Consider the following 144,179-nt stretch of genomic DNA (forward strand, 5'->3'; position numbering starts at 1 on the left):
AAACCGAAGTAATGATAATCGTAACAAAAACGGACAAACATACAACAAAATGACTGTAGATTTGAACCAAGCTTTCGAATGACCTCTAGGCATTCGGTGTGGTTCTACCTAGGGTAGGCTCTTAAGGCTCATTATATGCGGTTCGGTTCTAAAGTAAGGGTACCTGAACCAGCAGATTCCTCGATCCTCACCCATTATAGGCTCATATGGACCGAGTTCAGTTCAGGGGAATACATTTCCCTATGGCCATGCGGAGATGAAAATCTCATGAAGACATAGGTACGGATGTATCCCCGAAGCAATTCACTATCCCATGCGGAGGTGAAAACCTCATGAAGGCGTAGTTTCTCACTCCCACTTAAAAGGGTGTGACCCGTGGTCATGCAATGCAATGTGCAATACTATCAAAAGGCTTAAACAAAAAAGTAAACATATTGAAGACCAAAAAAATGATAGACAAAATGCAACGAAAGGATCATACTTTTAAACTAAATTTTCAATTTTTAACAAAAGACAAAAATTAATCAACTCGTGGCTTGACTCTCGTGTTTGTTCCCCAGTGGAGTCACCAAGCTGTTGACACCATTTTTTTGATAAAAACGGGGCCGACTTGGGTTTTGAAAAATGAAATCAAATGTAGGAGTCGCCACCAATCTTTTTTTGATGAAGTGTGATCGGGTCACCTCGAAAAGTGGTTGTTTTTAATAAACGATTTAATTTTTATTAAAACAACGATTTTGGTCTACGAAATTCAGAAAAATGGGTTCGGGAGTCGGTTACACACGAGGAAGGATTAGGACCCTCGATACGCCCAAAATTGGTACCTAGTTGATTACTTAATGTCTAGGTGTCGAAAATTGAGAACTTTAAAGAAATTTAAAATACGATCCTAAAAAACACTTGAATAACATGGATTAAGATTTAAGAGGATATTTGGCTATTTGGTCAAACGAGAAATCAAAACCCAGCACATTAGGGCACATTTTCTCGAATTTCCAATTGCAAAACATTGCCTTTATTATTTTTTAGAAAAAATCCTCATCTCGAGAAAACGACATGTCATATCCAATGCGTTAGGACACAACGTATCGAATTTCCGATACGAGAATACATGCCGAAAAATTTACTTATTTAAAAAGACATTTAATTTTCTCGGGTTTAGAAAAGAGATCATGCCCAGTGAGTTAGGACACGATCTTTTCTTAATTCCCGAGATCGTTTAAAAACTTGAGTTTGAAAAGATTCGGGCATTTAGATTTATTGCGAAAATCGAAACCCAGTAAGTTAGGGTACGACTTTCTCAAATCTAAACATGAAATTTTGTTTATTCAAAAAGTCATAATTTATACATTGAACGAAGACAATTTAACGCAAAATAGTAAAAATAAAACACGATGTTAATATAATGAATTCGGTAATGTAAGTACAAATAATACGAACGATCATCAAAAATGAAATAAATAAATATAAAAGACAAGTCAATCATGTATACACAATAATAAATAAATAAACAAATAAAAACTAAAGCATCAAAATAGACATGTAAATAAATAAATAAATAAAGAAAATAAAAAAGATATATATATATGTATTCGTGAAAGAAAAAATGTATATGGATATATATATATATAGATATGTAGATAAATTATAAAATATGAAAAATATGAGTATGTATGTATATATTAAATGAATTATAAAAATATGTACATGCATAATGCATATATGTATTCATATGGAATAAAAATAAAGTTAGAAAATAATATAAAACTAATTAATATATTAATATAATAGTACCAAATAAATAAAAGGAAAATAAAACTAATAATAATTAATAATGATAATAATAGTAATAATAATAATAATAATAATAAATGATAATACATTAAAATAATTAACAAAATAATAAGATTGCTAAAACACGGACTAAATTGAAATAAAAATGAAAAAACGGGGCGAAATCGAAATAAAGAAGACAAGAGGGACCAAATTGTAACGCGCGCTGAAAGAGGGGGACCAACAGAGTAAATAAACCAAAGCTCTAAAATGCTGCGTTGTAGTGGACCAAATTGAAAAAAAATTAAATTATGGGGCCAAATTAAAAAAATGAAACAAACGAAAAGGGAGTAAATTAAGAGAACCATAAACGCGGAAGGACCAGGGTTGTAAATAACCCATTCCGCGAAAACGTGCGGACCCCCTGGAGCGGGTCGGGTCGCACGCGGGTAAAGGGCCTCAAAACGGCGCCGTTCTCCTTTTATTATTTAAACCCAAAACATTTTTTTATCCATTTTCAGCCCCTTTTTTTTTAAATCTGAAATAAAACCCTAAGCTTCCTTTTCTCTCCTTTTTCCCCACTCAGCCCCCAAGTTCAGACCACCGTCGCCGCCACCTTGGCCAGTGGCCGGAGTTGCCGCGAGAAGGGCCTCTCGGCCTTCCCTTCGCGGCATCCCTGAAGGTTAGGCCCTCTCGACCGCGGGACCAAGAGAAAAAGGAAGAGACGCCCCTCCCCGCTCGATTCCGATGACGGCGAAGGAGGGCTCCGACTCCGGCCTTCGAAACCAACAGGTATTTTCTTTTTTAGTTTCGTTTTTCGTTAAGAAAGATTGTACAGGAACAAACAAAAACAAAAATAAAATAAAATAAAAGGAAAATAAAGAAAATACAAAAACGCAAGAACAAAAAAGGAACCGGAATCAACCTTTTTTTAATTTTTGATCTATTTTTTATTCACTGGTGTTTTTTTTTTAAAAAAGAGAGAGCGTTACAATATTGGTATTCGACTCTTTATAGCTGATTTTCACCATATTTTGTTTCTATTTTTGCTCTTTTCTTGCTATCCTCTCTTTTCTCTGGATTTTGCAGGCATTTAATGGGCATGGTGGTGGGTCGGTGGCAGAGAGTTGAGGTGACAAGGCGAATGGCGGTGGTAGGTGGTGGCAGAGTACGACGCACATGGGGTTAGGGGGATTAGGGTTTTCTGATAGCTTTAGGTTATTGGGTCATTGGGTTGTTTGGGCCAGTTGTATTGGGCCATTTGGGTTAGTTTTGGGGTATGATTAATTTGGGTTTTGGGTCTCTGGTTGTTGGGCCCTGGCATAAATTGGTCTGTACACCCATCTCTTAACATACTCTTTACCTGGCTATTGTTTTCCGCATCATTTCCTTCTACTCTTCCGTACAACTTTTTTGCATCAAACTTGCTTGCATAAATACTTGAATCCGTGAGTATGTCAGAAACAGATGCCCTGCCTTCGAGCACGCTCACCACCATAGACATGGAAGGCCTTGCCGCTGCAGTAGGATTTGTGCATGAGAGAGCTACATCGACCATCACCATTGCCTCTCCTGCGTTACAATGAGAGGCTACCCTTGGATCAATTAAATCCAACAAATTCCCCTCTTGCTTCAGCCTATGAGCCTAGAAACAAAAAATTTAAGTGCCACAAACAAAAGTTATGAAAATCAACCGAAATTGCAAAATAACAACTGTAACATCATTGTCAGATTTGTTATTTAACATGCCTCTTTCAGTATATTTTGCTAAGACAACATAATTATCAACATGGATATATATAATGGAATTAGGAAAGAGAGTTCTGTTACCACATCAAGAAGATAGAAATATTCTGTCTTTACGCGGTTGTGTTTAGTGTTGCATGTGCCACTAACAATTTCAAGGGCCACAATTCCGAAACTATATACATCTGCTTTATCAGTTAAACGTCCATGCATTGCATATTCTGGAGCCATATAGCCACTGCAAAGTTAAGAAGATAAATCAAATCTAGCTTCTAAAATGCAAACAGTGACTCTGAAGTGGAACTTACTAAGTTCCGGCAATTCGGGTGCTAATGTGGGTATTGTCTTCTTCATCGAGCTTGGCCAAACCAAAGTCAGATATTTTAGGGTCTAGATTCTTATCAAGCAACACATTGGTTGCCTTAATGTCTCTATGGACAATCTTCAACCTTGATTCTTCATGGAGATAAGCTAAACCTCTCGCTATACCAATGCAGATCTTCCGTCTGGTTGGCCAGTCTAATGTCAACTGAAATTCTTCTGGACCTTTCAATAACCATAATATAAAAGAGATTAAAGCTCAGATATGCTAACATACTTGTCCTTATATATCTGTGAGTGTCGATAATACCAAAGGGAGTTAAAGTAAATCAGGTGACCGAGATGTACCAAATAATGCACGAGCAAGGCTGTTGTTTTCCAAGTACTCATATATAAGCATCAGTTGATTTCCTTCAATGCAACATCCATATAGCTTTACTAGATGAGGATGTTGTACAGCTGAAATCATGCCAATCTCCGTCACGAACTCTCGATTTCCTTGGTTTGATCTAGCCGATAACTGCTTGACAGCGATTTCTTTGCCATCTGCTAGAATGCCCTACATTTTGAAAAGCATTACACCAGGTTCAGTGATAAAAAAAAGTGACCAGTAAATGAATGTGTAGCTAGAACAGGATAGATACCTTATAAACAGGACCGAAACCGCCTTCTCCAACCTTATTAGCAGCATCAAAGTTGTTTGTTGCGTCTTTAATTTGCCTTAAGGTGAAGGAACCAGTCTGCAATTCTATACCTTTTAGATCTGTCGAAAAACCAAAGCCAAATACATAAGAAACATTTAATTATATAATATAGCTTCTAATTAACATCTCTGTTTTCCTAATCTTATTTGGTGCATAAATGGTAAAATAGGCAGGGGATAGGTATATTTTATTGTCATTACATGTCTCACGAATTTCGGACATAATTAATTTCTCTATACATACATCGTTCCAATGTACTCCTCCGTCTTAAGCATCCACTCCACCAAAGGATTCCAACCACAAGCAAGAAAGTAGCAAATGCTGCTGCAGCCACAATAGCAACCTTCGCAACTGCGCTGATACCTCCCCTACTTTCTGATTGAGGTTTATAAACTAAAATCGAAGAAAACTATATAAATGTTATCAATGAACATGAGATAACACTCTAATTGAAGAAAACTATATAAAGGGTTAGTTACGAGCTTGAGATGGCATAAGTATAGTAAACATTGAATTAGTTCATACACTCACACATAACAGTATATGTGATAAAGCCACTAAAGTAGTAGGGTGTTGAACAAGAATAGGTAGTTTCCAATAATATGAGAGATTTAGACTCTAGCTATCAACCTACCAGGATCAAAGACAGATATTGCAGAGATAAGTGGACCATAAACTCCTCTCATGGGAATAACTGTTGTCCCTTTTCCAGTCCACTGCAAACGGATCTCCAAAGTACCATCCGAAACATTTGCAGTGAAATTCTTTAGAATTGGTTTGCCAGCCCCTCCTGCTTCATCCTTAATATTGAAATCCTTCAGCTCCAGCTTTCCCTGCAAATTATCCATTCCATTTGACCAAACTTCCCATATATGCATTCACACGCAAGGAAAGCTAAGAAGATATGAACAGAAATACCTGAATGTAAACGTCAAATATCCGCCTTCCTAAGCTGCCATAATTTTTACCATCAGTGAACTGTATCTCCGTAAAATGGAGGCTCACGCTGTATGTTGCATTGTGCAGACAGAACGCATAATAAGTCAAAGAGCTTGGTGAAAGACGTGCGTTGCTGTAAATTTGACCAATACTAGAAGAAAGTTGTTTATTTTCCAAAACTAATACATCCTCCTCTGTGTGATCATCCAAAAAGATACCACTGCTGCTAAATGCCCAATGAGTAGTACTCCGATAAAATGTTGAAGTCCCAACTTTATCAGGATCAGCTTCATAGGTGATATTATTAATAGTTTCTTCTTTTCCACCACAGTTTATATAAAAAGAGTGCAAAGCTGAGGTATAATGAAACCATAATTCAATAAGTATTGCAGGAAAATTCAACCAAAGTGAAATAGCCATTAGAACTTAACATCGTTAAGCATTATATGAAATTTCCACTTACGTTCCACTGGACAGTTAAGGTTTCCCAAACATGAAACAACTCCGCTATTAAAATAATTATAGGCCCCAAAAAATTGTTAGGCATTGTATTTATAAGAGCAAAATTGTAGGTGGATCAAAGAAAATGATAGTTTTTTAGCACTTACGAATTATTGATCCTTGAAGTGCTTGCAAACAAGTTCCTATAAATGATGAGGACATATTACATAAACCATAGCTAGTGTATCGAAGATCCACTTGTGAATAAGAAAGAAAAAAAAATCTCAAAAACATAGCTTAGGTTTTTCTTACAGGCCACTTTTCTGACAGTCATCAACACCACCTGTACTTGTGAAGTTGTTATATGAAAGATCTCTGCAAACAGAATAGTTCAGAATATTAGTGTGATGATCAAGCTTCTTGAGCATATAAGTTGTTGTCACTGAACATTTGGAAGAGAATTTCACATTTTTCTATTTGTATTAAGAATCCATTGAGGGACTGCTCCAGTAAACATGTTTCCAGTTAAAAACCTGAGAAAGAGCATCATGAAGTTTCTATAATGAGATGATGTCCTATAGGAAGAGTATTAGTTAAAATGAAACCTTTTTTACAACTCAGATAATTATCTGTGTAAATATATATATATATATCTCACAATTGTTTCACATCTGGAAGAGAGATTTTAATTTCTCCGCTGAGTTTGTTGAAGCTGAGATCTCTGCAAGAAAATATTTAAGTACAATTAGAACTTAGAACAACAACAATATTTGTATAGTCATTTCAATGCACCAACATATATGCATGCATGATAAAGCATATATGCTGATATAGGTTGAAACAAATTGAAAGAGATAATTTTCTTCTTAGGAAATGAAACCTATTGGTCTATTACTCACAAGGTCTCCAACTTCGGCATATTTTCAAGAGAAGTAGGTAGCTTTCCAATGAGATTGCAGCTCCTCAATATCCTATAATACAATCAAACAACACTCCATTATTTAAGTCAGCAAATATAATGCTCTTAAATTTAATCAATCTCATCCTTATAGCAGAGCTTTACTTACAGATATTCCAATTTAGACAAATTACTAAGTCGTGGAAAAGTTGATTCAACTCCATTCAAGTCCGTAATCATTCTGTAAACAAAATATTCAACGAACAATATCCTAAGTGTTTATACCATATATATATATATATATATATGCATAGTTGAAATCTTCGAAAGGTAAGATTCATTACTTACAGAAATTCTAAGTTTCCTGAAGAACCAATGTCTGGAATTGGTCCACTCAAACCACTTGCGAGAGTACGTCTGTCATTATCAAAGTTGGATTCATTTAAATCATTGATAAAGGCACAATATTTCTAATGACAAAAAAATTTAATTGAAGTTCTCACATTTCCTTAAGGTTTGTCCAATTCTGGAAAATAAAACCGGGAATCTTTCCTGTGAAGTTATTATCACCGATCCGGCTGTTGAATAAACATAATAATCATAATTAGAATGTAAACAATTTAGGGATGGGCATGAAGTTAAGACCATGAATCAATTCTGGATGAAATATATAGAATAGGTGAATATGAAGCTTACAAAATCTTCAATGTAGTCAGCCTAGCAAATGTTTCAGGCAATTCACCAGTAAAATTGTTGGAATTAAGAAACCTGCAAATTAAGCAATAACAATTAGCAATACCAAGAGGAGAAAGATATTAAACAAACCTAAGAAATAAACTCGAGTATGAAAAGATGGAAATAAATGGAAGATTTCATAAAAAAATTCTATCACTTTATATAACAAATTTAGAAAGATGAGCCTCTCACAGTCTCTCAATTTTTGGTAGATTCCCCAGTGCAGCAGGCAAATTTCCTGAGAAGCTATTGTGCTCAAGGACTCTACACAATTTTTCAAAACAATTAATGAGAGCATTATATTGATAAAGCAAAGGTAATGTGCTCTTTAGATGCCGCTAAAGATGTTGTCTCACTCGCTGCTATGAGGAGGATCTAGGTGGTTCCCTAAGAATACATAGAAAACAATACTTTTGTTTTATCGGTACGATGCTGTAATAACGTTAATAAAAATAATCTAGTGAAAATTTGATCTTATAGAATGAAACTGGGAATACTAGGCTAAAACTCGCGATATATAAAGCAACTCACAAGCTAGTAAGACTGCTCATGTTTGCCAGCTCCTCTGGGATTAAACCTGTTAAACGATTCCCAAGAAGGGAACTGCAATATTGTATTTATTTGTCCAATAAAACAGGGAAGGAATTAATCCAAACTTTGTAAATTGAACAATGAATAGATTATTTTATTATTTTAACCATAGAAATATGAAAGGAAAAAAAAATCTTACATTTGGACGAGTTGCTGCATAGAACCCCATTGAGGAGGAATGGAGCCACTAAGATAGTTGCGAGTGAGATCACTGTAAAAAGTGTTATATATTACAGTAAATATGTCTCATCAATTAAAATGTAGAATCAATTTATAGGGTGAAAAATCGTACAAAATAAAATTACGTCAAAAAGAATTAAATAAAACTCACATATGAACCTTAATTAATTTGAGGCAAAGATGATGGCATAAAAAGAAATATAAATTATATGAAAATGAAAATTAAGGGAAGTACTTACATGTCTTGGAGGTAAGGGAGTCTGGTCAACTGTGGTGGGAGAGTACCTGATAGATTTTGTCCCTTCAGCGCTCTGATTATTTCAACATTTTAGAAAGGTATTTTATGTTTAGTCCTTATTTTTAATATCAGGTTACTCAACAATTATTATTACAGCAAGCAGGTCAAGATTATCTCAAGTCTCCTATTTAATTTATTTGGGAAATTTACTCATTTATTAAAATAACATTTTTTTTGCACCAAAAGAAACAAAATTGTCTGGATTTTTTTGGTTACTAAAAATGAAGTATCTTAAAAATCGGATGATCAATTGGATAATTTATCCTAATTATTCTTATATAAATAAATAGCATTATCTTAAATCAACTTGTAGAGTTTGTGGTGAGTAAGATAGTTATTTTTTATTCAACCATTTTGCTATATATATGTAAAAATTTTAAAGTTTAATTTATTTTTACCTAAATAAATATTTAACTAAAAAAAGTAAAAAGTTATTTTTTGTTTAAAAATGTAAAAAGTTTTACTATGGGCTATTATCTTATTCACTAACAATGATTCTTATGAACTATTAGTTAAGATACTATCACAATTTTTTTTTTAATTTTAATTTTTATTATATTCTAAATATGTCATTCTTAAAATTTTATTTATGAAATTTTGCAACAAATATTTAGACCCTTTGTATTACAATTATATTTAAGATTAGGGATTAAATTTGGTTTGTGATTTGATTTATCATAGTAAAAGTATTATGGAGGCTTCTGTACTAAGAGTTATATTGTATTTTGTCCTTTTACTAAAAAATAGATAAATTAATCCTTATACCTTAGATCAAAGAGTAAATTAATCATTTTTGTAAAAAAAAATTAGTCTGCCGATCAAAAAGTAGCTATCAGTCTTACCACGTTATTATTACAATTGTATTTAAGTTGGACCACATGTCTATGCCAACCATCGACTCCATGACTCTCAAGTAATTGGAAGTAGCATTCAGTTACAAGTATATACTGTTTTGACCCCAAAAAAATGTACAAGTATCTAGGGTAGGTAATTCATTAATCTTGAAATTGAATCTTCATGCATGCATGTTATTTATTTATGAAATTTGATAAATGATAAAGCACTTGATGAATCGAAAAAATTTTAATTTTGAGAAAGAAAGAGAGAGATGCTTACATGCGGACAACATGACAGATGATGGAACTGCAAACACAGGTAACATTATTAACATAATAAGCATTTGATTCTGCAAAATTTGCCCAACTCTCGTCTCCGCTACTGCATGGATCCACGCTAAAGTTCCAGTTTGTCTTCCCCAATGTTCTACCTATGCTTTTCAAAGCTTCCACTATACACATATTATATAAAGTATTAGGCATTTACAAATGGGAAAAGGGTCGAAATTATAATTGTATACCTTCGTCTATTGCAAGTGTAGCTCCAAAAGTTGAAGTTGCAAGACAGCAAGCACTGAATATGGAAGCAAAAACAAGTACGGGAGAAAACATCTTGGATTGTTGAAAAGATTTGAACTTAAAAAAATAAAATAGAAATAGAAAATGGACACAAAGCCCAGGGTATGGGTGAAGGCGTGAAGCAATGGCGAAAGCTAAGATCGATTGATCAAATATGTGCTGGGGATGGTGGTGAGATTGTGGATTTTGATGTGTCGTAGTGAACTGCTTGATGTTGTTGTCAGCGATGCTTTATTTTTTCTTTGATTACAAAGACTGTTTCAGACCTGTAACAATGTTTTTGGATGTTAATGAAGATGTTTAAATATGGAAGAGGGAAAAAAGAAAAGAAAATGGACACAAAGATGGGATGTTAATGAAGATGTTTAAATACGGAAGAGGGAAGTTCCATCCAATGAAAACCAGGCAAAAGAAAAAACGACAAAAAAAAAGTGATCTGGTCCCATGCACGGTCTATAATTAAAGTTTAAATTATTAAAAGTTTTCAGTAATAAACGTTTAAAATATTTTCATAATAATATAATATTTTATTCATATTCAAATTAGGGTAAACTACAAAAATAGTCACTTTTGTTTACCTCAAATTACATTTTAGTCACTTATGTTATCGTTTTGTTATGAAGCGGTCACACTACTGTTAAAATCCGTTACCTCCCTAACGGAAGTCCTACGTGGCAGTCCAAATGGGTTTTAAATGCCAACTTGGATGTCTAGTTGTTGGGATGAAAATAGGTTTTTAATTAAATAAAATTCAATTTGGACTGTCACGTAGGACATCCAAGTTGACAATTAAAACCCATTTGGACTGCCACGTAGGACCGCCGTTAGAGAGGTAACGGAGCTTAACGATAGAATGATCACTTCGTAACAAAACGATAACGTAAGTGACTAAAATGTAATATTTCAAACATAAGTGACTAAAATGTAATCTGAGACAAACAAAAGTGACTATTTTTGTAGTTTACCCTTCAAATTAAGTTGGTGCTCAATTAACTCATAATACCAACCTAGTTAAGAGCTTAATATATAGTATATAGATAATAAAAGTTTGTATCTATACTGTTATTAAGAGTTTGACTGAGTTAGTGTCAAACATTAATTAAATTTTAATCCAGTTGTAAAATTACTAAAAATACTTCATTATTTTTACAAAGTATTATTTTGAGAGTTTTTTTATTTTTATATAAATTTTAGAAAAAAAATACTTAATACATCGTAATTTTTCATTTCAATTAAAATTATATTTATTTTTTATATGATTTTTTTTTCTCACATGTGAATCATAATTGATATAAAAGTTACTACAGGATTAGAACATAATTTTTTAAAGTTTTGAATTCACATAATGTTGAAAAAAGTGGTAGGGGAGCAGCCATTATTGAAAGTCAATGATTATTTAAAGCCAAATAAAGTTGAGGGAAAGAACATCCTGAATGCATTAAAAAAATATGGTCAGTGAAGTAAATGGAATTTTTAGTGAAAGGAAACGAAGGCGAAAGCAAGCTTAAATTTGAGAAGATTTGTTTATTACCCAACTTTTAACAGATGAAATTTGACTTAAAATATTGAACTTAGAAGAATAAAATTAAGTTAAAAAATAGAAAGCCTTCATTTAAGTTGAGGCCCCAAGGCCATCCCTACTGGAATCCTAAAACGGATTAATGATAGGCATATTGCGGAGGCCAAGGTGGTGAAGAAAATTCGAGACAAATTTAAGGCATTGCGATCTGTTAACTCTTCCTGGTGATGTATAGCTTGGCCATGTGTTGACCAAAAAGGGGGAGTGATAGTGCTGAGGGGTGATGCATCTGCTGAGGGGGAGATACACACTTCTAGTACTGTTCTGCTATGGCCATGATCTACTGATGTTTTTCTTTTCTTTTGAAACATTTATTGATTTTGGGAACTCTGGTTTTAAAGGACTGTACTGTATAAATGGCTACTTATGTTGGATTTTGTTTGGTGGATGGATATTGATGATGTAACATCCCAAAAATTCCTTGATTGTAAACAATATGGAATATATTTTTAGTAAAATAATATATAATATCGATGAAAGTGAAGGTCGTTGGATACTAGAAGAAGTTGAATCAAGAAGTATGACATGACACATTAATTTAAGGTAGGGACTAAATCATAAAAAGTGAAAAGAGTTGTAGCCTTAGTGTAAATATTTAAAATTCATGAGGTCAAAATATTAATATGAAAAAGTTGAAGGACCAAAAGTGCAAGTACCCCAAATGAGGAAGAGACTAAAGGGGTGAAATAAATTGGTGAATGGGGATCAAATTGAATAAGTGAAAAAAATGAGAGGAATTAAAGTACAATATATCAAAAGTGAAAAATGGCACAAAAGTAAATGTTGAGATAATACAAGGGAAAAATAATCATTTCTAAATTAAGATAATTATCATGAATTGCCATGATGAATATTTTAAGTTGAAATATGATTAGTGAAATGTTTTATTATTATTTTATTAATAGATTTTTATATTATATTTTAATATTTTATCAATTTATTAAGTGGATATATTTTTATGGAAGCCACCAACGCCAGGAAGAAACTTTTTCTTTCTTATAATTTGTTCCTTCGTCATAAAATCTCATTATTTACTCCAAAAGAGAATTTCTATGAGCACGAAAGAGGAAAAATGAAGTAGACTTAAGGTCACGACATTGGCCACAAGATATCGTGACATGAACAATCAAAGAACCTAGTGCTAGGACACTGGCTATGATGTCGCGACATTAGTCCTGTTTTTCTCTACTTGTTCTTTTTTATCTAAAAGAGTCCTAAACGAACCCCGAATATAATCAAACTTTAGAAAAAGCCTAGAAATGATCCATAAAGCCTTAAATGACTTTAAAATGATCTAAAAGATAGAGAAAAAGTTGAACAATAAATTTGGTTATTTAATAAAATATTTGTTCTGAAATGTAGCACTCCTTACTCGGGTTTAGGTACTAGCTCAAGTAAAGGATATATTACATTTAATTTTGCCCCTTTTTTAATCTCAATATTCACTTTTGTGTCATTCCTCACTTTTGGTAAAATTGTAATTTAGTCCCTCTCATTTTTTACTTATTCAATTTGATCCCCACTCACCAATTTATTTTACCCTTTTATTCCCTTCCTCCTTTTGGATATTTACACTTTTTCTCTTTCAAATTTTTCATATTTATATTTTGACCTCATGAATTTTGAGTATTTATACTAAGGTCGCAACTTTTTTCATATTTTTACAATTTAGTGCCTACCTTAAATTAATTTGTCATGTCATACTTCTTGATTCAACTTCCTTTAGTATCCAATGGCCTTCAATTTTATCGATCTTATACATTATTTCATGACTTATTTATTTTCTTAGTTAAGTTTTTGTATTTAAGGGGAATATGCTAAGAGGGAGGTAAGGTTAATTAACATTCAAGCTTTTTGCTTTGTGTGTGTTTTGTTCAACAAATTGTTAAAAGGGGGCAATTGTTGGAAAATTTGGAATTGCTGAGATGTGCTTGAGGGAGTGCCTACATCATTCCCACTACCATAGACAACAACTTACCATATATGGGAAATTGACAATTTATCGAATGATATCTTTGGGCAAAGCTATGATCGTGGATTATATCTAATCCATCAATGAAGACCATATGACATGAAAAAATATATTTGGAGAACCGGATTAGATCAGATCATATCTATCGAATTTTTTGGATCATGGAAGTTGGATCGGATTGAAACTTTAGTATCTTACGTATCATTAGTCCATATTACCTTGATTTTATTATTATATTATTTTCAGCTATTTTAGCTGCTAGGATCATGATTGAACTTCACTATGTTAGCAACTTTCAAAATCTCTATTTAATTGAGAGATTTGTATAAATTATTAAGAGCGATGAACTTTATTTGTGAGAAGACATTTGATGTGCTTTTGCAAATTATGTTCTCAATGAGAGAATTTAATGATGACTAGGTTCACTGATTTTAATGTTTGAAGATAGTGCTTATTACTAGTTTTTAATTGGCTGCGGAGCAAACCTAGGAAAGTCAAAAACGTAAAAAAACATGGGTTGTTGAAAGACTTTTTAGGCATGAAAGCAAACTGAAGGATGTACAAAGACTTTGGATAATTTTATTTTGGAATTTTATTTGTAAAGATAATATTTTTATTTTTTATTTTATAAAAACAAAAAGGGAGAGACGAACAAGGGGTGCGCCTAGTCCCTCAACTTTTGGCTTTGAAATTAACGAACTTTCAATTTTTCTTCCATTTGCTTCTTTGTTCCTCAATTTCTTTATTTTCTTTTAGATATGCTTGTTTGGCAGTAAAATATTTTTCGGAAAATAATTTTTATAAAATGATTTACTTTTCTAGAAAATGATTTACTGAAAATATTTTCTAGTGTTTGGATGAATCTGTGTAAAATATTTTCCGTTGTTTGGCAGATTTCCTGAAAATATTTTCCGAAAAAGTTATTTTTACATATATTAATAAATTTATATACATATTAATAAATTTTTTATATTTTAAATTATTTTTACATATATTGCAATGAAATTAAATATATAATAATACTCAATTATTAAGCTACAATATTAACCGTCATAAATTGAAAACAACCAATGTCAAATAAATATTTGTAATTGTGTTAAAAATAAAAAACAAGAATTGAATAATTATAAATTAGCTTCCAAACCACAATTAAACAACAAAATTATCCACAAAATTATTTTAAAAAATCTATAAAATGAAAGTTTAATAAAAACACACATAAAGTTGTGTTTGTGAAGCTTTTAGAAATTGTCTTTTATTTTTCTTTAATTTGTTTGTTATATAAATTATTTATTAATTGTCTATTTTAAATTTCATGACAATCCTTCAACAGCTGAAAGCGATTAGTGTTTTAAATAGGTAGATAAATTAGTTAAGTAGGCCTTGCTGCAGGTATGAATAAATTCATAGCTAAAACACATAAGCACAATCAAAACTGTCCAAATAAATAAAGTAATGAGATCTGAATACAATTGTCGCGGTACATAGGATTTTATATGAAGTAATATATAACCCACCCTTCTCAAGAATAGGTTTATGTAAAGCTTTCAAAGTACAATCATATCTTGTAAATAGGTGTGATTCCCAGGAGATTGAAGCATTTTCTCATAACCACTGCGGTTGCTTCACATAATAGTAGTCTACTTGTTTCCTTATCTGACCCGATAACCTGCTCATTTCATCAATATATGCCACATGTCATCTTAAAGTTTAATTTCAACATCTTTTACCTAGAATTCACTCCGCCATTAGAACTTTCCTAGTTTCAACACTAGGTGAACGACCTTGTGAGGACAGGGTGACAAGCAATAACAAGGTTTATTTTACCAAGAAACCATATAATTAGATCATTGATCATACCTTGCACTCAGGGTTGCTGTAAAATTTAGAGAAGATTTCGGATAAATTATAGAGGTAGTCACACACAACATTCAGTAACAGATTGGTACAAGCCTCCTCAACAACCTGAAAGCAAGATAAAAATTTGTCAGACCGAGCCTGAGTCAAGAAACAATAAATAGATTGTTCTTTTTTTTCCTTACGTTCTTACCTCAGCAAACTGCAGCAAATGGAGCCCCAAATCGCGCTCATCCTTATGCTCCAATACTAATGTCCCCTTCTATTAAAAACAAAGAGATAATGGGTAAAAGTTGCAGATATTGAATCTGATACAAAAGAGTAGTTCTACTTAGCCTAATAACATCATACTAATGTCAGTACATAAAAAGGCAACTAACAGATTTACAACGCTACTGCTTCAGATTGAGGAGGAACTTACATTCTTCACATCCGGAGTAAGATAAATCCCTTTTTTACTTACTTTTAGGTTCAATTGAAGTACTCATGTTCTATATTCGTGTTCAACACATCCAGAGGTGATACAATCTTTTTACATAAAGGGACCAATAGCAGAATTTAACCTTTTTACATATTTTTTTTCTTTCAACGAATAAAATCCAATCCATAATAAAACCTCGTCCAAATTTGGATCATAATATAGTGAATACACTATGCATGCAGTATAAATATTTGAGAACCAAGAAATCACTAACTTACAAATAGCTAGCAATTGCCAAACAGCCATCAAACCAAAGGCGTAATGAAAAAAACAAGCTCCAAATCCCATCTCATTTTAAACTGAAGCCATTAGAACTCATAAAGAAAAGCTAGATATTTCAGAACCAAATAGGTAAATAAAGATTCCATAGCAATAAGTCTGTATATAATAACATCAACACAATCAGACAGTAAGTCTACTTTCAACTGCTAAAAACAGTAAGCTAGAACTTACCTTCACACAGTTGATAACATCAAGCGCTTGTGCCACCAGTTTGGTAAAGCATAGCATCGATCTCATCACCATCCTCCATTTCCAGCTGAAACAAAAGAGAAAATATGCATTAGAACACATTCCCCCTCCGCAATGTGCACATTAGCATGAGTGGTCACTCATCTAACAGAGAAAATAGAATGATACCTCATTAGGAGTTTGCTCGCCTCACAGGCGGCAGCCATCGAACAAGAAGGCAATCGAGTTGAAATCCACAGATTGTTGATCATAATATGCATTCATGAGCTTCTTCAGTTGAGTGCTTCTTTTGATCCTAAAGAAAGCTTCATTCCCATCCTAGGCTCATAATACAAAATTACAAATTTAGTCTAAAATAAAAGAGGAAGCCTTACTCCAAAAGGCCAATTATAAATCTCAAATCCACTACGACAATATGAATAACTCTCCAAATATATATATCACTTAACGGTAAACTAACAAAGTGTTGAACCAGTTCGCTTACCAACAAAAAAATTAACAGTTTCCATGAATAGATAAGTCAAAACAAAGGTGTGTCACGGTCACAACAAGAATTTATACCAAATTTGCAGTTCTCTATCATCCCAAAAGTACTAAAACTATTTCAGCCTTCAAATTTTCTACTCCCTACAACCTAAATTAACTTCCCATTATTCATATATCTTTCATTTATATCTCTCACTCCTAACCTGAACTCATTGGAATTAACAGTTCAAATTATTCCTACTAACATACGGACAAAGATACACTTAGCTTTTTCTCAATTTAAAAAAGCCAAAGATACCACAAATTTTAAACTTTGAGTAAACAAATTTACCTAGCTCTCTGATCCTCCTTTTGGTTTCTCTAGATGCAACGACAAAAACTGTCATCGATCATGGGTTGTTACTAGGTTAAGAATTTGTTTTCTGGAACCAGACCCAATCCACAATCAAATCAGTGAAAATTAAACAGAAAAAATGTTTTCTGGAATCTTCAACAATGGAAGCTTTAACAAACAATTTGGATCTTTAAAAAAATTAAACAGAAAAAATACTTGTTGATGACAGAGAGAGAATCACTGCTTCTGGGTCTTCTTTTTTTACTATGGCTGCTAATTTTTTCGAGTTTCTTCAAAATACAAGTAAGGCCAACGGTCGACGAAGATGACGGACGGAGATGGTGAGGTGAGGTGACGAACGAAGATGAAGAGGCAGAGGATGTGGAAAAAAATTTACTTAGAAGAGAAATGAGATTGCTTAGAAGAGAAATGAGTAAGGGAAAATGTCTTACAGATTAGAAATCGGTAAGACAATTTCCAAAATTTTACTTTGGATTTTACCCGTGTTTGTAAATTTTTTTCCTATGGAAATTATTTTCCACAAAACAAACACTGGAAATGAATGAAAATATTTTCTGGAAAACATTTTCCACCAAACAAACACCCCTTAATTTAAATTACAGTCCTTCTTTTGTTGCGTAGATTCTTTTTCGTAAGCAACTAAACTCTCATTTTAGCTTTACGCAGATAATGATCCGGGAGAAAATCAGTCAGACTCAAAACTATATCAAAATCCTCTATTTCGGTATTATTTATTTCTCTGGTTTAGAAGATAGATACAGTTGTCTTTCAAATTCGTAAGTAAAAAACGGTCCATTAATTTGGTGTTGTGTGGCGTACAATTAGAAGAATTGATACAATCTATAAATGTTATAATCGATCTACTGAAGAACAATTTGATGTGACCAATTGAGTGAGTGGTTCGATCCATTAAGGGAAATAACGGTCGAGTTTAAACATCCTGCGTGATTGAGACCATTGATTTGAGTCAGGCCCTTCTAGTTCTCAAGGCTACCAATGAGTTAAATCGTGAAAGTTGATTTCAGGGTTGTTCTTTTAGTAAAAGTTCATTGTTGAGCATTTTCGCAGTTAATTTACACACGGAAGAACTGGTGGTCTAAGGCATTTCCTCGATCACTATAATTGACTTATCGGTTAGAGGAGAATATTTGTTGTCAATGATCAATTTGAAACATGAGCCTAAGTTGTCCCTGAAATTAGAACGTTGTCTAATTGATTTATTCAATCTTTATTTTGTTTTGTTTATTTTAATGCAATTTTGATTTTTTTATTTTAATCAAATTTAATCCCCTTTTCTATTTTTTGTATAGATCGACGCATGTTATGGGCACGACAGTTGCTTGCCGCGCAACCTGGTTAACACGAATAACAATTTTAGATATCTCAGTCCCTATGAAATTGACCCCACTCCCTATACTACTATTTATATTTTGTTTAGGTGTATGAACTTTATTTTTGGTGGATTCGACACCCATCATGCGTAAACCAACTCTGTTGTCACTTGTTTTCTTTTTGTTTTCACAGTGTTTGGGAAAGTGCTAACCTCCATAGGTTGTAGTGACTCGGTTTCTAGTGGTGTTAGAAAATATGGTTTTAGAACCACATTCTCGCTAACCAAGTTCTCAAATATAGAATAGGAATATTTACAGGGTTAACATGAAATTATAATGAATATCAATTAAGTAATTTAGCCAAAAAATAGTTAATTAAAACTTAATGACTAAATTGTAAAAGTTCAATTGCTATTGAGTTTTAGTTTAGAAAATGCTTGAGGACTTGGATAGCAATTATCGAAAGGAACAAAATGATAAATAAACTAAATTTTAGCATGAGATAGTGAATGTTGATGATGATTACACTTAGTTTAATTAATTAATTGTAATTAAACCTTAATTAAAATAATTAAGCAAGTTTAATTGAAGCTAAATTAATAATAAGAAAAAATGTAAGTGGGATGACAACAAAGTTGTCAGCTTTCCCAAGCAACCACCGTCCACTAAAGAAGAAAAAAATAGAAGAAAATGCCACAATTAAGTACATTCGGCCATTAAAAATTCATAAGGAAAATTAAGCTAATTTCATTATCATAGAAGCTTGATTTAGTTAGCTCATGTATGAAATTGTTTAATTTTTAAGTTTTTAACATGTTGTCATTGTAGAGAAATGAGTGAATTAGGCTTGAATTTGATAGATATTAAGCTTAGATCATGAAAATGACTAAATTGTAAAGCCAATTAAGCTTGTTAGATAACTTTGGAACATTAGGGACTAAATTGAATAAATTGAAATTTTTCATGAAATTATGTTATGAATAGAAAGTATAGGGTCCCTAATGAAATAATGTGAAATTGGATTTTGATCTGATTCTAGATATCAAAAGATATGCATATCTCGAGTATAAGGACTAAATTGAATAAAATAAAAAGTATGTTTGACTTTGTATTTAAATGTAAATTGAATGAAATCTGATATTATTTTTTTATTGAACTCTTGATCGTAACTAAAGCCGACGATGAGCTGTCACGAGAGAAATAAAAAGTGAGAGTCGTTGATGAGTGACAAGAGAAATTCAATTTATATTTCTATGTTTCGAGATCATTGAACATATATAACTATATATGTTGATTGCATGTTTTCTATTGAGGTAAGATTATAACTTGTTCCATGAAGTGATTCATATTGACGGATATGGAATGATAATGAATATCGAGAATTTGGACTGAATTGTATATAATATAAAAGAGTGTGATACTATTGGTATATGACATTTGATAAAAAAAATTATGTGAATTATGCTATATGATATTGGATACATATATGAATTAATGATGAAACATGGTGAATTGAGATGAAAAGAATATGGTATGAAATTTTGATATGTTGAGAATTGAATTGAGATGTGAATATATCGTAAATGAGTATAAACGAGTTTGATAATATCAAGTATTTACGAATTGATGAAATGAATTTTGAATTTGATATTGAATATATAATGATGTGTAATTGGATATTTAACTGTTCGGGTAGAGTTGAATACAGTTGGCATGCCATAAGGTTAGATTTGTGTACGGATTTATACTTTGATTTTACCGATAAGGCATGGAGCGCATTATACTTCGAAAGTCTAATAAGGTGCGAAGCATACTTTACTTCGATTATATCGATGAGAAGTATAGTGCAATATTTACTTTGAACGTTCTGATGAAGCATTAGGTGTCGTATTGGTGTGTTGGTTGGATAATTCGTGTATCCATTCAAGTCCGAGTTAAGTTAATAGGGATTATAAAATGTTAATTAGTTAAATGATATTTGAAGTGATTTGATAGCACAAAATGGTATTACAAATGCATATATGTGATATGTGAATATCCATAGCATGTAAAAGACCATGCAAACTAGTTATACGAGCCTAGAGGACCGATATGGAAATATAGAGAATCAATAGATTTGATACGGAAACGGGATAATGACGTGTTTAAATGGTTTGAATTGAAATGAAATCAAATGCATTAATGCTAATAGAAAGGAAAGTATGATATGTTACATTGATATGTGTTTAAATGTGTTTAAATGACATGTTCTATGAAACTGTTGATTTTGAGAATATATAACTCATATATGTATATATACATGTGATATGGATAGGTGATATTAGAATGGTTGCATCTTAAACATGCTTATTCTCATTCTTATCATATTAATGTTTATGATTATAACTTGAATAATGGAAGTACCACTGAACTTTATCGCTTAGCATACAATTTGTTTATTCCGTGGTCAAGTGTAGATGGACCTCGAAGTCCTGAAAAGTAACTCAACATCCAATTCGTAGTTTCGACTCAACAAAGTTTGTATAGTCCCTTTTTATTTTAACATATGGCATGTACTTAGGTTTTGAGTCAGTTTTACATAATATGTGGTCATGTTGATATTTAAAGCTAGAAATGAGATATTTCGATACGACCAAATGGTTGATTTATATAATTGAGATTGGTATATAGTTGAATTAAATGAGATGTTGTATAACTTATGGCATATGTGTATATTTCTATCAAATGGTTAAACTTATGGAACTTGCCATTTATGTTTAAGTTGAAATGAAAAATTTTATGTGATGCATATGTATATAAGATGTTAAATTTTAGAAGTAAGCATATTTGAAAGATATTCTTGCTGAAACGGTTGAATTGAGCATAAGTTTGATTGTTTAGGTGTTGCAAAATTGGTACCAATTGAACCATTTCAAAATAGATGGTCACGTTGCAACGTCAGACCTTAGTCATTGTAATAAGGAAATTGGCAATGAGTTGCATTGCAGCGAGGAACCCCTGAAGTCGTATAAGACCTGGAAATTATTATATAATATAATTCAAATGAGTAATATAATGAATAACATGTATACAAGGTTAAATTGAATTTTATTTAATTGTAGTTACTCCAACAACGAATGTGACGTCTCGTAATTTGAACTCGACGATCGGGATCATCGAGTATGGGTGTTAGACAAACAATGACGCTTCTGCTATTATTTAGCTTGTTACTTTGCAATTGTTTCAAGTCAATAAGATAATTTTAAAAAATGAGAACTTGAAAAGCATCATTATAAGGAGAATCTCAAGAAAGCAATTTCTTCTTGAGTTTCAAGTGAATGGAATGAAAGAAAGGTTTCTTAAGCAAATATGTTATTGGATATTGAGTTGGTTTGAATAGTTGGAGCCATGGACGCATTTAGACTATATAAAATTCAAGTTGACTAAGATAATGCTTATGAGACTCCTCCTTATAATATGACAACTTTTCAAAACATTGTTACTTCAACTAGAATGGTGATATCAATGAATGAATCACTCATACGCAAAAAATTAAATTAAATTAATGGTTCTATTTATTTGAGAAAAAATTTGTTTTCATGCTAGTGGAGATAAAAGAAAATATAATACAACACTATTTAGACAATAAATAGTGGTTGCATGAAAAAGAAACTATTGTAATCCAATAGGATTTAAATTCATTACCTTCAATGAGATAGGCGACGAACTCACTCTTGAGGCTCCATTAATGGTGGTTGAAGGTCGATTTATGGTGGGCTTTAGTGGTGGTTAATTATGATCGACATGGTTCCTCTTTCAACCAATCTTTCTTATTTACTAATTTTTTTATCTTCAATTAAAAAATCGTCATATGTTTGTGTTAGGGATCAACCCGATTAAGCAACAAGTAACAAAAATAACAGAATAAATTGAGAAATTGAACACACAAATTTAATGTGGAAAAACCCCTACAAAGAGGATAAAAAACCACGGGCAAAGATAATTTTACTATAATGATAAAAGAACGAAGAGTACAAAAGATGGAGATAAAACTAAACCCCAAAAACCCGAAAACAAAGAACCCTCAAAACGTAAACATAAAATTCTCTAAATGTGTTATGAGTTCTAATCTCTAATGGGTGTATTTTCTAAGGTTGTAAAAGAGCCTATTTATAGGCTAAATTCATATGTCAAATAATAATAAAATAATCTAAACTAATCAGTGTTTGATTGAAACAAATAAACAGAGTTTAACTAGAAGATTATTTCTCAAATTTGACTGAAATATGAGTCATACTTAACAAATCTCCACCTTGACTCATATTTCTATAACGCCATATTTGCCAAAGCCTGCCACGAGCCTATCTTAAACTATGCGGGGAATTAACTAAGTCGAATCTGTGCTTAGAAATTGGAAGAATCTTAGCCTTCGACTTGTACACTGCCAAATTAAAACTAACCCGAGTCTGATTTTCATGAATACGGTGCCCTAACTTTTCAAAACCTGCATCCAAAAGAGAACCTCTCTTCAACGAAATGGTCATACATTTTTCCCTCCTATGACCAAGTTGCCTTCGCTCCAAACGAGTTGACTTCGACTCTGTAACGGCCGAGGGACGTCCCATTTCACCGATCACTGTAGAACCTTCCAGAATATAAAGACTGTCAGTTCTTTTACCTTTTAACAAACGAGATCTCTACGAGATACTTTAATGCCGCTCGACTCGATGTTGATTCTGCATCCTTTCAAGTCTAAAATACTCAATGAGATGAGATTCTTTCGTAAATCAGGTACATACCTGACATCTGAGAGTGCCCTAATCGTCCCATCGTGTATCCTAATTTTAATAGTACCAATACCAATTACCTTACTAGATGAATCGTTTCCCATGCGCACAACTCCATATTCAACCGAACTGTATGTGGAGAACCATTCTCTATTGGGACACATGTGGAAATAACATCCCGAATCTAGGATCCACTCGGACGTGAGCTTGGAGTTATCGCTCGTTGACACTAACAAGAACTCATTACCACTTTCATTGGTCAAATTAGCACCAGCTACATTTTCCTCGTTACTCTCAACAGCTCTTTTATTTCGCAGTTTATAACAATCTGCTTTGACGTGACCTAACTTTTTACAACAGCGGCACCTTTTGTTCCGTTTCTTTGATGCTATCAAAACGGAAGCTTGCCTATTTGCCTTGCTATCCAAATGAAGCTCATTGTCGAGTTTCTCTCTACTCAACAAATGACCTTTCACATCTTCGAATGAGAGTTTGTCTCTGCCATAAATCATGGTCTCCCTGAAAGACTTGTATGAAAGTGGTAAAGAGCACAATAATAGCATAGCTTGATCTTCATCATCATCAATATGAACCTCAACGTTCTTTAAATCATTTAAAAGGGTAATGAATTGACTGATGTGATCTCTAAGAAGCTTACCTTCGTTCATGCGAAACGTAAATAGACGTTTCAACACTAAACGGTTAGCCAGAGACTTAGTTGCATAAAGAATTTCTAACCTTTTCCACAAGGCAGATGAGGTCTTCTCCATCAATACCTCCTGTAATACTATATTCACGAGGCACAACTGAATTGCAGACAAAGCCTTTTCATCAAGCTCTTCCCATTCTGTTTTATTTAGATTCTCAAGTTTTTTTTTGGTAACAATCTTTTTCAAACCAGATTGAACTAGAATTGCCATCATCCGAACTTGCCACAGATTGAAATTTGTCTCACCATCGAACTTCTCAATTTCAAACCTTGCTGCTGCCGTATCTGAATGGGTTGATTTATGAAAATTGAACAAGCTCTAATACCACTTGTTAGGGATCGACCCGATTAAGCAACAAGTAACAAAAATAGCGGAATAATTGATAAATTGAACAGACAAATTTAACGTGAAAAAACCCCTCCAAAGATGATAAAAAATCACGGGCAAAAATAATTTTACTATAATGGCAAAAGAACGAAGAGTAAAAAAGATGGTGATAAAACTAAACCCCAAAAACCCAAAAACAAAGAACTCTCAAAACATAAACACAAAATTCTCTAAATTGTTATGAGTTCTAATTTCTAATGGGTGTATTTTCTAAGGTTGTAAAAGAGCCTATTTATAGGCTAAATTCATATGTCAAATAATAATAAAATAATCTAAACTAATCAGTGTTTGATTGAAATAAATAAACAGAGTTTAATTAAAAATTATTTCTCAAATTTAACTAAAATAAGAGTAATACTTAAAAGTCTGTCATTTATATATAAAGTTTGGTCGATAACATATTCGAAATTTTTTAATTTTGAGAGAGAGAGAGGTGTTTACGTACGAACAATATGGCAGGTGGTGGAAATGTAGAAGCAATTACTGGTGACATTATTATAACAACATTTGATTCTGCCCTTTTTGCCCAACTGTTGTCTCCACTACTGCACGGATCGATCCTAAAGCTTCCACTACACATAAAAAATAGTCATTTACAAAGGGGAAAAGGGTGGACTTTATTATTAAATACCTTCGTCTTTTGTAAGTGTAGCTCCTAAAGTTGCAGTTGCAAGACGGCAAACTGTGAATACGGGAGCAAAAACAAGGACGGGAGGAAGCATTTTGATTGTTAAAGAGATTTTAATTAAAAAAAGAAAATGGAAATAGAAAAAGGGCACAAACATTGGATGTTAATTAAATATGAAAGCGGGAAGTTTCCTCGCAATGAAAAGCAGGCAAAAAAAAAAGAGGTTATCTGGTTCTGGTCCCATGCACAGTGTATAGCAATGATTTTACAAGCCACCTGAAAACTTTACATACCCCATTTTATTTAAAATTTGTAAGCCCACCTTTAAATATTAAAATCATATTTATTTCAATTTTTTATTATAAAAAATCATTTTATTTGCTTTGGAATTATCCCTAGCTTTGACTTTGGTGAAATTTGATTTTTTTTCCATCAAAATAATAATATGTTTTTTATTCCATGTCATTTGTATCTTTCAGTATTTTCATCTTAAATTTCAATAGATCATATTAGATTTGATTTTGTTCAGGATGAAAATATTGAAATGACATCTTATTGAAAACGGATATAAATGACATGGTATCCCAATTTTATATAACTCTTTCTTTGTTTTAATATGATTCTATTGGCCACTCTAATGCTTTTTCAAGTATCAAAACAAACTCTTCTTCAGGCATTGAGTTTTCTCTTCTTCTTTCTTTTTTCATTTTTAACAGTTTGGGTTGGGATAAGAGTTTGGACCTACTTTAAAGGAATTGGGCTCAGAATATAGTGTTTTTCAATTTGGGCTAGGATAATTTGGCCAAATTTATGAAGACCGATTCATTCAATTTTTTACTTTGCTTTGGACTCATATATTTGCTGATTTTTAATCTAACCGACCGTCTAATCCGATTTCAATAACATTGTTGTATACTACATTAGAAGTTCTAAAGTTTTAAGCAATAAGCTTATTAATTAAAAGTTTACATAAAAAATTAAATGATGCTTTTAAAAAGTTTCCAAATTTCATCATTTTTAAGTTTTTATTGATTATATATAATAAAAGATATTTAAAAAGATAAAAATATCCTCATTTTCTTTTGATACCAAATCCTATTATCTCATTGTTTCTTGAAATGTCTCATATCAAGGTCCTATTTAACCATAAACAAAATGCTATATTGATTAAAATTTTACAAACGTATGTTCAAAGCATGCATTCCTAATTAAGGTATTCTGCCAGTTCTCTTACTTTGTTGAAGTTGAATGGGTATTTTGCATATACGAAGATATTGAACTTGCGGGATATAGATCAGAAGACAAAGTCCATTGCCCATCTCCTAAGATACTCTTTGTCTGACTGTTGTTTTCCGCATCATTTCCTTCTGCTCTCCCATACAACCTTTTGGCATCGAACTTGCTTGCGTAAATACTTGATTCCGTGAGTATGTCCGCAACCAACGCCTTGCCTTCGAGCATGCTCACCACCATAGACATGGAAGGCCTTGCCGCTGTGGTAGGATTTGTGCATAAGAGAGCTACATCGATCATCACCATTGCCTCTTCTGCGTTACAATGGTAGGCTACCCTTGGATCAATTAAATCTAACAACTTCACCTCTTGCTTCAACGTAATAGCCTAGAAACAAAATTTAATTGCATATGAAGCTTCACATATCAACATGGATTTATAATGGGATTAACAAAGAGAGTTCGGTTACCAAATCAAGGAGATAGAAAGATTCTTCCTTTCCGCGGCCTTGTTTAGTGTTGCACATGCCACTAACAATTTCAAGGGACACGATCCCGAAACTATATACATCTGCTTTATCAGTTAAATGTCCATGCATTGCATATTCCGGAGCCATATAGCCACTGCAAAGTTAAGAAGATAAATCAAATCTAGCTTCTAAACTGCAAATAGGGACAAGCAATCCGAAGTGGAACTTACTAAGTTCCAGCAATTCGGGTGCTAATGTGGGTATTGTCTTCTTCGTCAAGCTTGGCCAAACCAAAGTCGGATATTTTAGGGTTTAGATCCTTATCAAGCAACACATTGGTGGCCTTAATGTCTCTATGGACAATCTTCAACCTTGATTCTTCATGGAGATAAGCTAAACCTCTTGCTATACCAATGCAGATCTTCCGTCTAGTTGGCCAGTCTAATGTCAACTGAGATTCTTCTGGACCTTTAAATAACCATAATATAAAAGAGACAGATATGTTAAACATACTTGTCTTTATATATCCGTGAGTGTCGATAATACCAAAAGGAGTTAAAAGTAAATCAGGTGAACGAGATGTACCAAATAATGCACGAGCAAGGCTGTTGTTTTCCAAGTACTCATATATAAGCATCAGTTGACTTCCTTCAATGCAACATCCATATAGCTTTACTAGATGAGGATGTTGTACAGCTGAAATCATGCCAATCTCCGTCACGAACTCACGATTTCCTTGCTTTGATCTAGCCGATAGTTGCTTGACAGCGATTTCTTTTCCGTCTGCTAGAATTCCCTACATTTTGAAAAGCATTACACCAGGTTCAGTCATCAAAAAAGTAACCGGTCAATGAATGTGTAGCTAGAACACGATATATACCTTATAAACAGGACCAAAACCGCCCTCTCCGATCTTATTAGCAGCATCAAAGTTGTTTGTTGCGTCTTTAATTTGCCTTAAGGTGAAGGAACCAGTCTGCAATTCTATACCTTTTAGATCTGTCGAAAAACCAAAGCTAAATACATAAGAAACATTTAATTATAATATAGCTTCTAATTAACATCTCTGTTTTCCTAATCCTATTTGTTGCATAAATGGTAAAATAGGTAGGGGATATGATACGAGTCACAAAAGCCCAAATTCTTGAAGGCGAGGCCCAATAAGAAGATTCCAAGCCCAATCAAGAAATCCACCCATACTTAGTTGAAAATCAGGCCAAATTGTCAAAGTGGCCCAAGTTGTAAAGTTTTATTTTTATTTATTTATTTATTTATTTTATTTAGTTTAAATTTTTATATTCAGTCCAAGAGTCCCAAATAAAAGACCCTTGGCCGAATTTCCATATTAAAATAATTAGGAGTTTTTTTTAGTTTTAGTTTTAGTGTTCTAATTAAATTAGGAAAACATTTGAAAAACCTATGGCTTGGCCAGCCACCCTACATAACATTACAATTACATTGAAAATTTCAGATTTGATTTAAGTGAAAATTCTCTTTGAGTTCTTCAAGGATTTTCTCTTGAGTTTTCTTTAGAAGTTGTTTTAACAATCTTTTTGATTGTGGGAGCCATCTTCAACCTTCTTCTTGCCATTGATATTCTTTGGAGGGGAGATTAGAGCCGTTTGAAGGAAGTTGTGAGATCTTTCGAGATTTCAAGGCTTCTTAGGACTTATCTTTTAATTTCTTACTGTCAATTCTTTCTTTATTTCTACTTGTGCTGAATCATTATCTAATCTATTTTCTGTTCTTATTGTGTTTTCAGCCTTTTTCTATCTTAAGGAATCAGCCCAAAAATCCCCAATTTCTAGGGTTTTTCCATACTCTTTTTGGGTGAAATTAGATTGTCGAAATTTGGGGAAAACTATCTTGGTGTTCAATTGGGCAGAATCACAATCTCCTTGAGGGTTTCAAGAACCCTAACACTTATTTCTATTCTCAATTTGATTCTTTGCTGATTTGGGGATTTTATTTCAGATCTAAAAATTTAAAAATCTAATCTTTTAATTTTCTGTTTCGTTTCAGATCTAATTGTTTAGGGTTTTCGTAGGAGTTTCTCGTGACTTGGCAACTCGATCTTGGTCCGCGCGCAACCCCGTATCATTTGGTATCAGATTTTGGGCGTTTTGGGTGTTCTTGGTTGATTTCTAAACTGATCTCTATTTTTTAAAGCATAAACGGCAGTTTTACCCAGAAAAATTGTTCAAAAAAAATTCATTTGAGTGGGTAAACGTTGTCCGATTGATCTGAAATTTTACATACATGTTTTTGGCACTGTGATTGAATATAAAAAAATTATTCCCGCAAAAAAATCAGTCAAAAAAGTCAAAAAAATCAAAAAATACGAAATTCAATAAAAATTTAAAAAAAGATTTAGCGGGTTGAATTTGGTGCCCAAAATTTCCAGATAAAAAATTCAATATATAAGGACACTCCAGATTTAATTTCGTAATTTTTGGAGATCGGGAACACCTCGAACGAAGTTGTCAAGTTACTCCGCAGTTTTTCGGGTTTTCTGTTTTCAGCAATTTTTATTGATTCTTAGCTGTAGGTTTTCATTTGTTTCCCTTTATTCTTCCTTTACGTTATCTAACACCTTCTTGTTTCTTGTGTTAGTAGGATTTAAACGTGTGCACAACTTCTTCCTCGGTGCAACACGAATCAATTGGTGTCTCGTCAGTTTTTGGCATCCTAGTGCAAATTAGGATTATCTGGTAGTTTGGTTCACACTCTCTAATTGGTTGATATAAACTCTGATAAAGAACTCACAAGATTGAATTCGACCTCATTGAGAATTTGATTTTTTCTTTTTGAGTGATTAACGGTGAGGTTTGATAACTTTTATTTTTGAGTGTTGAGTGTTTTGCAGGTTTTAAAAAAATGTCTACAGGTGATAATACTAGTGACATATTTAAAAAATTCCAACAACAGTTGGACGAACAGGCTGTTGCACTTCGAGCGTTGACTGCTACTATCAATGAGGTGCGGTTGAATCAAGAGCCTCAATATCGAGATCAAATTAAAGACGATGTGGATAACCAGCCTCCTGCTCATAGGCGCGCTCCTCGGCGTGTCCCTAGAACTGATTATGATCTTCATGATCGTGGACAACCCTCTTTGGCAAAACCAAAGAGCGAGCAGCAACGAGAACATCTCTTTCATACTCGCTGCCATGTACAAGGTAAGCTTTGTAGAGTTATTATTGATGGTGAAAGTTGCTCGAACGTAGCCAGCACGACGATGGTGGAAAAGCTTTGCTTAACCACTACCAAGCATCCACGACCTTATCAACTACAAGGGCTTAGCAACGAAAGCCAATTTAAGGTCACTCAACAAGTGCGCATCGCCTTTTCTATCGGTAAATATCAAGACGAAGTCGTGTGCGACGTAGTACCTATTCAAGCCTGCCATTTATTGCTAGGAGAACCATGGCAACTGGATCGAAAAGTCACTCACGATGGTCGTACCAATAGGTATTCCTTCAAGCATCAAGGAAAGAAACTTACCTTAGTGCCGCTCACTCCGGAACAAGTCCATGATGACCAAATCAAACTGAGAAATTCTGTTAAAACAAGTGAGGAAAAAGAAAAAAAGAATGAAAAAGAGCAAAAAGAAATTGAGAGTGAAAAGGAATGTGAAACAGAAAAGAAATTTGAAAAAGAAGTTGAAGAAAGAAGAGAAAATGAGTTAGAAAAAGAAACAAAAGAAAAAGACGAGGAAAGGCTAGTGAGGAATGTTTCCACTAACCAAGATATGAATTTTTCTTGTGTTGCTACTTTTCAGGTTCTTGAAAGATCGAAAGATAACTTTCAACTTCAATACCTCTCAAATGAAAGACGCTTTCATACGATCAACTTAGACAAAGATGAAATCACACTACATGATCCCGAAGGTAAGCGAGGTAAGGAAATTTTAGAAACCGAGTCCAGTGCAGATTTGAAAATTATTGATAAAACTTTTGGTGACTTAGTTCTTAAAAGATCCCCTCATTTTGATCCGATTAATTGTTACTCTTCGATTGTGGTTGATAAAGTCATTACGAAAAGAAGCGTGATTTGTTATTCTCTTGATTTACCTTGTGTAAAATCCTCGAATTCGTCCAAATCTGTTTTGGAGAATAAGGTAACGAAATTTTCCAAATTTGTTTTCAATTTATATTCGTGCCTTAAACAGTTTATGTGGTTGTACATGAAGTTTGAGTTCCATTTGACAAAGGTTAACTCAACAACGGAGATTCGACTACACTATGCCCCCGATGAGCGAAGGTTTGTTTTAAATGAAAAAGGTAAAATCGACCCTTATTCTTCTGCTTATCGAGGTAAGATGCTTGAAACCTTTGAAACACTTTTGTACTCCTCGAATAGTGATAAAGATCATGTTGATGAACACTTAGATCGAAACGTGCTTGACTGTCCTATTTTATTTATTGATGATCTATCTGTTTTGATGGTTGATAAAAAGATTCTTGTTTTTGATAATGCGTGTGTGAGTGAATCTATAGACCGTCGATTAATGCATGGTATGATTATGCAACTCTGTGAACCATGTGAATCTTTTCAAATACCTACTTGTGACGATTATGTTTACCATTTGATTTATTACTCGCAATTTATTCATGGTTTGTGGGAACAATGTGAGACGACTGAATGCCTTAAAACATGTCCAAATTTGTTTCAAATATTTGACGAGGCAGTGGTGAGTAAATTAGATTGTTTGCATGGTAATCTGAATCTGTCCATTCACTTGCGTTATACCTGTTCTATTATGCTTATAATTGGACTACAAGCTTGTTTGTGTTGCTATTTACTATTTCATGGCTATTCTTTTCAGTGGACTCAATTGCCATTACTCCCGTTCGATAGAGGAAAGTCGAGTTCATTTGATTTTTCAGATTCGAGGACGAATCTTTTTGAGGAAGGGGGGAATGATACGAGTCACAAAAGCCCAAATTCTTGAAGGCGAGGCCCAATAAGAAGATTCCAAGCCCAATCAAGAAATCCACCCATACTTAGTTGAAAATCAGGCCAAATTGTCAAAGTGGCCCAAGTTGTAAAGTTTTATTTTTATTTATTTATTTATTTATTTTATTTAGTTTAAATTTTTATATTCAGTCCAAGAGTCCCAAATAAAAGACCCTTGGCCGAATTTCCATATTAAAATAATTAGGAGTTTTTTTTAGTTTTAGTTTTAGTGTTCTAATTAAATTAGGAAAACATTTGAAAAACCTATGGCTTGGCCAGCCACCCTACATAACATTACAATTACATTGAAAATTTCAGATTTGATTTAAGTGAAAATTCTCTTTGAGTTCTTCAAGGATTTTCTCTTGAGTTTTCTTTAGAAGTTGTTTTAACAATCTTTTTGATTGTGGGAGCCATCTTCAACCTTCTTCTTGCCATTGATATTCTTTGGAGGGGAGATTAGAGCCGTTTGAAGGAAGTTGTGAGATCTTTCGAGATTTCAAGGCTTCTTAGGACTTATCTTTTAATTTCTTACTGTCAATTCTTTCTTTATTTCTACTTGTGCTGAATCATTATCTAATCTATTTTCTGTTCTTATTGTGTTTTCAGCCTTTTTCTATCTTAAGGAATCAGCCCAAAAATCCCCAATTTCTAGGGTTTTTCCATACTCTTTTTGGGTGAAATTAGATTGTCGAAATTTGGGGAAAACTATCTTGGTGTTCAATTGGGCAGAATCACAATCTCCTTGAGGGTTTCAAGAACCCTAACACTTATTTCTATTCTCAATTTGATTCTTTGCTGATTTGGGGATTTTATTTCAGATCTAAAAATTTAAAAATCTAATCTTTTAATTTTCTGTTTCGTTTCAGATCTAATTGTTTAGGGTTTTCGTAGGAGTTTCTCGTGACTTGGCAACTCGATCTTGGTCCGCGCGCAACCCCGTATCAGGATAGGTATATTTTATTTCATTACATGTCTCACGAATTTCAGACATAATTAATTTATCTATACATACCTCGTTCCAGTGTACTCCTCCGTCTTAAGCATCCACTCCACCAAAGGATTCCAACCACAAGCAAGAAAGTAGCGAATGCTGCTGCAGCCACAATACCAACCTTCGCAACTGCGCTGATACCTCCCCCACTTTCCGATCGAGGTTTATAAACTGGAATTGAAGAAAATTATATAAATGATATCAATGAACTTGAGATGACACTCTAATTGAAGAAAACTATATAAAGACTTAGTTACAATCATGAGATGGCACAAGTGTAGTAAACATTGAATTAGTTCATACAGTCACACATAAGAGTATATGTGATAAAGCCATTAAATCTATCAACCTACCAGGATCAAAGACAGACACTGCAGAGATAAGAGGACCATAAACTCCTCTCACGGGAATAACTGTTGTCCCTTTCCCAGTCCACTGCAAATGGATCTCCAAAGTACCATCCGAAACATTTGCAGTAAAATTCTTTAGAATTGGTTTGCCAGCCCCACCTGCTTCATCCTTAATATTGAAATCCTTCAGCTCTCGCTTTCCCTGCAAAGTATCCATTCCATTTGACCGAACTTTCCATATATGCATTCACACGTGTTGTAAAGGTTAACAACGATGTCATATATGCAGTCACATGGCTGTAATCTTAGCTTAACCGGAGATTGGATTTTGAACCCATATTAGGTCGAAGAGCCTTCACTGGCTCTAGTTCTAATATCAGAACTTGGTAAGAAGATATGAGTTGAAATACCTGAATGTAAACATCAAAGATCCGCCTTCCTAAGCTGCTATAATTTTTACCATCAGTGAACTCTATCTCCGCAAAATGGAGGCTCACGTTGTATGTTCCATTGTGCAAACAAAACGCATAGTAAGTCAAAGAGCTAGGTGAAAGACGTGCGTTGATGTAAAGCTGACCAATACTCGAAGAAAGTTGGTTTTTTTCCAAAATTAATACATCCTTTTCAGTGCCATCATCCAAAAAAATACCAGTGCTGCTAAATGCCCAATGAGTAGTACTTCTATAAAATCTTGAAGGCCCGGCAGGATCAGAATCAGCTTGATAGGTGATATTGTTAATAGTTTCTTCTTTCCCTCCACAGTTTATATAAAGATAGTGCGAAGCTGAGGTATAATGGAACAACAATTCAATAAGTATTGCAGGAAAATACAACCACAGTGAAATGGCCATTAGAACTTAACATTGTTAAGCATTAGATGAAATTTCCACTTACGTTCCACTGGACAGTTAAGGTTTCCCAAACATGAAACAACTCCTCTATTAAAATAATTATAAGGCCCGGAAAATTGTTAGGCATTGTATTTATAAGAGCAAAATTGCAGGTGGATCAAAGAAAATGATAGTTTTTTATCACTTACGAATTATTGATCCTTGAAGTGCTTGCAAACAAGTTCCTATAGATGATAAGGACATATTAAATAAACCATAGCTAGTATATTGAAGATCCACTCGTAAATAAAAAAAGAAAAAAAAAATCTCAAAGACCATAGCTTAGGTTTTTCTTACAGGCCACTTTTCTGACAGTCATCAACACCACCTGTACTTGTGAAGTTGTTATATGAAAGATCTCTGCAAACAGAATAGTTCAGAATATTAGTGTGATGATCAAGCATCTTGAGCGTATAATTTATTGCCACTGAACACTAGGAAGAGAATTTCACATTTTTTTATTTGTATTAAGAATCCATTGAGGGATTGCTCCAGTAAACATATTTCCAGTTAAAAACCTGAGAAAAGAGCATCAGGAAATTTCTATAGTGAGATGATGTGCTATAGGAAGAGTTCTTAGTTAAAATGAAGCCCTTTTTGCAACTTAGATAATTATGTGTAAATATATATATATCTCACAATTGTTTCACTTCTGGAAGAGAAATTCGAATTTCTCCACTGAGTTTGTTGAAGCTGAGATCTCTGCAAGAAAATATTTAAGTACAATTAGAAGTTAGAACAACAACAATATTTGGATGGTCATTTCAATGCACTAACATACATGCATGCAGGATAAAGCATCTAGTGGCCTATTGGTCTATTACTCACAAGGTCTCCAAGTTTGGCATATTTTGAAGGGAAGTAGGTAGCTTTCCAATGAGATTGCAGCTACTCAATATCCTATAATACAATCACAATAACACTCCATTATTTAAGTCAGCAAATATAATGCTCTTAAATTTAATCAATCTCATCCTTATTGCAATGTTTTACTTACAGATATTCCAATTTAGACAAATTACTAAGTCGTGGAAAAGTTGATTCAACTCCATTCAAGTCCGTAATCATTCTGTAAACAAAATATTCAACAAAAATTATCCTAAATGTTATATATATAGATAGATAGATATAGAAATCTTTGAATTTTAAGATGCATTGCTTACATATATTTTAAGTTTCCCGAGGAACCTATGTCTGGAATTGGTCCACTCAAACCACTTGCAACAATACGTCTGCCATTATCAAAGTTGGATCCATTTAAATCTTTGATAAAAGCATAGTCTTTCTAATGACAAAAATTAATTAATTAAAGTTCTCACATGTCCTCAAGCTTTTTCCAATTCTGGAAAATGAAACTGGGAATCTTTCCGGTGAAGTTGTTGTCACCGATCCGGCTATCGGAAAAGGATAATAATCAAAATTAGCATGTAAACAGTTTAGGGAGCATGAAATTAAGACCATGAATCAATTCAGGATGACATATATAGAATAGATGAATATGAAGCTTACAAAGTCTTCAACGTAGTCAGCCTAGCGAATGTTTCAGGCAATTCACCAATAAAATTGTTGGAATTAAGTAACCTGCAAAATTAAAACAACAACAATTAACAATACAAAAATTATTCAGGGATATGAAAAGATGGAAATAAATGAAAGATTTCATAAAAATTTAGAAAGGATGAGCCTCTCACAGTTTCTCAATTTTGGGTAAATTCCCCAGTGTAGCAGGCAAATTTCCTGAGAAGCTATTGTGCTCAAGGACTCTACACAAGTTTTCAAAACAATTAATGAGATTAATCCTGTTCGATTAGGAAAAGGTATTGTACTCTTTAGATGCCCCTCAAGGTTTTGTCCCCAGCCTCTAGGGTGGTTCAAACTCATGACCCCAGTGAATACAGAGAGCGGGGAAGGATGCATTAATGGCATCTAAAGAAAACAATACTTTTTACTTTATCAGCTCGATGCAGTAATAATATTAATAAAAGAATCTAGTGAAAATTTGATCATATATAATGAAATTAGGAATATTAGGCTAAAACTTGCAATATACAAAGCATCTCACAAGCTGGTAAGGTTGCTCATGTTTGCCAGCTCCTCTGGGATTGAACCTGTTAAACGATTTCCAAGAAGGGAACTGCAATATTGTGTTTATTTGTCCAATAAAACAGGGAAGGAATTAATCCAAAATTCTGTAAATTGAACAATGAATATTTAAAAGATAAATTCAAAGATTATTTTATTATTTTAGCCATATAAATATAGAAGGAAAAAATCATACATTTGGACAAGTTGCTGCATAGAACCCCATTGAGGAGGAATGGAGCCACTAAGATAGTTGCGAGAGAGATCGCTGTAAAACGAATTAAAAGTAATAAATTAATTAGTGAAATCATAACATTACCCAAATTAATCTAAAAAATTTAAACAAAACTCACATATGATATACATACATTATGGACTAACCATAATTAATTTGAGATAAAAGATGATGGTATAAAAAGAAATATAAATTATATGAAAATGGAAATTAAGGTACTTACATGTCTTGGAGGTAAGGGAGTCTGGTCAAGTGTGGTGGAAGAGTGCCCCGTAGATTTTGTCCCTTCAGCGCTCTGATTATTTCAACAATTTAGAAAGGTATTTTATGGTTTGGAGAAGTATTTGTAATTCATCATAATCTCTTTTTCAATGAAGTTTACTCCTCAACCATTTTTACATCATCTCAATTGTCGTCTTTAATTGTTTGGGTAAACTACCTAATTGAGTGATTAAAATGATAAAATTCTTTAACCACGATGATAAAATTATTTGGATTTTTTTGTTATTAAAAATGAAATATCTTAAAAGTCAGATGAGAAATTGGGTAATTTAATTATTTTATTTTTACTTTACTAAACTATAATAAAATAAGGTTTGATGCTCAATTTGACCTTGAATTATTTTATTTTTTTTTATTTTGGTATCTGATTTTTTTGTCTCATATTGATACTTAAAACTATCATTCTATTACTCAATATAACTTTTTTTTTGTTTGTAACAGTGATAAAAAAAATTAATTGTCACACGGTGTCAATCAAAATGTGTCACGTGACAATTAGGGTTATTTAAATTAAAAATATTGACTAACCATTGATAGGTGTTGACCAAAGTTGACTTTTCACATGACATTATTAGAATGTGTCATATCACTCTTTTTTTTAATATTATATATAATCTATTGTTTAAAAATGTAAAAAATCATCTATATATAATATATAAATAATTTTAAAAAATAAAAAATTCTAAAACATATAAATATAAATTAGGAAATTAGAATATTACATAAAATTTGAAAATTTTTCAAAAAATTATAACATTATAAATAAAAATTTAAAAAAATCAAAATATCATATAAAAATTGAAATTTTGTCATAAATTTATTTCTTCCAAAAATTCTAAATTTTAAAAATTAAAAAAGAAAATGTAATTCTCTAAAAATTTAAAACTTTATTACATATTTTTATCAACTTTGTCTATTTCAGAAATTTAGATATATTGTTTTGAATTTTTAGACTTTAGAGTTTTTGAAATTTTGACAAATTTTCTAGAATATATATTTTTGAAATTTTCATTTTTTCCAATTTTTCAAAACTTAAATACTTTTTTTAATTCTTATAATTTTTTTCAATTTTTATATAATATTTTTATTTTTTAATTTATATTATCTATTTTATCATTTTTTAAAACTTTTTAAATTTTTTTATATTATTAATATTATATATGACTTTTTCCATTTTTAATAAATATGTTATATATAATAAATACGTTTTAATAGATCGATGGTCAACTTCGGTCAACGCCATCAACGTTTGATCAATAGTGAATCAATTTTTTATTTTAAATAATCCTAAGTGCCATGTGGCTCATTTTAGTTGGTTGAAAGATGTCACATGGCATATTTTGATTGGCGTCACATTGCAACCGATGTTTTTTAGCACCGTTGAAAAAAAAGGTTGAACCAGGCAACGAAATGATAGTATAAGTACCAATCTGAGACAAAAAAAAATTGAAGTACCAAAATGGAAAACCAAACATAGTTTAGGGGACAAATTAAACATTAAACTTGGATGACCAATTGAGTAGTTTACTCTAATTATTTTATTATTACTTTATTGCACTATGTAAATAAATGTCATCATCCTAAACCTATAGAGTTTGGTGGTGTATAGGATAGTAACTTTTTTTATTTAATCTTTAGTGGTAAAAGTATCATGAAAGTCATTATACTGTGAGTCAAATTACATTTTTTTTATTGTACTAAAAAATGATAAATTAAACCCTATATGTTAGATCGAAGAGTAAATTAGTCATTTTTCTTTAAAATTTTATCTATTTATATTATTAAAAATTGACATGATTGACAGAATAATTAGACAATAACATGTGACGACATACCACGTGTATCTCTTACTGATGTATAGTGACCAGTTTTTAATAACAAAAAATGATAGAACTTTTTAATAGAAGGACTAGTTTGCTTTTTGATCTAATATTTAAAGACTAATTTACCCTTTTTTTAATAGAAAAGATAAAATGTAATTTGACTCTTAATATAAAAGACTCTATGATACTTCTACTATCTTTTTACTATTTATGTAAAACTTTTAAAACATAATTTATTTTTTCTAAATATATATTTAAGAATTTTGACAGATCCTTACATGCGAACGATATGGCAGAGGGTGGAACTGCAATCACAGGTGACATTATTAACATAATAAGCACCCTTTTTTGCAAATTTTGCCCAACTCTCATCTCTGCTACTGCATGGATCGATACTAAAGTTCCAGTTTGTCTTCCCCAATGTTTTACCTATGCTTTTCAAAGCTTCCACTGTACACATTATATAAAGTATTAGGCATTTACAAATGGGAAAAGGGTCGAATTATAATTGAATATACCTTCATCTTTTGCAAGTGCAGCTCCTAAAGTTGAAGTTGCAAGACAGCAAGCACTGAATATGGAAGCAAAAACAAGTAGGGGAGGCAAGAACATCATGGATTGTTAAAAAGATTTTAATTTAAAAAAGAGAATGGGCACAAAAGTTAGATGTTAATGAAGATCTTTAAATATGGAAGTGGGGAGTTTTCCTGCAATGAAAACCCGGCAAAAAAAAAGTTATCGGGTCCCATGCACAGTGTATGCTAAATTAAAAGTTTTATGTACATATTTATTAAAAAATATACATAAAAATTAAATTATATTTTGATTGTAATGGTAAAATTAAAAGTTTAAAATGTAGTCTGTTCAAATTTTATTATTTGTAAGTTTAAAAAAATTTTAAAAATATAAAAATATTCTCAATGTAATTACTTTGTACATAAAAAGGTATTTTAATTATTTTCAAATTAAATTAGTATTTGATTGATTCGAGACTTCAATTCAATCAAAAGTTTAATATATAGTGTAAATAATAGAAGTTCATATCTATATTAATATTAAGATTTTGACAGAGTTGGTGTTAAACATAATTTGGATCTCAATTTAGTTATATCCATTATTTTTATAAAGTAACAAATATTATTTTAAAAGTATTTTTAAATTTTTATTTTTTAGTCTTTAAACTTATATTATTTGTCAAATCACTCCAAAATTAATAAAAAAATTAACATTTATTATCTTTCCTAACTTGGCAATTAATTATTTTTTTAAAACTAAAAATATTAAAAGTTAATTTTTATAATTCTTATAATTTTTTTAAATTTAATCTTTTAAATTTTAAAAAATCAATTAATTATTGACTTGACATCTACGTGGCAATCTATGTATATGTCAAGTAATCAAAGTTAACAAATGTTAATTTTTCCATCTATTTTGAGGTGAGGGCTAAAAAATTTAAAATAATGGTTACTGTGATTTTGTGTTTATAAAATTGCAAGTCCAAACAAGAGATTATGCCTAAAAATATTTATCTTAAAAAATAAAATTTTGCCAAATAATTTTTGTATTACATAATATATAATATAATAGTGAATATTTTTAGAAAGATAAATAAGTTTTATATTTTAAAATTGAATAAAATTAAATTACTAAAACTAAATAAACATAACATTATTTAGAAAAAAAGCGAGACTTTTATTCTGCTGTACTTGTTTATAAATATTATCGAACCAAGTAGAGGTGTTCAAATTTCAATTGAAATCGAATTAATCAATTGAATCGATTTAATTCGGTTAATAAGTTTGTTAGCTGATCTAATTCGATCAGAAGTCAATTAATGAATATTTGAAAGTCGAGTTATTGGTTAATTCGATTTGAAATCTGGTAATTAACCGAATTAACTGAACTTAAAAATTAACAATACATATTATATGTAGTTTTAATTCGGTCAAATAAACATTATCAATCAATTTATTTATTGATATGTTTTATACTTGTTTTAACAAAAAAATAAAAATATATAAAATTTCGGTTAACAGACTGAATTAACCGAAATATTTCGGTTTAGTTAAGTTTTGTTGAAAAAAATTTAATTCGATAAACGATTAAAAAATTAAAAAATTAATTAATTCAATTAATACTAATCCGGTTTTGGTTAACCGCTTGAACACCCCTAAAACCAAAACAAAAATTTAATACTTAAATCAGTAGATCATATTGGGATTGAAGGAAGCAAATATCATATTAATATAAACATAAATTTAATCCAAATTCAATTCAATTTCTCTTACAACTCATATGTTTCATATTAAATATTTTTGAAATTGGATCACACGTTATGTAAATATGACGGGGTCAATAGTTTTAAAGTCAATAGAAGTCAATGGTTGTAAGTTGGGAAGTTTCTTTCACTTGGAACACTATAGAAAGCCGTGTGGAATTTATGAAATATGGTCCACTTTCTTTGGTGATGTAAACCGAAACCCACCTCCATTCAATGATTTGTACCATTATGTTCTCTGATTTGGAAAGTAAATCAAGGTAACTGTAGTTTAAGTTTGGTTTTAATCAAAATTTTAATATGATTTAATTTATTTTAATCAATATCCACATGTACAATTATATATCAGTACGTACTATTTAATATAAAATTTTGATCTTATAAGTCAATTTTTAAATTTTCTTTAATTTAATCATTTTTATTTATTTTATAACTACATAAAAAATACATTTTTTAAATATTTAAAAATATCCATTAATCTAGTATATACAATACTTGATCTATGTACATGGGCTAAATCAAGACTGCAAATTTTTGGGACAATTTAAAAAATAGGTTAAACTTGCTTTTCATTTTTTGTACTATTTATATATTTGGAATTTAGTTTTTTTTTTTTACATTTTAGTCTTTTTGTTTTTTAAATTTCAAAATTTAAGTCTAATTGTTAACGCCATTAAATTTCTTCTCTTAAATTTGCTAGTTCGATAATTTTGAAATAAATAAAAAACTTACTTAATAACTATATAATAAAAAAATTTGTGTTGTAATGGACCTGTATCCAATAGAACAATTTTCACTATATTAACAATTTAATTTATATTTTAAATAAAAATAAAAGTAAGAAAACTGAATTCTATATATGCAAAAAGTACAAAAAAAAAATCTAGCATAAAATTTCAACAGTTAATAAAAGTGATTAAAGTTATATGTAGAAATGGAAAATTGCATTATTAAAGAGTTGTGAATAATGTTTACTACTAAAAAATTATAATTATCCAAATAAATAATAGTTGTACCTATATGATTGGGTGTTTATAAAGTTATTTAAATATGAAAGTAGGAAATGAAAACCGATGCAAAGAAAAAAGGTGTCTTGGTTCCCATCCACAGTGTATACTAAAATATTAAAAGCTTAAGTTATTAAAAGCCAAATCAACTTCATCATTTCGAATTTGTAGTACCATTGTTGTAAGGCTACAACAATGATTATTCAAAGTTGATAAGAGTTTTTAACTTTATTTTTAGTGTATTTTTAAGTGATTAAGTTACGTTATGTTAATTGTGAATTATATATTATTAATACTTTAAATTCATATATTGAAATTTAATGGAGCACTTATGAACAATAGAAGTGAAAAATCGGAATATTGGAGCAACTGGAGGCTACACATGGTTAATAGATTTTCACACAGTCAGACCATACGGGTGTGTGGCCAGGGCATATAACTTTCAAGAACAGTATATGATACTAGTAGGGAAGTTTCAATTTTTAAGTTTTTTACAATTTAAGAAAGCATATATAAGGAAACAAAAGGAGAAAACGATCGTCTTGTTTTGGCACGAAAATTTCAAAAGAACGGATTGAAAGTTGATTTCGAAGCAATTCTCCACCAAGATTGAAGATTCCAAGGTGATTTCCAATAAAGTTATTATGAGTTTCTTTTATTTTAATGGTTATATTGTATTTTTAGTGTTTTCTTCTTGTATGAACCTAGGATGGATTCTATTATTTGATTTCTAGTTTTATACAATAAAATCTTAATTTCTTTGTGAAATATCTCGAAAATTGCTACTGTAATACCCTGAAAACTACTACAATAAGAAAGTAGGTATCCTTGATAGTAAAATAAGGAAATAAAGTGATAAAAAGGGAAATTCTGAGTTATGGCAACATTGGGAATTATATTATGACATATTAATTCAAGAAATGATTAAATCGCAAAAGTGAAAAAAGTTCTGTTGCCCAAGAGTAAATACTCAAAATTTGAGGGATTAAAGTATAAATATGAAAAATTTGAAGGACCAATAGTATATTTTAAGGGTGGAATAATCTAAAAACTAAGGAAAATGGATGAATTAGGACCAAATTGAAAAGGTGAAGAATTTTGAGGGACTAAATCACAATTTTATCAAATTAAGTGATGACTCAAGGATGAAATTTCAAAAGATTATAAAGGGTAAAATGGTCAAATAGAGAGAGAGAATTCTAGAAGGTAATGATGATGTTTGTGATATTTTTTAATTAATTAATTAGATAAATGTTATTTAATTAATATTTTATTAAAATTTTTAGTATTATTTTATTATTAAATGATTAATATAAAAGGGAGGAAAGATGATGAAAAAATCATCATCTTTTCCATGCAACCAACGTAAGAAGAGAGGAAAAGAAAGAAGTTTTCCTTTCTTTACAATTTGGTCCTCCTACCAAAAATTCACCATTTTCACTTAGAAATCAAAGAAATTTCCATAGCCACCAAGAGAGAAAATTGATAAGGAGACAATGGGGAGCTAGAATATCAAGTTAGATTCAAGAAATAGAAGCTGGAGGATAGAGAAAATTAAGTTAAAGATTGAAATCAATAGCACAAGGTAAGAACATTAAGATTTCAATATATTTTAAAGTTTGATATTATTGAACAAGCATGGAAATAATGTTATAGTAGAGTTTTCTTATATAAGGTCTTAAGTTCTTGATATATTAGTGAAGAGAAATAAGTGAAAGTGATAAGAAATATTATAGAGAAAAGGAATAAGGGAGTTATACACCTAGTAATCAACATTTTGCACTAAATCAGTTTTGGACAGTAGCAGTAGGTTAATTTTGAAAAATCACCATAAATTGTGGAAATCGAATTAGAGTATGAATAAAATATAGAATTAAATCTTATTAAGTCTAGTTTCTCATAGAGAAAACGGTGTAAGTAATGAAATTTTAAATCATGAGATATAATAAATTTTGTGAGACAAGGTCAGAATGAATTCGGGTTCCCCTGTTCTGAATTTGAAAAATCATAAAAAAATTTAATAAAAATAGTTAGAGGCTTAAATTTATATGTTTAAAATCCTGAATGAGTCTATTTTCAATAGAAACAAACGGAAACATCATCCAAATTCTGTATAAAGAGATAATTAATTTCTAGTGAAGAGGTGTCGGAACTGTCAAACAGTGAAACAGGGGAATCTTTAAAGAATAAACTGTACTTATTGGCTAAACCAAAAATTCTGAAAATATTATGGTAAGAAGATATGTGAGTCTAGTTTCATAGGAATTTAGCAGATCTTAATTTGGAGTTCCGTAGATCAAGATATAAATAATTTAGTGACTATGACTCAAGTGAACAGCTTTGAATTAATATATAAATAAATGGTGGAATTATAGATAATGTTACATATAAGCATGTTATACATTAAGGATGTGGAATGGAGAGGAGGAGGAAAATAAATGATTATTCAACTAGCATGAGCTCTCATTAAAAATGGCCAATTTGCATGTTTTAGATTCAATGACTAAATTGAATAAAAGTAATATTTTAAGGGTAAATTGGTAAAGATGTCAAAAAGTGACCAAATTGCATAAAATGAAATTTTTTTATTATTTAAATTAATAAATTGAATGAAATATTAATTTATATCAAGATTGGGTGAAAATTTGAGAAAAATAGAAAATTTCTAAAATGTCCGTAAATTTTGGTATTTCTGCAATTTAGCCTGGTAAGTTCGTGTAACTTGAATTATATTCTTAAATGATTAAAATATATATATTGGATTGAGAAATTGATTTGAATTGTGAACATGAGAAATTGTGAATTGAATGAAATGGAAATGAAGTTTTGAATTACATGAGTAAATATCGGGTCTCGTAGGCCGTATTTGTTATGAATATAATATTTCGAGGATATGTTGTAAAGAATTATAAAAGTACGTTAATAATTTGGAAGTTTTAATTCGGATGAAATTTTGTAACTTGGTTTAATACGTATGCAAATGTATGTCTTCTAGTAATGCCTCGTACCCTATTCCAACATCGAATACGGGTGAGGGGTATTACAATGTGACATCGCCAGATTCGGTCATAATGTTTAGACCGGGTTTGTGGTGTTACACTTTGTTTTTTATTATAAATTTTAAATTGTTCTTGGGTTAATATTTATAGGGTTTTAATCCATATTTGATATGCATGAGTAATAGATCCTTCTTGTGATTAGATCTTGCATAGTCGATTAAAGTTTCATGCAATCCTAAAAATAGAACGACATAAATCTACTGGATTATAGTCAAATCTAATAAGAAATCCATAGAGCGAATTAATGCAATAATAGGAATTTTAATTAGAAAAAAAAAACAATTAATCAACATAGAGTTAATTACTTTTATGCTCGAAAGATACATTAACATAAGTTAAGAATTTCCACATATCAACGAAACTAAAAAACTAAATTGCATAAAATTTGGATTGATAATTTTAAATGAATTGTAGTTGGATTCTTAGTTGGGTATTGTTTAGTTAATAGGTTGATATTTGATTATTTTTGTATATTATCCATTTGATGTATTCGTTAATTAATTAATTTTAATTTTAATTAATCTTTGGTTAAATAATAGAAAGATAATTACTTTCCTCATAATCATTCCCAAATGTTGATTTTTATATTGGAGTAAAAATGTATGTAAGCGCATTCCAACTCACATTGTTGGAGTGTGCTGGTAGCATTGAGCATGTGTTGATATTGACTGAGCTTTGATTTAGTTAGTTAAGTCGGTTAAAGCTTCACTTAGTTAATAAGTGAGGCAAAGTTGTTAGCCAGTTTCGAAGTAGTTATTGGCTGAATGAACTCACTTGTGTCATGTATAAGTATTGAGCTTCAGCAGTGTTTTGGATAAGGAATAGAGTTTTATTTCAAATATATATATTTTAATTTTACTTCGGGATAAAAATGAAATTATAAGAAATTAACGAAAGCTTTATAATGTGTATCAATAACACTTTTTTTAAGGTTTTATTCTCCCCCATTTATATTATAGTGTACAAAAGAATTACTAGTAAATGAATCTCGAGAATACAATGAAGTTCAATAACAATCTATATTTTGCATAGTCGAAAATTATCCATTGAACAGTGAGCGGAGAATAGTAAGGATATCAATTTCTATAAAGAATTTTTACAATAATTCTTTATAAAATAATCTAAGAATATAAAAGATTGTGGGAGAATAGAAAAAAATTTATTTCTATGTTTTTGTTTGTCATGCAAATGAAATTTCACCCCTATTTATAGGAGGTCTCTATGTTAGAACTACAAAAACGGATAGTCATATATTTAGCAATACATAATTATTCAAATAGACATCATTGAATAATTATGACAATTTATTTATAATTTAGTGATAATTATTTATAATTTTTCATTACAACTATCGAAACACTATATATATATTGAAAATGTTTCAACAAATGTTATCTCATTATACTTTTAGTTGCGTTTCAATTTTTGGTTTAAATTTCTGACATGGTATTCCTTAATTTTTTGAGGTTGAGCTGCTATTTTGCCAATACGAAGATGTCAAACTTACTGGATATAAATCTGAAGATGAAGTCCATTGCCCATCCCCTAACATTCTCTTTGTCAGGCTGTTGTTTTCCACATCTTTTTCTTCTACGTTTTCATATAAATTTTTGGGATTCAACTCGCTTCCGTAAATACTTGAATTTGTAATGATGTTCGGAAAGGATGCCTTGCCTTCGAGGATGCTCACCACCGTAGACATGGATGGCCTTGCTGCCGCAGTAGAATTTGTGCATAAGAGAGCTACATCGATCATCAGTATTGCCCCTTCGGGGTCGCAATGAGAGGCTACCCTTGGATCAATTAAATCCAACAAATTCCCCTTTTGCTTCAACGTATTAGCCTAGAAACACACAATTTAAGTGCCACAACGAACGTTATTACAGTCAAGTAAATGTCGACATTGAAAATCAACCGAAATTGCAAAAAAAATGATATCACTGTCAGATTTTTCATTTAACATGCCTCTTTCAGTGAATGTTGCTAAGACAATATACATATCAACATGGATTTATAATGAAATTAACAAAGAGAGTTGGGTTACCAAATCAAGGAGATAGAAAGATTCTTCCTTTACGCGACTGTGTTTAGTGTTGCACGTGCCACTAACAATTTCAAGGGCCACGATCCCGAAACTATATACATCTGCTTTATCAGTTAAACGTCCATGCATTGCATATTCCGGAGCCATATAGCCACTGCAAAGTTAAGAAGATAAATCAAATCTAGCTTCTAAAATGCTAACAGTGACGACTGACGAGCAATCTGAACTGGGACTTACTAAGTTCCAGCAATTCGGGTGCTAATGTGGGTATTGTCTTCTTCGTCAAGCTTGGCCAAACCAAAGTCGGATATTTTAGGGTTTAGATCCTTATCAAGCAACACATTGGTGGCCTTAATGTCTCTATGGACAATCTTCAACCTTGATTCTTCATGGAGATAAGCTAAACCTCTTGCTATACCAATGCAAATCTTCCGTCTAGTTGGCCAGTCTAATGTCAACTGAAATTCTTCTGGACCTTTCAATAACGATAATATGCAAGAGATTGAAGCTCAGATATACTAACATGTCCTTACATATCTGCGAGTGTCGATAATACTAAATGGAGTTAAATTCAATCAGGTGAATGAGACCTACCGAACAATGCACGAGCAAGGCTATTGTTTTGCAAGTACTCATATATAAGCAACAGTTGATTTCCTTCAATGCAACATCCGTACAGCTTTACTAGATGAGGATGCTGTAGAGCTGAAATCATGCCAATCTCCGTCACGAACTCGCGATTTCCTTGCTTTGATCTAGCGGATAGCTGCTTGACAGCAATTTCTGTGCCATCTGCCAGAATGCCCTGCATTTACACCAGGTTCATCAACAAAGTAATAGGTCAATGAATGTGTAGCTAGCGCATGATAGATACCTTGTAAACAGGACCGAAACCGCCTTCTCCAATCTTATTAGCAGCATCAAAGTTGTTTGTTGCGTCCTTAATTTGCCTTAGGGTGAAGCAACTAGTCTGCAATTCTATACCTTTTAGATCTGTCGAAAAACCAAAGCCAAATACATAAGAAACATTTATTTATAATATAGCTTCTGACTAACATCTCTGCATTCTTGACCTATTTGGTGCATAAATGGTGAAATAGGCAGTGGGTAGGTATATTGTACTATCATTACATGTCTCCTGAATTTCGAATGTAACAGAATATATTAATTTCCCTATACATACCTCGTTCCAATGTACTCCTCCGTCTTAAGCATCCACTCCACCAAAGGATGCCGCCCACAATCAGGAAAGTAGCAAATATTGCAGCAGCCACAATACCAACCTCTGCAGCTGCGCTGATACCTCCCCCACTACCTTTTCGAGGTTTATAAGCTGGAATTTAAGAATAGTATATAAATGTTATAAGTGAACATGAGATGACACTCTTGGAATTGAAGAAAATTATATAGAAGTTTGCAAGCAAAGATGGCATAAATTATATAGAAGTTTGCAAGCAAAGATGGCATAAGTATAGTAAACATTGCAATTAGTTCATACATGTTGAAAGTTGGCCAAACATGCTGCTGTGATGTTTTTGGTTGAAGTGCATGCAGCTTGTAAACATGATGTAGCACGTATGCTTGCTGTAACAGCAAGGTTTTCTCTTTAGTTTCATTGTATTCAAACTAGTTGAAAATGAACAAGTTGATGACAACTTGATGCATTAGGTGTTGAATGACTAGTTTAGGTGGCTTGTTTATGTGTACAAGCAATGTTTATCAAGTTACTAGGCTACTTAGTGGTAGTAGGTAGTATTTGGTGATGTATTTTGACTATAAATGTATTGTTTTTCTAGTTGAATGAATGAGCTGAATGAGCTATCAGCCATAAGCTCCCTTGCTGCACATTTGTGAGCAAGTAAAATTTTTCTTGTATCTTGCTTCATTGTTCTGTTCTCTCTGTTCTCTTCTTTTGCTACTGTCAAAGTTCCAACAATACAGTCACCCTTAAGTAAATATTCCTAGAATCTTAAGGAATACAACTGGTATGATCCTTGAAATTCATAGCTATAATGACTATACGTGCTAAATCCATTAAATAGGGTGTTGCACAAGAAGAAGTCGTTTCCACTAATATGAGAGAATTAGACTCTAGCTATCAACCTACCAGGATCAAAGATAGATATTGCAGAAATAAGAGGACCGAAAACTCCCCTCTCGGGAATAGATGTTGTCCCTTTTCCAGCCCACTGTAAACGGATCTCCAAAGTACCATCTGAAACATTTGCAGTGAAATTCTTTAGAATTGGTTTGCCAACCCCGCCTGCTTTATCCTTAATATTGAAATCCTTCAGCTCCCGCTTTCCCTGCAAATTATCCATTCCATTTAACCTAATTTCCATATATGCAGTCACATGTTGTAAAGACCAGAAATATAATAATGAAGTATCGGCTTAATTGTGGCCATAATCTTAGCTTAACCGTGGATTGGATTTTGAACCCTTATTAGCCAAAGCGCCTTCACTGACTCAAATACTGTTATCAGAACTAGTTAAGAAGAAATATGCTGAAATACCTGAATGTAAACATCAAATATCCGCCTTCCTAAGCTGCTATAATTTTTACCATCAGTGAAGTCTATCTCCGCAAAATGGAGGCTCACGTTGTATGTTGCATTGTGCAGACAGAATGCATAGTAAGTCAATGAGCTATATGAAAGGCGAGCATTGATGTAAAGCGGACCAACACTTGAAGCAACTTGTTTATTTTCCCGAACTAAGCTACCCTTTGTAATTGAATCATCCAAAAAAATACCAGTGCCGCTAAATGCCCAATAAGTACTTCGATGAAATGTTGAAAGCTTGTCGTCATAAACATCAGATTCATAGGTGATATTATCAACAGTTTCTACTTTCCCTCCACAGTTTATATAAAGATAGTGCGAAGCTGAGGTATAATGAAACAGCAATAAGCATTGCAGGAAATTACAACTAAAGTGAAATGGCCATTACGACTCCACATAGTTAAGCAGTAGATGAAATTTCTACTTACGTTCTGATGGACAATTAAGGTTTCCCAAACATGAAACAGCTCCTCTATTAAAAAAATAGAAGTGGCAGAAAAAATGTTAGGCATTGTATTCATAATTGAAACTGCAGTTGACAAAGAAAAATGATTGTTTGTTAACACTTACGAGTTATTGATCCTTGAAGTGCTTGCGAACAAGTTGCTATAGATGATAAGGACATATTACATAAACCACAGCTAGTATATCGAAGATCCACTCGTAAAAAAAAAAAAAACTCAAAAAATATAGCTTAGGTTTTTCTTACAGGCCACTTTTCTGACAGTCATCAACACCACCTGTACTTGTGAAGTTGTTATATGAAAGATCTCTGCAAACAGAATAGTTCAGAATATTACTGTGATGATCAAGCTTCTTGAGCATATAATTTGCTGTCACTAAGCTTGTGGAAGAGAATTTCACATTATTTGATTTGTATCAAGAATCCATTGTGGGACTGCTCCAGTAAACATATTTCCAGCTAAAATCCTGAGAAAAGAATATCATGAAGTTCTTGTAATTAGATACTGTGCTATAGAAAGATTTATCAGTTAAAATGAAACCCTTTTTTTTGCAATTAGATAATTATATATATATCTTACAGGTGTTTCGCACGTGGAAGAGAAATATTAATTTCTCCACTGAGTCCATTGAAGCTGAAATCTCTACAACAAAATTTGTAAAAAGGTATGAAAACCGCATTTTGTATCAGAAAATATTCTCAATTAACTTGTTGTACAATCATATTGTGTGATCTGTAGGCTAAGTGTCAGAGTCGCATGATTTGTTCAACCCCTTGCAAGTATAGGTAGAACTTACAAGTACACGAATATTTGGATGGGCATTTCCAATGCACCAGCAAGTATGCAGGCATGATAAAGATTCTAGAGACATAATTATGCTAATATGGGCTGATATAAGATATAGGCTGAAATAAATTGAAAGAATAATTTTCTTCAATTAGGAAACCAAGCCTATTAGTCTATTACTCACAAGGTCTTTAAGCTTGACATATGGTTAAGAGAAGTAGGTAGCTCTCCAATGAGATTGCAGCTCCTCAATATCCTGTAATACAATCACAATAACACTCCATTATTTAAGTTAACAAATATAAAGCTCTTAAATTTAATCAATCTCGGCCTTATTGCAAAGTTTTACTTACAGAATTTCCAAGTTAGACAAATTACTAAGTTGTGAAATTTGTGATTCAGCTCCATTCAAGTCACTAATTATTCTGTAAACAAAATATGCAACAAATCAACAAACAATATCCCAAGTTTTATGTGTATGTATACGTAAAATTGAAATCTATGAAATTTAAGATTCTTTGCTTACATATTTTTCAAGTTTCCTGAAGAAACAATGTCTGGAATTGGCCCACTCAAACCACTTGCGATCATATATCTGTCATTATCAAAGTTGGATTCATTTAAATCATTGATAAAAGAACAATATTTCTAATGAAAAAATTTTAATTAATTAAAGTTCTCACATATCCGTAAGATTTGTCCAATTCTGGAAAATGAAACCCGGAATCTTTCCGGTGAAGTTGTTGTCACCAATCCGGCTGTTGAAAAAAGGTAATAAGCATAATTAGCTTGTAAACAATTTCGGGATGAGCATGAAATTAAGACCATAAACCAATAAAAAGGTAATAAGCATAATTAGCTTGTAAACAATTTCGGGATGAGCATGAAATTAAGACCATGAATCCATTGGTTTAAGGCAATCCGTAGTGAACATAGTAACCAATGCTGAATGACATGTAGCCATAGATGAACATAGTGAATATAGATGAATATGAAGCTTACAACTCCTTCAATGTAGTCAGCCTAGCAAATGTTTCAGGCAATTCACCAATAAAATTGTTGGAATTAAGAAACCTGCAAATTTAAAACAACAACAATTAACAATAGCAAGGGGAAATATATATTAAACAAACCTAAGAAAAAACAATAATCTCCTCCAAATCATGCAGGGATCTGAAAAGATAGAAATAAATGAAAGGTTTCATGATAATTCTATCACTTTATATAACAAAGTAAAAGAATATAATGAAATGAAATTCTGGTAAATTTAGAAAGGATGAGTCTCTCACAGTCTCTCGATTTTGGGTAGATTCCCTAGTGCAGCAGGCAACTTTCCAGAGAAGTTATTGTGCTCAAGGACTCTACACAATTTTCCAAAAGAATTAATTAGATTACTCCATTAGACATTTGTTAGAGCATTATAGTGATAAAGCAAAAAGTATTGTGCTCTTCAGATGCGGCTGAAGGTTTTCTCCCCCTGATCTGGGGTGGTTCCAACTCATGACCCTTGTGAATACAGAAGTCCTTTGCTCTTTTTAGAGAATGCATTATCGGTGTCTAAAGAAAACAATACTTTTTACTGTTGCGCGGAAGCGTGTGAAAGAGTAAAATTATTGTACTAAAAAATCACACTAAGTTCAATTCCCAGGAAAGAGAGGTGGATCACGAGGATCACTTAAGTACCAAGTCTTTCCTAGCCAGAATATCCCTCTATCGTAATTTAATAGCACAATAAATCACTACAATCAAATTCACAAAATATGAACAATAAATAGTAAAGAACACCAGAATTTTAACGAGGTTCGGCAAATCTTGCCTACGTCCTCGGGCACTACCAAATATATTTCACTCCAAAAATACAAGTGAAACTTTACAAATAGGGAGAGAGAACAATGCCTTAAGTAGAGAATGGCAAATGTGGGATGATGAGAATGAGCAATGGTTGGCCTATTTATAGTTGAGATTCAAGGGCCACCTTGCAAAGTCACTATTCACTTAGGGACCAAAAATTGCTATTTTCCCATGCCCAACACTAAATAAATATTTGGTGCCCATAACTTTGACCTTTCCAAAGTATGGGTAGGTATGGGAAAGGTATGGGCAAGGTATGGGGTATATTCTAATAATCTCCACCTTGAAGATTTGATTAGGATAATCTTATCTTCACACAATTCTTTCTGCTTTTGACAACAATACTTGATAGTGCCTTCTTCAACTGTTAAACTTGCAGGATATTAATCAAGTTCAAACAATGTTCGAACTTGGTTGCTGTTACCACCTTGGTCATCATATCTGCGGGATTATCTGCAGTCTTGATCTTCTGAAGACAAATTTTCCCCTCTTCAATAATTTCCCGCACAAAATGGAATCGTACGTCGATATGTTTTGTACGTGCATGATAGACTTGATTCTTTGCTAAATGAATAGCACTTTGACTATCACAATACACGTTAATATGCTCCTGAACCAACCCCAAGGTTTTAGCCATACCTTGTAACCAAACAGCCTCCTTTACAGCCTCTGTTACAGCCATGTACTCGGCTTCTGTGGTTGACAATGCAACTGTAGACTGTAGTGTAGACTTCCAACTTATTGGTCCTCCAGCAAGTGTAAACACATAACCGGTGGTTGATCTTCGCTTGTCCAAATCACCGGCATAGTCAGAATCAACGTACCCAATAACACCTTTACCAAGTGTATTATCCTGGTTGAACAGTAATCCAACATCCACGGTCTTCTGAATATACCGTAGAATCCATTTCACAGCTTGCCAATGTCCTTTTCCAGGATTATGCATATACCTGCTCACTATACTAACTGCCTGTGAAATGTCGGGTCTTGTACACACCATTGCATACATCAAGCTACCCACTGCATTAGAATACGGAACTTGCAACATGTATTCTTGTTCCGTATTCGTCGAAGGAGATAGTTGTGCAGAAAGCTTGAAATGAGAAGCCAACGGGGTACTTACAGGTTTGGTCTGCTCGTTCATGCCAAACTGCTGTAGTACTTTCTTCAAATACTGCTTCTGAGACAAGCTAACTCTGCCATGAGCTCTATCTCTACATATTTCCATGCCGAGAATCTTTTTAGCTTCTCCTAGATCTTTCATCTCAAACTCGAGATTGAGTTGAGTCTTCAATCTTTCAATCTCAACTTTGCTCTTAGATGCTATTAGCATATCATCAACATATAAGAGCAAGTATATGAAAGTTCCTTCTTGTAGCTTCTGAAAATACACGCAATGATCAAATTTACTTCTTGTGTACCTTTGCCCTTTCATGAACTGATCAAATCGCTTGTACCACTGCCTCGGAGATTGCTTCAATCCATAAAGCGACTTTGTCAGTTTGCAAATCCAATTTTCTTTTCCAGCAACCTTGAATCCATCTGGCTGAGTCATATAGATTTCCTCTTCCAAATCACCGTGTAAAAACGCGGTCTTTACATCAATCTGAACTAGTTCAAGATCATATTGCGCAACCAAGGCTAGCAAAATCCGAATAGACGAATGCTTCACAACTGGAGAAAACACTTCATTGTAGTCTATTCCTTCTTTCTGAGCGTAACCCTTTGCTACCAATCTAGCCTTGTATCGAATTTCATTTTTACCAGGAAATCCTTCCTTCTTTGCATATACCCATTTGCATCCAATTGCCTTCTTTCCCTTGGGCAGTCTCACCAACTCCCAAGTCCTATTTTTATGAAGAGACTGCATTTCTTCATTCATAGCTTGCTTCCACTTTACACCATCAGAGTTACTTATTGCTTCTGTGTAAGTGGAAGGAACATCATCATCTGCAATTGGAAGTGCATAGGCCACCATATCGTCAAAGCGAGCAGGCTTACGAATCTCTCTTCTTGGCCTCCTATATGCAATTGAATCTTGTTGCTGTAGAAGTTCTTGGGTCGAAACTTCTTCATCATTTGTTCTTTCAATATTAGCTGGATCATCATTAACCTTTTCAAACTCCACCTGCTGCAAAGTACTACTGGTTTTGTCATCCTTTTGTGAATCCTCGTTCTTCATCATGGTTGATTCATCAAAAGTTACATCTCTACTGAAAACAATCTTCCTTGTATCAGGACACCAGAGACGGTATCCTTTTACACCACCAATTATACCCATGAATAATGCTTTCTTTGCTCTTGGGTCTAACTTAGATTCTTTTACATGATAATATGCAGTGGAACCAAAAACATGTAAAGAATCATAATCAGTAGCAGGTTTACCAGTCCACATCTCCATAGGAGTTTTTCCATTTATTGCAGCTGATGGCAATCGGTTAATTAGATGGCACGCATATGTAACTGCCTCAGCCCAAAATTCCTTGCCCAATCCAGCATTGGACAACATACATCGAACTTTCTCCAGTATAGTCCGATTCATGCGTTCTGCCACCCCATTCTGCTGTGGTGTATCTCGAACAGTGAAGTGTCGCACAATGCCCTCATCTTGGCATACTTGTAGAAATGGATCGTTTTTGTACTCAGTACCATTATCTGATCGAAGTCGTTTGACCTTTCGACCAGTCTGAGTCTCCACCATCTTCTTCCACTTCAGAAATGCATCCAAAACTTCACTTTTTCTTTTCATTAGATACACCCATACTTTTCTTGAATAATCATCAAGAAAAGTGACAAAATAGTGCATACCTCCCAAAGAAGCCACTTTGGTAGGTCCCCACACATCACTGTGAACGTAGTCCAGAATTCCTTTCGTATTGTGAATTGCTGAACCAAATTTTACCCTCGTCTGCTTGCCCAGAACACAATGTTCACAGAATTCCAATTTGCAAGAATTTGCACCTTTCAACAAGCCTTGCTTCGCCAAAGTCTGCAAAGCTTTTTCACCAGCATGTCCCAATCGCCTATGCCATAACCTGGTAGCCTCTGAATCTGCATCTTTCGCAGAAGCTGTTGATGTTGATCCAATAACTGTACTTCCATTTAAATAGTACAAGTTATTTCTTCTAGTGCCTTTCATCACCGTCAATACCCCAGCTACTACCTTTAGTAATCCATCTCTCAAAGTGATTGTGAACCCTTTAGATTCTAGGGCCCCTAATGAGATGAGATTTTTCTTCAAGCTGGGTACATAGCGAACATCTGTCAGAACTTGGATTGAGCCGTCATGGTTCTTCAATTTGATTGTACCTACACCCATTGTCTTACAGGCACTATCATTGCCCATAAAAACAACTCCACCTTCTAGTTCTTCAAGACTAGAAAACCAGTCTTTATTAGGACACATATGGTAAGTACATCCCGAATCCAATATCCACTCATCCGTTTGACATGCCATTGCCATGCCAACCAAGCTAAAGTCTGACTCCTCATCATGCTCCGCTACACATGCATTAGAAATAGACTTGCCCTTTTGTAACTTAGGACAATTCTTTTTCCAATGCCCTTTTTCACGGCAAAAGGCACATTCATCTTTGACGGGTCTCCCTTTGGACTTTCCCCTTCTACCAGATTTGCTGCTGTGTGAACGACCTCTTACTGTTAAGACTTCTGCGGTTGTATCTCTGTGATCTCTTTTATCTTTCTTTCGAGTCTCAGATCTATACAACGCACTACAGACTGCATCAAATGTGATCGTGTCCTTCCCATGAAGCAATGTGGTGGTAAGATGATCATATTCATCAGGAAGGGAATTCAACAACAATAATGCCTTGTCTTCATCTTCAAATTTCTCATCCAAATTTAGCAAGTCTGCTAAAATTTTATTGAATGAGTTCACATGGTCATTCATCGACATACCGGGTGCATACGTGAATCGATAAAGTTTCTTTTTCATATAAAGCCTATTTTCAAGACTTTTCGTTAGAAACTTTTCTTCCAGTGTATCCCATAACTTCTTCGCTGATGTCTCCCTCATGACAGAGTACTTCTGCTCTTTGGCCAAACATAGGCGGATTGTACCACACGCCTGTCTATTGATCTTGGCCCACTCCTTGTCATCCATCTTGTCAGGTTTTTCTTCAAGGGCTATATCTAGCTCTTGCTGACATAAGACATCCAGGATCTCACATTGCCACATACCAAAATTATTGGTACCGTCAAATTTCTCTACTTCAAATTTTGCATTTGTCACAGTAGTCCTTACTGATGACGATGCTGCTGCCATTTTTCTCCTCAATCCCAACTACTGTATACGTGAACAGTACTGTATACGTGAATAGTGCCGTATACGTGAATAGTACTGTATACGTGAATAGTGCCGTATACGTGAATAGTGCCGTAAACGGTCGTATTCCCCAAGTACGAATCTGGCTCTGATACCAATTGTTGCGCGGAAGCGTGTGAAAGAGTAAAATTATTGTACTAAAAAATCACACTAAGTTCAATTCCCAGGAAAGAGAGGTGGATCACGAGGATCACTTAAGTACCAAGTCTTTCCTAGCCAGAATATCCCTCTATCGTAATTTAATAGCACAATAAATCACTACAATCAAATTCACAAAATATGAACAATAAATAGTAAAGAACACCAGAATTTTAACGAGGTTCGGCAAATCTTGCCTACGTCCTCGGGCACTACCAAATATATTTCACTCCAAAATACAAGTGAAACTTTACAAATAGGGGGAGAGAACAATGCCTTAAGTAGAGAATGGCAAATGTGGGATGATGAGAATGAGCAATGGTTGGCCTATTTATAGTTGAGATTCAAGGGCCACCTTGCAAAGTCACTATTCACTTAGGGACCAAAAATTGCTATTTTCCCATGCCCAACACTAAATAAATATTTGGTGCCCATAACTTTGACCTTTCCAAAGTATGGGTAGGTATGGGAAAGGTATGGGCAAGGTATGGGGTATATTCTAATATTTACTTTATCAGCTCGATGCTGTAATAATATTAATAAAAGAATCTAGTGAAAATTTGATCATATATAATGAAATTAGGAATATTAGTCTAAAACTTGCAATATACAAAGCATCTCACAAGCTGGTAAGATTGCTCATGTTTGCCAGCTCCTCAGGGATTGAACCTGTTAAACGATTTCCAAGAAGGGAACTGCAATATTGTGTTTATTTGTCAAAATTCTGTAAATTGAACAAATATTATTTAAAAGATAAATTAATTTTACTATTTTAATGGAAGAGAAAAAAATCATACATTTTGACAAGTTGCTGCATTGAACCCCATTGAGGAGGAATGGAGCCACTAAGATAGTTACGACTGAGATCACTGTAAAAAGTGTTAAAAACAACAAATTAATTAGTGAAATTATAGCATTATAAATACAAATATATTTCTCATCAATTACAACTTAGAATCAATCAGTATAAAGCACAATAGATGAAGGATCATTTAAAATCGAAATAATCTAAACAAATATGTGCACATTATGTGCTAACGTTGATTAATTTATGATGTAAAAAGAAATATAAATTATATGAAAATGGAAATTAAGGAAGGTACTTGCATTTCTTGGAGGTAAGGAAGTCTGGTCAACTGTGGTGGGAGAGTGCCTGATAGATTTTGTCCCTTCAGCACTCTGTTTATTTCAACAATTTAGAATGGTATTTTATGTTTAGTCCTCAACTATTTCCACGTCATCTTCAATATCAGGTTGCTCAACAATTATTTTTACACAAAGCAGGTTAGGATTACCTCGAGTGTCCAATGAAACAGAAAATTTTTAATTTTGAGAGAGATCCTTACATGCGGACGATATGACAGGGGCTGGAACTGCAATCACAAGTGACATTATTAACATAATAAGCATCTTTTTCTGCAAATTTTGCCCAACTCTCGTCTCCGCTACCGCACGGATCCACGCTAAATTTCCAGGTCTTCCCCAATGTTCTACCTATGCTTTCCAAAGCTTCCACTATACAAATATTATATAAAGTATTAGACATTTACAAATGGGAAAAGGGTCGAAATTATAATTGAATACCTTCGTCTTTTGCAAGAGTAGCTCCTAAAGTTGAAGTTGCAAGACAGCAAGCACTGAATATGGAAGCAAAAACAAGTAGGGGAGGAAACAACATATTGGATTGTGGAAGAGATTTTAATTTAAAAAAGAGAATGGGCACAAAGGTTTGATGTTAATGAAGATATTTAAATATGAAAGTGGGAAGTTCCATGCAATGAAAACCAGGCAAAAAAAGGCTATCGGGTCCCATGCACAGTATATACTAAATTAAAAGTCTTTGGTTGGAATAGTAAAATTAAAGGTTTAAGGACCCTAAAACCTAAGCTTAGTTCAATTCAGGCAGGTAACTAAGAAGAAGCGGGCAGCTAGCTTCGTAAATCTTTATTATCATTCCATGGCTGCAAAATCAGCCAAACAGGCTGATAGAACTGTCATATCAAGAAGTGTGTGGATGGTTTTATTCATATATTCGTAGAGGTAGGACCAATCAAACATTACAACTTAAATGCACAGATAACAAGTTGTCAATTTTGGAGTTCATCCAATCAAATCTTTACAATTGGAAGGTTAACTTCTCTACAACACTTCAATCCCATTCATTCTTTGTTTCACACTTTCTTCCTACATATCTAACAAAAGAAAAGTATGAACAACCAAAACAAGCAATGAATTAGAATTTCAATTATTAATACAATTATTATTTTTAAATGGTATTTATAGAAATCCTAAAATTCTTTTGTCATATATATCTTCGTTTGACAAAAATAAAAGATGAAAAAAGTAGCTTTCAATTTAATCTTATTTTAACATCACCCAAAAATTAAACATACTTAAAATCCTTACTTTAATAACATCTCATAATATTATACACAATTCACTTTTTTCGTGTAAAATGTCAATTTTTTTTTATTTTAAATTCGTACGGTATTAATATTAATGATGAAAATATTAGATAATGTCTGTATGAAAAAATTAAGATATTTCAAAAAATTTAAATTAAGTGAGACGAAATTCAAGATTTTGACTTTTATAGACCAACTTCTTTTTTTTTTTTTTTTGCGTTAATAGTAAGGATTTATACACACCGAAATTATTGTCAAGTTATTAGAATGTTGACTTGGTTGATGTTGATTTACACCTAACCTAAGTCCTCCCTTATGAACATTGTAATTGTATTTTAGTTTCTTTTTCTTGATAAAATTATTTGAACTTTATACTAAATTTCGTCACCTTATAATTACAATACGTATTTCATTAAATTAAAATAAACACAGTACCATGGGCATTAGTTGAGGTGCTGTCCATTGCTTGGAAGAAGATTTTCAAGAAGGTGGCTATCGAATATGACAACAAAACTCTGATCAATAATATGCTAGCTGATGATACAGAGGGCGTGAACAATCTGCCACTGTGAGAACTGAAACAACCATGCAAGAAATTTAACAAAGATTAAATTAAATTAAACAAAAAAAAATTCTATGTCATTATTTTATAAATGAAAATTTGAGTTTAGATGAGATTGAAGAAGAGCTCCTACTAATGTATAAAATAGCAGAAACATAAATAAATTTTGGCCTACATTTCACAGTAGTTTTAGGAGAGTCTTGTCTATTTATGGCAAATGAAGGCAAATCCTCCTTTGAAATATTACACAACTTGCATTACGCACAGTCTCATGTCTGTTTAATTCTTATTTACTATCATTTCATTACATGTCCACAGAAAATACCAAAGACTTCGGAGGTATCTCAAGGAGCTCATCTTCACTTTCAACCATCTTCAATACTTTGGTCATTGAAGGACGATGTATGGGCTTCATTTGTAGGCACCAAAAGGCAACAATTATCATTTTTCTCATGGCATTCTTTTCACTTTCTGACATGTGTTCAAGCTCTATGTTCTCCCCTAGTTCAAAGTCTATCATAAATCCATGTAGGAAAATAAACTTAACTTGAATGTTGAACAAAAATATTCAAATTTTTCCTCTTTCCCACAATCTCCATGAACATCATTCTAAAACTATAAACATCAGCTTTATATGAGATACTTCTAATGTTTTTATAAAATAATTCAAGAGCCATATATCCAAATGTATCTCGTGCTGCTGTGAGAGAAATAATGCTATCATCCACTGAGTACAATTTTGCAAGGCCAAAATCCGAAACTTTTGGATTAAAGTTGTCGTCTAAAAAAATGTTATGTGACTTGATATCAAAATGTAAAATCTTCATGGCCCAACCATTATGTAAATATTCAATTTCTCATTTCACTTCAATTGCTATCTCAAATATCTTTTGCCAACTCAAGTTGCTATTTCCTGTTGAAAATATAAATCCATCTAAAGACTCATTTTTCATGAAGTCATAAACTAGAGCTTGTTTATTTCCCTCCACACAAAATCCAATAAGTTACACCACATTAACACGATGAATCCTTCCAAATGTTGCAACTTAATTAATGAAATCTTGGCCTTTACCTTTCGATTTGTTTAGCAATTTTATTACCACAAGTTTACCACTTCAAAGTTTGCCTTTAAACACAGTGCCAAAGCTCCCTAACCTAATTTATTCTTGCAACCTCCTATTTTTTTTAATTGTATAATCTTCTTTAGACAAAAATAAAAGATGAGAGAGTAACTTTCAGCCTAATCTTATTTTAACATCACCCAAAAACCAACTATACTTAAAATCTTTGTTTTTAATAAATCTCATAATATTATTTCAGGCTTAGAACCAACTCTATTACCCAAATGGTGCTTAAAAGCACACTCAAACCTGCACAAAGCGTACCAAAACACATATAGAAACATCAATTTTAACATTTTCAAAATCAACCAAAATCATTATACATCAATTAGGTATTTAAACATAGCATTTTAACCTGTAAATTCACAAACCATTTAAACATATATAACCATTCAATTCCAACATTCAACCATACCATTTTTCTTCCAAATTTGTTACTTAAATGCTTCATCTAAAGCTTAACATAATACCAAGCATACACACATAAATAATATGAACATCAACTTTTTTTCAAAAACAACCATTAACCAAGTTTTAAACTAACTATCATTTCCAAGTAAACTCATATATAACACCTATGTGCATGCCACATAATCGGACTTTAGAATGTTTGAAAGTTTACTGAATTAACAATGAGATAGTGTGAGCTTCTTGGCGATCCGCTTGACATGTTCTGTAAGTTAACAATTTATAGGGAAAGGAAAGACAACAATGTAAGCATATCGAATACTTAGTAGTTCATAAGTATTAAACCATTACCTCAATTACAAATTTTAATACGATAAGTTACTGGCAACTAAACATGAGGGTTGTGCTCGTTGCGGGACTTAATCCAACACCTTACGGCACGAGCTGACGACAGCCATGCACCACCTGTGTTCGTGTTCCCGAAGGTACCCCTCTCTTTCAAGAGAATTCGCAGCATATCAAGCCCGGGTAAGGTTCTTCGCTTTGCATCGAATTAAACCACATGCTCCACCGCTTGTGCGGGCCCCCATCACAAGTTTGTCTAAATATGACAACCACAAATCAGCAAGGTGAGATTAATGTATCTCATATAATATAGTAATTCAAGGGAAAAGGGACATATATATAAAGATCTATTATTATTTTTTTTTTTTTTGGAGTGTTGAGAAGTGTAGTTAAATTTTAATTTTGTACTGCTGTGATCATAGGTGTTCTACATAGTGATGATCATAATTGTTGAAACCATTTTTTTTTGTGAAAACGGGGTCGACTTGGATTTTGAAAATGAAAACGGAAAAAACGGGAGTCGCCATCAATCTTTTTTTTTTTGATGAGGTGTGGTCAGGTCACCTTGTAAAATGATTATTTTAATAAATGGTTTAGATTTATTAAAACAATGCTTTTGGTCTACGGCATTCAGAAAAATAGGTTCGGAAGTCAGTTACATACGAGAAAGGATTAGCACCCTCGTAACGCCTGAAAATTGGTACCTAGTTGATTAATCAGTGTCTTAGTGTCGAAGATTGAAAACTTTGAAGAGTTTTAAGAATACAATCATTTAAAAAAAACTCGAATAACATGGGTCGGAATTTAAGAGGATATATGGCTATTTGGTTGAACGAGAAATCGAAACCCAACGCGTTAGGGCACGCTTTCTCGAATTTCCAAATGCAAAATATTACCTTTATTTTTTAGAAAAAATCCTTGTATCGAGAAAACAAAATGTCATATCCAATGCGTTAGGACATAACGTATCGAATTCTCAATACGAGAATACATGCCGAAAAATTTACTTATTTGAAATACATTCGGTTATATCGATTTTAGAAAAGACCATATTCCATAAGTTAGAACACGATCTTTTATTAATTCCCGAGATTATTAAAAAAATTATGTTTGAAAAGACTCGTGTGTTTAGATTTATCGCAAAAACGAAACCACGTTAGGGTGCAACCTTGTCGAATCTAAACACGAAATTTTGCTTATTCAAAAGTCATAATTTAAAATGATATTTTGCTATTTAGGTTAAATGAGAAATCGAAACCCAGCACGTTAGGGCACGTTTTCTCAAATTTCTCAAACGCAAAATATTGCCTTATTTCGAGATTTTTAATTGGATAAAAAGGAAATAAAATGCTTAAAAATGTATGTTTAATTTATTAGGTTTTTAGAGAAATAGTCTAATATGTAAAAGGAGTTATACGTGGCTCGTAATGATAGTACGACATACGTTCAAAATAACAAGAACATGATATTGCATAATATAAAAACATACGGCATTGATAGCAACGAATCACAATTATAAAATATTGAGACCAATAATAATGATAAGGACCATATAAGCAACCACAATAACGAGGATTAAAAAACATGTATGCATGTTGAGAATAATAAAAGTGATAAAAATAAGAGCAATAAACGAAGATAATAGATAATAAATAATAAACAAAAACATGAAGGCATAATAATGGAAGTGTTAAATACATAAATTAAATTAATAAGGCATTTGATTTTGATTTTTTTTATAAAAAACAAAGTAAATAAATAAAAAAATAACAAACAGTTTTTTTTTTAAAGGAAAAGAAAAAAAATGTAATGGTACCAGGACTGAATTGGAATCGGGTAAAAAAAGGCTCCAAATTGCAAATAAGTAAAACAGGGTGCCAGGGGACTGAAATAAAGCGCGCTGAAAGTGCGAGGGACTTCAGGGTAATATTCCCCACGCCAAAACGCAGCGTTTAAGCGCTGACCAAATTGAAATATACATAAAATTCACGGGGCCAAAATGTTAAATAAACGAAAGTCGGATTGCAATATACCGCAGTAGCGGAGGGGCTGAACATGCAATTAGCCCTTCCCAACAAAACGCACGGATCCTCAGCGCCACTGGGTCGGGTCACGGGTCAGAGACCAAAACGACGTCGTTTTGGTCTCTGGAAAACTCCAAAACGGCGCCGTTTAATGTCCTGTTTTAAATCAATTTTTTTAGAAAAAATTCACTTTTTCAGTGTTTAAGAGTGAGTTTGGATGGGTAGTGCGTTTACCTACGGTTAGTGTAAAAACAGCGGTGGCGGTGAGATTAGTACTGTAGCGATACTGTAGCGTGAGACAAAAAGTAAGTTAAACGCACCGCACCGCACCCAATCGTCCATCCAAACCCACCCTAAACAAAACTTCAAAATCTCCCCTGTCTCTCAACTTTCTCTCCCCCCCTCCAATCCGGTCACTGAGTTTCCCCGGACCTCCGTCGCGCCACCACCGTGGCCGGCGACTGGCGCAGTACAAAAGAGGCGTTTCAGCCTCACTTCGAAGCGCCCACAAAGGCCAAGCCCTCTCTGCCCGAAAAAACCCAAAAGGAGAGACCTTTCTCCTCCCCTTTCAACCCGATTCCAACGACGAATGGGGAGATTCAAGTGCCGGGGCTCGCGGCGATTCAGGTGACCCTTCTTCTCCCTTTTTATTTCTTTTTAGTTTTTTTTTTAAAAAAAAGATTTAAAAAGAGAATAATGATAAAAAAATAAAACAATCGATTGAAAAAAAACGAAGAACAGTAACCTTTTTTTTATTTCTGATGTTCGTAAAAAAATGGAAGAAGAAGATTACAATGCTTGTGTTCGGCTTATATAGCCGATTTTTACAACCCCTAAACTTCTATTTTTGTTGTTTGCGAGCTTGTTTGTCGTTTTCTGTTTTTGTCTCTGTTGTCTTCTCCCCTTACGTGTGTGATTTGCTCTTTGCAGGTAATTGATGTGACGCAGCAGACACGCGAAGCCAACGATTGGCGAGTGGCGACAGTGGCGTGCGAGTGGAGCGGCGGCATCAACAAGTCCTGCGGCTAGGGTTTTTTTTCCCTTGCTGAAATTTGGCATAATTTTGGGCCATTTGGGTTTAGGGTTATTAATTGGGCTTGGGTTGTTGTTTGGATTTGTAACTGGGTTTGGGCTTCCGAGTTTTGGGCCCCGGGCAAAATGGCTATTACAATAATGATATCGATTATATAAACCATTCCAGTCCTAAATTATGTACTGATATATACAGATTGGTACAAGATTTTTATCTTTTTAATTTATTTTTGAATTTTTATCTCTTAACCATTTTTTATTATAAATTAAATTTATTTGTAATTTTTTAATTAAGTTAAAATTTAATTAATTCCGCTACACCAATAAAGTTTGGATAATTTATTTATAGTATAGGGTGTATATATTTCAGAAAAAAAAATTTCTACCCAATGAAAAAGAAAAGAAAAAAACTGTTATTTCTAAAAAGCCACTGCAAACATGGAAAAGGGAACATTTATTCTTATATTACAACTTTAATTTTTGAAAGCAAACCAAGATCATCAATGTGAAAAATATACAACATTTTCTAGGTACAAAAATAAAACATACAATTGCATAAAACCAGTTGCTCTATCTAGTCGTATATGATATATATATATTTGTCTTGGGAAAAATGTCCTGAACTTTTTCTATTTTCCCAAAGTTTGCTGACTTACATTAACAGAAACCAAAGCTTCGTTCCATTTGCATCAATAAGACTGAAGACAAGTTTGGTTAATTTGCTGAGTCTCGGTTCTGCAAATACTCTGAAGTTATGGTGATTGGATAAAGATCGGCTGCCGATGAAGAGGAAGTCCATGGTCCAACTGTTGACATACTGTGTGTCTGGCTCTCAGGGGCACTGTTTTCTTCAAGATGCTGGTAAAGCTTCTTCATCATCGCCCTTGAGCTCGACCTGTCCCCGAAACGGCTTGAATCCGTTTCGAATTCCTGAACTGAGGCCTTGCCTTCAAGCATGCTAACCACGGAGGACATTGCAGGCCTAGCAGCTGCATTGACATCGGTGCATAAAAAAGCCACATTGATCATTGTCATTACTTCCTCTTTGTCGTAATTAGATCCCAATCTTGGATCAACTAAACCCAATAAATTCCCTTCCTCCTTCAAAACGTGAACCTGTAAAAAAGAAAGGAAAAATATTGAGTTGAAGCAAACAAATATCCGAAATTTAAGCTTAAAGTGAACAATAAAATCTTAACATTACCCAATCAAGAAGATAGAAACTTTCTTCCTTTGGACGGCAATTCGTGTTGCTCCGCCCACTAACGATTTCAAGTATCACTATTCCGAAACTATAAACATCAGCTTTATCGGTTAAGTAACCACGCATTGCGTATTCAGGAGCCATATAACCACTGCAATGTTAAAAGCATTACTTCAGTACATATAAGATCTAAAGGAACATGTTCATAAGCAATTATGACAGTGATGCTTACTAAGTTCCTGCGACTCGGGTGCTAATGTGAGTATTATCCTCTTCATCAAGCTTGGCTAATCCAAAATCTGATATTTTAGGATTTAAATGCTTATCAAGCAAAACATTTGTAGCCTTGATGTCTCTATGCACAATCTTCAACCTTGATTCTTCATGGAGATAGGCCAAACCTCTAGCTATTCCAATGCAGATTTTCCGTCTTGTTGGCCAGTCTAATTTCAATTGACACTCTAGAGGACCTTTTAGTAACCAAATAAAGAATAATTCAGACTTTTTTTTTGTTTATTTGTACATGGTCAAAGCATGAATAGATTCAAAAGCAGACAGTCAAGTAAATCATGTGACTAAAATGGTAAAACCTACCGAATAATGCACGAGCAAGGCTGTTGTTTTCCATGTACTCGTATATTAGTAACAGTTGGTTTCCTTCTATACAACAGCCAAATAGCTTTACCAAATGAGGATGTTGTAGAGCAGAAATCATTCCAATTTCATTCACAAACTCTCGATTTCCTTGCTTTGATTTAGCAGATAGCTGCTTAACCGCAATGACTGTGCCATCTGCCAGAGTGCCCTGCATATCAGAGATTTTAAAGGCTTTAGCTTTACAATAGCGTCTCTGGAGGACGATCTACTACACGAACGTTCTAAGTGGAAGTAATAAGAAGAAAGCATTTGTTGCAGATGATACCTTGTACACAGGACCAAAGCCTCCTTCTCCAATTTTATTAGCAACATCAAAGTTGTTTGTGGCAGCTTTGATTTGCCTCAAGCTGAAGGAACTAGTCTGCAAGTCTAGACCTTTTAAGTCTGTGGAAGAAGGCAAAGCAAGATTAGGACCTTTCATACGAGAGCTGCAAAAACCTCTTGTTTGCAAGCTAAAATGAAGGAAAATGTGGGGGGGGGGGGGGAGGTAACATCCTAATAATATTTGCACTATGATATTCATTTCATCATGTTCAAGAAAAGTTGATGGTATAGGAAAAAAAATTTATTTCACTGCAAATACCTCTTTCCAATTGGCTTTTTTGTCTTAGACAGCCTTTCCACCAGAGTAATAATACAATCAGGAAGATGGCAAACACTGATCCAGCTACAATTCCAACCACTGCACCCATAGATATACCACCGCTACTACCCCCGTCTTCTGCTGGAGGTATAAAATCTGCTTGAACAAAATTATACAAGAGTTACACAAATGGAATGAAAAAAAAAAGAACTTTTAATCATCAAACTCAAAACAAAAGGAGAAAGATAAAAGGAGTGAAATAAATTTGAAAATGTTCATCTTTTGTAGAAAAACAATGGTTAAAATCGGGTTGATCAAGAGAAAAGAAATTGAAGTTTCAACATTCTGACCCCTAGAATCTTGAGGAAATACAAGTATTCAGAATTTGAACAAGACTTCTTAGAAGTGGTGTGACAATTGAACATCTGTAGACAAAAATGTTAGCTGAGAAGAATGTTAAAACAGTTTACAACTTACTAGGATTCACGGATATGGCTGATATAAGAGGACCATAAACTCCTCTAACAGGAATACCAGTAGTCCCTTTTCCAGCCCAATGAAGGCGGATCTCCAAGGTACTATTAGTCACCGTCACGGGGAACCTTTTTATGACTGCCTTGCCAACTCCACCTGCTTCGTCCTCGATGTTAAAATCCTTCTGCACCAGCTTGCCCTGCAAATGGCTAAGTCCAGTTAAACTGAAATTTTCACATTAAGGCCAAAGCTCTTACTATTGTTTTAAGTTTGTCTAAGTCTCAAAAAAGAACTTTGTCAGTAAGAGCAATACAAAATCACTACCTGAAGATAAATGTCAAATATGCGTCTTCCCAAGCTGTTATATGTATTATCATTAGAGAACATAATCTCTGCAAAATGGAGGTTCACTGTGTAGTTCCCAGAGATCATACAGAATCCATAGTAAGTCAAAGAAATGGGAGAAAGGCGTGCGTTCATGTAAAGTCTAGAATCATTCATAGAGAGTTTCGATGAATTTGTCCAAATATAAGAGTCCGTTGGACGGTCGTCATCCAAGAAGTGACCGGTGGTGCTAAATGCCCAATTAGTTCTGCTTTGGTAAAATCTTGAAGCCCCAGCTCCATCTGTATCATCTTCATATGTGGCATTTCCAGCAACATCTACTTCTCTTCCCCCACAGTTTATATGGAGAGAGTACCAAGCTGAAACATAAGAAACAACAGATGAAAATCTACTGAAATTTTTATAGTAAGTTTAAGGGTATGATATAGCAACGTCTAAGACGAAGCATATTTAGTCATGGGTATAGGGGATATGAGAAAACTTGAGTAGAACATATGCCTAGATCTGGTACTAGGTGAGTCCAGGTAAGATAGGCTAAGAGCATTATTAATGAAAACATATTCATAAACATATCTGAAAACAATTTAACATTGTTGAGATCTATATAAATATCTACTTACATTTTGGGCAAACAAAGCTTCTCAAACAAGAAACAGTTCCCCTGTTTATGCAATAGAAAGTCCAGAAATATGTCAGCATCTTGACAGCAAAATAGAACTTGTCTGAGAAAAAACAAAACTTTTAAGAATATTTACGAGGTATTGCTACTTGAACTGCTTGCAAACAAATTCCTGCAGGAAAAAAAGAATACAGATATTAAGTCATGGCTAATAAATGAATGAAACATCCACAAACTCTCACATCCAACCAAATAAAATAATAAAATAAAACTTTGAAGATGAGATTCTTACACACTCCGCTGTTGACAAATAGTTGTCCCTTGGCTTCCAGCTTTGAAATTGTTATATGAAAGATCACTGCACCAATATTAGGCTTTTGCATGTTATCAGTTCATAAAACAATCTAATAAGCTTATTCACAAGGATATTCTGAAGATGAATTTCAATTATAAGTTCCATGAACCAATATTTTGGAAGAGGATCTTACACATTTTCTCCTTTTTCCAGTATCCAACTAGGGATTAAACCAGTAAGCAAGTTTCTTGTCAAGTACCTGATGAAGATTATAAGTTAATGAAATCATATTCTGCATTAAATATCAATATTGAATGATGTTTATGTTAGCTATTTATAGCTAATTAAGTAATTATTTTTATTAGATCAGCAAGAACAGCTTGATATCTGAGGAAAAGGCAGCTTGCACTTTCTTTCAGAAAATTATACAGTCAAAGATCAATTACTTACAAGTAATCCACATCTCTAATGTTAGAAAAACTGTCTGGGATTTCTCCACTGAGTTTGTTAAAGCTGAGATCTCTGCAAAAGGAAAACCAAAATGTTACAAAATTAAAGATATTTTAACCAAATTTTGTTCCAGTAGCTCTGAGATAATCAAGGTGAAATCAGGTTTATGACTCACAAAGTCTTCAACTTTGTCATATTCCCAAGATAATCAGGTAGCTTTCCAATGAGATTGCAACTCCTCAATATTCTGTAATTCAACCAAAAGTATCTGTTATATGAGTTATTGATATGCTTATTTAAGGGAATCTTCTTCATTGAAGGATTTTACTCACAGTATCTTCAATTTTTTCATGGTACTAAGTGGTGGAAAAGTTGCATCAGTTCCATTCAAGTCACTGATTCTCCTGTATATAAACTTTTTTCATTAATAATATACATCATAATCCAACTTCAATGACCCAATTTGTAGGTTTGAAAAATATTAAAATTGATATCCAACTTACAGGTCAGTTAATTTTTCCAGATCTCCAATGCCTAATGGGATTGGTCCCATCAGACCACTTGCCTGCATTGCTCTGTCATTACCAACATTCCATTTAGGTAATTAATTGATAAAGAAAATTCCCAATGAATAAACTACTGTTCTAAAGGGCTCAGCTTACAATTTTTCAAGGTTTGTCCAATTCTGGATGAAGCTAGGAATCTTTCCAGTGAACTGGTTATCGCTAATCCGACTATCAAGAAACTTCGAAATGATTAAAACTCGAATTCTAAAATAGAATTATATGTAGAGCCTGATAAATCAGAAGAATAAAATCTTACAAGTCTTTCAATGTGGTCAGCTTAGCAAATGTCTCAGGTATTTCCCCAGTAAAATTGTTAGAGCTAATAAGCCTAAACACCAACAATCAAATATGAAACAAGACCAGAAAGATGATTTAGACATTAAATCAAACATAATGAAACCATTAATAAATCAAATTCTTATGAACTTTTAAAGAATAAGAGTCATACATTCTTTGAATGGCGGGTAGATTCCCTAGTTGTGGAGGTAAAGCTCCCGAAAGCTGATTGAACTCAACTGATCTGCATGGTTTTTCATAATTAAATTTGAGTCGGCTGTTATTGGTTTTTGCCATATTCAAAGCAAGAAATACAAGGAACTGGATATCAACAACTCACATGCTGGAAAGAGTACTTATATTCCCTAGCTCTTTTGGGATTGGACCTGTTAAGCGATTTCCTAAAAGAGAACTGCAATAAACTTCATATTAATTTCACCATAGGAAAACAACAACAAAAACAACTATGAATTTCACATACATTTGGTGTATCATCATGCAAAATCATTTAGCAACAAGGCTAACTATAAAACAACCATGAATTTCACGTACATGTTAACAAGTTGCATGGAACCCCACTCAGGGGGTATTGTGCCATTGAGGAAGTTGCGGGTGAGGTCACTGCAACAACATTGGCAGGTAAGTTATTTATGTTTTGTAAGAAGGAATTTGACTGAAGGAGTGTCATGGAAAAGAATGTGGAAAGAGTTTAACTTACATTTCTTGGAGGAAAGGGAACTTTACCAAATCCTTGGGGAGACTGCCTTGGAGATTCTGTGCCTTAAGCACTCTGTTCCAACACAAAATTGCCATTTACATATCCATATAAATTTTCAAACAATCCAAATGATAATGACAAATCTTTCTACTTCTCAATCCGGAAAATTTAAGAGTAAAATGCGCCAAATATTCAATCCTTAAAAAAAGCAATTTATCACTGCAATCATCTAAATAAGTGTTAAGTATATTACCTTATCACTCGGTGTTAAAATCATAGTGGAAAATACCATGTCAACTGAATATTTGCATTACATAAATTGTAACTTTAAAAAGAAAAAAAAATTCAATTTTTTTTTCGTTTAAGATGCTTGTAAAATTAATGAATTGAGGTTTTATCTTAATAACAAAGTTGAGATTTTAGGTTTGAGTCTTCTTATGTATAAATGTATTAGTTCTCCATCAAATTTATTCTAATTAGCTAGTTATAGTTAATTAGTTAGATTGATTCTAATCAGAATTAAGTTAATTGCTGAATTCAATGTTTGTTATGATTGTTTTTATTGAAATTGTTCTAACTTAAAAAAAAAAAAGTCATACATGATTATGAAACCTTTACTAAAATTAAGTTCATTAATAAAATAAAATTTATTTAATTAAATAGACTAAAATTGTATATTTATAATCAATTACTATTAAATTTTTTTCTATGATTTTTTATATCTAAAAACTACATTAACACTTAATTAAATTTAAAATATAGTGAAGTTGAATCTCTGTAAATAAATTTTCTTAAAACTCAAGATATTATTAAATCAAAGGTAAACTATAAAATAGTCATTTTTGCTTGCCTCAGATTATATTTTTGTCACTTATGTTTGAAATGTTACGTTTTAGTCACTTACGTTATCGTTTTATTACGAAGTGGTCACTCTACGTGGTAGTCCAAATGAGTTTTAAATGCCAACTTAGATGTCCAATTGTTGGGATAAAAATAGGTTTTTAATTAAATAAATTTAATTTAGACTACCACGTAGGGCACCCAAGTTGGCAGTTAAAACCTATTTGGACCGCCACGTAGGACCGTCGTTAAGGAGGTAACGGAGCGTGACGATAAAGTGATCACTTTGTAACAAAATGATAACGTAAATGACTAAAATGTAATCTGAGGCAAACAAAAGTGACTATTTTTTTAGTTTACCCTTAAATAAATATAGAATTTCTTACAACTATATATTAAACTAGGTTTGGATTAAACCTGATCATAAGTCGAGTCAGCCGCTAGGCCTAAAGACCCTCCCGAAAAGTAGAAAGATTTGAACAAAAATATAGGTCAAAAAATAGGTTTGGACAAAAAATAAGGCTTGTTTTTATAAATGAGCCGAGCTTCGAGTAAGATTCTTTTGGTCTAGACCCAGTTCGATCCAGGCCGAATTTGTCTAAAAAAATTTCACTATTGTTTTGATGTTGTTTTCCTATCATTTTACTATTATATTGCTACTATTTTGATATTAATTTTTATTTTAGAGGCATTTGCTTGTTAAGTTGTAACTATTTTAGTGGTATTTTTTAAATGTATTTTCAATTTATTTAAAATTTTAATCCCACTTTTTAAATTAAGCCTAAACTTAAAAATAAGTTTAAAATTTTATATCGAGTCGAGGAATAAAATTAAATTACAAATCCGTGTACAATAGCTGACATTGGTGAAAATGAAAGCCAAAATAAATTGGATCTTATCCAATGACAACTGAGAAAGAGAGGCCATTTTCTTTTTATTTTAAAATAACCCTAAGGCCCACATGCCCAAGTGAAGTCAATGGCTTTTGTGTAGACTTTATTTTGTTGTTTTTTCCCCCATTTGTTGAAACATGATTAAAAATAAGTACTAAAATTTTTAGTTTGAAATTCAATCTATTTTTGCATAAATAATCATTTAACCATTGATTCCTTATTAAAACTAGGGTGATTAACTTATGACTTTTTTATTCCATGTCTTCTGTCTCTTTTATTTCTCACATTAAAGCCCAGAATCAATCACTCATTATGTACTCTAATTCGTATCATTTATGTTAAATGATTTTATATTTTCATAATTCATTTTTAAAAGTATAATTGTTTGATTAAACTGAACTGATTAATTGATTGACGCTTTAATTCTGAGATAAAAAAAATCGCTTGACTTGAACTTAATTTTATATAATTTTTTAACATTTTTTTATTTTTATGAAATCAAATCAGTTAAACTAAAATTAATGTATATCTTTGTGGAAAACAATGTGTAAAGCAATCTTTGATGTAAATATCGTGATCTTTGACAAGGACTAATGAGTTAAATTAGAGGTTCAAGTTTAAGGTGGGCGAAGGGTGTGGGGTACAAGTCAAAGTCAACACTAGTGGGCTTACTTACTTTTGTCATTTAAAGAGTTGTGCCTACCTTTTAATTGTTCTCTTTAATTAGCAATGCATGAACCAAACTCTTGTAATTTTTTCAATATATATATATTTTTTAAAATATTGAAATTAATATTTTTTTTACTCCATAAAGATATTCAATAATTATTATTTTTAAAAAATATTTTTAATTTTTTTAATAGTACACTTGATGTCATAATTTAGATAATTTCTCAAAGATAATCATATAGGTAAGCTATATTAATTACACTCAGTATATGTAGGGTGATCAATTATTATATAGTTAAATAATAGTTTTTCTTCCAAACCAATCAATCCCACGTTTCATTTCCAAAATTGAAATTAAAATATCTAACAACAAGTATTAAATTATGCTAATAATTGAGTTGGTTCGACCAAACCAAAATTTAGGCAAAGCTTGCCTTTTCTAGATCTTCTATTAATATTCATAAAATTAATATTAGCTACCCTTTCTTGACATTTTATTATTGCATTCATTTTGCATTTTTTTTTATGAAATACAACTTTATTGTTGGAAGCCATCAATTATTTTGCCATTATGCTATCCTTAAGCTACTTTAGAGACAATAACATGAAATATATTACGTCTAAGTAAATATATATAATAATAAGATTTATAGTTTTTTTATATAAATCTTATTATAAGTTCTGATCATATCTGCCTTTTTTGACATAATGTCTAAAACTATCAATAACCTCTCCCCAACCCATAAATAGGAGGATAATGCGTTTCAATGCACTCGAACCCACTTCCTCCTGCATTGACACTAATGCTCATACAAATCGAGCTAAAACTCAATCGGCAATTGTAGATTTATAATTGTGTATGTGTGTATTTCAATTTTTTTTAAATATCAAATTATTGTTTTGGTCTTTTTATTATACTTAAATTAAGAACTTAATTTATTTAATTTAATTTGACATAATTTATTTTTTATTTTTATAATATCATTAGTTATCCTAACTAATATAATTAGCTATTTGTGTTAAATTATTGATATAATATTTTTAGAAAGTTACCACTTTTATCTCACCATGTTAACATTGAACTTTTTATTTAGGAACGAGTATTTTTAAGAAAAAAAATCGCGTTTAAATCTCAAATTTGAGTGTGACAGAAGGAGAAGGAGCAAAACCATTATTTGACCAAAACGAATAGTAATGATTTTGAGCTTAAGCCCTTCCATGTAAAAATGTGGAGATATCTAAAAGAAGAGGTGGAGAAATGAGAAAAAAAAAGTAGGTTCGAATCTTCAAGTATTGTCAAAGTAGGAGAGTGAAAGAAGGAAAGTAGCATACATGCTGACGACATGGCAGACTGTGTCATTGGAGACGGTGCAATTACAGGTGACAGCATTTTCGAACCCCTTCGCCGCGTTGGGCGTAGCCCACCCTTCTTCTCCACTGCATGGATCTACGTTGAAGTTCCAGTCTTTCTTCCCCAGTGTCTTCGCTATATCTCTCAAATATTGCACTGAACACCCCCCCCCAAGAAAAAAAAAACTCATTAAATAACACCAAACACTATTGGAAACTAAAGTAAACTAAAAACCCAACAAAACATTACCTTCATTGTCTTGAAGTGTTGTTGCAAATTCATAACATGGAAGACAAGAAGCAAGAAGGATTGAAGCTAGAAGAAGACGAAAAGCTAACATTTTCTTTTTTCCTTTTTTTGGTTGTTCTAGAGAAAATGAATGAAGACCCTTCAATATAATTCACATTTGAATGCCAAAGGACGTAGTTAAACTATATGAAAAGGGAGCAAGGATGTGAAGACTTTTCGGGGGATTTATTTTATATTTGAAGGCAAACTAGGAAGAGGAGACCTTGAACAGAACTCATAAATTAAGATCTATGAAGTCAACGATCATTGTAAATATTGTAGGGTACTACAAAGTAGTTCCATCTATAATATGCAAAGACCAAGTTGCATAAAAAGAAAGTAAAATATTTGTACGATTTGAGAGAAATTATCAATCCTGCCCCCCTCCCAATTGATAAGGATGGCCACTGAAAACCCACGTGTTTGCATGCCTCTGGTGTATGTGTATAGTTTTTTGGCATGTCTTGTTGTCTTATGATTTCTTTTTGCATAGAGGGCCCTATGAGAGTATGAGGTGATCAAAGAGACAAAAGATGCATGAGAAAATATCTTGGTAAAGGATTGTGTCTTTTACTTTTTTGAAATAAAAATTAAAGATGTTGAATGGTTTTAATCTCATAATAATGACAAATTTTACTATTCGTCTTAATATTTTAATTTGGCCACTTTTTTCAAATTTCAAAATCTCAATCCTAATAAAATAACAACGATTAAATTTATTAATTAAGTATTAAATTATGCTATTTCTAATATTTGATGTGACGCATATTATCATATATGCATTTTCATATTGGTTTGTTATTTGCACCTATTACTTATCAAAAGTTTTAGTTAATGAATTCGAAAAGTATCGAGACTTAGAATGACTTAATTAGAGAATATGGACTAAATTTACAACTATGTGCATAGTACATGACTCGTAATTGAGTTTAACCAAATGGAATTGACTTTTATTGTCTAGGTGAAGATTAAAATTTCAAAATTAGAAAAGTATAGGGACTAAAATTGACCAATTCGAAAAGTACATCGACTAAATTTACAAATTTTACAAAATACAGGGACTAATAGAAAATTTAACCTAATTCTAAAATAAAGATTTTGGGGTTGACGAAAGTAACCATCATGTATTATATATTGAGTTCCATAACTTCAAAAATAATACATATTGCATTAAATTTTAGGAGAATAATAGATAGTTTGAAAATTGGAACATGGAATTCTCTCTTTCTCAAGGGAACATTAATTAATGATTGCAATTCAACTTACAATCCTCTGAAAAAATCAAAAACCAAAACCACTTAATTTCGGTCTTTCTTTTAATGTAAAACCACTTTACTTAGATACACAGATTGGTTGATATCAAACTTTCCCTTCCTTTGGTCTGAGATTTGAAAATTTTGTCAATGCTCTACAAATATCATTCAATTTCTTTTTAATTAAAAAAAAAGTTTGGAATTACTTTGTGTTAGATTAACGTCAATAATAACGGTACAAGGATAGCAAAGCAATAAAAAAAATAAAAACACATAAATTATACGTGAAAAACCCTTTTAGGAAATTCTATACGGACTCAACTTGTGTGGTATGGCTCGTACTGGCAACCCAACTATCCATAGTCCCTCCCACAATCTTTAAATAGGAGGATAATACGCTCAACGCATTCAAACTCATGTCCTCTTGCACTGGCAACAATGTCTATGTAAATCGAACTAAGACAACCGGTAGATTAATTTAACATTTATTATCGTTTTACATTTAAAATAATTTTTATAAATTAAATTTAAATAAAAATTATTATTAAATAATAATTCAAAAGAGATTAATTTGTTTACGGGGCCGTAGCTACAAAACCAAGTGAGAGTAGGTTGAGCAAAGTGTAGTTGACAACTTAGCAATTGCGAATAATACAAAGAAAATAAACGTCTAAAGAATCAATGCAAAGCAATTGATTCTGCCCATTGAAACATGTCAATGAGGAGTTTATAAATAAATAAAGAAAAGGAAAATTCTGTATTTTAAAAAATACAAGTAGATGAAACAAATTGGGGGTTGGCTTTTCCCGATGACAAGGCTGGTGACAGCTCTTCTTTGACTAATTTTTCACCTTCAATATAATTTCTATAGAACTTGCTAGGTAATTGCGGTTATATGTTTATTCAACGTTATTAAATGTGCATCTTTTTAGGAATTTATAGGATGGAAGAGCTAATAAAACTCGAGTCGATTTGAAAAAATTAAAAAATTTTGGATTATTCGATTTTTTTCGAATCAATTTGAGTCGAGTTGAATTTTATAATTTGAATAACTCGAATAATTTAAATAACAAATGTAAATACCTCTTTGGTCCCTATTAATTTTGAAAATAAGCAAATTTATTTTTCTCTCAATAAAAATTACAAAATAATTCAAAATAATTTTTAAAATTTAAAATATTTATAAAAATTCTAAATTTTATATTTTATATTTTAAAAAACATATATATATATTTTTTTAAAAGAATATAGAGAATATATAAAGATAAATTTAAAATTTAAAATTTTCTAAAATAAAAATTCTAGGAACTAAATAAGTTAATTAATGATTCAAGTTTATCATACTAAAGTATTTTTTTCTTATTTTGCTTTGAAAAAGTTTCCAAATATATATGGTTTCAAATTTATGTGTTCTAACATGGAATTAGTTATATTGTAATAATATTTTAATTTGACATGTTTAATTTTTTAATTTAGCTCGGACAATTTCACTTGATTCGACTCAACTTAAATTTCATTTTGCTCGACTCGATTCAAAAAAAATTCTAATCAAGTTAAGATGATAAAATAGGACTTGCCAACTCAATTACCTCGAAATTCTTTTACTCGATTCAACCGAACACTCTCCCCTATATAGTATTTTCATTCTTCAAATTTTAATATTTTTAAAATTTTGGTAAAAAAAATATTTCTATTTCCTTGCAATTTCGAAACTGAGCAAATTGATCCCTCTGAAAAAATTCAAAGCAATTTAATATTGGTCAATTTTAAAAGTGAGTAACGAAGAACAATTAATCACGATGTTAATGTATTCCATCAATTGTACACGATTTTGATTATTATAATAAAAAATTAGCCTTCATATTTTACATATTCTATCAATTTGGTAATAATTTAACAAATTTATCCTACAACATTTGCGTAAATGTTGAGACTAAATTTGTTGAGCTTTTTAGAATTAAGGCCAAAAGGACAAAATATGTAGACATTAAAGGTTAAATTTGTTATTAAACCAATCAAAATTATGCACAGTTGATAAAAAAATTAACGCCATGATTAATTATCCTTAGTTGCTCACTTTCAAAATCGACAGAAACTAAATTGCTTTTGAAAGTGTCCAATTTGCTCAATTTCGAAATTGAGAAGAACTAGAGAAGGCTTTTCATCTCAAATTTCGTAATTCACATTTAATAGAGCTTGAATATGAGATTGTTGTCTTTTAGAAGAATGCCACCTATGGAAATTGTTTTATGATTCAATCAATCAAAATTTATAATTGGTAAATTTTTTTTAGAAGATAAATTGGATATGTTTTTTTCAAAATATTTAAATAATAGAAAAACATTTTATTTCAATTGAATAATATTTTTAATTATTTCAAATATATATTTTTTACCATCTTAAGATAAATTACTTGTTTCTAGATCGATATCTTAATTCACAAATAAAAAGTTTTAAAATTAAAATGAATATCTAAATACTAATATATGTGCATCTATTCCTTAAAATTTTTGAATCCTTAATATTTATGATCACATTTACAAATTAAATGCCCACGAATATTCAAATATGTCATCTTTCTCCTTAAATTCACCACTATTATGGAGTGCTTTACCATTCTAAATAACTATGCTATAATTTTTATAACAATTGATTGTATTTTTAATTATATACAATTTTTATATCACATTTTTAATATTTTAAATGTGATTAACGAAAGTGCATTTATTCCAAGGTACAATAATTTTTACTCATTTCTTTTCATTTTAATAATTTTTTACAATATTTTACAATTTCTAACATTTTTATAATTTTTTACAATATTTTATAGTTTCTAATTACTTTTATATTTTTATTACAATTTTAAAAAAATCTATCTCTTTTTTAAAAAAAATTATATATTATCATAAATTTATTCATATTTTTTTGTATTCTTTATTTTTAAAAAAATATTTTTAAGTATTTTTCGGACGACAAAGTTATTGTGAGGTCAACGTATAACACATGGTAATTTATGATTGGTTGGATACTTCAATTATTTTTAAAATGTCAAAGACTAAACCGAAAACGCCTTATAATATTAGAGACTGAACTAAAAACGTCTGATAATGATAAAAATTGAAGTAACTCAAAAACTTTAAAAATTAAAATAAAAAATTATATATATTAGGGATTAAAGTATGCATTAAACCTTGATTTTATACCAAGTGTAGTAGCTAATAACTTGTGTTAAAAGTAAAGTTCCGGTTTACATAAGATGCTTCGATCTTTGGATACTTTTTACCCTCTTTTTATAAAAATTATCTTCTTTTCTTTTCCTTTTTTAATTTAAAACCAATTGAATGCTAACTTTGCTGTATCTGAGGAGGAGAGTATAATTTTCAAGAATGTTTTGACTATTTCGATGCGGGTGATCATGTGAATGGCTTAGGTAACTGAGCTATTTATAATTTTATTCAAAATCAATATCAAACTAAAACCACATGATTTAGATTATCTTTTGTTGTTTTTTTTATTAATTCTTATATGTTAGATTAAATAAAATTGATTATTTTTATTAAATAATTTATTTATTTATTTATTTATATTGTTAAAAATTAGTTTGGCTGATAAAAGAATCAGACAATAACACGTGGCATGTCACGTATACCTTATGTTGACATACATAAATTCATTTTTAATAATAAAAAAAGATAAAATTTTTAACAGAATGATTTGTTTACCATTAATAATATCCTTACAAGTTATAAGTCTATTGGCATCTTGTAATATTTAATTCTTTTAAAAAAAAGTTCACTGAATTCAATAAAACGTAAGAACAAAATATCCACAAATTAAAAAGAGCAAAACTAAACTCAAGTAAATAAACTTAATCCTATTCTCTTCCTTCATTTGTAAGCAAAAAGTTTTCATCATGAGCAATATGGGTAACAAAGTAGTTGAAAGGCACCCTTGTTCAATAATGAACTACTTTATTAGCTTCCCTCTTAACTCGAGAAAATTGAAAATTATAAAGCAACTGCTTAACATCAAACAATCTCTAACCATTAATCTGAATTCAGAGACATTCGAAGATGTGCCATTAAGAGTGTTGATCGCTTGTAAGCTATCAAATTCAGCAATGATGGGACCAAGATTCAACCCACACAATCCAAAAACAACCTCTCTAATAGTATAATATTTAATATGGATTATTATGTAGTATACCTCCAAAAGGACCTCATTGGTATTTAAACTTTCTTTTACTTAGTTGGTACCTAAATTTGTATTCCATCACATATATTATCTTAATTTTTTAATAGTGTTAATTTTTTAAGAATTAATATATAGTTTATCTCCTAAATTTCTCCAAAAGTACTTAATTGGTACTTGAACTCGTCCAAAATATTACACTTTTTAAACTAATTTATATTTGTTGTATATTATGTTTTACACTTTTTTGAGTTTTCTTTTTTTTTAATGATATAATAATGTTGATTTCAAATAGGGTAAATTACTCTAGTAGTCACTCAACCTACTATTAGTTTTATTTTTTGGTTACTTAACTATGAAAAGTTACAAAATGGTGGCCCAACTATTCAATTTTTTCTTTTTTGGTCTCCGATTGACTAACGATAGCAACTTTTAAGATTGACATAATAGCAATTTTAACCCTTAACATTTATAAATTATATCAATTTAGTCTTAATTCTAAAAGGCCTAACCCTCAACATTTACACGTTGTGTAATTTAGTCTTATTTTCAAATTTTGCTTTTCTTTCTGACCCTTTCACCTAAAAAGCTTAAGTAACATATTTATCAGCTAAATTTGATTGGAAATATACAAAAAATAAAAATAAAAACATCCCAAAATCTAAAATAATAATTTTCATATTTTCTCATTCTTTCAAACTAACCCTAAATGTCACAAAGAAAAACAGAACTACAAAAAAAAAACCCACAATGTGCAAATGTCGAGGGTTAAATTTTTTTAAAATCAAGACTAAATTGACATAATTTATAAACGGTGAGGGTTAAAGTTGCTATTATACCAATTTTAAAAGCTATCGCAATTAGTAAACTAGTGACTAAAAAAGATAAAATTTAAATAGCTAGATGACTATTTTATAATTTTTCATAGTTGAGTGACAAAAAATTTACTAATAATTAGATCACTATTAATACAATCTAATATGTTTCCGTACAAACGTTTAAACTAAATTTAGTCTAGATATAATGTTCTTCAACTTAAATTATTATAATATGCTGGATTTAATCAGAACTCTCTCACTACAAGAAAATATAAGTTCAAAGGGGAGCCTGCCTATGTTGACAAAAACAGGACAATATATAGCTACCTATCATGTTTTAGAAAGTATCTGATTGGTTTAGTTAACAGAATGATTTTTGTACCTTAACCCCTAAGAAACCTCATGAAATTTCTTTCTGACTTTATAGGGGAATATTTGGTCTCACTCGTATGACAATTGCTTGCTTTTTTGTGTTGTGTGATAATGACTTTTTTTTGTTAAGGATGTGTGAATTTATTTAAAAATTTTGATATTTTATATTTTTTTCAATTTAATCTTAACAACTTATTTCAACATCATTGAAATTTAAAGATTTTATTATTCAGTATAGTTTCTAATCATATCTGCTCTTTTTTTTACAATAATACTTAAAATTACTTATAGCCCCCTCTCTAACCATAAAGAGGAGGATAATGCGTTTCAGTTCACTTGAACCCACGTTCTCCTGCATTGACACCAATACTCGTGTCAATCGAGCTAAGACTCAATCGATAAATTTAAAGGATTATATACATATATATATATAAACATTAATGCAAGTATTGTTTTTTTAAAGTTATATATATAATTGTGATTTAAATTTAGATTAATTGTGAAGAAGGTGAATACCCATTCAATAGGTCACAACTTGATTGACATCATTCATAAAGATTAATCCATGAACAAGAGATTGTGACTCAAATTAAAATTAAAAATACAATATTTTTATTTAAATTTAATATTTTGTTGTTATTTTTCTTATCAAAGAATATTTTTATTATTAGTTAAATAGTAAAATAAGTAGACGGAGAAGCCTTGATTCAAAGCTGAACATGAATTATTGAAACCATGTCGTTGCCTGGCCTGACTCAAACAAATCTAGGAATTTTATTACTACTTAAATGAAACATGACAATGTCAGATATTTGTAAGGCCCAATTTTATGCCCAGGCCCGAATATTAAAACAATAAACAACAGTCCAATTACAAAATAACAAACCCAAAATTCAACCCACTACCTAGCCCAATAGCAGAAACCCTAGCCCAAATAAAAAAAAACAAATGTTTGCAGCAGAAAACCCTAGGCGCAGCATGCCTAGGGCGCGCCGCTCAGCCTCGTCTGCCCCCCTCACGCATGCACGCCTCTGACCGGTCGCCACTCGCAAGCCTCAGCCTTGGCCACCACGACGCCCACGCGTCTGACACTCCCACCTGCTCCACCGTGCCCACCACCTGCAACAAGAACAAACACAACAGCAAGGAAAGCATGCGAATGATGGGGAAAATAATAAACAAAAGGAACAAAACAAATATATTGGCTTTAAAAGCCGAAATCTGTCATGGGAACGAAGGATTTTTTTTTTCCTTTCATTTTCAATTGTAATACTACTTAAGAATACAAGAGTAAAAGCAGATTCAAGCAAGAAAAACACCCGAAACAGAAAAGGCAGTCAGATCTAAGGTTTTTTTTATTTTATTGTTCAAAAACTCATCGATTATATATTCTTACATAGCATAAGTTTATAAAAAAGGAGTTAGCAAAAAAAAATAAAAAATTTTACCTTTCCGACCACCGCATGCGGTGGCCGGCGCCGGCGCCGGCGAGCCTCCGGTGGCCGTCCGGTGACCCCCCCTTGGCCGGAAATCGCTCCGTGCCCTCCCTCTCCCTCTTTCTTTCTTTTTTTTTCCCTCACCTGGTCTCAAATGAATTTTTCAAAAAAACTTAGCTTTTATAGGGGACCAAAACGCACCGTTTTGGTCCACCCTGTTTAATGATAAAACGACGTCGTTTCGGACGTGGGCGGGTCGACCCGACCCGCACCAGGGCAGGATCCGCGTGTTTTTGAGCGGAAGGGCTATTTGCGCAATTGGCCCTTCCGCATTTTTATATTTCGCAATCAAGTTATTCGTTGTTTATAAATTGACCCCGAAATCCATTACACTTTGCGATTTAGTCCCCCTTCCAATGGTGTCGTTTCAAGTGTTTGGATAAATTACTTATTTGATCCCCCATAGTTTAACGCGCGTTCTGATAAGTCCATTCTCCTTTAATTTCTTTCAAAATTCGCCCCAGAGATTTGGTTTTAATCCAATCTCATCCCTTTTTCATCTATTTTTTTTACCTTAAATTTCATAATATTTTTGCTGTTTAATTCAATTTTAAATATTAATCGTTATATATATAATATTATTATCATTGTTGTTTTATTATTATTGTATTATATTTAACTATATATGTATTTTGTTTCGTTTCTACTATTATATACATATATTATATATTCTTTAATATTAATATTTGTTCACATATTTCATTACATATATATATATATAGGTATTTTTGTGTATATGGTATTATTTTCATGTATTCATTTATTTATATCATTTTTTAAATAATTATATTAAGCATACACTTGTAAATATCGTGCTATTCGTATATTTCCCATTATCTCATACAAATATCTTTGCATTATTCGTCATACATTTCTTTCATTTTTATGTATATGTTTTTAGATATCACAACATTTATATATTTTTGCATTATGTTACGTATACATTTTTTATCTTTACTATTGTGATTATTAGTATATGTTTTGTATTTATGAATATATCTTTAATACATATAAGTATATATTTATTATTAATAGATGTTTTCAACATTATTATTATGTATATTATGTGAATATTTTAACATTACATTATATATGTATTTATATATATTACGCATATATATATACCCCTTTTTTTAATATTATATTTTTTACATATATATGTAGATATACGTACTTATACCTACTTAAATATATTTTTTCACATTTCATAATTCTTATATACTTACATATATTTATGCATATTTTACATCATATACATACTTATATATTTATACTCTTAAAAATGTTTTTGTATATTTCACATATTTTATAATTCACATACATATATTTTATATTATCACGATTTGTAAATATATAAATACACATTTACATTTTTTATAATATTTACCGATTTATATATATGTACATACTTATCTATGTCTTCATATTCTGTAATTTATATATATTTCTTATTTTATGGTTTTAAATTATACATGCATATATATACATTTTACATAATTGTATTTATTGTCATCATTGTTATTTGGTGTTTGTTTATTTATCCATGTACACTTGTGCTTTTTCTAAAATGTTAGTTCTATTTATTTATTTGTATGCTTTGTTTATGTAATCGCCTCGTCATTTCATTTTGCCTATTGCATTGTTGTTACTCATTTTACTTTGCTCACCTTGTCGCATTCGTTATTGTTTTGTCAAGCATTGACACTAAACACCAAAAGGAAAATTTTTCTAAATAAGGCAATATTTCGTGTTTGGAAACTCGAGAAAACGTGCCCTAACGTGCTGGGTTTCGATTTCTCGTTTGACTAAATAGCCAAATATCCTCTTAAAGCTTCAAAGCATGGTTTCATTAAACTATAAGGTGATTTTGGTTTCGATGGTTTAGAGTATCGTGTCCTAACGTGCTGGATGTGATATTCCTTCGGAACAAGAGAATCTTATGTTTCAATTCACGATATCAGATTTTCTTTTAAGGATCGCATTTTTTAAAACTCTTCAAATTTTCAATTTTCGACACTAAAACACTAATTAATCAACTAGGTACCAATTTTGGGCGTATCGAGGGTGCTAATCCTTCCTCGTGCGTAACCGGCTCCCGAACTCATTTTTCTGAATTTCGTAGACCAAAATCGTTGTTTTTATAAAATTAAATCATTTATTAAAAACAACCACTTTTTGAGGTGACCCGATCACACCTCGTCAAAAAGGATTGGTGGCGACTCCCGTTTTCATTCTTTTTTAAATCCAAGTCGACCCCGTTTTCATCAAAAAAATAGTGTCAACAATATTCATAAATAAAAATTATTACCACTTCAATAAAATTTAACCTATGTTATTATTATTTGGATATTGTATAACTCTTATTTTATTGTTAATTTTGTTACTATTTTAGAGGAATTTACTTGTTAAGTACACCTATCTTAATGTTATTTAAGTATAAATACTTTTTAATTTTTATTTTTAATTTGCTGAGAAACATTTATTTTAATATTTTTAAATTTTTTTATGTATTAAATTTAAAAAAATTATATAAAAAATTTAATTCAAGCGGACTAGACTTGGATCTTAACATTTTTATTTGTACCGGGCTTGGATAAAAATTTAATCCCATTTTTGGGCTGATCTTGGCTCGGGCTTAACAAACGAGCCTAAAATTTCAACAAAACCTGATCCAGCCCATGGACAGGTCTACTTGTTATAAATGGGTACACAACTATTTATATAAAGTATACAAAATATAATTAATAAAATTTACATATAAATTGATTTATTTGTTATTCAATGACATAATGGTCCTTAACACTTACATTTTTCTTTGTGAGTTTAATTATTTTTTAATTATTTATTTGTTATAAGTTTACCATAGAATTTATATCGTGAATTTCTATCAAATAAAGAAAGTGCGAATTAAATCAACAAAATTAAAAGATGTATAATAGGTGATATATTATTGTTTTTATGCATATTTTATTTTGCGTTCTTTCACAAGATTAATTATAAAATTTATAAATCTAATAAATTTAATTAATCAATGAGTTATCAAATTAAATTAGTTAATTTATCACAAGTTACTAAATTCAAGTAATCAATTAATATGTATATGATGTTCCTAATTCATAGTACAATATTTAATTAGGGGATTTAATAGTTTGTTGAATTGATATCTTTAATTTCACGCATTGAATATATTTTCATTTAATAAAATATGATTAGTAGATCACTCCACATGAAATTTAATTATTTTATTGAAATAATATTTTAATTAAGATCATTTTCATTTAATAAATGATAATTAATAGACTTGCTTATACGAAATAGCTATACCTTTATTTAAAAATTTAGACCATATGTTGTCATGAAGAACTAATTTAATAAAAAATATACTTCATAACTATGGATGTTGTTATAAGTGAAAATTTGTTATAGAGGGTTAAAATAAAATATTAAAAAAGTGATTATTCTAGAAACTTGATTATTACATTGGAATGTTGTTATAGCTTATGGTTGTTATAAAGAGGGTTAACTGTAGTTAAATTTTAGTTTTGATCTCTCTTTTATGATTAGATTTGAGATTTAATCTTTATATTTTAATTTGACATCATTGGTAGAAGTGCCACAAAACTACATGTTCTATACTCTAGAGTGCATTTTAGCCTCCCAATAGAAAAAATGGGCAAATTAGCCTTTATATGTTAGATGAGTGCGCAAAACAGTCCTTTAGTTAAAATCGCATGTTAAATATTTGTTTTAGTGTTTATATATGAGGTATTATAATAAATTTAGCTCTCAACATTTACATATTTGTTCAATTTGACTTCTCTTTTATTGGATGTAAATTAAAATTTTGTTTAACAAAAAAGGCGAAACGATAAAAAAGGCTTTAGTAACAAACTAAAAAAAAAACCAATTAAACCCTTTTAAAATTTTAAAATTATTTAAAAATCATAAAAATTATAAACCAGACTTATTTTTAAAAAAATATTAAAAATAAAAATACCAACCCAATATGATTTTTAAAACCATAAAAAAAAGAAATAATTAAAGGTTAAAATATATCAAAAAGTGTAGATATTAAGTAATGATAACATTATTTTTATCAAATTTTATATGACGTATTTAATCTAATTCATTTCGGCGATACTTTGTGGTACGGTCCATTACTCGGATTAGCCACGTAAATTTATGCTTTGAACTTTCCAAATATAGATTACAAACCTACCCTAATAAATAAATTAAATAAAAGGTGACTTTAATACTTTACTTTATAACATCAATTTCCTAAAGAAAAAGATTATAGCAAAGTTTTTCTACCGCCCCCTATTTAATTGTACCCATCATATATTCTTGTAGTTGTTTTCTTTTATTAAAAAAGAAAAAAAGTCAAAGGTTTATGGTCTTAAAAAAAATTGTTTTATTATTATCTTTTTAAATATTAATTATAAAAATAATGCATGTGCTTGATTTGGTTTACGATGGGTTCAAATTAGAGGTATTTATAAATCGAGTTGGATCCAATTAAAATTTTAGGCTCATTTGTTAGGTCCAAGTTCGGCCTGGATAAAAATATTTAAATTTGGGCTGGCTCGACCCATTCGTATTAATATTTTTATATTATTTTTTAAATATATAATATATAAAAATATTAAAAATAAATGTTTTCTAACAAATTAAAAATAATATATATACTTAAATAACACTAAGATAAGTGTAGCTTAACAAGTAAATACTTTTAAAATAGTAACAAAATTAACAATAAAATAAGCGTTATACAATGTTTGTAACAACATAATAGTGAAATGATAATAAAATTGAGAAAAATAACAATAAAAAAATAACAACAAAACCAAATATCCAACCATTCCGAATGGATTCAATCAACATTACATATAATTAGAATATTTAAAAATTCAAACTTCATCAATTCAATCAACTTCTTATATAGAAAAATAATAATAATAATTATTTTCATATATTATTTTATGACTTCTTTAATCTAATTAATTTTTGGAAGACTTTGTGGCACAGTCCATACTCGGATTAGCCACGTAGATTTATGGTTTGAACGGTCTAAATATAGACAAGATTTGGTAGACAGGAAATTTGAATTCAAAGTTACCCTATGTTTAAAAAGTTAAGAGTATAGTAATTTTCTTTGTAAACTAAAATTCGAGATGATAACGAAGATAAGTAATTTAAAATATAATTTTTATGCATTATTGATATAATGAATCTTTTATGATTTTCGATAATAGTTTCTTAGTTCACTAAAGTTCATCGTTAGAATAATATGATAATAATGGATTAGCATGTAATTTTTAACGATTTGATCAATGTGATGCATTTTTAATTTATTTCTATATTTTTTTAGTATTACGGTTACTATTAATTTGTTATTTCATTCTTTTTCAAAATTATCCTACAAACATAACATTTGTGTATTCATTTATAATGTTTTATTTATTTTTTATACTATAAGTGATATCTTTATATTCTATTATTTTCTAAAAAACTTTTTTTATTTATTTTTTAATATTTAAAATAGAGAATCCAATAATACATTTGCTTGATTTGGTTTACGATGGGCTCAAACTAAGTCTTCAGTAAAGTCCAAAAAAATTTCTTAGACAAATCTATTACCCTTTAAATCTTATAACTAAATTCTAAAAATTTTACTAACAGTTCAGTAAAAAAAATTATGTAACAAATAATCTTTCCAAAATTAATCGCCGCATTTGATAATTTTTTTTGAAAATGTTATAAGTGTATATCCGAAGAACCATAAATATCAAATTATAACAATACAGGTTGTTCGAATAAACAAAAAGTAGAATTAAACTATTACAGCATAACTAAAAAAAAGCTCGTATAATCCAAACTAAAGCTAATACAAATTGGACTAATTAAACTGAAATTCACATTGAAATTTTTATTTGTAAAATTAGTAGTTCAAACTCATAATTAGAATCTTAAATATGGAAATATTATATTATAGACATAAAAGTTTGAGTTTAATCTCATTTCCCTCTCCAATTTTTTTTAAAAAAGGGTTAAACAAATTATTTTAGCTACTTGAATACTTTTTTTTGGCTTAAAATCTTTTATTTTCTCTATGCTTTCAATGGGTTTATTTTTACTATTTAAACTTGCCGGATCAAAAATTCAGAAAAAGAATAAATTGATTGCTTTTTCAAATTTCCCAACTTTTATAATAAAAAAAAAGGTTCATGCAAATTTCCAAAAGCTCTCACAACCTAATCTTGTTGACCATGCATGCCATCAAACAGTTTGGAGAAAAGATATTGGAATATTAATTTTAATAAATTAAAAGACAACACTTTACTTGTGAATGAATACCTCTCCTTTTTGGCTTCAATTTGTTATTTCAATTAGTTCTAAACCCTTGTGATTACAACTCTGTGGGTTGAGTTATCCAGTTGATTCTGAAAATTTACTCGAAAAGTAAAAAGGTTTAAACAAGAATATAAGTTTAAAAAATAGGTTTGGGCAAAAAATTAAAGTTTGTTTAAAAAAGTATCGGACCTCGAGTAATGTATTTTTAACTTGGACCCGGCCCGAATTAGCAAAAAAATTAAAAAAATATGCTATTTTTTTATTATTTTCTCACCGTTTTGCTATACTTTCACTATTATGTTATTACTACTTTGTTATTATTATTTGGATATTGTATAACTCTTATTTTATTGTTAATTTTGTTACTATTTTAGAGGAATTTGCTTGTTAAGTACACCTATCTTAATGTTATTTAAGTATAAATACTTTTTAATTTTTATTTTTAATTTGCTGAGAAACATTTATTTTAATATTTTTAATATTTTTTATGTATTATATTTTTTAAAAAATTATATAAAAAATTTAATTCAAGCGGACTAGACTCGGATCTTAACATTTTTATTTGGACCGGGCTTGGATAAAAATTTAATCCCATTTTTGGGCTGATCTAGGCTCGGGCTTAACAAACGAGCCTAAAATTTCAACAAAACCTGATCTAGCCCATGGACAGGTCTACTTGTTATAGATGGGCACACAACTATTTATATAAAGTATACAAAATATAATTAATAAAATTTACATATAAATTGATTTATTTATTATTCAATAACATAATGGTCCTTAACACTTACATTTTTCTTTGTGAGTTTAATTAATTTTTAATTAAATTTAATCATTAACATTTTAATGACAATAATTGAAATTTTCCCAGTCTTTAATCCAAAAGAAAGAAAAAGGTTATGAATAAAGTTTGAAGAAAATTTTATGTTTTTTTCCTCATTTTGATTAATAGAAGATGGTTTTTCTAAGTAATTAATGCATGCCCTTTACGATAGTAAAAAAGTGCAAACAGAAAGAAAGAAAGAAAAGGTTTAAAGGGTCAAATATTGAAAATGGAGTACTTCAACTGAAGTTTGGCAAATAATTATAATAAATTTAATTTGTTACCCTAAATATTAAAAAGGTCAAATATGGAGCTACCCCTTTGTTTCATATACTGTAAGCATTACACACCTAAATACCTAATGTGTGTCTGTGTTGTCTGTTTGTAAATGTTTGCATTATCAGTATGTAGTCGCATGATTATAAAAATGTAACCGAAAATGTGATGATTTTTTTAAATCATATTTTGATCTTGTTTTTAAATTTAAAAAGTTATTTAATTTATTTAATGTTATTAAATTCCATCATCAAATTATTTATTTCAAGATTAACGGTTTATTAAATTAATATATAAAGGTTAACAAATTGAAAATACAACCAAAAAAATATAGGTATGTGATTCAAGTTAGGCCAAGCTAAAAAATTTCTACCCGAAGTTTAGCCGTTTAGAAATCAGGTCTTATTTTTGTTTAAATCCAGTTTTTCAGATTATATTTTTTACTAAAATCATTTCACTTTTTCGACAGACTTTGGGCTTAGGCGAGTAGCTCGACCCGTGATCAAGTTTATATACAATTATATAATAATAGCCCATAAGGCCTTGACTCTGTTAGCAAATGTAAAGATCTTGGGTTTTGAGTATTTAAATTTGAGATCTATCATGTGCAATTATATATGTTGGTCTCTGAATTTCACTATGTGCAGTCATTATATGTTGATCTTAATCTATTCTAATATGAATTATGCTAAATTTTAATTTATTTATACTTGTAATTATTTGATTCTACTTTATAATTATTTGAAAAGTTAGAAGGTGATGAGGACACATATATCTATATAAATATATAGATTTTTATCTGCTCTATAAAGTGTCATTTATAAAAAAATTGGGGGCGGGCACCATAAAAGCAAAGCGTGTGACAGCGCCCGTTGATATAGAAGGCCCTATCTGGCGGCTTCCATTCTAACACCCCGCCTTCCATTGTCATTTCTTGGTCATACTATTCTTTTACGATCAACTTTGTAAATTTTTTTTTCTTATCTTTTGCATTAAAACAACAAAAAATTCCGACATAAACAACTCATGTTCCTTTTTTCCCACGTTTGTTTGCTTTGCTTTCAATAAAATTAATAACGTCCTCCTTATTATCACCATAACCATTTTTACTCCCCTTAGTTTCTCAAGGGAAATTAGCATAGTTCAACGAAGTGCATAGAAACATTGAGTTTTGCTTTGCTGTTTTAAAGGGTTTGTTGTATATCTTTTGGTTTTAAAGTTAAGTGAAAGAAGAGAAAATTTTGGGGGGTTGAAGAAGAGGGGAAATGGGGTTTGTTTTTTCTATAGTGAAGGTGGTTTCTGTTCTTTTTCTGGGGTTTTTGGCTTTGAATTGCTCCACTGAGTTTGGATCAAATGCTCAACTGTTGCCTGAATCTGAAGGTATGCAAATAACCCACCAACTTCTTTTAAAACTCCCTATAAGTTTTTTCTTTTGGTGTTTCTCCTTTTTGTTGTAACTGTTAAAGTTACTGTTACTCTGTTTGGTTCCTGAGAATTCGAGGGGAAAAGACATGAAAAGAAAATTTAAGGATTTGGATGTTGTTCCTTTTTGAATGATCTTGCTCTATTTGGTCACAGAGGATTTTGAGAGAAAAAGAAATCTTTAGTTTCTCATCATGTTTCTAGTTTCTGGGGTACCACCTTTCTTATTATGTTAGATGCCATGCTTTGTATAATGCTTGTTTAGTTTCATGCTTCTGGTTTCTGGGAATTTCAGCCAAAGAAAACAAGTGGGATTGAACTTTTGGGACTTAATATTTTTTTCTCTTCCTCTATATAATTTAGTTTGAAGTTTTGGTTGGTTGATGGGTAAACAGGGGTAACATAAAGAAGAAGAAACTCTTGGAAGAGTTAAAAAGAGTTCATCAAAGTTGGGGACTTTGTTTTTAATTTCTTTTGCCACTATGTTCTTTCAAATTAATTTCACTCTTTTTTACTTTTCTCATATTGATGCATTTTCTGCTTTAAGGTATTGCCTCTGTTCTGTTTGGTTACTGGGAAACTGGAAGAATGTCAAAACACAATGCTTTATCCTTATCCACATTTTTTATGTTATTGTTTCTAGTTGAAGCAAAATTCTAAAGATTTATTTAAACCATAACATTTTCTCAACAATCAAACAAATAATTATCATAATTATTGATATTATCCTTATCCTTATTTTCTTGGACTATCAGTTCAACTGGCTCTCTCCATGTTTTTTTTCTTTTTTGTTATATATATGATTCTAAATATGTTGCTTTCATTGCATCGATGATTGCATAATTGTCAATTAAAAAAAAGGGAAGTTCACTTTCAAAGAGCTTGTTAATACTTGAAAAAAGATTGTGATTCAAAGTTCTAACTCGACTTTGATCTATAAGCCAACTTCATTCATTTATTTGGCATGGTAGATGACCCCACTCTTAGGGCCTAGATTTGGAACTTTTCTCTATGGCTTGCATTATTGTCTATGTTGATTTGGTCAAAATATGTGAGATATTTTAAAAAAACTTTCAGATTTTCTTGACATTCATATCTTCAACCAATCACTTGTCAACCTTATCTCAGCAATTAGTACAACAGTATTATATGAACTTTGAATACTTAGAATGTTATCAGATGGATATGTTTACGATAGGTATTTGATTTTGCAGTGTACTTTGTCATATAGCTATTATTGCTTGAATGGGCTAACCACTCTGCCCCATGCTAAGTTTTTAATACAGTTATAAATAGCTGGCAGCAGGTTGGCCATGGTTTTGTTGCATATGAAGCATAGGTTAAAAATTGTGTGCTTTTGGATTTAGATGGGAATTATAAATTTCTTTATATTTGTTTTGTGAATTGTTTTTTGGGGGGTTAAAAGGTTGAGCTGGACTCATCTTTGATAAGACATTTACTTATTGAAACCTGAACATGTTTGACAATTACAAGGTGAAAAAGCAGCAGCCGGAGTTTGACCATGGCTACTCTTACTGCAATGGTCAAATCTGACTATTATATATTTGTGGGTCAAACCTCTTATGGCTTCAGCCTTTTTATCATTCAAATATATGAAAAGTTAGAAAAAAAAATGATCGTGTATATGTGCATTAAATACCACATTAATGAAACTTTGAATTCAATATTATTTACCTTCCTGTTTATATTTATCATTATTACTTATATTAAATGAACTTGGTCCTATTATTCTATTTGTGTATTTACTGATTAATTTTCTGCTTTGTCCACAACAGTGCAAACTCTTCAAACGGTATTTTCAAAGATGCAGCATCCGAATGCTAGTACCATTGATCGAACCCTTTGCACTGGTAGTTCATGGAATTATACCACTACCGATCTTGTTGAAAGCCATATTGTATGTAATTGTTCAGATGGAAACAACACCATATGCCATGTCACTCAAATGTATGATCTCTTTTTTTCTTTTCTTAACCATTAATTTACTTACACATTTACAATAAATTTACTCAATTTGATACTAGTAAGACTTCCAATGACTGTAATTATATATTTCCTTTTCAATATTTATTCATTTTGTGTAACAGATTGATAAAAGGTCACAATTTGACTGGAATTCTACCACCTGAACTTGGAAATCTTACTCATCTGGAAGTAATGTAAGTTCAGTTGACATCAATATTATAGGTTCATTAATTCAATTCTCTGTTCGATCCTTCATTAGACTTTAGTTCATTATATGTGATTAGAGTTTCCTTTGTTGAACAGCGATCTTACTCGCAACTATCTTAACGGATCACTTCCGTCGAATTTGTCTCAGCTTCCTCTCACCAGTTTGTAAGTCCTTTTTTTCATGAGTTAGGTGCTTTGCTAGTGCCATTTGATCATTTAGCCATCGATGAAGTCCTATAACTGTTTGACCTTTTGTAACTTTTTTCAGGTCACTTTTGGGGAACCGTCTTAGCGGTCCAATCCCTAGGGAAATTGGTGATATTCCTACACTTGAAGGACTGTAAGTCATGATTTATAAATCTGTCTGTTTGAATAAAGAATTTTGTTATAGCTTATTGATTCATAATTGAATTGCATTTTCAGGGTTTTGGAAGATAATCTGTTTAGTGGATCTCTACCGTCTAACCTAGGAAATTTGGACCGCTTGAGTAGACTGTAAGTTCTTTTCTAGCCTCAAAACTTATAGCTTAAGGTGTCTGAATTGATGCTTAAATGGCCACTTTTCCATGATATGTGTTCTTGTTTATTTGAATTGTAACTGACTACTTTTCTGCGCCTGCAGTCTTCTTTCTTCGAACAATTTCACAGGAACAATACCTGAATCATTCGGCAAATTGAAGAACTTAACTGATTTGTAAGTGTTAATATGTAATGTGGATATCTGAAAATTCATCAAAATTTCAGGCTAACTCCTGACCTTTCTGAAATGTGTTTTGCAGCCGAATAGATGGAAGTAGTCTGTCTGGGAAGATACCTGATTTCATAGGGAATTGGACTAAACTTACAAGATTGTGAGTACCAATCATTTAGTTTGAGAATCTCATTTAAAATTGTTCCCTATTTTTATTTTTCTCTTCTTTTAATCATTTTGTAGTTATTTAACAAGTTTCAAATCTTATTGCAGGGACATGCAAGGCACATCAATGGAAGGACCAATTCCTTCAACCATTTCTGAGTTAAAAAACTTAACTGATTTGTGAGTCTTTTGCCCTTAATCAGTTCATCCTTATATGCTTAGTTCTCTTCCTGTCTGGCAGCAACATCCTTGACAACAGGCGATTAATTTTCTTATATCTCATCATTTCAGGAGGATAACTGATTTGAGTGGGAGAAGTTCGGCTGTTCCAAATTTGGAGGCAATGAAAGATATGGAAGAATTGTGAGTTTAGTGTAAGGAATACTTTCCATCTTATTCATTTTTTCTGTTCTTTTAGCTCATCAGAGGATTTGTTTGAACTTTGTGACTCAGGGTACTTCGGAATTGCTTGCTTACTGGTTCAATCCCTCCCTATATAGGGGATATGAAATCATTAAAAACGCTGTAAGTTTCATACTCGAGGGAGTTCTTTTGAAGATGCTTGAGAAGATTATATTGAAAACCAAATTGATTACAACGTCACAATTATTTCACGCTCTTATTCTCAATTCTTCACCGTTAATTTTCTTTTTCTGATGTATGTTGACATGACTTGGATCATAGGGACCTAAGCTTCAACCGCTTAACCGGACAGATCCCTCAGGAACTTCGCAGTTTGACAAAGTTGGATTACTTGTAAGTCAATAAACAAAAATTGTTAACATTAGAATATTGAAAAGCTGATTTTCAGTAGGCCATGTTGGTTACCGTTTTGCTTCATGTATGACTAAAAGTGAGATGTTGATTTTTCATGATTTAGGTTTCTGACTAACAACTCATTGACTGGACCCGTGCCTGATTGGATATTAGAAAGCGATGAGAACATGTCGGTCCATCTTCCAGCTACAACTTTTTCTTTCTTATGTTGAGAATGTTGATTGCCTGTATTGACTGTTTTGGAATATACGGTTTCTTTGAAAAAAAATTCATTGCAGAGATTTGTCTTACAACAATTTTACTTCTTCATCTCAAACAAGTTGCCAACAAGCAAAAGTGTAGGTCTCTTGATATTTTTCTTACAGTTTCAAGTTCATTTAAGTTTAATATATACATCTTCTATATTCTCTATAATTATTCCATTATTACTTAACAGGAACTTAGTATCCAGTTCGTCGTCCTCAGCTGATAGCAACTCGTAAGTTTTATTGCTTTCTATTACTTTTTTCTTTTTTCCTTTCAATTGTTCTAGTTGAACCAAGAAAAATAACTGGTGCTGACAAAAAATATAATTTGTAGAGTTCCATGGTGCTTAAGGAAGGACCTTCCATGTCCAAGAAAACCAAACCGTAAGTATAATTACTTCTTTCTTATACTTAAATTCAATCTTCTTGTTTTTTCATCAGAAAGTTATCCGATATAACCTTGTTTCTTTTTCGGTTGCAGATCATTCCTTATTTATTAATTGCGGAGGAGAGCATATAAACGTTGATGGAAATGACTATGAAGAGGACTTAAGCACCATTGGTCCATCAAACTTTTTTAATTCAGCAAATAAATGGGCTTATAGTAGTACAGGGGTTTATTTGGGTAAAGCTTCTGCTCATTACACTGCAAAAGCTTCATCCGCTCTGACTGGTCCAGCCTTCTACAATTCTGCACGCCTTGCACCTCAATCACTTAAGTACTATGGCCTATGTTTGCTACGAGGCAATTATCACGTGAAGCTTCACTTTGCTGAAATTATGTATTCTGATAATAAGACATTTGAGAGTCATGGGAGGCGTTTATTTGACGTATCAATTCAAGTAAGTATACGTTAGCTATGTTCATGGACCATTTTTCCAAGTCTTTCGTTTCTTTTCAAGATATGTGAACATATGATTATAGCCTCTGAAAGTCAACTTGATTATTCATAAAGGGTCGAATAGTTTTGGAGGATTTCAACATCATGGAGGAAGCTGGTGGTGTTGGTAGGGGCATTGTCAGGGAATTTGATGTTGATGTAAATGGAAGTACGTTGGAGATTCACTTATTCTGGAGAGGGAAAGGAACTACTGCCATTCCTGACAGAGGGGTTTATGGGCCATTGATATCTGCTATTACAATAACTCCTAGTAAGTACATAACATCTCAAAAACCAGTTTATTGCTAGTCTTTTAACCTCCCATTTTATTGACTCCTGTCTTGTTCTTTTAGACTTCCCGGTTGACACTGGGAATGGGTTATCCGCTGGAGCTATTGCTGGTATTGTGATCGGTTCATGTGTGATTCTCATCTTGCTCTTGATCATCCTCCGACTGACAGGTTACTTGGGGGGCAAACACGATGAAAACAGTGGTAAGACTATATAATTACTAGAAATATTTGCATGATAATTACTTTCAGATTATTTTATATTATTACTTTCTTAGGACCATAAAGAAGAGTGGAATCTGTTATTGTTTCTGTTTCTTTATGATGGCTAAATCTTTTGATCTGTTCATATTGCAGAACTTCATGGTCTAGAACTTCAGACTGGCTATTTCAGTTTAAGACAAATAAAGGCTGCAACAAATAATTTTGATTCTGCAAATAAGATCGGCGAAGGAGGATTTGGACCAGTTTACAAGGTAATGATTGTTATCATTTTAGTCTAAGATTGGAAGCCTAATGGTTATAATATTCCATATACAGATGAAATGTCTAAATTATGATACATTGTTACGAATTATTGTGATTAATAGTTCAGCTCATCAAAGGGAGACTGAAACCTTACGACTAGTCTTATTACATAAATAGCAAACCTATTCTAGAAAAGAAATAAATCAACTGAAATAAAATCACACCCTGAGCCTTAATTAGATAATCAAAATTAATGGACTTCTCTAATATATATTCGGCTTGTAACATACATCCAATCTTAGTGGTAAAATGGGATAACCGAGAAGGATTAGTGTTTGAACTTTTTTCTGAAAATTCACTGTTTGATTGTAGGGTGTACTGCCAGATGGTAGAGTAGTTGCAGTCAAGCAACTATCTTCTAAGTCAAAGCAGGGAAATCGTGAATTTGTGACTGAGATAGGGATGATTTCTGGATTGCAACACCCTAATCTTGTGAAGCTTTATGGCTGTTGTATTGAAGGAAATCAATTGTTGCTAATTTATGAGTACTTGGAAAACAACAGTCTTGCTCGTGCCCTTTTTGGTAATGTCTTCACTAACATCTCAGATAACAGCTATCACTCTTTCTAGTTTGATAATTATGACTAACAATCTCTCCATTTTGTTTTAGGTCGTGATGAACAACGTCTTAACTTGGATTGGTCTACGAGAAAGAAAATATGCTTGGGAATAGCAAGAGGCCTTGCTTATCTTCACGAGGAGTCAAGACTCAAAATTGTTCACAGAGATATAAAGGCGACAAATGTGCTGCTCGATAAGGATCTAAATGCTAAGATTTCCGACTTCGGATTAGCCAAGCTTGATGAAGAAGAGAACACTCATATCAGCACAAGAATAGCTGGAACAATGTAAGTCTCGTTTCTCTCTGCCTTCCTACATTAAGGAATTCACCAATGGCTAAGCAATATCATAGTATTAGGATGATGTAATTTACACATAGTACATCAAATTTCATGTATTTTCTGTCTTTTTGTCAGAGGTTACATGGCACCTGAATATGCAATGAGGGGTTACTTGACCGATAAAGCCGATGTTTATAGCTTTGGTGTTGTTCTTTTGGAAATTGTGAGTGGGAAGAGCAACACAAATTACAAGCCAAAGGAGGAATTTGTTTTTCTCCTTGATTGGGTAATTAAAGCTTTATTTATCAACTTTTTCTTTCCTCAATCATACTGCATATTGAGCTAACTTCAATCAAAACCAATATGATTTTTTAGGCCTATGTCCTGCAAGAACAAGGGAACCTTTTAGAGCTTGTTGATCCTTGTCTCGGTTCTAAGTACTCGAAAGAGGAGGCACTAAGGATGCTTAACCTGGCTCTTTTATGCACCAATCCATCACCAACTCTAAGGCCATTAATGTCTTCTGTAGTCAGTATGATAGAAGGCAAGGCTCCCGTCCAAGCTCCATTAATCAAACGAAAGGATGCGGATCAAGATGCAAGGTTTAAAGCCTTCGAGATGCTATCACATGACAGCCAAACGAATGTGTCGACGTTTTCACATGACAGCCAGGCTCCAAGAAGCACAGTGATGGATGGACCTTGGACTGATTCTTCAATGTCTATACCGGATGAGACTCGAGATCATTCTTCATCAAGTATGCTCCTCAATAACAATCCTTGAGAGCACATTTGAATGATTCCATGCTTTCATATTCTTTCTGACTTAAGATTCTTTGTAATGGAAAATATATGAAAATGTTTTGATATAATGTAGTGGACTGTTCAATTTTACGAAGAGTTTCTTTTATGAACTAATATGTTTGATTAACGGTTTGTCCTGTTGTAGTTGAGAAGTATTTGCGAAAAAGTGTTGTAAAAAGTATTTGATATTATGATCAGAAATTACGGTTGAAGGTTAAAATGTTATTTTTTTGATATGATAGTGAAAAGTAATATTTAAATAATTTAATATATGTTATGTTATGGGCCAATTTTGCCCAGGCAAAAACAAACAAAAAAATAAAACTCCAAAATACAACCCAAATAGAAACCCAGCCCAACAACAACAGCCCACAAAACTTAAAATTTTTTCGGATATCAAGGGAAACCCTAAGGCGCCGCTCCATCTCCTCGCACGCCATCGTCACGCCTCTGACACCTGCAAAGAAATTGAATGCAACCACAGCAATGGCAGTAAATAGGCAGATAGAGGATAGTTTAATCATAGGATTCGGCTATAAAAGCCAGAGGATCCTCTTGTAGGTTTTTTTTTACGAACTGATCATCAGAAATCAAAAAAACGAATAAGAATTTTAAAAGGTTGAATGCTTGCTATTTTCCTCTTCGTTTTCTTTTTTGTTCTTTGATTTATTTATTTGTTTCATCTTTTTTTTCTTTCTTTTGCAAATCTATTTCAAATAGCTATAATAAAAGATCAAAAGTAAAAAATAAGGGGAAGGGAACTCACCTAAATCGGCCCCTGAATCCGGCGTCGTCATCGGCCCTTCGTCGTCGCCGGACGCGGGTTGAGAAAGGGGCAGAGGCTTTCCATCTTCTCCTCGTTTCCCCGTTTCAGGGCCTCAATCTCCAATCGCGCTTCAATGCGCCGAGAGGAGGCGTCCTCGCATGGCTCCGGCCACCGGGCAGTGGAGGCGTGACGGCGGCGGGGTTCCTAGCCTTGGAACCCTAGCAGAGAAAGGGGGCCTCCCTTTTAAATTTTTTTGCGTTCTTTGACAGCAAATGAAACGGCAGAAAAAAAAAGAGGCCAAATTTTTGCTTTTATGGATTGTAAAACGGCGCCGTTTGATGGGGGAAATATGTGCTATTCTTGCCCTTTATGGGTAATTTATGTATTTAGTCCCTCCATCTTGCGCTTAAGTGCAATCTAACCTTTTTATTCTTTTTTGATTTGGGCTGCGAGTTTTGTTTCTGCTTCAAGCAGGTCATTTGACTATGTGCGATCATTTGCATTGAAACGCCGCGTATAAGGGGCTTGGGATATTTGCTCCTTCGCTCCCTGATACTTTCAGCGCGTGGCGAATTGGTCCCTCTTTCCTCTTTGTTTTTTTAAATTTAGCCCCCTTAATTTCATTCTGATTTCAATCACATCCTTGACCTTTTATCTCTATTATATATATATTCTTTTCTCTAAATTGTATTTGTATTTTCGTTGTTAATATTTAGTATTTTCTTTTATGTATTATATTATTTTAAACTATTTTAAATTTATTATTATTTATTTCAAGTTTTATATACCATAAATGTACATATGAAAGCATTTATTATTTATTTGAGACTCATTTATTATATTATTTATTTGAGACTCATTTATTATTATTTTAAGTTTGCTCTACATTTTATTTATTTTAATTTACTCTATACCACTTATTTTTGAAATTGTTATATACGTTATTTAATTCATTCATCCTTGATTATTAATCCTAGTTTTCAAATAATATATCTTGAGTGTGTATTGTCACTATGTATACCATAATTAGTTTACTCGTATTTTCATATTATTGTCATATATTTGTGTAATTTTATTCATGTATCATTATTCCATGTTTATTATTATGTTGTTATTTCATGTCATTGTATTGTAAATTAAGCCCCAACGTAGTTATCCAACTTAGGTTGCTTTATCATTTTTTTAAATAAGATAAATGCTTACTTCAAATATCTTATTTGTTATCATTCAAAAGGAAATTTCTAAAATAAGGGAAACATTTCGTATTTCGTGAATTCGAGGAATTGTACCCTAACTTACGGGGTTTCAATTTTCTCTCTAAATTGAAATTATGAAGTATCCTTTTAAGATTTTAAAAATGAAAGAAATCTCGATAAGGTGATATTTTGCATTTTGGTAATTTGAGAAGTCGTGCCCTAACTTACGGGGTTTCAATTTTTCTCATTAAACTTAAATGGTGAAATGTTCCCTTTAATTTTAAAATATGAAATTCCAATAGAAATTAAAGTTGCGCTATTCCCTAAAGTTTTGAACGTCGCGTCCCAACTCACGGGATGTAGCATTTCGTTACTTCGGAATAGGCGGGTCTTCTACTCATTTTTGAATTTACTCCAATAATATTTAAATTTAAATTAATAAAAAAAGGGATCGTATTCCTTTTTGAAAATTCAAATTTCGGCATTTAGACATTTATTAATCAATTAGGTACTAATTTTTTGGCGTATCGAGGGTGCTAACCTTTCCTCGTGCGTAACCGACTTCCGGACTCGATTTCTTAAATCATCGTGGACCAAAATCATTATTTTGATAAATCAAAATATTTTATTACAAGGTGATTCGATCACACCTAAACAAAAAGGATTGGTGGCGACTCTTATTTTCGTTTTTGTTTTCAAAATCCAAGTCGACCCCATTTTTATCAAAAAATGGTGTCAACATGTTATATGAAATAAATTTCAAATACATTTTTAAGTAACTAATATAGATTATTTGTAAAACTTAATGATATATAAAATATTTTAAAAGTTTAAATATAACAATAAATGAAATTTTAATATGATAATACATAAAATATAAATTTTGAGCAATTGTACCAACTTCTGTTTGAAGTTTTGAGCAAAACAAACTTACAAAGACCTTGACACTTCACTGAAATCATGCCTTCCAAACTGCATTAAGCGAGGATTGTAGCAGATCATGCAACAGCCTATACAAAGAACAATGGGTTAGTCTAGGCTTGGAATTGGGCTTGTGTTTGAGTTTTATTTATTAAAGATGGATTTGGACTTTGGAATAAACAATATTTAGATTTGGATTGGGGTTAATTTGTATATTAAAATTTCATAACTATAAGTATATAAAGGTATTCAGGCGGGTTGGGGTGAGCTTTATAAATTTTGCCTGAGCTTGGCTTGAATAATAAAATAGGCTTACACTTTGCCCGAGCTTATTTTTCAACATTTTTCTACTCAGTCAAATCCTCTCATATTTTAAGTAGATTTTTGGGCTTATGTGGATAACCCGATACATGGATAATTGTAAACTTAAATTAGATTGTTTTGTAATATAAACCAGATTTCTTTTGAGTAAATTGCAAAAAGAAAAGAAAAAAAAGGTTAAATTTAGTCATTGAGTTAATCAATGTGTCGAACCAATCTATAGATTTTCGTTATGGAGGTGCAATTGTGACAACATGCGTACAATCTCGTGATTAAGGCACGCATTACTAACCTAAGTTGTTCTTATGAGTAAATTGGGCTTATTTTGATCCATCAAGAGTGATCTATACTTGAATTTTCTACAATGCTAATCTACTTTTAAGTCTCATGATCTAGTAAAGACTTCAACAACTTGTATTTTAGCAAGGTAATTTATTATAGTTTTGAATGTGAGTAGTTGATGTAATTTAATTTGTACCGTTGTTATAAGTGAGTTCAATTATAAATAGAGGTCTTCCACATTTTTATTGGTATCGACTAATCAATATATTGAGAGCATTAGGTCGAAAACTTTTTTTTTGAGTTTTCTTGCTGTTTACTTGTTTCGTTTAGTTGCTTTCTAGTGTGAATGTCTTAAAAGAATTCAAACTATAAAGGCTCAAGTTTGACTTAAACAAATTGAAGCAAATTCTTCATCTAAAGTCACACAATTTACTTGGTTGAAGTTTAAGTCCGTAATGCAATGATGAATTAGGCTCAAGATCATGAAACTTGGAAAGTTGTGAATTAAACTCTTCACTGTTTAATTTTATTTATTTTTTATTTTCTTAATTAAAAATTAATAAATTGACCATAATAGCTTCCATATATAATATATTACATTCGATTATATAAATTTATATTTTATAAAATGTAAAATATGAAGTATTATATATAAATAAATATTTGTTTTTTTTGACCTTTTTTATTAATGAAAACTTAATGATTTAAATATAAAGTAATTCAATATAAAATTCAATAATTTATTTATTATATAAATTCATTTAATAAAAGTCCTTCAATTAAATCATAAATTTTGTTTATAAGTATGATAAATTTTCTTATAATGTAAATTTATTTAACCAAATATAATAGTAAAAATAAAATTCTTATAAATATGATAAATCAAGATATGTATAGTTCCAAATTCAATAATATAATAAATAAATAAAATTATATTAATTAGTTCAAAAAAGATGATAGAAAATCAACCTTTAACATACATATTAGTCTTCTTTCATAATTGTTGATATGAATGTTCAGGGACCACAGCTGAAAGACTTAAGATTGCACACCTGGACTGCACCGGGCAAGCAAAGCATGTTGAATCACTATATTAAAGATATGTTTTCAAGAAGACCCGCTTCTTAGGGAAAAGTGAGAGCTACTGGCTTTAAATCCATGCGAGAAAAAATATATATATATATTATCTTAATAAATTTTATTTAGAAAATATGATTTAACATGATCAGATAAATTCATGAAACATTAAGTCACCTTATTATAAATTTTACACATAATTGTATTTAACAATTTATTAAATAATTATACAGTTTTGAATGGTGAAAAATGGGAGAAAAATATTCAAATAAAAAGAAAAGAAAAGAAAAGAAATAAGATAATTAATTGCATTTATATGAAAGCAAAAAAATTAAAAAACAAAAATATAAGATAGAAAATAATTGAAAGTTAAATGAAGAAACTAATGAAAAACATTGATTTAGAAAAAATTGTTTAAATTAAGACAAAATATTTGGTACTTAGTGGAATTTTTGGATTCTACAAATAAGGTTAAAAGTTGACAAGTATCCTATACCATTATAGTAAGATATTAAAAAATAAATATTTAAAAAAAGAGATGCATGTCAATTCTTTAAGAAAACTTATGAAATAAAAAAAAATATACTACTAGAATATACTCACTCATAAATCAATAATTTAATATGTTTTTATACACAATTAAAAGGTCAACTTTTAGTACCCTATGCGAAATAAGTAATATTATTTATATAATTTCAATAATTTAGGATTAAAAAGTTGTAATTTTTTATCCAATTGGAAAAAGATGAGATAAAAATAACAATGATAAATAAAATTTGTTGCTATCTACAATTGAAGTTTGTTTAATATGAAAATTGTTAATGAAAGTTCTTGATTGTTGTGGTCTTTACGGCTTCGTACTGCAAAAATTGTGAAAACAAAAACACAAAGAATACTAAGGTTTATTTATCTAGTTCGATTTCTCTACGCCTATGAAGCCTAACTTAGTGGGTAATTTTATAATCTTTAAACCACAATACAACAAGTGATCTACACTCTATCGCGCATTAAGTATAGTGATATCGCCTTTGTATCTAAGGACTGGAACACTCACTTCGAATCTTCCCCTTGAGAACTTAGATAGTAAACACTCAATAATATTTACAATTCAGTTTGCACTCTCTCCCAAAAACAATTTTTCATTGAACAAATTAAAGTGCTGTAAACGAACATTATACAAAACCTAGACAAGCCTCAAATCATATGTAAAGCCCTGAATAATTTATTTTTGTTTCTATAAATATTTGACACAAATGTGTATCTGCTTTAGTGGTTAAGTGTTTTGGGGGTGTGTGTTAGGTCTTGGGTTTAAGTCTCATCTTTGCCAAATATTGATATTTTTCTAATCATAGCCTTACTCTTGTTGAGTGAGTTTATGTTAAATTGTTTGTTAATTCATTTTAGAATGAGCTTGCTGGTTCGAGTGGTAAGGAAATTGAGGTGTGAGAGGTCCTATGTTCAAATCCCTAGGTTAGTATGAGTGTTATTGTAACACCCCTTAACCCTAAATTGTTGTCAGAATAGGGTTACAAAGCATTACCGGACCTATCGGACATTTTTCGAGACTTGTTTGGGTGCTCCGAAATTTTTTCATACTTTATTATTATTATTATTATTATTATTATTATTATTATTAAACTCAATATAACCCCTTTATAAATATCTAACCTTCCCTGCAGTTTCAAACCACAACCAATTCAAAATCAATATCACAATCCATACAATTTTCATATTCAAATACACTTAAAACATGCCCTAACATCAACTTAGTAATTTACTAAATATACATTCACATATATTATTTAAATTTAATTAATAAACTTCATTCATTCTGCTTCAACTTGTTACCAAATATATCAAACATATCATGATAATTCTATTTCCATTTTATTAAACCAAGTATCCAAACCACCATTTTATATCATTTACACCCAAACTATAACTATCTTGACTCATACTTTTAACTTAGGTACATGCCACATTTATCAAAAAGAAAGACACATCACCGAGTATCTTTGAGGTCGGGATTACTCTAGATGTTGAACCGAGACTTTTGACTTCTACTGACCTGCGCACGAAACAACCGTGCGCTGAGTATGGGTATACTCAGTGATATTACCATAATTCAAATTATAATAACAATTAATGTAATATAATATCAAATATGTAACAATTAAATTTCTCAAGTGCTAATACATTCTTAAACTTTCATTCATCAACAATAGCAACTCAAATTTTAGCTATTAATCAATTACAATCACATATCATAAGCTTCAATTCCATTCACTTCATGAACATTTAGTTCGTGCCTTCCATTTCCAATCTCAATTTCAATTCACAATTCAATTTTCTCATTTCTTTCAATAATTCAATCTATCAAATTCATTTGATTCTTTATTTTATTTATTCACCCTTATTAATAAAACTCGGACCTTGGCAGATACATGGATCTAACCAAACACACCAGAATGACACCCAGTGCCTCTTCGGATAGTTCGAAGCAATATAGTTGACACCCAGTGTCTCATCGGCAAAGCCGAAGAAAGTTGGTACCCAATACCTCATCGAACCTATCCGAAGAAATATAATGACACCCAGTGTCTCATTGACTCAAGGTCGAAGAATTCCTAAACTCTTCCAATCCTATGGCATGCCAACTATATCCGACTAGTTAATAGGATATAAAATTTCCTTTCAATATCTAATCAATACACATATCAGATAATCACATATAATCATACTTCGATTCAATTCAATCCATTTTTCAAACCATACACAATTCACATATCCATACATAGTCATAATTTAATTCACTTTTGTTCAAATAATATCAAACTCACCTCAATTTCACTTACCAAGCATTTTAATTAAAATTCAATAATTAATAATAAATTCGAATTATAGTAATACAAACCCGAAATTCTTGATTTACTCCTTGGTAATCTCCTCCTTTCATTTTTGAGCCGATACCTCTGGTTCTTTGTTAGCTACGAAAATTAAAATAAATCTACAATGATTAATACAACATTAATTCATATTAAATACTTGAATTTCTATTCAATTTCTACCTTAATTTCAACTTAGTCCTAACTAAATTCATCCATTTTCTACCTCAATTTATACCTTATTTCTACTCAAATTTTAACTAAACTTAAACTTAACAACAAATTTTCAGCATAAAAATCATAATTTCAAATTTCTTTCAATTTAGTCTCTATTTTACAAAATTTATAAATTATTCTAAAATTTAATCTATCTCCCACTTCTAGTTAGAAATTCTATTAACTCAATCCCCAATTCACACTTTTACTCAATAAAATTTACAGCATGTTTGGTTCATGGTATTGCTAATACCATTTTAATACATTACTGACCTAATCGGTGAAATCCACTGATTTGTAATCCGTCCCTTTTGCCCAGATTAGGCGCCGTTTCAGTTTACCCTCCCTGTTTTACCATCCCATCGGCTTCCCTTTTGTTTCTCTTCTGTCCCTTCTAGCTTCTGCTGATTTGCTCCCTCTGTTTCTTTTCTTTTCTTTTCTGCCGATTTGCTCCCTCTGTTTCTTTTCTTTTCTTTTCTGCCGATTTGCCAGTTTCTGCCGATTTGCTATTACGCCTCTTTTCTTTTTCTTTACAACATTACGCTTGGCCTTCTCAACTAGTCAACCTCTTGGCCTTCTCAACCAGTCAACCTTTTCTTTTCTTCTCTCTCTGTCACCCTTTCGATTGCTCTCAGTTGGTGGGTTTCCGAGTCACTGCAACTGAAAGGTAAAGGTTTCTAACTCTCTGTCAACCTTGTTACTGTCTTTTGTTTTTTCTGCATGTAAGCAGATTCGAATCACTGCCTTGTTAGTGCCCTTTTCTCATTAATCAGTAACTGCATGTAATCGGTTTCCCCTTTTCTCATTACAGATTCTTCTTCATCGCACTGTGCCCCGATTTGCTCATTTACAGGTTAGTTTTCCATAGTTATTTTGTTTGTATTGCATGTCCAATTGAAATGTAGTTTTCCCCGATTGCATGTTTCTATTGCTGTTTCTTAATATGGACGGGATTTGTATATTGAATCCTACTCTAGTTAAGGGCTAAGTATGCATTTCATGTATACTCTTTTGCATAGGACAGCATTCCGTTCAGGAGAAACAATTTTCGGATTAGGCTTAAGAATTGATGACTGTTGTTTGTTGATAAGGTGCCTTGGCTTAAGAATTGATGACTGTTGTCTGTTGTTTGTTGATGTGTTTTGTGTTGTTGGTTAGGCTTAAGAAATGATAGCTGTTGTTTGTTGATAGTGTTGCTTGCTTTAATATGGATGGATGGGGCTATTGAATTGTAGTGTTATTAAGGGAAAATTATGCATGTATGTCTTTATTCATCAGCATAGGACCGACAATCCTTTGAAAAGAATAGTCGGATTAGGCTTAACAGATGATACTGTCGTAAGATAATGTTTCTAATTATATAGTAAGAACCAAAGATTACATTGAAACATTACATTGTTCTTTTTATTTTATAATTTGTTTCATCAAGTTTATTCCTTTTTCAAATTCATTGCCAAAAGGTATTCTGTTTTTCTATCCCCACAAGTTTTTCCATGAAAATATCTGTTACATTATCTGTTAATGTAATTTTCTTATTTATGAAATTTACCTTTTTCGATCTTTTTACTGAAAAGTATGAAGGGAGCAGGTTTGAAATACTATATATAAATTAACTGGTGGAGTGGACTTAAGGTTTAAAAGTTGCTTTAATGGAATATCATCAATATAATATATGAACTATATTGAAGATAAAGTATTTCCCCCTGCCCCCACATCCTTTTTAGATACACTGAGTTATTCTTTATATGATATTGTCCACAAATTATCACATTTTTTAATTTTCCATGATCTTATATTAATCTTATTTCTAATTCCTAAACACATGCATATACTTCTTAATATTGCACTATAGTCCAAACTTTGTTTTTACTGATATGCTAGACAGGTTTGAGCTAAAGTCCACTTAATGCAATTTTCTTTCTTTCCTTTTTCATTCTCCTTTTACAGTCTATTTTGTTCACTAGGGTTCCACTTTTCTGTTTGTTGAATTTTCAAAAGTTATGAATGTGAAAGGTCTTTGTCATGTCTATCCTTTTGTTTTTCTCTTCTTTTATGTGTGTGTGTGTGTGATTTGCAGTGAAATAGTGTCTTAATTATTGGATAGAAAGCGGGAGTGGTTATTTTTAGGGGAGTCCTTGATATCATTTAGGAGGCTAGCAATCAATCTATCCATGCATATGTGTGTTTCTTTAATAAGTACAAGTAAATTAGTGCATTTTGAATAATTATCAATAAAACTAATCACTATAATGCACTGTTGAGAATTTACTACTTGAACATAGATATCAAAGACCTTATGATTTCAATCTTGTAGGTAAGTTAAAGTACTTGTACATTACAAATTCATGGACAGAATATTGTTATAAAAAGGAGCAATATATAATTTGGTACTTGTGTTTTTTCTTTTTTAATCTATTATTTGTATTTGATAAATATTTTGATACTTAAAGATAATGGTGTACCAATTCTTGTATAAATATCAAAAAATGTGAGTACTACATGGATAAAAAAATGATGAGTACTACATGGATCAAAAAATGATGAGATCGTTATTAGAAAAATGATATCAAACTTTAGTACCAATTCTTGTATTAATATCAATTATGATCTTTATTTAACGATTTTGATACTTTCAAAGATCTCGTTCAAATTTAAACATTATTAAAATAAATTGTGCTAACTTTAAGCTCAAATAAAAATTTTATTTATGTTATTTAAGGTATATTAAAATATAGGTGAGAATATGGATAAGCACAAAATAAATTAGCATGAAGGAATGGTATATTCATGGTACCTAAAAAGTTGGGGAAGTAACCAAGAGAACCACAAATGATGAAAGAACAAAATAATAGCAATAAATGAAGGCATGTGGGCATTGGCCTAGAAGGGTACCCCAAATTAATTGATGAAAAAAGAATTAAAAGAAATTTTATATCATAAATTCTTAAATGAAGCTAAAGAAGTCAGAAAACCCTAACTTCAATGACACAAAATAAAGCAGATGCTGAAAAATAAAACATGGGTTCCCACAAACATCCATGTTTGTTGTATTAATTAAGTCCTTTACCTACATTGTGGACTTTAGCTTTTTCTTCCCCTAATTTCAGCTTTTATTGCAGTTTGTACCAATTTTTTCATTCCAAAACCAATATAGCTCTTTGCCTCTTAATTCTCTAGCCCTAACATGGACTACGTACATATATATACATAAAACCTAGTTGCTCTCATTTTTAATTTGTTTGTCTCTCAATTATTTTTATAAAATTTATATTTGATACATTGATTGTATATAAGATTATGTATTAAAACATAACAAGTAAACTTTATATATAGCTTTAAAAATATAACCCTAATTTTAGGTCAATGTTCAAACTTTGAACATGCTTTATAATTTTAAATTATAATGAGTTTAGTTATAATCTAACAAATATCGACAATTAATTTTAGGTCAATTATACATATACCAACAATTAATTTTAGGCCAATTATACATGCTTTATAATTTCTTTACTGTTTGGGTGATTGATAAAGAAATGAAATTAAAGTTGCAAAGATATCAAAATAGAATAGATAATTTTTTGCTTCGTGTGTTCTAAATTAATATTGTTTATTTTTATTTGATAATGTGTAATTGCAGCTTTAATTCTTTGATAGTGTGTTCTAAATTAATATTGTATATTTTTTTAGGTATAATGTGTAATTGAAACTTCAATTCTTTGATAGTGTGTTCTAATTTTAATATGTTGCAGTAATGGCTCGTCTGCCTTTAATTGCACAAAGTGTGAGGCGTAAAAGAATTGGTATTGTATTGACAATATGGTTGGAAATCTGTAGAATTGCGATTTGGTTCTTATTTAGAATGGGTGCCAGCCTTAGCCTACAGACTTATAGATCAAGGATTAGGTCCTATACCTTAGATTTTTATGCAAAACGAGATTATGTGAAAAGGCTTGTATATGCTAGTGACGAGACTTGTATTGAACAAGTTAGGATGAATAGAATTGCCTTTTTTAAACTATGTGAGATGTTAGAATCCATAGAGGGATTGAAGTCGTCAAGAAACATGTTTGTTGATGAGCAAGTAGCAATGTTTTTACATATCATCTCCCATCACCTGAAAAATCGAGTTATCAAGCATCACTTTAGAAGGTCCGGGGAAACTGTTAGCAGAGCATTTCATAGTGTTTTAAATGCTGTAATACGCTTACAAGATGTGTTATTTAAAAAGCCGGAGCCAATTATAGCTGATTCTTCTGACACAAGGTGGAAATGGTTTAAGGTATTGGACTGAGTTTTATATATAGCTTGTACAACATTTAGTTGATTTAGATTTAAATTAGTCTTCTAACTCAAGGTTTTATATCATGTGATATAGAATTGCTTAGGTGCTCTTGATGGAACCCACATCAAGATTAGGGTTCCAACAGTTGATAAACCTAGTTATCGAACGCGAAATGGTGACATAGTAACAAATATGCTAGGTGTTTGTACACCTGAGATGCAATTTGTTTATGTTCTTCCTGGTTGGGAAGGTTTAGTTCCCGATGGACGGGTTCTTCGAGATGCCATTAGTAGAAGACATGGACTAAAAGTTCCTCATGGTAAAGCGGATAGTTAGAGGACTTTGATATTGTTCATTAAGATCAAACTTTTTGTGCTGAATTAATTATTTAAAAAAAATATTTTATAGGTTGTTATTATCTAGTTGATGCTGGATACACAAATTGTGAGGGATTTCTTGCACCTTTTAGAGGACAACGATATCACTTGAACGAGTGGCGTCATGGTTATCAGCCAAGTTCTCCGCAAGAGTTTTTTAATATGAAACATGCCTCAACAAGTAATGTTATTGAAAGATGCTTTGGGTTATTAAAACTTAGATGGGGAATACTTAGGAGTCCATCGTTCTATCCTGTAAGGGTGCACAACAGAATTATTATTGCATGTTGTTTGCTCCATAATTTTATTTGAACCCATATGAGTATTGATCCCATTGAAGCGGAGGTGGGAGAAAGATTACCTAGTAATGTGGTGGATGACGATGAACCGAATATCACAATTATTCATCCATCGGATGCTTGGGCTACTTGGAGGATGGAACTAGCCAACTAAATGTTCGATGAATGGCAAGCATCTAGAAATTAGTTAGGTTTAGGGACAAATTGAGTTTGACTTAATTTGTTGATGTTATTTTATGTATCTAGTTTATGAAAATTTTGTGGTGTTTGAATAAAATTCTGTATTGTACTAAATTTGTTGAATTATAATTTAATTTCTTTTCATTCAGCATGTGTTATAATTTTAAATTTAGTATTGAGCTTTTGATTCATGATATTGAACTAACGATATAATTTTATAAACTGTTCACCTTTTGATTCATGATATTAAAAATAGTAAATAATGTTAATTTGTTTTTTTCTTAAGATAATTATGTCAGGTGTTCCACAATCACATGCTTCTTCTCAAGCTTCTCGAGGAACCAAAAGAAAATGGGTTCCAGAAGAAGATGTAGCCTTGGTTTCTTGCATGGTGGACTTGCACAATGTTGGAACATTTAATGCTGATACCGGGTTCAAAGTCGGTTATTTGAACGAGTTGGAAAAAATGCTAGAAAAGGCTTTACCAAATGCAATGTTGAAGGCGAAACCAAATATTGGATCGAGGATTAGGTTACTAAAAAGGGAATGGTCAATCGTCTATGACATGCTTAATGGCCAAAACAATAGCGGTTTTGGTTGGGACGAGCATAGGCAGCTCGTTGTTGCTGAAGATGTAGTTTGGGACTCCTATTTAAAGGTAAAATATATTTCAAGTCTTTATTTGTTTTTTTACAAACTTATAACTAATATGATTTCCTCATTTTTTTTAGAGTCAAAAAGAAGCCGCTCAACTCAGACATCGTACTTTCCCTTACTACGACCAGCTTATTGCCATATACGCAAGAGATCGAGCAACTAGGAAAGATGCTCAAACAGCTGCTGATGTTCTTCAAGAAATAAATGCTGAGGATGTACGTACTACAGATATGAATGAAGAGAGAAACACATTCTATGACTACGAAGCTGACGTCTCTTTGGACGACATAGATGTTTCTGGTCCGGAGCCGCGAAGAGATAGAGACCAAGGGGGTTCCTCATCTTCAAACAAGAGAAAGAAGAAATCTGATGCTCGTGATAATATGTATTCTTCATTTGATGAGGCTGCCACTTTATTGGCCGAAAACATCAAGGCCGTTGGCGATCAAATCAGTAGGAGTATTGCCTCCGAGGTGGTAGTTCTGCAGAAGTCAGAAGAATATCAAAAGATGGAAGAGAAAGCTTCAAATTTATATTCAACCTTATGGGAAATTGAAGGTTTAACCGACGATCAGCGGTATGAAGCTTTGAGTAAAATTCCAGATCATCCAACTCAAATGATCGTTTTCTTTAGTTTACCTTCTGTTGCGCGATTGGAATGGGTCAGAAGATTTCTTTCTCACCATTAAAATCAATGTTCAAACTTTTTGATGTTGTAAAACTATTTAACATATGGATTATGATGTAGAATTTCATTTTCATCTAACCTTTTCTTAATATAAGTTAATTATGTTTATGCAGAATATAATTCTCAAGTTATATTCTGATTTTAGTAAATTCATATAAGAACATTTTATTATTAAGAATTTTATGAATTATATATCATTATTAAATTATATTTAATATTAATTATTTAAATTGTATAAATTCATATAAGAAAATTTATTATCAAGAATTTTATGAAATTATATATTATTATTAAATTTTATGTAATAATAATTATTTTAAATTATACAAATTCATATAAGATAATTTATTAGTTATAATTATTTAAATTTTATTAAATCATATATTTTAATTAAAATATATTTAATATTAATTATTTCAAATTATCTTTTATAGTATCATATATTATGATTTGAGTAAATTCATATAAGAATATTAATTATTAAGAATTTTATTAAATTATATATTTTAATTATAATATATTTAATAATAATTATGTTAATTTATATTTTATAGTATCATATATTATGATTTGAGTAAATTCATATAAGAATATTGATTATTAAGAATTTTATTAAATTATATATTTTAATTATAATATATTTAATAATAATTATGTTTAAATATGATTAAATTATTTATTATTGATATTAATAATCTTATTAAAATTTAAATAACAATAATAATAATAATCATTTACCAAAACAAATTTATGCTAAGGGTATTCTAGTCATTTTAGTTTTTTCCATTATGCTATTACACCTCTATTTCATTCAACCAAACACAAGAATACTATTACGCCTCTATTCCATTACATTCAACCAAACAATTGATTTGCTATTACACCTCTATTCCATTACACCTCTATTCCATTACGCCTCTATTCCATTACGCCTCTATTCCAATACAACGAACCAAACGTGCTGTAAATTTCTTATTTTCTTTTCTTTCTATTTCGTCCCCTATTCTGTTTCTATTTCCTTTCTTTTGTTTCTTTAGTTTATATATGTATATACAATATAATAATAGGGTATTTTTACTAAAATAATACTAAAAAATAAAAAAAATATCAAAATAATATAATTTTTTTTATTTACCAAAAAATATAAAAAAACAAAACAGTTAAAATCTGAATGGAGGGCCTGCCACAGGCGGCACCAATGGTGCCTGTGGCAGAGGCGACACCAACATGTTCGTATTTCAGCCATTTGTTCGTTTTTTTCCCCTGATTTTATTACTTTTAAAAACTATACTATTTTCTAATTTTATTATTTTACATTATTTTTGTACATTATGTTTGAAATGTATTCATTTAGTGTGTTTTTATTTAAATTAAAAAAAATCTTTATTTCGGCCATTTATTCATTTTTTTTCAGGATTTTATTATTTTCAATAAAAATATATTATTTTCGTATTTTATTATTTTACATTATTTTAGTACATTATGTTTGAAATGTATTAATTTACTGTGTTTTTTAAATAAATTTTAAAAAAACCCTTATTTTGGCTCTTTATTCTTATTTTTTCCCCAATATTTTATTACTTTAAAAAAACTATTTTCTAATTTTATTATTTTACATTATTTTAGTACATTATGTCTGAAATGTATTCATTTAGTGTGTTTTTTATTTAAAATTTTTAAAAAACCCATATTCCGTCCCTTTGTTTGTATTTTTTCCCGAGTTTTATTATTTTCAATGAAAATATATTATTTTTTTATTTTATTATTTTACATTTTTTTTGAAGTGTATTAATTTACTATGTTTTTTAAATAAATTTTAAAAAACCCTTATTTTGACCCTTTGTTCGTATTTTTTTCCCGGAATTTATTACTTTAAAAAAATATACTATTTTCTAATTTTATTATTTTTACATTATTTTAGTTCATTATGTTTGAAATCTATTCATTTAACGTGTTTTTTATTTAAATTAAAAAAACTCTTATTTTGGCCATTTGTTTGTATTTTTTCCTGGATTTTATTCCTTTCAATAAAAATATATTATTTTTGTATTTTATTATTTTACATTATTTTAGTACATTATGTTTGAAATATATTAATTTATTTTATTTTTTAAATAAATTTAAAAAAACCCTTATTTCGGTCCTTTGTTCGTATTTTTTTCCTGGATTTTATTACTTTTAAAAAATATAATATTTTATAATTTTATTATTTTACATTATTTTAGTACATTATGTTTGAAATGTATTCATTTAGTGTGTTTTTTAAATAATTTTTTTTAAAAAAAACTCTTATTTCCGCCCTTTGCTCTATTTTTTTCGGGATTTTATTACTTTCAATAAAAAACAAACTAAATGAATACATTTCAGGGCAAAATACCAAAAAAACCATTTTTTTTAAATTTACCGAAATGGGTCCAGTATTTTATTATTTACCGGAATGGGCCCTTTTCCCCTAAAGCGCGTCCACGTCAGCGCGAAGTTAGGGGACGTGTCAGCAAATCACGTCCACGTCAGTGCGCTTTGTTGACGTGCTAAGAATTTTTGAAATCGCACCCTCGTGGACGCGCTTTTGCTACAATAGGTCTTGGAAAAAATAATTTCGAGTTGACGTTTCTAAGCAAATAGTATAAAAACGCTTCAAGCAGGATGCTTTATCAGAAGAATTTGTGAAATCGCGCCCACGTGGACGCGCGTTTGCTACAGTAGGTCCTGAAAAAATAATTTTGAGTTGATGTTTCTAAGTAAATAGTATAAAAAAACGCTTCAAGCAGGATGCTTTATGAGAAGAATTTGTGAAATCGCGCCCTCGTGGACACGCTTTTGCTTCAGTAGGTTCTAGAAAAAATAATTTCGAGTTAACGTTTCTGAACAAATAGTATAAAAACGCTTCAAGAAGGATGCTTTATTAGAAGAATTTGTGAAATCGCACCCCCGTGGATGCGCTTTTGCTACAGTAGCATGTTTGGGCTTAGGCCATAAATGAGGCAAAAAATGTTCTCAGATTGCATAAGTTACAGCAGAAACAATTTAGAGAGGCTAAGAAGGTTAGAATTTCAAATATGAGTGAACGTATTAGTGCTGTTATTTACTATGATGGTGAGGTTTGCCACACCGAGAATAATGTTATTTTTTTGTCGGAGAATACGGTGCGACTAGTTTTTAACCAGAACATAGATTTGACAGAATTTCGTAAAAGAATTAGGTGTAAAATTTTTGGATCGATTCCAATGAAAGTTCTATCTATTACGTATCAATTTTGTTCTTCTGTTGATCCGGTGACATATGACTCGTTCGACATAAAATGTGCTCGTAGCTTGGAGGCAATGGTGCAGACTTATCTTGTTAGTGGAGCACCTTATATTGAGTTATATGTACAATTTACATCGCCAATTGATGTATTTGCGATCGGTGTTCGAGATGTATACACGACCCCTGACCGACACTCGGTTAACGAGTTACAAAACACGGAACAACCCATGTTTGGTAGCGGTGTGGAATGCACATCCCCTGCAAGACACTCTGTCGATGGATGAGACATGTATGTCGGTGGCTCGATGTTTGATGCTGGAAATATGTACAGGGAAACAACATTAAGTTCTAGTGGTTAGCAATCTACATCCAATTGGGGACGTTATGAAATGCTCAGAAGAAGGGATGATGTACTCCCAACGACGTCCACCGGTGAGGGGACCTCGTACACTGCAGATGATTGTGGGTTAGAAGATGACTCCGATGTGGATTCACCTCGAGAGCCCGGGCCCGATGGTACAGAAGTTGACTTATTTTTTGAACCAGAGACTATTCCAACAGAACCTGAAGATGTTGAAAGGAGTTCAGATGAAGAAGAAAATCAACAATTCAAAGCATACTCACCTCCAGCCCACATGCATAATGTCGATCTGTCTACAGATGATGCGTTGGAGTTTCTAAATCTACCACACTGGTTGTGTGATCGTACAAGTTCGGGGCTAGATTCCAGTGAATTTGAAGTTGGTAATTAGTTTACCAACAAGGATAGTTTTATTGGTGCTTTGAAACAACATAGAATAAAAAACGACGTCAATTACCACGTCGTTAAATCCAAATCTGATAAGTTTGAGGCGAAGTGTGCGGTGCAAGATGGTACATGTTCATGGAAAATCTACGCCTTGTTAAGGAAAAGGATAGGGTTGTGGGAGATTAAAAAGTACAAAGGTCCACATACATGTACTGCAGGTACAGTATTGACGGTTTCTGAATAATACTGTTATTATGTAATGTTGCATTATTTAATGTACTCCGTTTATAGGTGTTTCACAAGATCATCCCAAGATGGATTCAGTTATGTTAGCTAGCTTGATACTACCCACGGTGAAGGTAGATCCTAGAACTTTAGTTCCGGTCTTAATTACCAATATTCGTAGCCAAATGGGGTACACGCCCTCTTACCGCAAGGCTTGGATAGCTAAGAAGAAGGCGTTGGAGAAGATGCATAGTGAGTGGGACGCTTCATATAATGAAATATGGCAGTGGTGTCAAGTACTAGAGAGATACGTCCCAGGTGCCATCACAGACCTTGAAACGGAACATGCGTACTACAACGACTGATTGCTACGTGGACGCCAAGTGTTCAAACACCTGTTTTGGACCTTTAAGCAATGTCGAGACGCATTTCCATACTACAAGCCTTTGGTACAAATTGACGGTACCTTTATGTTTGGTCGATATACTCATCGGCTATTGCTTGTAGTGGCACAGGATGGTGATGGGAGAATTCTTCCACTTGTGTTTGCAATAACACTAGGGTAGTCGTCTGATGACTTGGATTTCTTCCTCTCTAGGTTAAGGAGGCATGTGTGCCCCCAAACTGATATCTGTGTTATTTCAGATCGGGGCGCCAGTATACTAGCTGTATTTGATCGATAGGGAAACTTATGGCAGCACACACACTATCGATATTGCCTAAAGCACGTTGCTTTCAACTACTACAGACAATATCCATCTAAGAGCGAACGACGAAAAGTAACCAACATGGGTATTTAGTCTCTATCTGTGTTATTTCGTTTGTCAATTTGAATTAGTTTTATTGGTAGAAGTGGTATGTAATATTCGCTATGAACTTATATTGGCAGGGTATGAAATAAATAAAAACTGTTTTCACGAGATGTTGGTAATTTTACGTTCAATTAACGGAGAAGGGGCAGACTACCTTTGTAACATATGTTTCGAACAGTGGGCACAAGCATACGACGGCGGCCTACGATATGGCCATATGACGTCAAATCTGGCTAAATGCATAAATTCTATTCTTAAAGGAATGCGCCATCTATCGATAACATCGATTGTACGAGAGACATATTTTCATTTGGCAGCGCTATTTCCAAAGCGAGCAGCGAGTTATGCAGGCCAGATGCAGGGAAGCCATGTATGGTGCAGTAAGGTAGTTCAAGAAATTAACAAGGCCAAGGCGCGGGTGAACACCATGCACATAGTCTGTCACGATTGAGGCAACTTATGGTTTCGAGTGATAGATTTTGGCAGACCGCACCAAGGTGTTGTTGGCGGGCAATATCGTGTACACTTGCGAAATAGGACTTGCGACTGTGGGATGTTTGATGCACTTCGTTATCCATGCGCTCATGTTATTGCAACTTGTCAGAATCTCCGTCTGGATCCGATGAGTTATGTGGACGAAGTGTACAAATTAGAAAACATGTACAATGTCTGGAGACACATTTTCCTACCGGTCCCAGATGAATGTAAGTGGCCGCCCGTATCTCTTGCTCCTTTTAAGCTATTATCGGATAGAGAATTATGTCGCAAACCAAAGGGTCGACCTTGCTCGACTAGAATATGTAACAATATGGATATCCGAGAAATAGCCAGTCAACTAGGGGTGAGCAAAATTCGATTCGACTCAAAAAAATCGAAAAAAAATTCGAATTTCGAGTTAAACGAATCGAGTTATTCGAGTTAATCGAGTTATTCGAATCAACTCAAATTTTTTTTTCGAATTTCGAGTTCGAATCGAGTTGAGTTTTCGAATTCGAATAACTCGAATAATTCGAATAATTCGAATATCAAACTATAATAATTTACAGTTTTACCCTAAACTCTCAAACTTTTTTACTTTTCCCTCAAAACTTTTACTCCTTCCCACTTTTCCCCCAAAACTTTTACTCCCCTCCCCTCCTAACCCCCAATCTACCCAGAATCCGTTTCCCACCAAAATTTTACTCTTCCATTCATTTTTTTTTTCAAAATTTTACTCTCAAAAACCCTCAAAACTTTTTATTTCCCCCAAAATTTTTACTCCCTCCCACTTTTCCCCTAAAACTTTTATTCTCTTTCCATCCCACCTCCCATCTACCCCAAACCCTCTCCCCTCCAATTTTTTTTTATATTTTCCCTCCAAAATTTTACTCCCCCTATTTACTTTCCCTCAAACTTTTATTCCCCAAAACTTTTTATTTTCCCCCTAAACTTTTACTTCTCACCCTTTACTCTCAAATAAAAAATCAAAATTATCCAAAAAAATCACTAAACATTGAGTCAACAAAAGTTGTATGGATGGTGTAGGAATCCAGGCCATACAAGTCGATCATGCCCTAATCGCAATAGTTGAATGTAATTGAAAACAAATTATATTTTTTCAATTATTAATTGATAATTGTATTAATTGTTAGTAAAACTATCAAATTATATCAAATTATTAATTGTTAGTACCAGTCAAAACATTTTGTAAAATCTAACTTTTTGTGAATGTAAAATTATTAATTGTTAATTGTATTAATTATTAGTAAAATTATCAAATTATATCAAATTATTAATTGTTAGTGGCAGTAAAAAATTTTTGTAAAATTTAACATTTTGTGAATGTAAAATTATTAATTGTTAATTGTATTAATTGTTAGTAAAATTATTAATTGTTAATTGGTAGGGCATCTGGTTGTCGGAGTTGGGACGATGAGCCACCTTGATAGAATAGTGAATGTGGAGGTGTTTGCATCACCAACGGCGGCGGTGTTTGAAACTTATAAGGTGGTGGGGATTGGTAAAAAGAAGAGCTCCCCGAAGGCCCCTCTTGCGATCCCTCGTGTGCCGTTGGCATATACATCGGCTGTCCATTCGGCGTAACAGGAAATGGAGCTGAACTGGGCCATTGGCTCCAACCTGCCATAGGACTCGAAAAAGGAAACATATAAGGGTTATGATACATAAAAAGGCTAGGAAACGCACTTGGCATCATTTGAAAAGGCTGTGCCGTGGGTATTGTCGGTTGAACTGCTAGGTCGGGTGACTGTGTCGGTACTCTCGTTAGGCCTGGTGATTGAATGGCGGCTGATGATGGGTTAGGTGAATGTCTGAGCCTCGTCGATGGGCCAGCATCGTCGTCCTTTGGTCTTGGATTTAAAGACCCCCGTCTTTCCCTTTCGACACGTAATTACCGCTGCCTCTCCTCTGCCTACAGTAAATACGGCTTGCCATGGATCTTAAACCATAGCATGTATTCCGGCACGCACGTTAACTCTTGAACGATGATCGGTTTCTGAGTAGGTATATAATCATACCAATCTTCCCACATTTGGATGTACTCAGACCAGTATCTCGGTCAATCCGTATACAACTGTCGTAGGTCAATTTTGTGTTAATCATCAAACACCTCAGGTTCCACGGGAATCGGTTGTTTACATTCTAATTGTCGTAACACTCTGTCTGACTGGTGCATCTCCATGATCGCGTAGCTGATCAACGCGACTTTCAAGTGCCAAGTGTTTGGATTTTGGAAGAACTCATCCAGAATTACTGCCCGAATTGCCGGATCCTCGTATGGTGTCCATTGAAACTATATGAACATGATAGAAATATTAGTTATATACATAATACTGAATACTAAATACTAAATACCAATTGACTAGCGAATGATGGAAATATCAATTTTATTTAATATTTACTTGTGCTTCTGACTGTTGGTCTAATAGAAGCCATATATCTTCAAGAGAGGTAGGTAATCGAGCATGATTTGCCGGATGGTTCCACCTAATTAAATAAATTTTTAGCAGACTATTATTGTTAAAAATTTACATAATAATTATAAAATCTATTGTAAAATTTACCTCGTTATGAGTGAGAATGTATATGGGTGGTCCACTAGAGGACGTAGAAATGGAAAGTGAAACCGTGCCCATGACTGCAGTAGTGACAGGCAACCTCCGATTTTTGCTTTACTCGATCGCGTCGCCCCGCACATCTCCTGATATAATGTTGCCAAGATGACAGACCCCCAACTCAATTCACCAGCTGCTCTAAAATCAACGAGTTTCAGCTGCCATCTTAGATGTACGCGGCTCCGTGACAAGTCTGGCATCAGATAACCTCTAATTATCTGAAGAATGTATGCCCGATCATATTAGATTCTTTCTACTTCGGTTGAATTATCATCTGGATCTAGGAATGTTTCTCGTAACCAGCCCATCTCTATCCGACCTCCGTCCATTTTCTCCGGAATAACGCCCAAAAGCTCGTAGGACACTGCTCCCCAATCGCCAGATTGGATAGACCCAGTGACTAGGTACCCGTCCACCGGCAATCCAAATTGCAGATTGACATCTTCCAAAGTGATAATGCACTCTCCACATGGAAGATGGAATGTGTGCGTCTCAGGTCTCCACCTCTCGATCAACGCACTGATAAGTTTCGGGTCCAACTTGCATCCCCGGCCTACCGTCGCCACGTGCCAAAAACCCGCTTCCCACAGGTAGTTCTCTACCAACGGTGATGGAGGAGCATGCATATTCCGGATATAGCGTTCCAATATCCGATCTACAGACTTTTATAACAAATAATAAATTAATAATTATCTAAAAATGCATAAATAAAAAAAATCTTAAATAATATTTAAAAATTAAATTTAACACTTACCATTTTCATTTGTTCGACGGAAATGTGCTGATTATCAAGACGAGTCAATTCTCCGACCATTACTGAAATCGTACAAATTTTTATGATTTAAAAAAAATTAAAAAATAATTTTTTTAAAATTATTTAAAAATAGAGATTTAAGAGAAATTTAAGAGGAAATTCAGAGCAAATTGAGATTAAATATGGATTTGAGAGAAATTTGGAAGGAATTTGAGAGCAAATTGAGAGGAAGTTGAGAAAATAATTGAGAAAGGATTAGTTTGTGAAAAAAAAGGATAGGGTAATTTATAGATTTTTTTTGACTGTTGGGGGGGGCAACGGTCAAAAAATGATAGTTGCAGTGTTCACGCGCGGGGAAAAACGTGTCCCTAGGGGCGCGCTACGTGGCAACAAATCGTGTCCACATCAACGCGCTTTGCTGACGTGGCAACAAATCGCGTCCACGTAAGCGTGATTTGTGTCCACGTCAAGAAAGCGCGCTGACATGGATGCGATTTACTCACATGTTCCCTGACTTAGCGCTGACGTGGACGCGCTTTAGGGGAAAAGGGCTCATTTCGGTAAATAATAAAATACCGTGCCTATTTTGGTAAATTTTAAAAAAAAGCTTTTAATGGTAAATTGCCCTACATTTCAAACATAATGCACTAAAATAATGTAAAATAATAAAATTAGAAAATAATATATTTTTTTAAAGTAATAAAATCCAAGGAAAAAAATACGAACAAAAGGCTAAAATAGGAACATGTTGGTGCCGCCTCTGCCACAGGCACCAATGGTGCTTCCTCTGGTAGGCCCTCCATTCAGATTTTAACTGTTTTTTGTACCATTTTGGTAAATAAAAAAAGTTATACTATTTTGGTGTTTTTATTTTTATTTTTAGTATTATTTTAGTAAAATACCATATAATAATATATTATAATTAAAACATAAAATATCTTTGTTATATAATAATATAATAATATATTAAACATAAAAATCTTAGATTTTCCTTACGATGAACCGCCTCAATTTATACTTTTGGTATAATTTCCCTTTTTGTCCTTTTTATTTTTTAATTATAATTCAACTTTTACCCTTTATTCAATTTAGTCCTTTTTATTAATTACTCCTAATTAAGTCAAATTCACCTATCTAAAATCTAATTAAACACACAACTAGTCTCGTAAATATTTCTAATAAATTTTTACGAACCCATTTCACTAAGACGGAGGCCCAACAATATTCTTTTTTCGATGCCTGTGAATTTTGGGTCATTATAGTTTTTTTTACTTAGTTGTCAGTTAGAGTTTCAATTAAGCTAAAAGTCTGAGGAGGTTGTGAGTTGTTGGGTTAGTGGGAGAAAAATAAGGGATGTGGGATATCTTTTGATTTTTTTAATTTTAATTTAATTTCTTTTTGCAAAAATTTTCTCTCTCTTTCAAAGAAAATTTGATGTCAAATTTCTTCAGTTTTTCCCTTTTCTGACTTTTTTTCTCCCTTTCTTGGTAAATCGTTATTTCGTTCTTCTTCTTTGATTCTGTTGGTTGTTCTATTGTTCAATCGTTCCATTGGTTTTGTTAGATTCTCTACTTGATTGGTAAGTAAGACTTTGTTCCTCTTTAACTTTTGATTTGGGATTGTAGCATGTCAATTTATAGTGATTGATTTTGTGGAATTTCGTGTTTAGGAACAGATTGTGGAGCGGGGAATTGCACTCCAATGGTTTAGTGTGTTTGAGATGGTTGTCGTTGGCGGTAGGTCGGGTTCGTGTTGTTTCTTTTAGACGAATTCGTTAATCAATCTACTAAATCTATTATGGGTACCTTGTCTTTAGGTTTTAGAAGGCTCGAGATTGTTGTTGCATCGAAATCGTAGCAGGTGTGTTCCTAAAACGTAGAAAATCAAGTTTTAGCGAAAGCCAAAATTGCTTACTGTTGACGCTACACGGGCGTGTGGCCAGCTGTGTGGGTGGCCATGTGCGAGACACAGCCGTGTGTTTGACAAGGGCACGACCGTACTCAAGACACGACTGTGTAGTGATGTGAGTGTAGCCGTGTAGGCCACATGGGCTAGGCCAAGTTGGACATGTAGGCCACACGGGCGTGTAGGTTTTGGGCCAGGCCATGTGGGCCACACAGGCAAGGTCAATCTGGACATGTGGGCCACACAAGCGTGTAGGCCTATATTTCTAATTTTTTCCTAGGGTCGCACGATTTCGATTGACTATGGGCCTACCGCTAACCAAACCTTAGACTATGCAATCTGGTGTTCTAAGAGTATGCTCTGAGTAGGACACTATTATGCATGTCCGACTATTCTGCTATATGTATGTTTGTTATCTATATATAAGCATGTTGAGCATGTCTAAACTGTAATTTTTGTAACTATTTTTGAGGTAGGATTTGTATATGTGGAGGAAATGTCCTGTATGACAATCATCGCCTATATTCTGGCAGCTTGGCTGCATATTATTGGCAGGATATGGTGTGTAGGAATGGGTGAGTTTTTTTAACCCCACATGGTGTGTTGGGATAGACGAAGTTGGTGTGTAGAGGATGGGGGTAGGATTCTATTTATCTGTTCTGCATTTCTGTTTCTGCTATTCGTATCTGAAATAGACATAAGTCCGTATTTGTATCTGACTGAGCATGAGATTTCTGAATGTTTTGCCTGCTTATTTTTGTTGGGTTACACACTGAGTTTACGAAAACTCACATCTGTTATCTGTTCTGTACAGGTAATCCACAAACCTAGGCAGAGACTCAGCGATGACCAATCATCCAAGAATTGATTATACTCAGTAATTATGGTTTTATTTAAATTTCAGAATTAATTGAGAGTTTGTAATTTCCGGGACTCTCTGGACTGGACGGTTTTTAAACTTTTAATTTTGATTTCGTTTGCTTGTTTATTTGCATGGTTTAACTAGACTTTTACGGAAATGACGATTTTACTCAAACAAAAGGTTTTTCTTAATATACAAATTGGATTTCCAAAATATAACGGTTTTATTAGACTTGTGCTGTAAAATATGTTTTGGCAAATAAACCAGTTAATTAATGTTTTCGACAATGGATATAAAAGAATATGAGTTAAAAAGTTGAAATGATTTAACATAACGACTCCGTTTTCAAAACCCATGTTAATAAGCTGAAAGGATTTAACATAACGACTCCGTTTTCAAAACCCATTCTTTGTGACATCTCCAGATTTAGTCATAATGTCTAGGCCGAGTTTGGGGTGTTACATCATATATTAATTTTTGGCTTATTAACATAGAATCTAAGTGAATACAAAGTAATTCCTTCAAAATAGTTATTAGAATATAAATATTCAAAGCAAAATCAATCAAAGATATGCACTCCAAAATCAACAATACAATTTCAATCGAATCTCCACATTCTAAAGGTTGAATTGATTTACTCGTATCTAACCCAATCTTCAAAAGTCAAAGATTGATTTCCATAGATGAACCATAGTGTTTTCAATATAATAAGACATTAATAGGTCTAAAGATTTTTTTACTAAATTGTCAACTAAAATAAAGCAAGTAATTAATAAGCTGTATTAGTGACAACTTGCAATAGGCACCGCCGAGTGTCACTCGACTTCATCCTTCACATCTTACCTCAATAAAATTTGCTAGAAATTTTTTCTTAAGGAGTTGTAAGAATTAATATTCTAACCTTAGTTGGGATAAAGCTTGTATGGAAGGTTAAATGCTTAAATAAAAACTTAATTTTTAGGGGTTGTTAAGATAAAGATTTGAAAACTTTAAGTCTTTATTTCACCATTTTTAAACGTTGGGTCATTTGAGAAATCCCTAAAAGAGTTTACTTTTATTTAAGCGTTTAGCATCTACGTAATATCACAAACATAGATTAACATATAAAAATAAATAAAAATCATTATTATCTTTATAATTTTTTAAGGAAAATAATTCAAATCAAATAAATATTTTAAACTAAAGAAATATAATTGATTATATAAATAATTTGTGTAGTATAATTTTAAACTAAAGAAATATAATAGATTGTAGGACAATATCAATAAATGGGTAAGACAGGAATAATTAACGGAGAGTTGAGCAGCCATTTTTGAATAAAGAAATGTGCAAAAAGTCATGAAAGTTAATGAAGGGATACGTTTCCAAACAGGACCCATCTCATTTGTTCTTGATTCGGTGTTTATGAACCTTGCCGACCCTAAATTTTTCGCAAAGGATGTAGATGATTACACCAATTGCTTGAATCCAAGTATAATCCCGGTTTCGGCCTGTTGGCCTTAGGCCAATGAACCTGCCATTAATTTGGAGGTTAGGATCCGATACCAATCTGAAATGCTCATTGCTCTTCCCGTGGAAATAAAACACGATGCCATCACCGCCGATGAATCTAGGATCCAAGCATGCTGCTCCAGGGGCGTTACAATTCGGCTTCCTATCTACAATCTCAAAAAAAAAAAAAAAAAAATCAGACATTTTAAGACCTGATCATGGCCCGGCCCAAAGCTCGCCCGAAATGTGAGAGGGGTTGGACAAAAATATAAGCCCAAAAAATGAGTTTGGATAAAAAAATCCGGCCCATTTAAAAAATGAGTAGGGCCTTGAGTAAGACATTTTTGGCCCGAGCACGGCTCGGTCAGGCCTAGCTGAATCCACTAAATGACAAAAAAATCTATTTTTTTAATATTATTTTCTTGTTTTCTTCCTATTTTGCTACAATTATACTATTATGTTGCTACTATTTTGTTGTTATTGTTTGGATATTGTATAAAACATATTTTATTGTTAATTTTTATTATTTTAAAGACATTTGTTAATTTTGTTATTATTTTAGAGATATTTGATTGTTAAGTTGCATCTAACTTAGTGTTATTTAAGTATACATTTTAAAAAAAATTTATTTTCAATTTGTTGGAAAATATTTATTTTAATGTTTTTAATATTGTTGATGTATTATATATTTTTAAAATTATATAAAAATAATATAAAATTTAATATGGGCGGGCCGGGCCGGGCCGGGCCCGAGTTTTAGCATTTTTTATTCAAGTCGGGCTTGGGTAAAATTTTAGGCCCATTTTTTGGGTCGGGCTGGGCTCATGCCTAAAAATGAGCCTGAATTTTTAGTTGAACCCGGCCCCGGTCCATGCTCACCTCGTTGTAATATTGCTTATAAATTTAAATTTTAGTATAATAATTAAATTTGTCTCCAGTTAATTAGACTGTTATATTTAAGTGCCAGAATAGAAAATGTAATTCTTATACTTATTGAATTAATTACAACTTTGATCCTTGTTACGATAAGTTTTCAAGTGCCCAAACTCAGAAAAGCCTAAGAAAATAAGTAGTCATTGAAAATTGGGCAGCCATTATTGAAAAATGAAAGTAGTTTTTGCTGTAAAATTGCTTAAATTATTATTCCGGTGATGAAGTTTCTCATGTTAGAAATATATTAGGTGTGTTATAGCTTTTGATACATTAATAATATTTTTTAATCCACAAGTAATTTTAGAGATACATATGTGTGTGTGTTTTTTTTTTAATATTTTACTATATTTTTATAAAATAATTTTTAACTTGTGGAATCTCAATAATTTATACCTAAATCATGTTGTAATCTATAAAAAGAATGAATTATCTATCTTGTTATCTCAATTCTCAGTTATGCTTTCGTTGGTAGCTTTGAAAAACTCCATTTCCAGTGACTCAATATCCATAATCAAATGGGTAACACTTCCCTCAACTTAGCCCTTCTCATCATCTTCCAATTTTCTATTAGGGCAACTTTCTCCATGAAATTAACCACCATACTTACAGACCAATCTGCGCTTCTTGCATTGAAAAACCATGTTTACGATCCTGAAAATGTCTTGGAAACCAATTGGTCATCTTCTACCCATGTTTGTAATTGGTTTCGTGTTAGTTGCGGATCCAAGCATCATAGAGTCACAGCTCTGAACCTTTCTGGGTTGGAACTCGTAGGCACCCTTCCTCCCTCTTTAGGAAATTTATCATTCCTTTCTCTTCTTTCCCTCACAAATAATAGTTTCCATGGTAGATTACCTGTCCAATTATCCAATCTGCGACGGTTGAAACATCTAAGCTTTGGTAACAACAGCTTCAGTGGAGAAATCCCATCATGGTTGGGATCATTAACTGAACTTCGAAGCTTCTTTCTAGACAATAACAACTTAAAAGGTGTTATTCCATTCTCTTTAGGCAATTTGTCAAAGCTAGAGATCTTGACTTTGTCTGGAAATCAGCTTTTAGGTTCAATACCCTCCTCCATCTTCAACATATCTTCCTTACAAAAGATGGATCTAAGCAATAATATGCTCTCTGGTTCCATACCCTCTGTTTCACACGATTTGCTTTCAATAGAACTCATCAATTTCAACATCAATAATCTCACTGGCCATCTTTCAAACGATATGTTTGATCATTTTCCGAATTTGAAAGAACTTCACTTGAGTGCTAACATGCTTTCTGGTAGAATTCCAATGAGTTTATTCAAATGCAAAAAGTTACAAATTTTTTCCTTATCATATAACCAATTGGAGGGGAGTCTACCGGTAGAAATTGGGAATTTGAGTATGCTTCAGAGAGTTTATATTGCCCGGAACCACTTTGAAGGTAATCATACTTACTATTAACTACTTTTTAAAGGGTTTATATTTAATATATAATAGTCAACTACGCCTTATCTCCTTGTTGAAACACCTTAAGAATAAATTCAAATAATTACTTAAGCTTTTTAACTTGCTGCATCGCATCATTCACTATGAATTTATACGCTAACTGTACATAAGCTTTTTCCTTTTTCAATCTACTTTGAGATCCTAAGATGAAGGATTAGTTAATGAAAATAATAGCTGAGACAAGTTTGAAGGTTTGTAAAATTAAATTAGTTGAGTTTGAAAAATATACCCTTGTTAATATAAACACAAGGTTGGAAAAACTTTTGAATCCATGAGAATAGTCTTTTTTTTCATCATAGTACTAAATTGATATTTAAAAATAATTATAATCTTTAATTTATAATCATTAGATAAAACGCTAAATTAGCCTTATATGCCGTTATTTTAATTGGCTAAATAGGCCCCTTTTTTTTAATTTAGAGAAATAGCTTGATTTTGGAGAGATTGTGTGAAAGCGCGTCCACTTTGAGGCCCTTTCTGTACAGGTTAAGTCGTATTTTTACCTTTTTAATATAATTAGCTTCTTTGGTCATATGATTAAATGTTTATGGTTTTGTTATTGAGTCCCGGGTTTGATTCATCTCTCACTTATATTTGCATTTTTTATTTCATGTTGTTTTAAGTTTTTTTTAATTAATATTTTAACATATTATCTGTCTTGACTAAATGGCTAAATAATAATGATTTTATCCATAAAATATATTGTTTCTAATTAATAAATATATTGTTTTTAATTTTTAATTTATATCTCTTTTATTTATAAAATTAAATAATAAATATATATTTTACATGTATTATGTTAAAAATATTTGAAATTAATAATTCCTTTATATAATATATAAACATCAGCTAATCTTTTTGATATATTTTTCTTTATAATATTTATATGCCAAATATTTATTTTCTCTACGTATATTGTAGGTGTGATGATTTCTAATATTATAAAATGAAATAATTATTTCAAATATAATAATTATTTTATATGTAAAATATTTCACATATAAACATAGTAATATTTGAAATATTTTAAATAAGCATACAAAAATATATAATACTAAAATGTACTACATTCATGATATGAATTGAAAAATAAATATTACACATAAAAAATATATTTACTAAAAATAATGATACTTTTAATGATTATTTGATTTTATAAATAAAAGAGATATTAATTAAAAAATTAATTAAAAATATGAATTAAAAATAAAAAATTAAAAAAAGCTTGAAATAAAAATTACAAATGTGTTTAGAAGAGGAGGAATTGAACTTGGGACATAAGGATAAAATTATTATTTTGTAACCATTTAACCAAATGAACTAATATATTAAAAACATTAATTAAAAATAATAAAAAGTTTAAAACAACATAAAATAAAAAAATACGAATGTGAGTGAGAGAGGAATTGAACTGAGGACTTAAGGACAAAACCATTTCAACAAATAATTTTTAACCGTCACAATTAAATTTAATCATTAATTTAGTGTAAATATCTTTTATATTTACTTTCTTATATAGTTCCAAATTTATATATTATTTTAATATTTTTATGTATTAATTTATTTTCATTATTTTAAAGTTATTCTATCCTCTCCATTATTTTTAAAAAATAATTGACCTTTAGTATAAATTAAATTAATTCTAATTTGAATTGATGAAAATACCCTTCATTGTTAATTATATTACTAAATTAATATTAGAATAATAATTTATTAGTATTATTACGTGATAATAATAAAATAACGTTAATTAAATATTAATTAAAATGATAGTATATTCATGTGAAATTAATAAATTTAGTAATATCTTTTAAAAGCTCTACTTAAAAAATAGCATAATATATTATTAAGCAATAAATCTATAAAATAATTGAACGTAATTAGATAATTTTAAATAATAAAAATTTCTTCACCAAATTTTTTAATTTTTTAATTAAATAATTATAATTTTATATATAAATATGATTTTATATAAATACAATAATAATTAATAATTTTAAAATAAATTTACATGACATTAACATTATATATATAAAGATACTATCATTATATTGGTAATCTAATTTATAATAAGTAAATTTATTTATTTATTCTTAATTTATATGTTAAAACTCAAAAGAAAATAAATATATTTTATAATAAAATTGAGTATTAATTTTTTTATAAATATTAGTTGTATTTAATCAGTTCAGTTTCATTTAATATAAATTTTCACGTAATAAATAGAATGATCCATGTCTATTTTAAAATATTTAATATGTAAAATTACATGTAATACATGTGACACTAAAACTAATACAATGAAAAGAAGAAAATTTAATGTAAATATTAAAGCAAAATTATAAGAGGAAGATATTTTTTCTGGAAATTCAAATCCTAAATGGACCTTTATTCCATTAGTATTGAAGTCTGCAATAATGATGCTTCATTTAATCTATTGCAATATTGTGGAAGAATTCTAAATTTGATGTGCAATTTTTTTTCTTGTAGGTGAAATTCCAAGACATATTGTGAACCTTACTCTTCTTAGTGTGCTGGATTTTCCCGATAATAACTTTACAGGTAAATGGATAGAAGAGAAGTAATTTTTTAGTTATGAAAGTTATTTCATCATTATCTTTATATTTTAAATTTCTTTCAACTTTCAATCTAAAAATTCCAATTTAAAATTACAAGATATTTTAATATTTGTAATACGTTTATAAAAATATTTTAAAACACCACCAGTGTTTAAGATACAAACTCTATTTTTCGATTTTTATTTGATAAAAATTATGGCAGGCACAATACCTCATCAAATTGGCAACCTACAGAATCTTGAGTACTTGCATTTGGGAGCCAACAATATTTTTGGTTCTATTCCTCCCGCAATATTTAATATTTCAACCTTGTCGATCATTTACTTGGAATTAAATCAGCTATCTGGCCGTCTTCCACCTGACGTTGGCCTTTGGCTTCCGAACCTGGAACAGTTACATCTTGATATAAATCAACTTGTCGGCTCATTCCCAATGTCTATTTCCAATGCCTCTCAGCTTACTAGTCTTGATATATCAAGTAATTACTTTTCAGGGACCATTCCTGACACTCTTGGCAATCTAAGAAATTTAAAGAGACTCAACTTGGAGACTACTAATTTAAGTTCCTCAGGAATGAGCTTTCTCTCTTCATTGACAAACTGTCGAGGCTTGGAAGTCTTGTATTTTGGCGACAACCCACTAATCAGCGGTAAACTTCCGGGTTCCATAGGGAATCTCTCAAGTTCTCTCCAAAAGTTCTATGGTCCTATATGCAACATTAGGGGTAGCATCCCAAGTGGATTTGGAAACTTAAGTCGCTTGATAAGTATCTCTCTATCCCATAATAAACTGACAGGAATGATTCCTACTACAATTGGAGGATTAAAAGAGCTTCAAAAGATTTCTCTTCATTACAATAAGTTGGACGGACCCATTCCATCTGATTTATGTCATCTAAAGAAGCTGGCTTTTTTGTTCTTATCAAGTAACAAACTGTCAGGACCAATACCTGCATGCTTGGGTGGTCTCATTTCTTTAAGGAGTCTATATCTCGACTCCAATATGTTTTCTTCGACAATGCCTTCAACCTTGACAAGGATCAGTGATCTTCTCATCCTGAACTTGTCCTCAAATTCTCTAAGTGGTCCAGTGCCAATTGACATTGGTAAGTGGAAGGTTTTGACTAGTATGGATTTGTCGAATAATCAGTTATCGAGTGATATCCCAATTGGAGTTGCAGATCTCCAAGACATGACTTATTTCTCCTTATCCAACAATAGAATCAGAGGTTCTATTCCTGAGTCATTTGGTGACTTGTTGAGTTTGGAGTTCTTGGACTTGTCAAGAAATAATCTTTCCGGTCAGATTCCCAAGTCTTTAGAGAAGCTTCCTTACCTCAAATATTTCAATGTCTCTTTCAATAGACTTCAAGGAGAAATTCCTAAAGGAGGATCATTCGGAAACTACTCATTCGAGTCGTTTACAGGGAATGAAGCATTGTGTGGTGCAGCTCAACTTCATGTTCCAAGTTGCAAAACTAGACCTCTTAGAAATTCCAAGGTGAGGACAAAGCTTATAATATTTGTAGCACTACCAATTGCCTCTGCAATATCAGTGGTTGCTTTAATTATCATTATCTTACGAAGAAGGAAGAGAAAAGACAGATCGACAGCTCAAGAAGACTTGACACCTTTAGGAACATGGAGACGAATTTCATACCACGAGCTTCATCAAGCTACAAATGGATTCAGTGATAGGAGATTGCTTGGTAATGGGAGCTATGGTTCTGTATATCAAGGGACTCTCTTAGATGGGATGGAAGTTGCAGTAAAGGTATTCAAGTTAGAGTTAGAAGGAGCTTTTAAGAGTTTTGATGTTGAATGTGAAGTTCTTCGCAACATTCGTCATCGAAACTTAATCAAAATCATCAGTAGCTGCTCTAATGATCTTGATTTCAAAGCTTTAGTTCTTGAGTTCATGCCTAATGGGAGTCTTGATAAATGGTTGTATTTCAACAACCATTTTTTAGATATCTTACAAAGGTTAAACATAATGATAGATGTTGCATCCGCGCTAGAATATCTCCATCATGGTAATGCAACGCCTGTAGTTCACTGTGATTTAAAACCTAGCAATGTTTTGTTAGATGAAGATATGGTTGCACATTTGGGTGATTTCGGGATTGCAAAACTCTTGTGTAAAGAGGATTCAATGATACATACCATGACAATGGCAACTATTGGGTATATAGCACCAGGTGATACTTCTAATTCTAATCCAAATTTTTTTCTTTACAATGCAAGTATAGGACGTGGATAACAGAAGCGATAATGTGTTAGAAGTTTGAATTTTATACGTATTGTCTCTTTTTAAGGAAGCAATTAGATTAAACCCAATATTAAATATAGCATGGAAACATATAATGTTTAGATATTTTATAGCATTTTTTATTATCAAGATATCATTGGATATTAATGATGTTCTTTTAAATTCATATACAGAGTATGGAATTGAAGGAATTGTTTCAACAAAAGGTGATGTCTATAGTTTTGGTATTCTTATGATAGAAACCATCACGAGAAAAAAGCCCACAGATAAAATGTTTGCAGGGGAACAGAATTTGAAGATTTGGGTGAAAGAGTCAATATCATCTCCACTAAATCAAGTTGTAGACACCAATTTGTTGTGCACTATTGGGAGCAAACGTTCAGCAGCCAACAATTGTGCCTTATCCATTTTGCATGTTGGCTTAGAATGTTCATTAGAGTTACCAAATGAGAGGCCTAATATGAAAGAGATTGTTAGGAAGCTAAACAAAATCAAAGTGAAGTTTTTAGAGGATATTGAAGGGGTTTGATGAAGAGTGCATTTGTTAATTTGACTAAAATAGATATAAGCTTTATTTTTATTCAATGTCTTTAATAAGTATTTATCAAGATACTTGGAAATTTTACTCATTTGGAAGTAATGTTAGTTCAGTTGATATAAATATTATAGGTTTATTAATTTGATTCTCTATCGAATCCTTCATTGGACTTTAGTTTTAGCTCTTTTATATATTGATTAGAAGTTACCTAGCAAAGGTTCCATTGATGAACAATGATATTACAAGCAACTATCTTAATGGATTGATTCCATGGACTTTGTCACAACTCCTCGTCCCAAGTTTTTAAGTACATTTTTTTCCCTTTCCTTTTCAATTAGGTGTTTTATTGGTGCTATTTGATCATTTAGCCATCCATGAAATTGTTTTTCTATGTGGTATTCTATAACTACTTTAAATCATTTTTGGGGAACCATCTTAGTATTCAAACCTGAGGAAATCGGTGATATTACTACACTTGAATGTCTGTAAATTATGGGGGGAAAAAAAACTCTATCCGGCTAAATAAATTTGCCAATGATCCTTACTCTTTTGATTAGACCAAGACAAAACAAATGTTGAATAATATGAATATTAAAACAATTCATCCAACAAGGGGTAAGTGAGTCCATCAAATCAAGATTACTACATTCAGTGAATAGTTTGTTAGAGTATGCCCAACCAATTATGAGATGATTGTAATAATATACCCATTTTACCTTGTTATTGATATAATACCTTGTCATTGTTCTTTCAGCTTCTTTTTATGTGTATATAAATAAATTGATTAATAATAAAGTCCTAAGAATGATATGATTATTCTTAAAAGGTCCTTAGTCAAGTATTATTGTAGGCTTGAACAATAATAATGCATTGAGACTAATGTGTAGTTGATTGGAAATGTATGTTTTTATGTTACGCTTTTACGATAATGCTTTGTAACCCTATTTCGGTGATGAATACGAGTTAGGCGTGTTACAAGTCTACTCAGAATATCAAAAAATATGATATTAATGGACTATGCAAGTGAGACTTCCATAACTTGTGTCCAATCTAGATATTAAGGATAAAGTGATATAATAGATGAAAAAATTGTCACTGAAAGGCTATCTCGAATCACGACTTCTTGTAACTTAGGTAGCAATAATGCATTCCTAGATACCACTCATTGCTTGTAATATTAGAAACATTCTAGTATTACTACTAACATTATAAGAGCCTACAGGGTCACACCCTATAGTTGAAGTGAACAAAATCAAAATGCAGAGGCACGGGCGTGCGTCTAGGCCGTGTGACTCACTGTTTACGATTTAGGACCACACGGACTAGAGACACGGGCGTGTGTCCAGGCCGTGTGACTCACTGTTTACAAATTAGGATCACACAAGCAGACGAATGAGCGTGCATGACACACGGCTGTGTGTTATAGGCCGTGTGGCGTGTAGATAAATCTAGAACTTGTCTTTGAGGTTGTAAGTGTTGTCTAAACAAATATTGGTCTTCATAATTGTATAATGTATTTATGATCAAAATTAGATTGTATGAGTACTATATGATGCTTTGAGACTGAAATATGAATTATATAAATGTATACGTACTGTGATGATTGTTAATGATATTGCTTTGTATTACCTACCTATTAATTAATTCAGAATAACTGTACATATGTTGCCGACATCTAAATCTGCATTTGCATTGGTTGGGAATTATATGAAGGAGGAAGTAAATTGTTCTAATTTAGTGGCTCAGCTACGATTTATATGTGAACCTGGCGTTTTGTCGCTATTTGATTTGGTAGCTAGTCTGGGTCTCAATAAACGTGTCGTACTGACACTATATGGTGTGTAGGGTTGGATGGGTGTTAAATGCCCTTAACGGTATGTTGGGATGGTCAACGATGGTGTGTAGCAGATGAGGTAGGAATAACTGTATGTATTTTTGACCTATTCTGTATCTGACTGGAATTGTTTTTGTCATATAACTGATATGTTAAATCTGTACTAAATGTTTTTTTGATTCTGACAAAAACTTGGATTTCGAGAACTATTTTTATAATCATGCTTAGTTAAATTTATTTCTGTCATGCACTGGGTTCACAACTCATTTCGTTGTTGACTGAATTTCAGGTGGTTCACAGACTTGAACAAGTCGGTGTTGTGGGAGCTCAGTCAATCTGCTTTATCTTTCCTTTTGATTATACTATTAGTAATTTCAGTTTTCTCTAGTAATATGACGTTTTAGGAGGATTGAATGGTTGATTGATTGCTATTATTGTTATAATATGTTCAGTGTTTTTAAATGTTTGCATTTATAAATGTTGGTTTCCAGTATCGACAATGTAACCCTTTGGACTTGGTTTAAATGTCTAGGCTGGGTTTAGGGTGTTACAAACAACAACAACGATGCAAGGAGCTTGTCCTGATGAAACAACGAGGCTTCAAGATTTAACACCAGCTGGCCTTCTTGATTCGGCACAAAACGAGGTGGAGGCGGAAGAGATCCATTGACAAATTCAGTGAGTTCATATCCTTCTATTATGAGCTTGATGTGTTGCTGCCACTAGATGAAATTTCTTTCATTGAGCTTAACTATATCATGTTTAGGAAAACATTGCACTAAGCGAGTCTTACTAGATTCAGAGTAAACCGAAGGTGTTGGATCACGTGCAGGTGGAGAATTGGCATAATTGGCAGAGACAGAATCAATGGAATGAGCCATGAGAACAGAGCAAGAACACAGTTCCAGGATCTAGGCGAATGATATCATGAAAGTGTATGAGACAACATGGAGAACTATGATTGATAAATGAATATTTTTACATTTGAACTATAGTGTATATTGCATACTCTTGATTATTGTTAATGCACGTATTTATACTCAGCTATATAGACTCAACTACTACTAACTAAATGTTAACAACCCTACTAACAATCTGAACTACCTAACTGATTTACAACTTCTTCATATACTCTAACAGGTGGAAGAATCAATATCATCTTCGCTAAATCAAGTTTTAGATACCAACTTGCATAACAGTATTGGGAGGAAATGTTTAACAGCTGACAATTGTGCCTTAGCCATTTTGCAAGTTGGCCTAGAATGTTCAGTAAAGGCTCCAGATGAGAGGCTTGATATGAAAGAGACAGTTACGAAGTTAAAAAAGATTAAAGTGAAGTTATTAAAGGATATTGGACGGGTTCGATGAAGAGGCAGTTATTAAAAATAAACTTGTGTTTTGTTTGTGATTTATGTGGTTTTTATCTTTTGTTGTTTCCGTGACGACATATGCAAGTCTTTTAATTCATGTATGTCTTTTGCCTTTTGGTAATGTGTTTTGTTCTTTGATTGGGACCTACAACTTTGTAGTATTGTTCTCTCTATTATTAATAAATCCTCTTCGATTTAGCAAAAAAATAAATAAGAAGTAAACATGGGTTATTGGCTGATGGTTAGGACATTCACCATCTAAGTGTGATCTAAGTTCAAATCATACTAATTGTGTAATTGTTATTTTTTTTCTTTTTGTAATTCATCAAAAAAAAAAACACTGATATGATTTTGTTGGCTTGGTATATGCTTTTCATTTAGTTTTCTTTTAATAAAGCAAGTAGATCATGCAAGTCTAAAGGTGTAATTTACTTAGTCGATATGAGAAAATCATTTTATAGATTCTTTTCACCAAATTATCTATGGTTCGGTCCAATTAAAAGAAGATATATCATCTTCTTCTTTTTTTCATATCATATGTACATTTGGACTAAATTTCTAAATAAAAAATGGCGTGTCTTCTTTTAATTGGATGAGACCGTTAATAACATGTTAGAAAGAATTAATAAATGAATTTTTCAATCGACACAAATCAGAAAAGATTATAACTGAGTCCTTACATAGGTTTGATCATAATCCATAAATTTAATATTAAGCTACCTATTATTAAGTATTCATTACAATACTAAGCTACCTATTATTATTTATTAAAAATGTTATCATAATCCATAATTATATTCAATATTCAACTTAGAAAAGCGGTATATTTTGCATTAACACAGTGACGCTGATATGATTACACGACATGAAAAAATTATTTAAAAAAAAATAAAATGGAACACTAATACAATATGAATACCCAAACATATCAAAAGTTATATTAATAAAAATATTAGTATTTGATAGATTGATAGTGTACTTTTTATTCCACAAAATAATTTCAAAAAATTGTCATGCATGTTTTTCTTTTAAATATTTATTTTATAATATTTTACTATACTCATATAAAACGCTTATCAACGCTCTAACCCTACTTATGGAGTCTAAAAGCTCCATTGCGAATTTATCAAATATTAACTTCTAAAAGTTTATATAATACATCACAAATACATTAAAGGACACATGTTAATTAGAGGTGCTCATGGGTTGGGTCGGGTCTAAACATGATATTAACATACTTTATGCTTGTCCAAGTTAGGCTCGACCCAAAATTTGGGCCTAAAATTTTGCCCAAACTTATCCATATTTGTAAAAGACTAACCCAAACTCATTTTAGATACGCCCATATTATTTTTAAATTAAAAAAACATTTATATTATATTATTTTATATTTAATAATTTTATAAAATTTTATTTATTGAAATTTTTTATATAATCATCTTAACATTATTTTAATGTTTACATTAGAGTAGTATTATATATTTAATATAGGTTTATTTTTTAATGTATTTTAAATTACATAATATATATATATAAATAACATAACATGAAGTAATATAAACTTAAAACGGGTGGGGTTGGTCCGGGCTCGAGTCTTGAAAGTTCAAGTTTGAGTCCGACTCATATTTTAAACTAACCTAATTTTTTTGTTCAAATTCTATTTTTGAATATAATATTTCTTTCCGAACCCTCCCAAATTTAAGACGAATAACTTGGCAGATGAACTGATGTAACGTTAATACATATCCAGAAGTTTTGTGACTTTTCATCCTCTGCCCTAATAACTAAGGCCTTTAATCAAAATGTCCATCTTGAGAACACTTGGGCCCATTTCTGGCCACATTTTACAAGAAGGAATGATTAAGACCTTCGAGTTATATGGTAAAATACATCTTTTGAATTATCAAATTTTAGTTAGAAAGAGGCTTTAAGTGCTTTGGGATTAGCATTTGAGTTAGTGTATAAAAGACGTTTTTTGCAGGCAATTTACAGAGAAAAGCCATTTTTTTTCAAAAAATACCGAAATAGACCAATTATTTAATTATTTACCAGAATGGTCTATTTTTCGGGAAATCGCGTCCACGTAAGCACGATGTCAGGGTACGCGTCAGGAAACCGCGGCCACGTCATCGCGAGTTGCTGACATGGCAACAAATCGCGCCCTCTAGGACGCGATTTGTTGCTATGTCAGCAACTAGCGCTGACGTGGCCGCGATTTAGGCCCGCGCATGAACAGTGCTCCAATGATAAAAAATTTGACCGTTGCCCCCCCAATGGTAAAAAAAAAACTATAAATACCCCTACCCCTTATTTATTTTTTCACAAACTAATCCTCTCTCATATTTACTCTCAATTTCCTTCCAAAATTCTCTCAAATCCATATTTAATTTCAATTTCCTCTCAATTTCCTTTGTTAAAATAAAAAAATTCTACGATTTCATCAATGGCCGGATCATTGACTCGTCTTGATAAGCATCACATATCGGTGGAACAAATGAAAATGGTAAGTGTTAAATTTAATTTTTAAATATTATTTAAGAATTTTTTATTTATGCATTTTTAGATAATTATTAATTTATTATTTGTTATAAAATTCTGTAGATCGGGTATTGGAATGCAATATCCAGAATATGCATGGTCCTCCATCACCGTTGGTAGAGAACTACCTACGGGAAGCGGGTTTTTGGCACATGGCGACGGTAGGCCGGGGATGCAAGTTGTACCCGAAACTAATCAGTGCGTTGATCGACAGGTGGAGACCCAAGATGCACACATTCCATCTTCCATATGGAGAGTGCACTATCACTCTAGAAGATGTCAGTCTGCAATTGGGATTGCCGGTGGACAGGTACCCAGTCACCGGGTCTGCCCAACTAGCGATTGGGAGGCAGTGTGCTACGAGTTTTTGGACGCTATTTCGGAGAAAATGGAGGGAGGTAAGGTCGAGATGGGCTGGTTACGTGACACATGCCCTGATCCGGATGAAGATTCAACCAAAATTGAAAGAATCTGATATGCTCGGGCATACATTCTTCAATTAATTGGAGGTTATCTGATGTCTGACACGTTACGGAGCCGCGTACATCTAAGATGGCTGCTAAAACTCGTTGATTTTAGAGCAACTGGTGAATTTATTTGGGGGTCTGCCGTCTTGGCAATGTTATATCGGGAGATGTACGGGGCGATGTGACCGAGGAAAGCAAAAATCAGAGGTTGCGTGTCACTACTGCAATCATGGGCACAGTTTCGCTTTCCATTTCTAAGTCCTCGAGTGGACCACCATATACATTCCCACTCATAACGAGGTAAATTTTATATTAGATTTTACAATTATTATGTAGATTTTTAAAAATAAAAGTATGCTAAAAATTTATTTAATTAGGTGGAACCATCCGGCAAGTCATGCTGGATTACCGTCTTCTCTTGAAGATATACGGCTTCTATTGGACCAACGGTCTGAAGCACAAGTAAGTATTATTGCAAATAGATATTTCCATACATTCGCTAGTCGATTGATATTTAGTATTTAGTATTTAGTATTATGTATATAACTAATATTTCTATCATGTTCATATAGTTTCAATGGACACCATACAAGGATCCGGCAATTCGGGCAGTAATCCCGGAAGAGTTTTTACAAAATCCGAACGCTTGGCATGTGAAAGTCGTGTTGATCAACTACGCAACCGTGGAGCCGCACCAGACAGACAGAGTGCTACGAGAGTTTGGATGTAGACAACTGATTCCCGTGGACCTTGAGGTGTTTGACGATCACCACAAAATCGACCTTCGGCTATTGAATACGGATTGGACTAGATACTGGTCCGAGTACATGGAAATGTGGGAAAATAATATATACCTACTCATGAACCAATCATCGTTCCGGAGTTAGTGTGCATTCCAGAATACATGCCATGGTTTAGGATCCATTGCAAGTCGTATTTACTGACGCTAGAGGAGAGGCAACGGCAAATACGTGTCGAAAGGGAAAGGCGCGGGCCTCTAAATCTAAGACGACAAGACGACGAAGGCAGCCCCTCAACGAAGCCTAGACATTCACCCGGCTCATCATCAGCGGCCATGCAATCACCAGGCCCAACGAGAGCACCGACACAGTCACCTGACGCAGTAGTTCAACCGATGATACCCACTCAACCGCCTTTTCAGATGATGCCAGGTGCGTTTCCTAGCCCTTATATGTATCCTTTTCCGAGTCCTATGGCAGGTTGGAGCCAAATGCCCGGTTCAGCTCCATTTCTTGTTATGCCAAGTGGACCGCCGATGTATAGGCCAGCGGCGCATGAGGGATCGCAAGAGGGGCCGTCGGTGAGCTCTCCTTTTTACCAATCCCCAGCAACGTATGGGTTTCAAACACCGTCGCCCTTCGTGATGCAAACACCTCCACATACACTATTCTTTGAAGGTGGATCATCGTCCCAAGTCCGACAACCAGATGCCGTACCGGAAGAACTAGAATCCCCGCCGGAGGAACAACAACCGCAGCCGGAAGCTAGAGAAAGGAGGAATCCAGAGTGTAACCGTCGACAACCGCCATGTGGCACTGAATCCCCTGGGCATAGACATTGATTGCCGTATTTAAAATTATTTGTACAAATATTTTGAGTATTTTGAAGTTTATTTGATGTAATAAAATAGAAGTTTATTTGATGTAATAAAAATAGAAATTTTTTGAGTTATTTTTATATTATTTGATGTAATAAAATAGAAGTTTATTTGATGTAATAAAATAGAAATTTTTGAATATTTTGAATATTTTGAATATTTTGATATTATTTGAGAATTCTACTAACCTAATTAAATTGAAAAGAAAACCCTAACCTAATTAAATTGAAAACCCTAACCTAATTAAATTAAAAACCCTAACCTAATTAAATTAAAAACCCTAACCTAATTAAAAAGAAAACCCTAACCTAATTAAACCCTAAACCATAACCTAATTAAATTAAAAACCCTAACCTAATTAAATTGAAAAGAAAACCCTAACCTAAGTAAATTGAAAACCCTAACCTAATTAAATTAAAAACCATAACCTAATTAAAAAGAAAACCTTAACCTAATTAAACCCTAACCTAATTAAATTGAAAACCCTAACCTAATTAAACCCTAAACCCTAACCTTTGTACTTTTTAATCTCCCACAACCCTATCCTTTTTCCTTAACGAGGCGTAGATTTTGCATGAACATGTGCCGTCTTGGACCGCACACTTCGCCTCAAACTTATCAAATTTGGATTTAACGACGTGGTAGTTAACGCCGTTTTTGATGCTATGTTGTTTCAAAGCACCAATAAAACTATCCTTGCTGGTAAACTGATTACCAACTTCAAATTCACCGGAATCTACTCCCGAACTTGTACGATCACGCAACCGGTGTGGTAGATCTGGAAACTCTAACGCATCATCTGCAGACAGATTGACATTATGCATGTGGGTTGGAGGTGAGTATGCTTTGAATCGTGGATTTTTTTCTTCATCTGAACTCCTTCCAGCATTTTCAGATTTTGTTAGAATAGGCTCCGGTTCAGAAAATAAGCCAACTTCTGCACCATCTAGCCCGGGCTCTCGAGGTGGATCCACATCGGAGTCATCTTCTAACCCACAATCATCTGCAGCGTACGAGGTCCCCTCACCAGTTGACGTCGTAGGGAGTACGTCATCCCTTCTTCTGGGCATTTGATAACGTCCCCAATTGAATATAGATTGCCACCCACTAGAACTTGATGTCGTTCCCCAGTACGTACTTCCAGCATCAAACGTCGAGCCACCAATGTACATGTCCCATCCACCGACAGAGTGTCTTGCAGGGGATGTGTATTCGACACCCCTACCGAACATGGGTTGTTCCGTATTTTGTAACCCGCTAACCAAGTGTTGGCTAGGGGTCGTGTATACATCTCGAACACCGGTCGCAAGTACATCAGTTGGCAATGTAAATTGTACATATAACTTAATATAAGGTGCTCCACTAGCAAGATGAGTCTGCACCATTGCCTCCAAGCTACGAGCACATTTTATGTCGAACGAGTCATATGTCACTGGATCAACAGAAGAACAAAATCGATACGTGATAGACAAGACTTTCATTGGCGTAGTTCCGAAAATTTTACGCCTAATTCTTTTATGAAGTTCTGTCAAATCTATGTTCTGGTTAAAAACCAGTCGCATCGTATTCTCCGAAAAAAAAACAACACCATTCTCGGTGTGGCAAACCTCACCATCGTAGTAAATAACAACACTAATACGTTCACTCATATTTGAAACTCTAACCTTCTTAGCCTCTCTAAATTGTTTCTGCTGTGACTTATGCATTCTGAGAACATTTTCTGCCTAATTTATAGCCTCAGCCCAAACATGCTACTGTAGCAAAAGCGCGTCTACGAGGGC

At 32.0% G+C, this 144,179-nt stretch overlaps 7 protein-coding genes and 3 long non-coding RNA genes across 12 annotated transcripts; 4 read left to right on the forward strand and 6 right to left on the reverse strand.

The window, feature by feature from the left end:
• The first annotated feature begins 2,313 nt into the window (after positions 1-2,313).
• Positions 2,314-3,164, forward strand: LOC121213776 (uncharacterized). Its single transcript, XR_005909195.1, has 2 exons — positions 2,314-2,565; positions 2,863-3,164. It is a non-coding gene; the product is annotated as an uncharacterized lncRNA (long non-coding RNA).
• Positions 3,165-3,826: 662 nt separating this feature from the next.
• On the reverse strand, positions 3,827-6,451 carry LOC107928062 (probable leucine-rich repeat receptor-like serine/threonine-protein kinase At3g14840). Its single transcript, XM_041086839.1, has 10 exons — positions 6,392-6,451; positions 6,237-6,299; positions 6,092-6,127; positions 5,947-5,990; positions 5,463-5,836; positions 5,179-5,377; positions 4,788-4,937; positions 4,485-4,603; positions 4,189-4,399; positions 3,827-4,065 (listed from the first exon to the last, which is right to left on the reverse strand). The coding sequence occupies exons 1-10, from the start codon at positions 6,439-6,441 to the stop codon at positions 3,827-3,829; spliced, it is 1,485 nt and encodes a 494-aa protein (XP_040942773.1). The 5' UTR covers positions 6,442-6,451.
• Positions 6,452-15,012: 8,561 nt separating this feature from the next.
• LOC107928047 (arginine--tRNA ligase, chloroplastic/mitochondrial) lies at positions 15,013-17,947 on the reverse strand. Of its 2 annotated transcripts, XM_016859201.2 has the most exons (7): positions 17,438-17,947; positions 17,219-17,309; positions 16,570-16,719; positions 16,384-16,468; positions 15,643-15,711; positions 15,453-15,557; positions 15,013-15,261 (listed from the first exon to the last, which is right to left on the reverse strand). In XM_016859201.2, exons 3-7 carry the CDS (start codon positions 16,659-16,661, stop codon positions 15,151-15,153), a joined length of 462 nt encoding a protein of 153 aa, XP_016714690.1. In that variant the 5' UTR covers positions 16,662-16,719; positions 17,219-17,309; positions 17,438-17,947; the 3' UTR covers positions 15,013-15,150. The 2 variants fall into 2 exon arrangements, with proteins under 2 accessions (XP_016714690.1, XP_016714691.1); XM_016859202.2 differs by lacking the exon at positions 17,219-17,309 and having other exon boundaries at positions 17,438-17,865.
• Positions 17,948-26,115: 8,168 nt separating this feature from the next.
• On the reverse strand, positions 26,116-39,059 carry LOC107928036 (probable leucine-rich repeat receptor-like serine/threonine-protein kinase At3g14840). Its single transcript, XM_016859192.2, has 24 exons — positions 38,899-39,059; positions 38,659-38,830; positions 36,499-36,570; positions 36,237-36,308; positions 36,021-36,092; positions 35,650-35,721; positions 35,468-35,539; positions 35,278-35,352; positions 35,122-35,190; positions 34,956-35,027; positions 34,787-34,858; positions 34,598-34,660; positions 34,411-34,476; positions 34,256-34,318; positions 34,108-34,143; positions 33,963-34,006; positions 33,479-33,852; positions 33,072-33,270; positions 32,740-32,889; positions 27,647-27,765; positions 27,352-27,562; positions 26,997-27,234; positions 26,767-26,920; positions 26,116-26,684 (listed from the first exon to the last, which is right to left on the reverse strand). The coding sequence occupies exons 1-24, from the start codon at positions 38,993-38,995 to the stop codon at positions 26,295-26,297; spliced, it is 3,024 nt and encodes a 1,007-aa protein (XP_016714681.2). The 5' UTR covers positions 38,996-39,059; the 3' UTR covers positions 26,116-26,294.
• A 6,964-nt stretch (positions 39,060-46,023) lies between these two features.
• Positions 46,024-58,682, reverse strand: LOC107928061 (probable leucine-rich repeat receptor-like serine/threonine-protein kinase At3g14840). The gene is made up of 24 exons (XM_016859214.2): positions 58,500-58,682; positions 58,262-58,430; positions 58,023-58,094; positions 57,713-57,784; positions 57,539-57,610; positions 51,871-51,942; positions 51,584-51,655; positions 51,265-51,339; positions 51,108-51,176; positions 50,935-51,006; positions 50,766-50,837; positions 50,375-50,437; positions 50,196-50,261; positions 50,041-50,103; positions 49,902-49,937; positions 49,760-49,803; positions 49,284-49,654; positions 48,876-49,074; positions 47,952-48,101; positions 47,643-47,761; positions 47,363-47,573; positions 47,006-47,243; positions 46,769-46,922; positions 46,024-46,567 (listed from the first exon to the last, which is right to left on the reverse strand). Exons 1-24 carry the CDS (start codon positions 58,591-58,593, stop codon positions 46,178-46,180), a joined length of 3,015 nt encoding a protein of 1,004 aa, XP_016714703.2. The 5' UTR covers positions 58,594-58,682; the 3' UTR covers positions 46,024-46,177.
• Positions 58,683-63,987: 5,305 nt separating this feature from the next.
• LOC121213777 (uncharacterized) lies at positions 63,988-64,972 on the forward strand. Its single transcript, XR_005909196.1, has 2 exons — positions 63,988-64,407; positions 64,711-64,972. It is a non-coding gene; the product is annotated as an uncharacterized lncRNA (long non-coding RNA).
• Positions 64,973-65,251: 279 nt separating this feature from the next.
• On the reverse strand, positions 65,252-75,316 carry LOC107928026 (probable leucine-rich repeat receptor-like serine/threonine-protein kinase At3g14840). Its single transcript, XM_016859180.2, has 24 exons — positions 75,002-75,316; positions 74,734-74,908; positions 71,000-71,071; positions 70,834-70,902; positions 70,622-70,693; positions 70,454-70,525; positions 70,262-70,333; positions 70,102-70,173; positions 69,943-70,014; positions 69,772-69,843; positions 69,615-69,686; positions 69,440-69,511; positions 69,183-69,248; positions 68,987-69,052; positions 68,831-68,866; positions 68,696-68,736; positions 68,055-68,434; positions 67,734-67,929; positions 67,257-67,412; positions 66,939-67,057; positions 66,611-66,821; positions 66,249-66,486; positions 66,017-66,167; positions 65,252-65,928 (listed from the first exon to the last, which is right to left on the reverse strand). Exons 1-24 carry the CDS (start codon positions 75,090-75,092, stop codon positions 65,527-65,529), a joined length of 3,045 nt encoding a protein of 1,014 aa, XP_016714669.2. The 5' UTR covers positions 75,093-75,316; the 3' UTR covers positions 65,252-65,526.
• A 16,149-nt stretch (positions 75,317-91,465) lies between these two features.
• Positions 91,466-99,584, forward strand: LOC107928106 (probable LRR receptor-like serine/threonine-protein kinase At1g53430). Its single transcript, XM_016859281.2, has 24 exons — positions 91,466-92,000; positions 93,839-94,010; positions 94,151-94,222; positions 94,332-94,400; positions 94,504-94,575; positions 94,659-94,730; positions 94,858-94,929; positions 95,015-95,086; positions 95,200-95,271; positions 95,383-95,454; positions 95,545-95,616; positions 95,776-95,847; positions 95,972-96,037; positions 96,147-96,206; positions 96,305-96,346; positions 96,448-96,497; positions 96,595-96,956; positions 97,070-97,265; positions 97,348-97,488; positions 97,642-97,760; positions 98,125-98,335; positions 98,423-98,660; positions 98,790-98,940; positions 99,030-99,584. Exons 1-24 carry the CDS (start codon positions 91,886-91,888, stop codon positions 99,435-99,437), a joined length of 3,048 nt encoding a protein of 1,015 aa, XP_016714770.1. The 5' UTR covers positions 91,466-91,885; the 3' UTR covers positions 99,438-99,584.
• A 115-nt stretch (positions 99,585-99,699) lies between these two features.
• LOC107928107 (uncharacterized) lies at positions 99,700-100,952 on the reverse strand. The gene is made up of 2 exons (XR_001692555.2): positions 100,224-100,952; positions 99,700-99,914 (listed from the first exon to the last, which is right to left on the reverse strand). It is a non-coding gene; the product is annotated as an uncharacterized lncRNA (long non-coding RNA).
• Positions 100,953-128,136: 27,184 nt separating this feature from the next.
• LOC107928038 (LRR receptor-like serine/threonine-protein kinase EFR) lies at positions 128,137-134,696 on the forward strand. Of its 2 annotated transcripts, XM_041086840.1 has the most exons (5): positions 128,137-129,121; positions 131,677-131,748; positions 131,968-133,962; positions 134,207-134,239; positions 134,315-134,696. In XM_041086840.1, the coding sequence occupies exons 1-5, from the start codon at positions 128,212-128,214 to the stop codon at positions 134,560-134,562; spliced, it is 3,258 nt and encodes a 1,085-aa protein (XP_040942774.1). In that variant the 5' UTR covers positions 128,137-128,211; the 3' UTR covers positions 134,563-134,696. The 2 variants fall into 2 exon arrangements, with proteins under 2 accessions (XP_040942774.1, XP_016714683.1); XM_016859194.2 differs by having other exon boundaries at positions 134,207-134,696.
• Positions 134,697-144,179: the final 9,483 nt, after the last annotated feature.

The sequence above is a fragment of the Gossypium hirsutum genome, chromosome D01 (assembly GCF_007990345.1).
Source record: "Gossypium hirsutum isolate 1008001.06 chromosome D01, Gossypium_hirsutum_v2.1, whole genome shotgun sequence".
Lineage (NCBI taxonomy): Eukaryota > Viridiplantae > Streptophyta > Magnoliopsida > Malvales > Malvaceae > Gossypium > Gossypium hirsutum.

Bases quoted from the DNA above. Each gene is read 5' to 3' on its own strand.
- LOC107928062 (XM_041086839.1), bottom strand. From the start codon at position 6,441: ATGTTTACTGGAGCAGTCCCTCAATGGATTCTTAATACAAATAGAAAA. The intron at 6,128-6,236 runs GTAAGAAAAACC...CATCATTTATAG, and splicing joins GACTGTCAGAAAAGTGGCCT to GAACTTGTTTGCAAGCACTT. The intron at 4,066-4,188 runs GTACATCTCGGT...GGTTATTGAAAG, and splicing joins CCTTGCTCGTGCATTATTTG to GTCCAGAAGAATTTCAGTTG.
- LOC107928047 (XM_016859201.2), bottom strand. From the start codon at position 16,661: ATGCATATTATGATCAACAATCTGTGGATTTCAACTCGATTGCCTTCT. The intron at 15,712-16,383 runs GTAAGTTCTAGC...TGTTTTTAATAG, and splicing joins ATGTTATCAACTGTGTGAAG to AAGGGGACATTAGTATTGGA. The intron at 15,262-15,452 runs GTATGATCAATG...TGAAATGAGCAG, and splicing joins ACAGCAACCCTGAGTGCAAG to GTTATCGGGTCAGATAAGGA.
- LOC107928036 (XM_016859192.2), bottom strand. From the start codon at position 38,995: ATGATGTTCTTGCCTCCCCTACTTGTTTTTGCTTCCATATTCAGTGCT. The intron at 36,093-36,236 runs GTATGATTTTTT...ACAATATTGCAG, and splicing joins ATGCAGCAACTTGTCCAAAT to TTCCCTTCTTGGAAATCGTT. The intron at 32,890-33,071 runs GTAGGTTGATAG...CTTCAATTCCAG, and splicing joins AGTGTCTGTCTTTGATCCTG to TTTATAAACCTCGATCGGAA.
- LOC107928061 (XM_016859214.2), bottom strand. From the start codon at position 58,593: ATGTTGTTTCCTCCCCTACTTGTTTTTGCTTCCATATTCAGTGCTTGC. The intron at 51,177-51,264 runs GTGAGAACTTTA...TGATAATGACAG, and splicing joins TGGACAAATCTTACGGATAT to ATATATGATCGCAAGTGGTT. The intron at 49,655-49,759 runs GTAAGTAGAAAT...ATTATACCTCAG, and splicing joins CCTTAATTGTCCATCAGAAC to CTTCGCACTATCTTTATATA.
- LOC107928026 (XM_016859180.2), bottom strand. From the start codon at position 75,092: ATGTTAGCTTTTCGTCTTCTTCTAGCTTCAATCCTTCTTGCTTCTTGT. The intron at 69,512-69,614 runs GTGAGTCATAAA...TTCCTTTTGCAG, and splicing joins ATGACAAAGTTGAAGACTTT to AGATCTCAGCTTTAACAAAC. The intron at 68,435-68,695 runs GTAAGTAGATAT...CTTATGTTTCAG, and splicing joins AAGCTTTGTTTGCCCAAAAT to CTTGGTACTCTCTCCATATA.
- LOC107928106 (XM_016859281.2), top strand. From the start codon at position 91,886: ATGGGGTTTGTTTTTTCTATAGTGAAGGTGGTTTCTGTTCTTTTTCTG. The intron at 95,272-95,382 runs GTGAGTCTTTTG...TCATCATTTCAG, and splicing joins TTAAAAAACTTAACTGATTT to GAGGATAACTGATTTGAGTG. The intron at 98,941-99,029 runs GTAATTAAAGCT...ATGATTTTTTAG, and splicing joins TTGTTTTTCTCCTTGATTGG to GCCTATGTCCTGCAAGAACA.
- LOC107928038 (XM_016859194.2), top strand. From the start codon at position 128,212: ATGGGTAACACTTCCCTCAACTTAGCCCTTCTCATCATCTTCCAATTT. The intron at 129,122-131,676 runs GTAATCATACTT...TTTTTCTTGTAG, and splicing joins TGCCCGGAACCACTTTGAAG to GTGAAATTCCAAGACATATT. The intron at 133,963-134,206 runs GTGATACTTCTA...ATTCATATACAG, and splicing joins TATTGGGTATATAGCACCAG to AGTATGGAATTGAAGGAATT.